This window comes from Phyllostomus hastatus, unplaced genomic scaffold (genome assembly GCF_019186645.2).
Source record: "Phyllostomus hastatus isolate PE091 unplaced genomic scaffold, TTU_PhHast_1.1 phas_contig_58, whole genome shotgun sequence".
NCBI classification, from domain to species: Eukaryota; Metazoa; Chordata; class Mammalia; order Chiroptera; family Phyllostomidae; genus Phyllostomus; species Phyllostomus hastatus.
Window position 1 is genome coordinate 58804716 of NW_025333916.1, and position 142951 is coordinate 58947666.

General features: G+C 46.4%; 5 protein-coding genes and 2 non-coding genes across 12 annotated transcripts; 3 read left to right on the forward strand and 4 right to left on the reverse strand.

Annotated features, from left to right (window-relative positions):
* Window positions 1-1264: 1264 nt before the first annotated feature.
* PTGER4 (prostaglandin E receptor 4) lies at window positions 1265-28418 on the forward strand. Its single transcript, XM_045847836.1, has 4 exons — window positions 1265-1275; window positions 17006-17597; window positions 18063-18990; window positions 26438-28418. The coding sequence occupies exons 3-4, from the start codon at window positions 18109-18111 to the stop codon at window positions 27035-27037; spliced, it is 1482 nt and encodes a 493-aa protein (XP_045703792.1). The 5' UTR covers window positions 1265-1275; window positions 17006-17597; window positions 18063-18108; the 3' UTR covers window positions 27038-28418.
* A 6453-nt stretch (window positions 28419-34871) lies between these two features.
* TTC33 (tetratricopeptide repeat domain 33) lies at window positions 34872-66746 on the reverse strand. 5 transcript variants are annotated; one of them, XM_045847841.1, is made up of 6 exons: window positions 66606-66746; window positions 62497-62718; window positions 45088-45169; window positions 43539-43670; window positions 39914-40015; window positions 34872-35496 (listed from the first exon to the last, which is right to left on the reverse strand). In XM_045847841.1, the coding sequence occupies exons 2-6, from the start codon at window positions 62715-62717 to the stop codon at window positions 35323-35325; spliced, it is 711 nt and encodes a 236-aa protein (XP_045703797.1). In that variant the 5' UTR covers window position 62718; window positions 66606-66746; the 3' UTR covers window positions 34872-35322. The 5 variants fall into 5 exon arrangements, with proteins under 5 accessions (XP_045703797.1, XP_045703793.1, XP_045703794.1 ...); XM_045847837.1 differs by lacking the exon at window positions 34872-35496 and having other exon boundaries at window positions 39410-40015; window positions 66606-66743; XM_045847838.1 differs by lacking the exons at window positions 34872-35496; window positions 66606-66746 and adding an exon at window positions 66515-66571 and having other exon boundaries at window positions 39410-40015.
* A 3234-nt stretch (window positions 66747-69980) lies between these two features.
* Window positions 69981-102704, reverse strand: PRKAA1 (protein kinase AMP-activated catalytic subunit alpha 1). 2 transcript variants are annotated; one of them, XM_045847834.1, is made up of 9 exons: window positions 102578-102704; window positions 86860-87001; window positions 85174-85267; window positions 81418-81562; window positions 79633-79720; window positions 77142-77366; window positions 75167-75653; window positions 74934-75060; window positions 69981-72897 (listed from the first exon to the last, which is right to left on the reverse strand). In XM_045847834.1, exons 1-9 carry the CDS (start codon window positions 102702-102704, stop codon window positions 72653-72655), a joined length of 1680 nt encoding a protein of 559 aa, XP_045703790.1. In that variant the 3' UTR covers window positions 69981-72652. The 2 variants fall into 2 exon arrangements, with proteins under 2 accessions (XP_045703790.1, XP_045703791.1); XM_045847835.1 differs by lacking the exons at window positions 85174-85267; window positions 102578-102704 and having other exon boundaries at window positions 86860-86987.
* A 4748-nt stretch (window positions 102705-107452) lies between these two features.
* On the forward strand, window positions 107453-107617 carry LOC123825003. The gene has a single exon (XR_006786793.1). It is a non-coding gene; the product is annotated as a U1 spliceosomal RNA (small nuclear RNA).
* A 7719-nt stretch (window positions 107618-115336) lies between these two features.
* Window positions 115337-118366, reverse strand: RPL37 (ribosomal protein L37). The gene is made up of 4 exons (XM_045847951.1): window positions 118210-118366; window positions 116896-117031; window positions 116571-116655; window positions 115337-115452 (listed from the first exon to the last, which is right to left on the reverse strand). Exons 1-4 carry the CDS (start codon window positions 118210-118212, stop codon window positions 115383-115385), a joined length of 294 nt encoding a protein of 97 aa, XP_045703907.1. The 5' UTR covers window positions 118213-118366; the 3' UTR covers window positions 115337-115382.
* Window positions 115535-115614, reverse strand: LOC123825030. Its single transcript, XR_006786812.1, has one exon. It is a non-coding gene; the product is annotated as a small nucleolar RNA SNORD72 (small nucleolar RNA).
* A 3370-nt stretch (window positions 118367-121736) lies between the features above and the next one.
* Window positions 121737-127676, forward strand: CARD6 (caspase recruitment domain family member 6). Its single transcript, XM_045847950.1, has 3 exons — window positions 121737-122184; window positions 123347-123925; window positions 124758-127676. Exons 1-3 carry the CDS (start codon window positions 121848-121850, stop codon window positions 127070-127072), a joined length of 3231 nt encoding a protein of 1076 aa, XP_045703906.1. The 5' UTR covers window positions 121737-121847; the 3' UTR covers window positions 127073-127676.
* Window positions 127677-142951: the final 15275 nt, after the last annotated feature.

A 142951-nucleotide genomic window follows, 5' to 3' on the forward strand; every position in this document is an offset into this window, starting at 1 on the left:
AACGATACTGCTCATCAAACTCGGGTCTGGCACATTGAATTTTCTCATCTAAGTTTTGCAGGAAACCCGTTTGATTTGCAGCTATTATCAAAAAGCTTTCTCTACTGTAGCTGCAAGGATATAAAAAATATCAGGGCATTTACTTCTAAGTATAGACTAGTTAGGGTAATTTAACCTGCCTTAGGTACTTCAGGGACATGTTACTGAGCCTCACGTATCACGGTGGCACGGGCAAGATGAGAGGAATCACAGGAGCTAGAGCTGAACGGTGCTAGGCCCTGACAATGGCTTTTGAGGATATTTGGTTTTTATAACAAATTGTTTTCTTTGGATTTGCTTCTTTTTCTGAAAAGTCAACATGCTTCGAAAAAATTACAATTAAATTAGGAATCCAAATTAGTTCATTTCCAGTTCTCATTTTATCATCACCGAACAGGGTGAGGAAAAACCGGGTTTTAAAAAAAATTATTTCACGATATCGTTGCAGAAGCCCTGATTCTGCTGTCATGAAGGGGTGTCCGTGAGTCCGTGATGCCTGTCTTTGCTGACAGCGCTTCCATTTGCACCGCAGGGTCACAGACCATTGGATTTGGGAGATCATTTAAAGACACTTTACCCTGTCCTCTCACTTAGCCGGGAGGAAACCGTAGTCCAGAAAGACGAAGGGACCAGTCCAAAGCCACACCGCCAGCGTGAGGGCCTCGACAACATCCAGGTGGTTAGCTTCAGGGCTGCACCCGGAGGCATCTCAGTATAGAGCAGGCAGCCTCCCAAGGCTCCCAGGGACTCTCAGTTGCTACAGATCCAAGTCCATGCATGCAGCTTGCTTGTGATTCTGTTTTTGTGAGAATGTGATTCTTCACTGCTGGACATGGCCCTGCTGGCCCCTGGTGTCCTGCCGAGTCCCCACCCTGTCTGTTAGAAGCCACGCCTGTGGTGTGCTGGGAAAAGCTCATTCTGCACTCTGATCAGATTCCTGAAGTGACCGAAGTGACTCCTTTGTAGGGAAATCTCCTCCGACCTGTCTGGACTTCCCTTCCATCGGCTCGTTTCCCCGGCACTGCAGGATGCGAGGGCGCCGCCCTTCCAAGGATGCCAGTGTAGACTGGTAGCCTGGCTCAGCTCTGGCCTGGGAAGCATAAACCTTCATTTCCCAGGTTAAACTGTGCTCTGCTGGTGGGACACCTTTGGTCAGTGAAATCATTTTGTCTGGTTTGTTTGTTTAGTTGAGTGACATCGCAAGTGCAGGACACAGAAAGACCAGCTGGGCTGGAGGTCAGGGCAGTGTCTACACACCTTTCCCGTGAACTGATAAAAGCATCTGAAAAGCAAACACCGCACTTATATGGCACCGGGCGATCTGCTGAGAGCTCTACGCTGACCAACTCCTTTACTCTCGAGAAAAACCCTAAGAGGTAGGTAGGTATGAACGCTACCCCACTTCTCACGAGAAACTGAAGCACAGACTCAGCAGGTAACTTGCCTATTTTCACGCAGCCAGCAAGTGGCAAAGCTAGCATTATGCACACACCCGTACATATTTTTACTGCCATGCTGTGCCCAACACAGGTAATTTGAGAAAAGAAATGAAAACAAACTTTTAACATGTATTTTATAAACATTTCAAGTTAAAGTATTTTAGGATCTAAGATAATTATTTGGACAACCAACACAATAGCTAAAGTCTTAACCATGCAAATACCATGCAATCTTCATAATTCAGTGTACATATTCAATTGTGCAAAATAGAGTCAAATGTACAGGAAAATTCCTACACTACCTTGACCTTGATAATAAAATATTTCACTAGCTACCTACTATGTGCCAAACTCCAGAGGAAAAGAAATGTACCAACACAGAGAGCATGTGGTACATGTCAAATTGGAAGGCTGCCAGCCAGTGTAAAAAACCAAATTCTAGAAATAATTGAAGCACTCAGCATTCTAAACACTAAGGAATATAAAAACCTCTTGTGATAACTCAGAGTTAGAAAATTGTGGCCCCGGCCAACTAGCACAGTTGGTTGGAGCATCATCCCATTTCACCAAAGGTTGTGGGTTCAGTCTCTGGTCAGGGCACATACAAGAAGCAATCAATGAATGCATAAATAAGTGGGACAACAAACTGATGTTTCCCTCTCTCTTTCTTTTCCTCTCTCTCCTTCTCTCTCTCTAAAATTAGTAAAAAAAAAATTGTAAAGAAACTTGTAAAGAGTTATATTTTCTCCTGGCTGGCATAGCTCAGTGGATTGAGCATGGGCTGTGAACCAAAGTGTTGCAGGTTCAATTCCCAGTCAGGGCACATGCCTGGGTTGCAGGCCACGGCCCCCAGCAACTGTACATTGATGTTTCTCTCTCTCTCTCTTTCTCCCTCCCTTCCCTCTCTAAAAGTAAATAAATAAAATCTTTAAAAAAAGAGTTATATTTTCTATTATAAGTGTGGTGATATTACTTCTCAAATCTTGACATAATCCTACAAACATTTTCCTAAATATATACTATAATCAAATTTCTTTGATTAGGCTTTTAAAAGGATTTTGAATTCGGTACCAGGTAAACATTTCCTTTGTTATTAAATAACACCTCCTATTAAAGTTTCAATGTGCTTAATGTTTATACTTCTTTCCATGTCTGTTTTTCTTTAAAAAATAATTGAGTAACAGAAGTCCCTTCACTATACTAGTAGCAAGATTTCAAAATAAAGCACATGAACTTCAGAAATGCCAGCTTCATTACCTCTTTAAAGGCCTTATCTCTGCCCTGGCTGGTGTAGCTTAGTGGATTGAGCTCGGGCTGGGAACCAAAGTGTCGCAGGTTCACTTCCCAGCCAGGGTACATGCCTGGGTTGCAGGCTATAACCCTCAGCAACCGCACATTGATGTTTCTCTCTCTCTCTCTCTATCTCCCTCCATTCCCTCTCTAAAATAAATAAATAAATAAAATCTTAAAAAAAAATAAAGGTCTTATCTCTGATACAGCCACATTCAGCAGTTCAGGTTTCAACATAAGAATTCTGGGTGTCACAATTCAACCCCCAACAATGCATACATTCTCATCTTAATTTCCTTCTTGATTACTCTTCATGCCATAAATGTATAGCATCACTTGGCTTGCACCTCAGTTAGATCTTCAGTTTTAATTTTCCGTATTTTGCACAATGGAGTGCTGATTATCCGCTGTTGTTCAATAAATGATCATCAGATAGCTTGAGTCTGAATGTTCATAGTCATTCTCCTTTCCAACTTATTTTCACTGAAATCTGCAATAATAATAAAAAGCTCCAGGAGAATGTATGTATTGTTGGGGATTGAATTGTGACCCCCCAAATTCTTACGTTGAAACCTGAACCGCTGAATGTGACTGTCTCAGAGATAAGACCGTTAAAGGGTTAATTGAGTTCTGCTGAGGTTGCTCAGGTGTGCCCTAACCCCACCTGATTGCCGTCTTTATGGAAGAGATTAGGAAATGCCGGGGAGGTGCAGCCTCCCAGAAAGACCACACAAGGACACGGAGAGGGCAGCCAGGAAGAGGGTGCTCAACAAGAACAGAATCTTCTGCATCTTGTTTTTCAAAGATTTTATTTTTATTTGTATTTTTAGAGAGGGAAGGGAGGGAGAGAGAGAGAGAGAGAGAAACATCAATGTGCGGTTGCTGGGGGTCGTGGCCTGCAACCCAGGCATGTGCCCTGACTGGGAATTGAACCTGCAACACTTTGGTTCGCAGCCCGTGCTCAGTCCACCGAGCTACACCAGCCAGGGCAAATCTTCTGCGTCTTTGCTTCCCATTTCCACCCCCCGGAACTGCAAGAAAGTGAATGTCCATAGTCTGAGCTGCCCAGTCTGTGGGACCTGATCACGGCAGCCCTGGCAAACTAACACACCCTCGGAAGGGCTCGCTTTCCTCTCCCACAAAGTCAGTTCCTTACGGTCAGCACTTCTACAATCCTGGTTTGTCCATAGTACCTCATTTGTTATCTCCACCCCTCTGTCACATTTCTTCGGTTCTCTATTCAACCATGCCTCATCATGCTACAGCCCTGGGGAGAGGATCACTTCCAAAAGATATACACAAATGCTGACAACTGTTTAACCTTCAGCAAGGACAGGATAAAGGCTCAGAGTGTTGCTCCCAAATCAGAAGCATTTGAGAACCACTAGTCCTTGTCGCAATCATTTTCATTACGAGTGTGATTTGCATCCATTATTTTTAAACCATCAAAGAATATCAGTACATAAAAAGTAAAAAATGGAAGCCATCCCGACTCACTGACCATCCACCTAATCCTTCTCTAAAGAAATGTCCACTGTTGGCAATTTAGTGTGTAAAACTCCTGCTTTCAATGGAGGGAATCTCCTTTAAAACACATTTATTTACAAGCCCTGGCCAGCTAGCTCAGTTGGTTGGAGCAGCATCCAGATACGCCAAGGCTGCAGGTTCGATCCCCAGTCAGGGCACATACAAGGAACAACCAATGAACGCATAAATAACTGGAACAAGAAAGTGATGTTTCTCTCTTGCACTCCCTCTCCCCCCACCTCAACTTAATAAAATTTTTAAAAATAATAAAACATGTTTGCAATACTCTACCAACTGCCTCCATAGTCTGTGAACACTGGTCTAGCAAATGTCTCACTCCCTGGGAGAACAGACACCTCCTCGTTTCTTTAGCTGGAGATGCAGACGGGCCTTCCTCACCTACACGTCCGCCAATCAGAGCAGAAGGCCAGTCTGCCAACAGTCTTCCATAAAGTCCTCATGAAAGAAGCCCAGAACTGCTTCAGCGTTAGACAAGCAGCCGCTCAGATCTATTTGCTCCTAATACAATATGCCAATGCTTGCAGTTAAAAATTAAACAATAATATACTTCCCTTTCAGTTCAACAAAGCAATAACCTGCTTCCTTGGTCCGTAATCAGAGGCCAAAGGGTAGGTAATTTATCACAAACGAGAAAAGGGAGGATTGCCAAGGGGCTGTGATATCCCTGCTCTTACTGCAGGGCACCGGTTTAGTTAAGACAAAGCTAATAAACTGACTCCAATTCCCAAGAATGTAAGCGCAAGTTCAGTCTTCTCCATAAAGGCGAGGTGGCCAGGCACATCACAGAAAATACGTAGGAAGTAAGAGATACCATGTTTATCACCTTTTTTTATGGTCAAGAGCTCTATTCCTGGGAATCAAAAGACTACTATGTTATAATCTAGTTGGTTCCTTTAAAGATCTCTGATAACATGTTATACAGTCATGAAAACGAATGTGGTTCATACTACCAGGACTTAAAAGAAATCAACATAGGCCTCAGGAAGAAGATGTAAAGCCATTAACAAAATAAAGTTGTCTCTTTAAATAAATATATATATATAATTTATATGTTATTTTTTTATGAGAATTGCATCGTGTGTGTGTTTGAATCCTCTGTGTCATTCTCATAATCATGTGATGGATGAGTCTATTTAAAAATTAGCCAGAAATGACACTGAAGACATAGAAAGTGGTATTAATAAATAGACGAGGAGGTGATGCAAATTTGGTAGCTGCTGCTAAATTTAGTTCACAGAGTCAAACTTACATGCATGCGGAGGGTGACTGTGGCTATACACATACACTGAAATGAGAATTCAAAGTGCTTAGATAATTAATAGGAAAATATGTGCAATGTTATGTACAAAGAAGAGATGAATTGCCTGTCTTGTGGGGAAGGGAGAATGAACGCAACCTTAAGGACTGTAGTGACACAGCTAACATTTGCTGAGTGCTCACTGTGTACCAGGCACGACCGAGTGCTTTGCATATATTAACTTATTTAATCCCCACCACGACCCCGTGAGGTAGGTTCTATTATTGTGCCCACTTTACTGATAAGGAAATCAAGGCCTAGAAAGGCGAAGTGACTTGCCCCGAGTCACATCATTAACAGGTGCTGGTGAAGTTGGTGAGTTGGCCATCTGGCTCCAAGTCCCAAGCTCATCCTGCCTTAATGCATCTTGAGGGAGAGATTTTGCAAAGTCTCAGCAATACACACACAAACACACACCAGTCTCAGCATGTGACATGTTCTATCAACACCAACCTATGTGTATGTACCTGATTACATATGACAGTTTGAGTCCACTATACTTCTTTTTTTTTCTTTAAAGATTTTATTTATTTATTTATTTTTAGAGAGGGAAAGGAGGGAGAAAGAGAGAGAGAGACAAGCATCAATGTGTGGTTGCTGGGGGTCATGGCCTGCAACCCAGGCATGTACCCTGACTGGGAATCGAACCTGCGACACTTTGGTTCGCACGCAGCCCGAGCTCAATCCGCTGAGCTACACCAGCCAGGGCTGAGTCCACCGCACTTCTGCACACGCTCTTCCCTCCATTCAGATCGGCCCTCTGTGCGTAGCTTCCTACTGAGTTTCTCTCCATTCTTGAGAGCGCTACTTAGGGATCACCTACCTTAGATCCCTCCCAGTCCTTCCTTGCCCACAGTAGAACAAATCTAACCCTCCATATAATCTCTGTGCCTATTAATACTTATATTTTACATATGTCACATTGGCAGAGATACCACAAGCCTGGACTGAGGGGGACAGAGAGAACATAACATGAAAAGGGAACTCAGACCACCCTCCCCACCCCGCTCAAATTCTACAAGTAGGCTGCAAAATACCACTTAGCTGCAAATACGTGCCATCTTTCATGAAAACAAACAACAACAACAACAACAAAAATGGCTCAGATATTGAAAATAAGAGCAAAGGGTGGATCCAAGAGCCATGAAAAATTACTTCCAGGCCTGGATTCCTAATCAAGAACTGGAACCTGTGCCCGGCTGGACTTCAGAATTGCCAGGGACCGAGGCCTCCACTGAACACCCCACGCTCCCTACGTAGCGAGGATGTCCGCAGTGGTTGGGCCAGTCCCGTCCCGCCAGGCAGCCGGCTGGGGGAGGGGATAACTTGTCTCTTCGGTTCACAGGTCTAAAGATCAAGGGGAATGCTGTTAAAGCAGCTGTGCGTCGGGGACTACACCCTAAGAGACTTGGACCTGATGTTGAAGCCAGCATCCTGGACTTGGAGTTGATCATTTAACTGAGTCTTTTGGGATGGCCTGGGAGGAGTTTAGTGTATTTTGCATGTGGAGGCAACATAAGCAATTTTTGGTCAGAGGCAGAACTGGGATAGTTTTCAAATAAGTTCACAAATCCTTTGACACTCCTCCCTTTAAAAGATGGAACTAATTTCCTCTCCCTTGACTGGCACTTGTGGATTCGCTTTCACCAAACAGAATGTGGTAGGCATGACAATACTTGACCGCTGAAGTTAGCGTCAACTTCAGCCACGACCTACACGCGCTAGGAAGGTCATGACCTACACATGACCTTCAGCTCTCTGGCGGAAGCCACCTGCCTTTTGATGAGAACGCCCAAAGGGCCCTGCAGAGTGGCCCGCGTGGCGTGTGTCTGAGCCTCCTGACAACAGCCTTAACACACCACAGAGTCCGTCAGCGAGCTCTCTGGGACCAGACCCTCCAGCCCACACAGGCCCTCAGGAGCCTACAGCCTGGCTGACGTCTTGCACGCAACCCCATGAGACCCCAAACCAGAGCCACGGAGACGAGCCACTCCAAAGTCTCTCCTCACAGAAACTATGGTGCCTGAACTGTGTGTTGTTTTGAGTCCTTATTTTAAGTAAATGTTTAAGTTTGTGCATTAAAATGCTATGCAGCAGTAAATAACTAGTACAGTGGGTAATTACAGATCTTTGCTTTTTTTATTCATTCAGGGCTAGGTGTTACCACCAGGCACGGAGGGTATAGTGGCAAGCAACATAGCCATGGTCTTTTCTCTCAAAACGGGCTAGTGGGAAAGACAGATATTAATAAACCCATGCACTTACGTTTACAAACTGAGATAGGTATGAAGAGAAAAGAATATGCAATGAGGAGAAAAAGGAGAGACATCAGTCAGACTTGGAGGATCCCTGCAAGGATGCAGCATTTAAGCACAGACCGAAGAGGGCGGGGTTTAGCCAGGTGAGAACCTCGGAAGAGACCTCCAAGGCACGGGGAGCCCCGAGACCCGGGGGGAGGGGAGGGCTCAGATGGGCCACAGACAAATAAATGCACAACTAAATAAGTAAGTATCCCCTGAAGCACTCCTCAGAACAATAAGCCGTCCTTTGCCATATTTGGAAGGAACCCCTGTATGTGATCCCAAAAATTCTAATGTGTATTACGTTAATAAGCGTTATTGATGAAAAGTACATGATCAAATAAACCTGGAGGACGCCAACTAAAACAAAGTTAAACAGCTCTGATTTTCTTCATTGGGAGACATCTCAGGGCCTTTCATGGTGATACACAACACGGCTTTCTAACAGGGGGACATAGCACAGCACTTCTGAGTGTCTTTGTCCACGAAACCCTTTCTTCTAGGTCGGATCGACATGGAGAATATGTTCTAAGCTGTAGAATTTTCAAAAGGTTACAGTTTTACCTTCTGAGCCCATACATTTTAAAAATAGATATTGCCTACACTCATTTACACTGATCTCCACTAGCATGTTTAGGATATGTGTATAGGGGAAGAAAGAATGCGTAGAACAGCACATTTCCTCTTGTCATTCCCAGCGGGTCCGTCCTGTGGGGGAGGGAGCTCACCGTGCTCAGAGAGGACCATCTGCACTGGACCTTCTGAAATACGAATAACCTCTAATGAGTCGCCCAGACCTCCTACCTCATTAGCAGCAGGTGATGACACAGGCTTTCCTTCCAGGTGTGTGTTTCGTTGCCTTGAAGACATCTCGGTGGAGCTCCAGCACCATTGGGTCTGTGCACACGTCTGTCAGAAAAGGTACAGCTGATTGACCATCCGGTCATTCTCTCTCTCTCCCCGCCCCCGCCTCTCTCTCTCCCTTTCCCCTCCCTCCCTGTCCCTGTTTTCCTCTTTCTCTCTCTCCTCCCCTCCATCCCCCAACCCGTTCCTTCTCTGCCTTCCTTCCTTTCTCTCTTTCCAGATCTCCCACCTTTCAAATGCTTTCACAGAAAAAACTGAAAAGGAATTTTGCATCTTTGGCATTTTTACCTTTAAGTATTTGTGTTATGGGGAAATCATCTTATAGTTACTAAATCAATGCTTTAAAGCCGAAGCATATGAACATTTCTTTCTGTTACATTTTTAAATAAAATTAAGAACTCAGACTCAAAGCAAAGAAAGTGCTGTAATAGCTTTCGTGTTCTTGTTAATGAAAGGAAGTATCACATTAGCGAGGGGGCATACTGAGGCGCTAAGAGCGAGATGTTCCTTCCTCCAGCCACGCACCAGTTCACCACCTGGAGTACATCTTTCTTAAACACTTGTTTTCCCCAACAACCAGAGTTTCAATATATTCGTCTTCCATACCTTAGAAAGGACATCAAGTTATAGAGTGAATTTTATTCTATAAAATGCCTTTTATCCAAAAACATGTATTACCTGGAAAGCTGTGTTCTCCTGAGGGTCCTCACAAAGCTGGAGGTGAGGAAAACATTTAGGAAAATAACTCAGCTCTTGCAAGTGTCCACATGTAACAGTGACGCATTGCAAACAAGCAAAAATCAGCCTGAATAAGCTTGACTCTTTGAAATATTTAAGGCAGGTGCAAACTGAGACTAAACATTGAGTGTTCTCCTCTCTCTGGTTCTGGTCAGTTGTGCACCACAAGGCATTCATCGTCGAGAAATGGACAGCATTTCATCCTATGGCACAGGAGACCCACCACAGTTCAACGTGTATGAATGCAATTAAAACATGTGTCCTACTTTACACAAGTAACAATTATTAAAATACACAAGCATCCCTAACAAAAGAGAAAATAGATAAAATTAATAAATGGTGTGATCCTTTAGGAAAATGGTCCCCGAAGGACCCCATTATTATAGGAAAATGTACGCCATAGAATCAGTTTCCCGAACGTGCACTTGTTGTTCGTTGAAACACCACAAAGTATCTACTGAATAAAGCGAAGGAAGGTTTCAGTGGTTGCAATTCATCATCTCTTCTGCAATCAAATTCTATCTGAGGTACAGAAAGAGGTAGCCGGTTCGTTAAGAGCTGAAAACTTTCAGACTGAAATGCTGCAACTGCACCCAAGTCCAATCTACTCCTGCCTCATCAGTTTGTGTCCCGCTGCTCCTTGAACTGCAAATGTGGCTATTGTGCAGGGAGGCATTTGTTATGCTGTTGGATACATTCCAGACATCCTTGATGTGTCTCTTCTGTAGATGCATATGCTTTGCAGGACCCTCTATCCTAGAGGAGATTTCTAGTTCCGTATTTCAAGATTGTGATCTTTCTCCTATTGTATTCTCCTTTCACAGTGTCTCGGCACAAAGTGTGCCCTCCGAAGCAAAACATCCTGATGGACACCTTCATGGCCCTTTCAGAACTGCCAAGGCAAGGAGGCCCCCCCCACACACGCCTACACAGTTTCCCAACCCACCGTATCAGGATCTCTCTGAATCAGTTCTGCACACGTCACAGGCTAGGTCAGGCACGGCAAAGGAGTTCCCTTTTTTCAGCCATCCCTGGTACGTGGCTGCTGGGCCCCTGAAGGAAGCAGAGATGTTGCAGATGAGTGATGTGGCTAATCAGCAGAGAAAGACAAAAAGGGACAGATGTTCACAGATGATGGATCTTCCGCTCCTCTCTTTGCACCCCAAAATGTACGCTAAGCCTTGCTGACGCTCACCCCCCCATCCCCATAGAAGGGATGCAACCAGGTGAACGCAGATTCTCTCACTGCCTGTACACCCCGACAGAGTTACAGGTGCTACAGTGCCACCTCCCTAGGAGGTTTCCAGGGGTGTACAACCTTTTGGCATCTCTGAGCCACCCTGGAAGAAGAAGAGTTGCCTTGGGCCACACATTAAATGTACAAACACTAAAAAAACTGATGAGCGAAAAAAAGGTTTTAAGTAAATGGACGATTTTGTGTTGGGCCACAGTCATAGCCATCCTGGGTGGCTGGTTGGACACACCTGCTGGACTTATCTAATATAAACAATAAAGGGCTTAGCATAATCCCTGGCATGTCGCTTATACTCGGTTGGTGTTTTTCAATGTGACTGACAACTCTCGCTATATTGATACGCATTGGCTCATGCTAAGCAGGAAAGTTGAGTTTGGCTGTGTGTTTATGAACACAATAAGCCAGAGCTTCCTAAGGAAGTACCGGGTCATTCAAACATCGCAGAAGTTGTTGTCCGTCCCCTTGGCAGCTGCAGGAGTGGCGAACTACGCCACACAAAGAAAAAATTAAATTACGTGGTTATAAGTCAGAAATATTGTGAAAGATTTTCTGCTTCCTGCTTTTGGCGCCTGCGTCCGGGGTCACAGGGGCAGGTGGCGAGTGGCTAGATGAATGCACCGTTATTATTGTTCAGAGAAGTTGTCCCTTCACCCTTTACGGGAATGTGGCGGCATCGGCCTTCGGTTTTGTGACTGATGGGCAGAGGCGTTTAGGAGCGGCTGCTGGGGAAGGGGAAGCAGACAGCGTAATTCAATGGCAAGTCCCCCTCCCCTCTGCGAGGTCATGACCTTGACTCCTTGCTTCCAGGAAGATTTGGATTCAACCCTTCCAAACAAACGTGTCTCCGTTTTTCTTACAAATATCTCAAAAAAAATTTTTTTAATCAGAAACTTATTCTGGAAGAGAACTACATGAATTCCCTGTCTGGGGTAAAATTCACTAATATCCCTTTAATTAACACTATGATTACAGAGTCAATATTAAATGTTCTCCTGAGCAATTATCTAACGCAGTCCAGCAGAGTAAGCAGGCAATGGAAATCATCTCATTGAAAGTAATTCTCTCCTTCTGATGAGAAGTAGGAGAAGGGATTGCCTAAATTATCTGAATAACTACCTTCATCCCTTCTTTGTGATTATATACACAACCAGTCTTTGAATGTTTTGGGTTAGGCCCAGGCAAACATAAGTTATATCAAAATTATACATACTCAACATATCACAATGCCCTCTAAACAATTTATGCTCCACAACTAATCATACAATCATTAGAAGCGAATTTTGGGAGCATAATCATATGTGATGATAACTACAATAATAGGTTAATATTTGTTTTTAATATGGGAATGGCATTTTGTTAGTATTCATTATTATATATATTACTTAAACTTCAAAAGAAGCAAATTAATAAAAAACTACTTTTCACTATGCCAACTTACCTGCCTTGGCCTTGAACCCAGAACTTCTCTATCTCAAAGCCAGTGATACTGAGGAAGAAAAAAAAGGACTGAGAGTTCTGTGGTTGGAGGTCCGGCTGGGCTAAGAAATACAGCGGGTCGGGGAGCAGGTCTGGGGCTCCAACAGTCCTGGTTGAATGTCTTGCCCCGCCATCCATCAACAGCGTGACCTATAATTCACTCAGCCTCTCTGTACGGGGTGGGGTTATGCTTCACAAGCAACAGAAACCGAGTGTGGTCAGTTTAAGCAGGAAAGAAGTTTATCGGAGAGACCACCCGCCGCATGGAGCCGATGGGAAAGCCGGTAGCAGCACACTGGTGGGCCTCAGCCAGCAGCCACGGCTGCTGCAGGAAGCCTCAGCACCACCGTCCCCAGAGGCCATGCAGTCTGTTTAAAAACGACCACGCTTTAGTTTGCTCGCCTGTAAAATGGACACTGGACTAGGTGGTACTTCCTCAGAGCTCTGTCACGAGGGTTAGATATAGAAGGCACGTGTATAAAGCATTCAGCACGGTGTGTCACACAGACTAAGCACTGGATACATTTCAGCTGGTCTTCCTAATCGTGCCTTTGAGCAAGTCACATCCCTCTTCCTTGCCTGCCTTGTCATTCCGGGAGAGAGACGATCCCAATCACACGGTATGAGTCCTAGGCTAACAGCTGAAACAAGCAGCCCCTCAAGTCTAAGTGGATTCTCTTCCGCTTCATGAACATCAGTAGGATCGGAATGCAGGCATTCAGAGACCCAGTTACCCTCTGTGTAATGGGCCTGTGACACACGAGGGCCTTGGATCTTGTCGGCAGAAGGCCGACAGAGAAAGCACCCCCGAGGGGCGGGGTCATCGAAAGGCTAGGCCTGGCAGTGCACACGTCACTTCTACCTGGATTCCATTGGCTGGAACCCAGTCGCACGGACTTCCCATAACCACAGGCAGTACGAGAAATAACACCCAGCCATGTGGTCATGAAGAAATGGAAACAGGACTTGGTGAAACATGGCAGCCTGCATCACACCTGCCTAACGCCCTCAGGAGGTTGCTGAAAAGATCAGAGCGAGTTGAAAACGCTGTGGAAAGTGAGTAACAAGCTACAGACGGTGGCGGTGCGTTTGATTAAACCGGGGAGTCCAGTGTATTTTCTGAAGTGCTAAAATACACAGCAATTCGGCGGGAGGAGGGGGGGTCAGAAGAAACTGAAATATAACCAGAATGTCCATCATCATCCTGTAGAAGATTCCTCTGCACTCCTAAGGCTCAATCTCTCCACCTGTACCTTCGGAAATGAGCAACAATTGGGCTGCAGGTTAGACCCCAGCCTGGGTGCACAAGATCCCCAGTCCGCAAGCACACGGGGGGCAACCAATCGATGCTTCTCTCTCCCATGGATGTTTCTTTCTCTCCCTGCCTGTCACCCTAAAAACAATGAAAAAATGTCCTCAGGGGAGGATTAGAAAATGAGCAACAATAAGAATCCCCTAAAGAATCCCCTTTCTTTGCTCATTGGCTCAGTCCACGATGGGTGTGCGGTAGAAATATCTGTTTGGAGAAAAAAGGGGGAACGAATAAAAGGGAAGAAAGCCATCACTTCAAAGAGTGTAACTGCCAGAGAAGGAGGCGGCCTGAAGCCATCACTTGGTGGCAACCCACCTCCCGCCTTGAAACTCATCACCACATGAAGACGTCGGGGAGTTCATCACAGTACCGACTCGTGTAACACCTCCATCGTGCACTAGACTCAGCATAAAATTCACGCTTAGAAAATAAAAATTATCAGGAGGCCACACCGTTGACACGCACCACTACAAGGGGAGGGCCGTCATCGGAGCCACAGACGCAATCGCAGACCTCTTTCCACGTCCAAGGTCAGCGGAATGGCATGCTCGCAACCCCCAGAACCCACCGGGTGAGCGTGGGGAAGGCGAAGGTGCCCAAGGCCGCCGTGTGGTTTGGACCAGACAGATGCCTTGGTCACTGCGTTTCGAGTAGCCGCATGGCCTGTCGGGGAGGACAGAGAGCGGGCCGTTTGTTTGCACAGGTGCTGCTCCATGCCTGTTTTCGGTGTTTCAGGGATGATCTAAGACACGGCCCACTTTGGCTTAGTAAGGGGTCCGGGCCAGACCTGGTTCGCCCAGCTGCCCTCCTCCCAGCAATGGTCCCCTTTCTTATCCCTTCCTCTGCCCCAACGACAATCCGACCTCGTCAAAGGGGACGTGTCTGGGCCTCGCCTTATGGTGCTCACTCAGAAGAGGGGTCAAACCATGAGCCAGGAAAGAGCGATCAAACTGACCCGTCAGGCCATTCCTGGGCGAGTTCAAGCCTTCAGAGAGGATTTAATGACAACTCTAAGGACCCGAACCGAGGTCTCCCAGTGCAGAGAAGTAGGGATTGATGTGGGAGCTGCGGGGCGGGGGGGTGGAAAGCAATGTTTAGAATCAAAGCTTCTTCACTGAAAATACACAAACAGCGACAAACAGCTTCCACATAATCGTGGCAAATTCTTCATTCCCTTTTTGCAACATAGATTCCTGGCAGAGTGCGCGGGAACCGGAACTGCCCTGTCCCGGCTTTTCAGACGAAGAACGTTTGTTTCCCAAATCTTCGCCTTCTGCTTCTGAGGGCTACACGGAAGCTTTAAGAAGCATGCACCAAAAGAGGATATAGGTGAACCTCATTGCATTTTTTTTTTCAGTCTTGTGTCCCGGATTCTTGTTTCTCTTCATCTTCCTCAAGCTATTGCGGGGGGGGAAAAAATTAAAGGACCGATAAGAAAAACACCTCCATCAATAACAGGCGCAGCCTGTCAATGCCGTGCTAAAACCTGTATGATCTACTATCTCAGATTACTACACCTAATTATCTCAGCAGTGTGCCTCAGTTTTGTTTTGTTTTTTACTATATTTACTATATTTACTACGCTCTATCACGATAAACCAACAGCTACCAGTCCTGACCGTTTCCCACTTTAGGAACTTCACACGGGAAAATAAAACGGCAAGGATATTTTTATTAGCAGAAGTTCCCACCCCCTTTGGGCGTACTCACTGACAACCCCTGACAGGGCGTCCGTGATGCAATGTGGTTAGGGAAGAACCGGGGTAGAAAGTGTGGTTTCCTTCTTCTAGAGCCGGTTTGTGTTCAGTGCGGCAGCTCCTAGAATTTCCTGCTGGAAGGAGGCGCGGGCAACAGAAACCGGCGCAGGGGTGGCGAAGAGAGGACCCTGAGAAAATGGACCGAGCGCCACCCTCCTTTGTCCGCTGCCCAACAAACGTGGTTTCGCTTCCGAATCCCCGACAGTCACGGGGAAACGGCATGAACAATCGAATGGACACCCGGTGCCTTACACAAGTCAGGGTGAGTCTGGACGGCTCCTGTCCTGCCGCCGACGCCCGGAACGCCCTCTGCGCGTACCCGTTTCTCGTTTGCCACTGTGCCCTGGGAGAGGAACTGGAGAACCAGCTACATTCTTAGGTTTGTTCCTTCACGAAATAGCCTTCCAGGTCTTCTCAGTGCCTGCTTATCACACACAGAAAGCACGTTACTCACCCCGTGAGGAAATACACTATATTGAAGTGTGTGTATAGGGCACAGGGAAAGAGGTCCTTCTAGGAATTTAAGTTGTGTGAAGGCCCACAAGGTCCCACTTTAGGGTTTAAAAAAAAAAATGGTGAGATGGTTTTCATAACACCATGCATTTTCATAATTTTTTTTCTTCTTTCTTTTTTTAAGTTTTCAGTTCTGATTTTAGGAAATAAGATGAGGAACTGAATAATGAGTCTAGAGAAAAACTGTTCCCTCGGTAAAAGAAATCAAACTGTCATCCAGAGAAAAAGAAGGCAGAGCAAATCGGCTTTCCCAAAAGTCAGCCACGGAGGTAATGACTGGAGAACTCCCTTGCTCTGCTGAGTTCAAATCCCTGTCTCGCCCGCACCAGCCTTTCGAAGGACTCGCGCGCGGTGACGTGTCTCACGCGAGGGTAACAGGGCAGAGGCCCGACGCTCAGCCTCACGGCTCCTACAGGGCGGAGCTCCCGGGAGGAGGAGGAAGATCTGGGTTGTTAGACAGACCCAACAGACCGCGCTCCCACGTCAGCTCCCCCACGTGGCCCCTGCGGGCCACCTCTCCACAGCTGCCGGGCTCTGCCACCTGCGCCAGGAGAGGCGGCTGCCGGCCCGTCTCCTTGGGTGCCTGGGGCTGACCTACGGAGCGCGGCCGGCAGCCTGGGAAGGGAACTGCCAGCAAACCCCGTTTGTGGTGAGGATGACTTCGGTTCTTCCCCGCCCAAACCTGGTACCCAGCCGCCCATCCACCCACCCCCAGTCTGTCGTGAGCACGCTAGTTCTAACCCGAGGCCCCCGGCGCGCGCGCGCTCACACACGCCGCAGCCGCTCCAGGTGGAGTCCCAAAGCCGTGCACCTCCCATCCCAGCAACCAGAGGTGGCGACCCGCGTGTACCAGTGCGAGAAATAGCCCATCGGGGCGGGAGGCAGTGAGTTAGGGATGCTCGGTTCAGAGGTGCCCCCCCGCCCCCCGATGCCGAGTTCAGAGGAGCCAGGAGGACGGGTGCCCGGGAACACAGTGGGGCTTCCCAGACTCGCGCCCCGCGCCACCCCGCCCGCAGCCACTCAGCCCGGAGCCCCGCCCGCCCCGCCCGGCTACCTCGCGGCTCGGAGGAGGGCGCGCCCCGCCCCTATCGATGGGCACCAATGGGCGCCCGGGCCGCGCGCCGAGTGTCCCCGCCTCCGCAAGGAAACTTGAAGCCAGAGAAAAGTTTGTACTGAGAGCGGCTGGAACCGCCGGAGCGGAGCTCGCGACCCGGCTGCCGGAGAGGGAGAAGATGAGCGGTCCCAGATCAGAGCCTCCAGCCCAGAGGACATCAAGCCACCCCCAGGGATCCACAAGCAGCCTCAGTGGCAGCCGCCAACCCCGGTAGCCGCGCGCGCTGCCCAGGACCGCGGAGGAGCCCGCCGGAGCGCAGTCTCCACGGAGACTCGGTGCCACCTGCGCGCGCCTCCGCGCACCTGAAGGCTGTCCACCCGCGGACCGGACCAGCGGGCTCCACGAAGCTTGGATCGCCTTTGAAGGAACGGAAAAATAGAAAAAAAAAAGAAAGAAAGAAAGAAAGAACCCCAAGAGCAGGCTTCCCCAGCCCAGACCCGCTGCCCTTCCAGGTTCCCCAAGTTTTTGAAAGCTGGCCACTCTGACCCCAGTTCCAGAAAACTGGCAGCCACCGAGCCCCGGGTCTGAGGAGGCAAACGCCCCACGAGCTCCCCGACACGCGGGGCGAGACTGAGGGCAGGTCGGAAGCGAGTCCAGCACCTCCGAGGCTTGACGCTGCGCGCTCACGCGGCTGCCACCGCCGCGGCCACCGCAGGTGAGATGGGGTTGGGGGCGCTGGGCAGGGGGCAGCGGGTGGGCGCGCTCCTCCTCCAGAGGAGCCAGGGAGGAGAGGGCGCGCTCTCCAAATTGTCTTTCATAACTTGTTTTCAGTGAGGCTATGATTGACTCAGAATCTGTCGGGAATTAGAGCGAGCCACTTTTCCCTTGAGATAGGTCTTGTTCCGCTTGGCTGCGGACTGAAGTTGGGGGGCGGCGGGGGTGGGGAGAATGGCAGGATCGACTTATAAATATTAATGCGAGTTGAGTGGTGCTGCGGGCAGGACGTTATCCGGAGCTTGAAGCTTTGAGTAGCCGCAGCTGGCAAGTGGCTACAATTCCCAGAGTAGGACCCAGCCGTTCCCCTGGTCTCAGCAGCACATTGCTTCTTGGGCGCGGGTGTGACACTTTGCAAGTGGTGTTTCCGCTCACAGCGCCTCTGTCTTTCTTCCACCATCCTCAGACCCAGCCTCGCACTCCAAGGCCGCCTACTGCTGCCCGCCATCACCATGTCCACCCCCGCGGCCAATGCGTCTGCCTCCTTGCTTACGAACAGCCCGAACAGCCCGGTGACCATCCCGGCGGTGATGTTCATCTTCGGGGTGGTGGGCAACCTGGTGGCCATCGTGGTACTGTGCAAATCGCGCAAGGAGCAGAAGGAGACGACCTTCTACACCTTGGTATGCGGGCTGGCGGTCACCGACCTGCTGGGCACGTTGCTGGTGAGCCCGGTGACCATCGCCACGTACATGAAGGGCCAGTGGCCCGGCGGCCAGGCTCTGTGCGAGTACAGCACCTTCATCCTGCTCTTCTTCGGCCTGTCGGGCCTCAGCATCATCTGCGCCATGAGCATCGAGCGCTACCTGGCCATCAACCACGCCTACTTCTACAGCCACTACGTGGACAAGCGGCTGGCGGGCCTCACGCTCTTCGCCGTCTACGCGTCCAACGTGCTCTTCTGCGCGCTGCCCAACATGGGCCTGGGGAGCTCGCGGCTGCAGTACCCGGAGACCTGGTGCTTCATCGACTGGACCACCAACGTGACGGCGCACGCCGCCTTCTCCTACATGTACGCGGGCTTCAGCTCCTTCCTCATCCTCGCCACCGTGCTCTGCAACGTGCTGGTGTGCGGCGCGCTGCTCCGCATGCACCGCCAGTTCATGCGCCGCACCTCGCTGGGCACCGACCAGCACCACGCTGTCACCGCCGCGGCGGCCTTCGCCGCGACCGCCGGCCGGGGCCACCCGGCCGCCTCCTCCCCCGCCCTGCCGCGCCTCAGCGACTTTCGCCGCCGCCGGAGCTTCCGCCGCATCGCGGGCGCCGAGATCCAGATGGTCATCCTACTCATCGCCACCTCCCTGGTGGTGCTCATCTGCTCCATCCCGCTCGTGGTGAGTGGCCCGGGCTGGGGTCCCGCTCCGCCCATCTCTGCGTCCACCTCGGTCCTTCGCCTCCCGCCCCTGCTTGCTCCTGCCCCCTCCCCCTCCTTGCTTTCGTTCCTTGGCGAGGTGTCTTCCGGTAGCAACTCCAGGTCGGGGCTGGGATCCCCATGCTCTGCCTTTCAGAGCAGGCCCAGGCCCCTTTCGGCCGCGTCCCTAACGTGATACGGCAGCAGGTGCTTCCTGAAAGCCTGGTTTCCTTTCCCTCCTGGGGCAGCCCCTATCCCTTGCTGTCTGACATTGACCTTGAGCTTTCCGGAACCCCCGCCTCCCTGTCAGAGGTGGGGAGGAAACCAACAGTGTGACTTGGCCCCGTGACCCCCACTGTGAACAGCAGAATCCCGAACACCAGGGGTGCTGGTCTCTTTGATGGATGCCATTCCTTAGGCTGGTGGGGTTCGGGGTATTTGGAGGTAGGTAGGGTCTGGGGGTAGATTCGGTAGAGTTTTAGCCCGAGAAGACTAAGGCACATTTGGTCTCGTCTACCTCCCTCACTTCACGTCGGAAGTGACCTTCTTAAAGTACTCTAGCAGAACCCCACCGTGGAGCTGGGCTCCCTGCTCTTTGCCACACCACACCTAGGAGCACACCTCAGTGCACAGGTGGGCTACACCTCCTGCCCAGAGGCCGACCGGGACTCAGGTGCCTTCACTCTCCGTAGGGTCAGGAAAGCAAGGTTTCTCAGGGGGGGGTGCCTCCGGGCAGGCTGCTGGACCTGGGCTATTGAACATGCACCCTGAACAGCTGTGAGAGGTACAGCGCCATCCCAGAGATAACCGGTGCAGTAGAGATGGTGGTCTTCGTTACTGTCGGTCCAAACCCTGCAGCTGGTGACCAAGCTCACACCTCTCTGCCTCCGAACCCTGCTGGTGCAGCCTGACGCCCCGTCTCCCCTCTGGGACACTTCTAACTGTGGCCTCCGGAAGGTGTGTGTGTGTGTTTGGGTACACCTGGCTGATAGGACGTCACCCTCTTTAAAACTGCCTCTGCATTCACTTCTCAAATGTACGCAGAGAAGTGGAAAGCCTACCTAGTTCTCCTCTGCTTTGCCTGTCGGTAAAATGGAATGTGCACCGGGAACCAATGGGCAGTCGCACATAATACTTTATCTAGAGTTTCCCTTAAAAGCAACTCCTTCAGAGTTTTCTCAACTCCCAAAACACTGCATTCCTGGAAATTCTAAGCTATGAACTCAAGAAGAGAGGGCTTCTCTTTCGTGTGCTGATTGGGAGCGAGAGAAAATAAGTGTGATGGGCTCTTCGTCCTTTCTTTCCCTTATTAATTCCATCCAGGGATGTTGAACATAAAAATATGATATCTCTGATAAAGGCAACTGTGCATGGGAGGAACCCGGAGGTGGCTGAGATCAGCATACGGTAGCTTCTTGCCGATTTGTATAAACAGAACTCAATATAATTGGCCAGAGGGGCCTGTAAACCACTCTAGGACCCGATATAACTTAGAGAGTTAAGGCACACTTGAGCCACATAAATATACTTTACTGAGTGTAATGGCCACTCGGCATAAAGTGGGGTTCTGGAAGACACGATGCAGCCCCTGCTGGAGCTCCCTGCTCTGGCCTCTGCCTTATGGTTGTGCAGAACCGTAAATGACGGAGCAAGTGGTTGTCGTTTACAGAGCGTCCACTTTAAGGAGGAGAGGAACTAGGCTAGAAGGTTAGCAACGTGCACATGCTTTTAAAACGTACTTTGGCTGGAGGTTAGCATGTAAAGCTACTGATTATTTCACAGTCACAGACGAACTCTTTTCTCCCAGCATCTTGAGAGACATAAAACGCTTACTTCATCTTGTGGGCTGAAGGGGCACACCTGGCTCGGGGGTGCGGGGCCAATTTTTACAAAGCCTCTGGAATGATGGGAGAAGCTGCAGGCAAGAAAGTCCAGGAGCTGTATTTGTGGTTTACAAATTCACCACCGTTTAAGTAACGAACACTGTGTACTCCATAGAAAGCCATTAGTGGGTTGTAGGCATTAAGTCATTTTACCCTGGAAACTGAAACTGGCTCAGCTAAGAAGTGAACACAGGGTGAGACTTGGGCAGACCTTCGTAAGTGATGTGGAATCATACAAGTGACCATAGCTTCTGTGTGTCGTCTTTAGATTTGGCTACCAAAATCTCATTTCAGAATCACTTTAATTGTAAATTAATGGCGTGCAATAATGATAGGCATTATTACTCCCCGCCCACCTACCCACAGTTCAGCAATTACTGAGAGAATTAAAAGGGAAACTCATCCACAACTATATAATCTTCTTTGGCTTCTATTTCCAACTTTCTTGTTGTTTCATGTTACTCATATTCATATTGTAACTGAAGCTCAAACTTTCTGAACTCTGACTTATAAAGTAGTCTGGCCGATCTTCAGTTCCAAAAACACTGAGGGAGCATCTTTTTTTCTTTAACTTTATCAAGTCAAATTGGTTTGCTAATCCTATTTGAGGAAAATCGAGTCCTTCAGAGCATTTTAAAAAGGTTTGGAAAGGCTAGGAGAGCTAATACAGTTGACCTGGAATTTCAGAAAGCTCGACACAGTCGCTGCAGAACAGCCAAGGTGTCTCGTCTTTGGACACCAGGGAACAAGAAGCCCCAGGGACTCTTCGAGAGCAGTTGATCTAGAGTTCAGGATAAAAAGTAAATATTACTTGGTTATCCAAAATATGTCTGTCTCATAAAGAGAGCTCGGATTGGAAACGAGAAAAGTTGGGCAATTAGTTATGGATCCAAGGAACTGTGCTGAACTTGCAAGATTTCCTAAAGTGACTCACAATCAACTAACAGAAGGTGGGAGTACAACCTACCAGTGACATTACGTGACAAGATTTAGTGGGAAGGTGCTTCTTGTCTACCAGTTTCTGTTTTTGTTTCTGTTTAAGTACAGGAGACGCTGAAGAAATGAAAGAATCTACACTTAAGAGAAATCAGAGGGACAGTATTCTTTAGAAATATGCAAACAAGGCAGCCTCATAAGGTCCGGTGTTACATGCTGCAGCTTAGATCAGTGCTGGTGCCCACGTTTCCCAGTACTAGTGTTAAGATGACAGTGATCATCAAATCTCCGCCTCGGAACTGAACAGTTACACCACAGCATCTGGAAAGGCATTCCCCACCCCACCTCCCCCACGCAAGCACTGCTCTGTCCATTGTTTACTTGCTTCTTTTCTTTTCTTTTCTTTTCTTTTCTTTTCTTTCTTCTTACTCTGAAGCAACCAGTACTTATCTCTCTGTTAGGGGTAAAACAGCCAATTTGATTCATCATCTGCCTGAAACTTAGGTCTTTAGGAAAAGAGCTTCTTCCTGTGAGTGTTTTTGGTTGCTTACCAAAAACTGGTTGCCTGGGTAAAGCGCTCCCCAGCACTGATTAGCAAAGGTGTGTCAGGGCAGGAGGAAGCCTCGCAGATACTTCTGTGTCCTGCAGGCAAAGTGGAAAGGGGGTCATCAGACTCCTGAGGGGCTTTCAGATGGGTGAAACTCACAGCTTTAGGTACAAGAGTGCCACGGATTTGGGTAACATCACAGCAGAACCTGAAGGATCACATGGTTTTTCAAATATACTGAGCTGAGTTTTTAAAAATAGCAACTCCCAAAAGCAGTTTTTTTAGCCATAAAGTAACACTGCAGACCTCTTTGTTGCACCTTGAAGACCGCAGAATAACATAAAAGTATTTCCACAGCCGGCATCTCATTGAAAAAAAGCTGTGGGAAGAAAACGCGGCCGGTCAGTATTTCTGCTCCCTGTACACTTCAGCTTCCTCAGCTGCAGATGAAGAATTTCTCTTATTGTGCAACTCACTGGGTGGCTGTGGGTGAGTCCTAGTCTGACACGGGTCCCTCCTCTGATGTGCATGGGACAGAACGAGCAGACATGCACGAATCCAGCTCCAGGACCTTGTCCCTTACTGAAAAGCATTTCTACCTGGACAGTCAATTGCTAAAAATCAGCTTCATCCAGACTCCAGCATTCCTTTCCAATTAGACATTCCCTGCCAACCGATTGTTCTGAAACAGGAAGTACGTGTTTTTGATACCATGTCATTACTGTACCCGAAAGCTACCTCTGTGCTGTGGTTTTTACATTCTTGATATATTATTCCACAGCGACCGAGCAGCTACATACAGGTGAGCAAAAGAGGGATGGCAGCCAGCCCATACGTTATATGTTAGCCATTCCACTAAGTGCTTTCATCATTTCTACGTACATGACAAGGAGCAGAGCCAGGATCTGAACACAGGTTGTTTGACGTTCGGGCATGTCACTCTACAGCAGACAGCCTCCTCGTACGTTGGCTGCCATCACATCCTTTGTTACACTCACCACATTTTCTCCTGCACCCTCACCTCTAGTCAATATTCTCAAGGAGTTGAGAATATTGTCAGGGAGGCCGCTACGAGCAGTAAACTACCTGGGCCCATCCCCAGCTATAAAGAAAACCGGCTCGCTTTTAAAAGTGCAAGAGATTGTGCAGGTTGTTTGTATTCGGTGAGCGTTTCGTGGTGTTTTCCCCACCCCCTGACTCCGAGGTTCCATTTTTTAGCAGCCCCAGCAGCAGCAGCACGCTCTCCCAACACTGAAAACCACCCGGGCGGGCTCACTTGTGTAGCATATCGGGCCCCTTGGACCCGACCGCCAGACAAGTGCTTTCTTCACCTGCCCACGTGACACCACGGTGGACAGTCCCCTCTGAACCTGGGGGGGGGGTCCCTCTTTGGAAAGAACAAATCAAGTAGCCTTTACAGGGAGGCAGAGTTTGCTCTGCTTTCTTCAATGTTACAAAGTGTGTGGAGCTTATGTTCATTTTTGTCTCTCTTTTTTTTTTTGGTACGTCAGATCAATTTCTGTTGAGAACATGCTGCAAAGCCTAACTCATCATCTTGATTCTTTTCAAATAATTTCACCAACTTCTGAGAATGTTTGTTTGTTTGTTTTTTCACCTGAATTTGAGATGCTGCTTTTTCTGCTCATCTTTTTGCCACCCTGTGAACTCCCCATTGCTGAAATGGTAACAGGGACCAAGCTCAGAGCCTTGTGTTAATTGTACACTTCCCCGCCCCCTCCCCCCTCCCCCCCAACCCTGCCTACTATGGAATTCTAAAATAGGGCTTCCTTAGTTTCCTGCCCTTATCTGCCTAAAAGCAGGGCATAAATTTCCCTTCACGAAGGTGGCATAAATCTCCTCCCTCCCCCCCTTCCTCCCCAGGACCAGGATGAGAAGAGTGAGCCTTATCACAGGAGACAGAGCCAGCACCAAGATGAGCGTGCATAAACCTTACTTTACAGTAATAATAATAATATAATAACAACTTGTCTTCCACTAGTTCCCACGTACAGCCCCTAGTTACTGCCCCACATTGACCTGCCTGGAAGCCCAAAACCTCTCTTCTTTATTAAGAAGGGTTATACGAGCCTTTTTTTAGTTACTTTTTTGTGAACTCCTGTGCATGTAAAAAATACTAATAAACTTGTATCCTTTACTCCTGTCAAAATAAATAAGTAAATTATATTAAGTAGGGCTTTCCTTCATTTCCTTCTACAGTATTCAAAATTAATTACTGCTGTGGGCAGACTAAGGCTCAGAAATGATTCTTTCCTAGCCTACCATCACCTCAGATTATGAAAGCCCATTATTCATGTTTTTACAACACTCTGACTTTTCTAAAAAAGGTCCTAAAATTTTTAAAATAAAATGCTAACTTTTAATACATTCCCTTAAATAGCTACAAATTTCATTCCTTTTATATCCATTTTAACTGCCCCAAAATTCTCTTCCTTTCATTAGTAACCATGTTTTCTCTGAGGTAGTGGAGGGAGAAGCAATCAGCAACAAAACACCTAAAGGTTAAAAAGATCAGAAATGCCAAGTTCAGACTTAACCAAGACTCTATTCTGAAGAGTCTTGGAGATGGCTGGGCAAAAGGTTCTTAGGAAGGTTCTTGGGGACCAAGAAGTCCCAAGTGGAGCAACACTGCCCCCTGGTGGCTGAAAGTCTCCAGCTCTAGTAACCTTGCCACAGGTTTTTTCCCTGGAGGCTGTGAACTCTCAGAAGAGGCCTGATTTCAAATCCCTCATTTCTTTTATCCTTAGGAACATAGTCTGTGATGTGAGTAAAATAGAAGCCTCATGCTTTTTATCAGTAGTTCATCTCCAGGAAAAAAAAACTGTTAAAAAGAAAGTGGGCCAGCCTGGTAGAACACGAAGAGCAACATGGACCAGGCCGGCGACAGAGTGGGGGGCCTTGCTCGGTTCCTCAAAGCCTCGCGGTCTCGGCAACCTGTCCTGAGGGAGAGGAATCTCTCAGTGCCCAGACACAGCAGAGAACCTCGACAGAGGTGACGGTAGACAGAAACCAAGATGCCTCACTGAAGCCATCCCTGGCCGGTGGTGGTGGGGGGGGTGGGTCTGTGCGTGGGCCCAGGTGCCCCTGGACTTAAACAGGAGTGAGTTGTCACCCCCACTGGGGTGTCTGGAGCGTTCTTTTCGCTCTTGGCCACTCGCCAGCTCAAATGCCATCCCAGCGACAAAGGCAGGATTCTGATTAGAGTTCCAGGATGGAGTGGGTGAGCTGAGTTGTTGAGCAAAACCACACGATGGGGTTCTCAAGGACCAGGGAGCCTCGGGAGCAGCTGAGCCACACGGTCAGATCTGCGTCCCCGCAGTCATCTTCCAGGAGCCGTTTGCAGGACGGATGGGAGGGGGGAGTGGTCGGGGCTGGGCGAGCTGGTTTCATGGCCTATGCGACAATCCAGATGAGAAAAGCAGGCAGAGGGAAAAGACGGGGGGTGGGTTTTTAAAGGAAGAGTGGATTATGCCTGGGGAACAGACTCCCAGGAAAACTCGCAGCGTCACGCCGGTCATTCTGGATGACAGGAGATTCAGATGCTGGCTGTCCCCGCGTTCTCTCTGGACACTGCAGTAAAGGAATGTCTGGGCCTGTCTGTGATGACTAGCCGGTTAGTTGACTTACAAAGTGAGTTTTCTTTAAATATGCAAATGGCAGCTGGAATAGGGGAAATCGAAGTCGGTGGATGACTTCATTGGAATGACCAAACCTTAAAAGCCCTCGCAGAAATGAAGCTAATAAAATGCTCCTCAGGGGAACTTTGTGTATATGTCACCCATGCACACAGCTTTGATCTAGGAAAGATATTCATGAGATAGACACAAAACTATTTAAAGGTATCCAAACTTGAAGCATAAGTATAATTTCAGTCTGTGGCCTGTCTGAGGCTCATGCTGCTTTTTGGGGGACGTGGGGGGGCGGGGGGAGTTACTACCAGAAAAGAGGGCGGTCACCTTACGCAACTGCTAAATTAAACAGCGCATGCAAATGTGTTCCCGGTGGATCTCTGATAAAATCTAACCGTGGGCGTGTCATTGGTGCAGGTGCGCGTGTTCGTCAACCAGTTGTACCAGCCGAAGTTAGTGCGAGAGATCAGCAGGAACCCGGACCTGCAGGCCATCCGGATCGCCTCGGTGAACCCCATCCTGGACCCCTGGATATACATCCTCCTGCGGAAGACCGTGCTCAGCAAAGCCATAGAGAAGATCAAGTGCCTGTTCTGCCGCATCGGAGGCTCCCGCCGAGACCTCCCGGGCCAGCACTGCTCCGAGAGCCGCCGGACCTCCTCCGCCGTGTCCGGCCACTCGCGCTCCTTCCTGTCCCGGGAGCTGCGGGACGTCAGCAGCACGTCGCAGACCCTCCTGTACCTGCCAGACCTCAGCGACCACGGCCTGGCCGGCGGCGGCGGCGGGAGCCTGCTGCCCGGCGTGCCCAGCGTGAGCCTGCCCCAGGCCCAGGTGGACACCACCTCCCTGAGGACTCTGCGGGTCTCGGAGACCTCGGACTCCTCGCAGGGGCAGGACTCGGAGAGCGTCCTGCTGGTGGGCGAGACTGCGGGCCGCGCGGGGCCCGGCGCCAAGGGCTGCGCCCTGCAAGTCCCGTTTCCCAACGAAACGCGGAACTTCTCGGAAAAGTGTATATAGTGGCTAAGGAAAGCAATGCCGCACTGTTTCTGGAAGCTTCTAAAAATCCTGTGCAATAGACACATAGTGAAGGGTGTAGCTGTGCTCAGAAGGGCTATTTTCGTCCCGCGACTCACCGGAAAGAAAGTCTGCTTTTTGAGCGCTTTACGATCACGCTGATTCGCGCGGCTCCTGTGGCCTGAAACCTGTCGCGGGGGTGGGGGGGCCCTCTCCAGGGCGGATTGCGGTCACCACTTGGTCGCCGAGATCGGCCCTTCGTCTTCTACTTGACAGGACGCTGGCTGAAGTGTCGCTGTGCTCAGAGCGTCAGGCGCTTTGCCCCTGGCCCGCAACGGCTGGCCAGGGTGGAAACGCTTCGGAGCGGCGACTGCGAGAACTACCTTCGGGGTGATTTCAGCGTCTCACTAAAGCATGAAATGTGAATTTTATTGTTGTAAATATGACTCGAGGTATTTAAAGTATTTTCTTCTCTGTGAGAAGGTTTATTGTCAATACAAGGTATAATAAAAGTATGGTAACCCCTCTATTCCCAGTATAACTAGCTGAAGTTATAGATGCTTGGTTTGGGGGGAAGGGGGTTCATACACAAGTTCAGGCCAAGGTGTTGAAAATTCAGTGAAACTCACTATGAAGGGGATACAGATTTTTTTTTTACAAGAAAGAGTACGGTTATAGGAATAAGGAAAAATACTATTGAAGACATGAAAATTCCAGTCCAGAATGCTTAGGTTTGTTCTCGTGCTTCATATAACGCAGCGAAAAACGTTCAGTGCTGACTACATGCATTCATCCAGAAAACTGACTTCTGGAGCACCCAACGTGCTGGCTGGCCGATATTTTCTACTTCTGTCCCCGCCAAGTGGTACTTTTTAAAATGTTAACATAAAATTTTGAAAAGCCTGTAATAAGTACCCATAGTGGAACTGTACAACATAAAAGTAAAACATCTAAGCAGCCTGTTTCCCCCCGGGAATTGTGCACAGGTTTACTCTCCTGGAGAGAGGAGCTAGAATGCCCAGGACAACAGCAGAGGAAGACAGATTTGCGGGCCCCGGAACGACCTTTACGTCCAGACGGGAAAGGGCTGGTGAAACCAGCCTTTCACAGACCTTAGCAGAGTCTCACGAGACAAGGGGGAGACAAGGGGCACGCAGGGTCCCCGCGTCTAACAGTTCCGTGTGGCGCCCCGTGACGCTGTGCACACATGTGAAGGAAACCTTCTCAAAAAAACATTAAGCATGTTTTGTTGCTTAACAGTGTTTTTTGTGAATCGCTTGGTTGTAGTTCAATTCTGAGCCTGATAGTGATACGGTTTAAAGAAGCAGTTGTACCAACTGAAATTATTTTGAGATTATAACAAATAAAAATACGCTCAATCTGAGTTCCGGAGTCTTGGTTTTGGAGAACGGTGTGGTTTCTGTTGGTTTCAGGGTATCTTCTGTATCTTTTCCAATTGGAATTTTTTTTTAATTTATTTTGAAATAATGTCCAATTTAGAGGACAGGTGCAAGAACAGGACGAAGCCTTGGATCTACTCAGTGGAGAAGGGCGTTTAGAATCCCAGACGCAGGTGCGAGGCACGCGCAGAATCCCCGGTGCGTGCGGGCGGCGGGAGACATGGAGTCACCTCCTGCTGGTAGATCCTCTAGCTCAGCGGTCCTCACACTGCGGCAGGTGGCAGTCGCCCAGAGGGGTTGTGCCCATTTCTAGAAAGCCCCTAGGTGGCGCTGAGGAGCGAGGTCATCGTTGGCTCCTGGCAAGTGTTCCGATGTATTTTTGGGTGACGTCAGAAAAACAAGACCGTCGTTTTCACAGACCGGATGGCTCAGTGGTTCTCAGCCGAGGCAGGGACGGCTCAGAAAAGGGGCATCTGGCTCCAGCTTCTAAAATGTTCTATTTCACCGACAGAAATAGTCCTAGTTCATCAACGAGACCATCCAATGCCTAAGAAATGATGTTTTCAGAGAATGTTACTTGTGGAAGAGGACCCCCCCACCCCGACATACACAAACAATGAGGTAACACCTAGACTCACATAGAAATGAATATATACATATAAGTACATGTTCATCACCCATGTCCACGGAGGGAAAACAAAGTCCTGGTTCACAAGCCGGCTGCCCTAACACCATCTCAGGGCGTAAAGCCGCCCATCCTCCACTGCAGGTTCGCCATCCGGAACCCTGGTTCTGGCTGAGTCTTCTTAACTGAAACATAACCCACATATTTTCAAATTTGCCTTGTGTCTTAGTATGCTCACGGAGTGCAACGATCATCACTGCTACCCAATTCCAGGGCATTTTCACCGTCCCCAAAACCAACCACACACCCATTCGCATTCTTCCCCTACTCCCTGCCCCCCGCCCCTGGCAGCCCCTGTGTGGATTTGCCTATTCTGGACGTTAATAGAATCGTGCACTTTATTATTTAGGTGGTCTTCACCGGCTGGCTTCTGCCACTTAGCGTGTTTCCAAGGTTCATCCACATGGTAGCGTGAGTCAGTACTTCGTTCCTTCTTTATGGCTGAATAATATTTCCTTGTATGGACATACCACCTTTGTTTATCCATGCACCCGCTGATGGGCATCTGTGTTGTTTCCACTTCTTGGCCATTATTAACTATGCTGATAGCAGCATTTGCACACAAGGTTTATGTTAACATGCTCTCAACTGTATCTATCTGGAGGGATATTGCTGGGTCATATGGTACCTACATTTAAATTTTTGAGGACCTACCAAACTATTTTTTCCAAGTGGCTACACCATTTTATATTCCCACCAGCAAAAGACAAGGGTTCCAGTCCCTCCACGTTCTCATCAATACTTGTTATTGCCCATGTTTCTGATTGTAGCCATCCTAACAGTATGAAGTGGCCAACTGTAGTTTTGATTTGCATTCCCCTAGTAACTACTGATGCTGAGAATCTTTTCATACGCTTATTGGCCACGAAAAACATCTATTCAAATCTTTTTAACTGGATTACATGTCTGTATTAGTTTGCTGGGGCTGCCATAACAAAACACCACAGACTGGGCAACTTCAACAGAAATTCATTTTCTCACAGTTCCGGAAGCGGGAAGTCCAAGATCAAGGTGCTGGCAGATCTGACTCCTGGAATGTGCTCTCTTTCTGGTTTGCAGGCGGCCACCTCCTGGCGGTGCCGTCACACGGCCTTCTCTCTGTGCGCACGCGTCCCTGGTCTCTCTTCGTTGGGCCCACCTTTATTGTACCATGGCCTAGGATAATACCCTGGATAATTTAAGGATCATTCACCCTTGTCATGGAACCTTCATTATCTCCTTAAAGGCCCTATCTCCAAATAGTCACAATGGGAATTAGATATTCACCCTATGAATGGGGGTGGGACACAATTCAGTCCATACAATGTCTTTATTGTTGGGTCTAGAGTTGTTTTTTTTTCTTTCTTTTAAAGAGTTTGGAGAACATCTGTTTATTAAATTTTTTTACTGATTTTTTTTTGAGAGAGAGAGAGGAACATCAATTTGTTGTTCCACCTATCTATTCATTCATTGGCTGATTCTTGCCATGTGCCCTGACTGGGGATCGAACCCACAACCTTGGGTCTCGAGACGACACTCCAACCAACAAAGCTACTCAGCCAAGGAAGGTCTGACTTATTCTTAAAAGAATAGCCAAAGAAGAAAAATGCCAATAGTATTTGCCATCCACATTTATTCTTTCTTCCACATTTATTTGTAAGGCTTACCAGCTGCGTTACACACAGATGGGTTTTTGTGGGAACCTTGTTCAAGACCATACAGAGCTTCAGAGTCAACACTGACTGGTGTGAAACCTTACCTTGTCCCAACAGGGTATCTAGCAGACAAGTAATTCTAACGCCATCTCATAACCTCTAAGACACTCAAAACAACCAGGTCAAACATTTTAGAAAAAACGCTCAGCTACGTGGACCATTAAGACCATGGAATGCAAGAGTCCTTTCTCAAAACACAGCCACCTCTCTCCACAAGTTCCTTACCGGAGCCACAAACAGAAAAAGCCACGGAACAGTCGAGGCAAATTTGTATTTACTAGCAGCTACGCCTTGGGCCCTAAACCTTAACGCAAAATATTCATTAGTAATATTCAAAATATTCACAAGTAATTCCCCTAAATTACTTGTGCTAATTTCAAAACAAAACGAGCCAGGAAGTCTTCTCTCTTCCACCCCAGCATCCCGACCCCCGAACCCAAGTCTAGGATGCTGCGAGTGACCGTCTCATTATTGCTCTCCAAGTGCTCCACCAAGGGAACCAGACAAAAAGAGACTTGTAACAAGAGAGAACGTCTGACCCTCACAGGCTACAAAGTCAATATACAAAAATCAAGTGTATTTCCATGTGATAGTATCAAACTGGAAAAGAAGATTTTAAAAGCACTCCCTGTAATAGCATCAAACACATGAAATATTTAGGGACAAACTTAATATGGGCAAGACCTATCCGCAGATAATTAAAAAACATGAAGTCAGACTTACAACAATGGCAGTTATGCCACGGTCATGGATTCAAAGACACAACATTGTTAAGATGGCAATTCTTTCTGATTTATAGCGTCAACACAATTCCAATCAAAATCCAGGCAGACTTGCACGTAATTAGGGACAAGTTGATTCTAAAACGTATATGGAGAGGCAAAGAGACTAGAAAAGCAAAACAAGTTTTTTGGTTTCTCTCAAAGGAGAAAACCAAAAGTTTTCTGGCTCTCAAGGAATGCAGAGGGAGGGACAAAGTTGGAAAAATCACTGATTTTTAAAACAATTTTTAAGCTAATAATCAAGGCAGTTTGTTATTGGCGTAAGAATGGACATACAGATTGGTGTAACAGAACACAGAGCTCAGACAAGCCTTCAGTGCAGGGTGAATTGGCGTTCAACAAAGATGCCAAGGTGTTTCAGCAGGAAAGGACAGTTTCTCCGACGGATAGTGCTCGAATAACTGGACATCAGAACAAAACCTCAACCTGCACCTCATCATCACACATCAAGTGAATGTGAAATGAACCACAGACCCCACCATAAAGCTAACACTGTAAAACTTCTGGTAGAAAGATAGAAAATCTTTCTGATTTTGGAGAAATTTCTCAGTCTACAGAAAATACAACCATAAAAGAAAAAAATACAAAAATTAGACTTCATCAAAATTAAAAACTTCTGCTCTTCAAAAGGTGTCATTAACAAAAAGGCAAGCCACAGAGAGGGATAAAATATTTACAATACATATATCTCATGAAGAGTTTCTATCCAGAATATGGAAAAAATCTTAAAGCTCAAGAATAACTCAACTTAAAATTGGGCAAAATATTTGAACAGGTACTTCTCAAAAGAAGATACAAATGTCACTTCAATCACCAGGGAAGTGTTTTATACTAAAACCACCAAGATACCACCACTCATCCACTAAACTGACTCAAATGAAAAACAATGACAATACCAAGCATTGACAAGGATACAGAGCAACTGAAACTTTTTACTCCATTGCTGGTAGGAATACAAACTGGACAAGTGTCATAGTTTCCTCTGAAGTTACACATATACTCACCACAGACTCAGCAATGCCACCCCCGGGCATTTACCAAGAGAAACGAAAACACACATCTACACACAGACTTGTGACATACACACATAGCAGCTTTATTTATAACACAGCAAAGCTTCAGATATTCAGCAACCACCCAGATGTCCATCAACAATAGGAAAAGCTACAGATTGTGGTATATCCATACAACAGAATAATACCCAGAAATAAAAAAAAGGAACATATTACTGATAGGCACAATAACATGGATCAAGCTCAACATAGATTTCAAAAGTATTACACTGAGCAAAAATGTCAGACACAGAGGACACGCCTGTATTTGAAATTCTAGAACAGTCAAGCCTAATTTATAGCTACAGGAAGCAGGAGAGTGCTGGTTGTTGGGGCGAAGGGGAAAGACTGCAAATGGGTGTAACAGAACTTCCTGGGTGCTGGAAATAAGTCTACATCTCCGTGGTAATGGTGACTGATTGCATAGGTGTTCACGTTTGTCTAAACTCCTCAAACTGTGCATTCACAATGGATGTTTTACTCTATGTAAATTACACTTGAACAAATGTTACCTTGTAATTAGCATCACCCATTTTCAACAGAATTTGCGTGGTTTAAAAAAAATCTGAAATCAGACAAAATGCCCTCATTTGGTTTCTGTCTCGTGCTCACTTGGAAATACAACCCGCTGGGGTTAGAGGGAGTCATGTAATGCCCCTCTGCCCCCTCCTGATTTCTGAGCCACTTGAAGGACAAAAGGAGTCAGGCAGATGGAGAACAAGAAGGCCAGATTTATTGCTGAAGAAGTCTGGGTGAGAGGATGTAACTTAGGTCTGTGCCAACCGTGGCCACTAAGCATCAACCCCAAACTAGACAGACCTGCTCACCAGGGCGTGGGCCGTCCGGCACAGCCCCTGGGAGACACATGGAGTGCCTTCCCTGCAAGGCCTGGGTATCTGTCAGGCTTGGCTCTGCGCAGGCACCATCAGTCCAAAGAAGGGGAGAAGGGAGCTTTCACGTCCGGGGACTTCCCCTAAACTCCCTCTCCTGAGGACAAGGGAGAAAAGAAAAGGGAGAGATCAGGATTCCTCGGTTACCGGATGTCCAAAGCAGCACTGTGGAAGGAAGCCATCTTTACCACCTTCCCCGCCAAGTGAAGATCAACAGTTCTCCGCCTTTCCTGCACCTCGGCCCATGCAACAGGTGACGACCACACACAACACACGCTAAGGCACAATTCACGGTACGCTAGCTGCAGGGCCTCCCCTTGTCTTCCATTCACGTGAGTGCATTTAATTGTAAGTGAGTACACTGACATATCTCAATTTACTTTGGTAATGAGCAAACCATTTGCAGATTTCTGTAGTCCTGGTTAAAAAATAAAATTACTTTCTCAATCCCAAAATGCCACCGATTACAAAATACACCATCAGTGTAATCATCTCTCAGGAAGAAAACATATTTAATACAGCTATTGATTTGAAGACAATTATGAAATTATGATTCTTGTGTCGACTCAAAACTCATTTAGGTGCATTACGTCATGAAATCGATGTCCAGGGTCGGCTGAGAAGGGCTTCTGACTCCGGAAGCCTGAAGCTGAAGGAACGACCGCTTTCCAGCCACTTGGAAAGGCGATGAGACAAGCTGTTGACATCGTGACATGCGACAAAACTTCCGAGCTAAAAAGGCCACCCCGATCAGCTATGCTCCAGGACACTCCAGCTTTCTGAGACACGCCTCTTTCGTCTTCATTACGGTCCGGCCACAGGGCATCCGTGTAAAATTGCTCCACACTGAGATTGCTACCATAAAACGTCGGGCAGAGACCCCAGAGGCGACATTCAGGCCCCGTGATCTGTGCCTCGCGTGACTTCCCAGTGTTTACGTAGCACTGGTTAGCAGACTGAAGATGAACAGTCCGTAATCTAAGAACCCGCTGTCTAGAGAATAGTGTGTGGATGGAGCTGGAAAGCATCATGCTAAGCGAAACAACCAGGGCAGTGAAAGACAAATACCATGTGATCTCACCTTTAACAGGAACCTAAACAACATAACAAAGAAACACGCAAAATAGAACCAAAGACACTGAAATAGAGACCAGGCTGACAGTGTTCAGAGGGGAGAGAAGAGGGAATTTCAGGGGAGAATGGGAAGGGTTTACAGGAACAAATTTAAAGGACACATGGGCAAAAGCTAGGGGGAGGGTGGTAATGGGAGGGAAGTGGGGAGGGTTGGGTGGGTGGGCTGGATTGGGAGTAAAAGGGAGAAAACTGTACTTGAACAATGATTTTAAAAAAAAAGAACAAACTTACCTTAAAAAAAAAAAAGAGAGAATAGTGTGTGACCCTCGAATTACCAGGCCTGGGGCCGGCGTGCAGTGTCCTGACCACTGACCATCTAGGCCAGACAGTTTTCAGCCAAGGAACACACAAACATTATTCCATGAAATTTTCCTGCTTAGTGTTGTTTCAGAAAGCATACTAAACACATTTAATTACACTACTATCACGAGCATCTATTACTTTTCTTTCAGGTAAGAAAATGTGCTGTCACAGTCAGTTCAGTAAAGGTCAGCGCATCGGCATCCGCATCCGTATGAAACACTGTTCGCACCTTCCCCTCCACGCACGGAAGAGCGTCAGCCAAGCATCTTCTGGGGCCTGGAGCCATGAGCTGCCTTCTTCCCCCTGATTCTTCTTCTCCCCCATGCTGTGTGCGGAGCATTTTACGTCTCATATCCGAGCGGGGAAGGGACGGACCCGGCCCGCGGAGGTCACCCGGGAGGAAACACAGGGTTCTCTACGCAGCATCATCCAGGGGCGGCGCGCACTGCCTCCTGGGTCTGGCCGTGTTGGGGGCTGAGACCTCGTTCCAGGAACAAGCCCCAACCGATAACCACCTGTGGCCTGCAACATCGAAAGCAGTGACTTCTCACTTTCAGATAAGGAAAAAATTACAAAGAAATTCTCTTCCTTTCTTAAAATCGGAAGAATTCCTATATCTCCAAATTATTCACTATCTCCAAACTGATCCGAGCTCTTCGTAGAAAAAGCTGGCACATACTGAGTCAGTCACATGTGAGGTACTATACACAGTGCTTCACATATTTTATTTCACATAAGGAAGAAATCAATCTAACTTTTCAAAAGCTCGTAACACAAAATAAGCAAAACATTAAAATACATAAAAAACTATTCACAAATTACACAATAAACAAATACCCATTACTCAAAACAACATACCAGTTTCTCTAGACACCCAACTATCTACCTTTTGAGAATATTTCTTACTAAACAGAATAAAATAGAATTATTATTTGTTTTTTTTCTTGGATCATTCTAAAACTAACCTCTCCAACCAGAGCTAATTTTCTAGTATAACTTTGGAGAAAAGGTAACACTTTTCAAGGTAAGTGCTGACTTCTCTGACTCTGAAATAAGAGGTAAACATTCCACTGAAAGAAGAATTTCACAAATCATCTCAGAAAAATATAAACCATTACTTGCATGCTCCAACAGGATTAGATTTCTTAAAATAAAGTAACACACTTTCATCTCTGACAAAGATTAAATTAAATGTCTATCAATAATAGCTCCCTGAGTGTCAGAAGTAACAGTTTCCAGCAGTTCTATGTAACTGTACTGCAATGTGTGTACTACAAAAATAATCCTTCACATCAGCAATGGCAATACTGATCTGTGGACATCACTGGGGTGTTTCAATGAACTATTTCTTCAGTACGCCCTTCTCCACGCATGGGATCGTCCCACAAATCACATGTTAGTGCCCACGTGTGCTGTGCCTAAGTTAGTCACTCACCAGAACGCTAACAGTCACATCCCTGCTTTTTCTTTAGAAAGATATAATTTAGTTATTTAAAATTACAGTTATTTCTCTTTTACTGACTAGTTCCAAACAAGTTATCTACAAAAGGAATCCCAAACCATCAGCTGGAAAGTTATAAGCAAATGATAAGCTATATTCAAGGCTTTCAAGCTTTTTTTTTTAAGATTTTATTTATTTATTTTTAGAGAGAGGGCAAGGGGGAAAGATGGGGAGAGGAACATCGATGTACAAGAGAGGCATCAGTCTGTTGTCTCTCGAGCACCCCCAACCAGAGACCGAGTCTGCAGCCCGGGCATGTGCCCTGACTGAACAAGCGACCTTTTGGTTTGTGGGATGATGCCCCAACCCACTAAGCCACACCAATCAGGGCTTTAAGCGTTTGAAAATAAAGAAAATGCTGCTTGTGACCAGGGCAATGTTGCAGTACGATTTATGATGCAGCTACAAGAGCCGTTCATTTTAAAAAATGCACATCTAGACAATGACCTGCAACTGCTGATCAAGATGGAGGCACAGGTAAACACGTCTCGCCTCTGCGCACAACCACAGCACAAACTACAGCCACACTACAGAACGATCATCACCCAGCACTGTCAGACAATCTGGCTGTGGATTTACAGCGTTTAAAGGAGCCTTGGTTGTGGACAACCAAGGATTTAAAGAAGCCACATGCATCCAGACGGCAGCAGGGGTAGAGACCCTGACCGGTGCAGAGAGGCGTGGAAACAGGAAGGGCGGCCCCACACCCAGGTGTGGTGGCTAAAGAAATGGGAAGGATACCTCAGGAGTGAGGGACCCCAGCCCCAGTCCGACCACCCAGCCCAGGGTCCCAGGGTGCCAGGAAGCTAAGTCCCCATAACTTCTGGCTGTAAAAACCAGTGGGGGTTTGGGTGTGGGCAGAAGACACTGCATCCTCTTAAAGGGCCCACAATGGATTTAGGACTCACGCAGACCCACCCCTCTGGGATTCAGGACAAGGACAACAGCTGGAAGGGCACCAGTGGCATACGGGGAGAAAGTGAAGTGCGGGTGCAGAGACAGCTTCCTCCGGACAAAACTCCAGAGGCCAGGCAGTGCACTGTCCCCTCTGCAGGCCCCTCCCCCACACGGAGCGACAGAGGGGTGACACAGGGGTTGCCCTCACCTAGTGATGACCCAAGGCTCCACCCCACACAGCTTAACAGGTGTGCTAAGACAGGAAGTCGAAGAAGTTCTACCTAACACACAGAAACAAACACAGGGAGGCTGCCAAAATGAGGAGACAAAGAAATATGGCCCAAATGAAAGAACAAAACAAAACTCCAGAAAAAGATCTAATTGAAATGGAGCTAAGCAACCTACTGGATGCACAGTTCAAAATACTGGTTATCAGGATGCTCCAGGAACTCCGTGGGTACTTCAATGCCATAAAAAAGACCCAGGCAGAAATGGAGTTTCCATTAAGTGAAATAAAGAAAAATCTATAGGGAATCAACAGTGAAGAGGATGAAGTGGAGAATCAAATCAACAATTTGGAACACAAGGAAGGAAAAAGCATTCAATTATAACAGCAGGAAGAAAAAAGAATTCATAAAAACAAGGACAGGATTAGGAACCTCTGGAACACCTTTAAATGTACCAACATCCGAATCATAGGGGTGCCAGAAGGAGAAGAGGAAGAGCAAGAAAGTGAAAGCTTATTTGAAAAAAAATAATGAAAAACCTCCCTAATTTGGTGAAGGAAATAGGCACACAAGTCCAGGAAGTACGGAGAGTCCCAAACAAGTGGGACCCAAAGAGGACCACACCAAGACACATCATAATTAAAATGCCAAAGGTTAAAGATCGAGAATCTTAAAAGCAGCAAGAGGAAAGCAATTTCCTACAAAGGAGTTCCCATAAGATGGTCAGCTGACCTCTCAAAAGATACTTTGCAGGCTAGAGGAGACTGGCAAGAAGTATTCAAAGTGATGAAAGCAAGGATCTGCAACCTAGATGACTCTACCTAGCAAAGCTGTTCTTTAGAATGGAAGGGCAGATAAAGTGTTTCCCAGATAAGGTGAAGCTGAAGGAGTTCATCATCACCAAGCCATTATTACATAAAATGCTAAAGGGAATACTATACAAGAAAAGGGAGATCAAAATGAGGAACATTAAAATGGCAATAAATTCACAACTATCCATTATTGAATCCAAATAATAAGCCAAGCAAACAAGCACAGCAGAAACAGAAGCAGAGATCTACAGGTCATTTGGAGGGTTATCAGTTGGGAGGAGGAAGGGGGAAAATGGAGGGAAAGGTACAAGGATGAAGAAGCACAAATTGGAAGGTACAAAATAGGGGGATGTCAAGAACAGAACAGGAAATGGAGAGGCCGAAGAACTTACACGCATGACGCATGGACATGAACTAAGGAGAGGGGACACTAGGCGGAGGGGGCAGAGGGGGAAATTGAGACAACTGTAATGGCATAATCAATAAAATGTATTTTTTTAAAAGTGAATTGACTGTGGTAAAGACTGTCTACCATTGTTAAAAAAACAAAACAAACATCATTCTCACATTTATCAGTAAGTACTTCGTACCTCCAACAAATACTGAAGGTGGCAACAACCATGGTTATACTTATTTTGAAGTCAAAGTCAAAAGAAGCATAAATTAGAATTAACAGAAGCTGCAGAAAATGTCCAGAATGTACACATGTGCATGCATTTCCAGCTGAACTTTCAAAGAATCTGCATGTAACCAAATGAAAACCTTGAATCCAAACGAACATCAAAAATATTCAAGTTTTGTGGCACAGTTACTCTAATGAAACCAAAAAATAGAAGACTGAATAGGAACAGCAGTGTATTTTTAGGAGGGAAACCAATCACCGACTTCCTTTTACCATAAAAACATCGACAAGTCAACATTTTCGCAACACTGGCCAGCAAGTCATTCACCAGGCGAGCATTCATTTGCAAGCGATGTACTTAAAATGTGTTCGCTTCTATATTTGGATGACGTTTATTAATCAAAACCATCGTAGTCAGAATTCCAGTCTTAATAAGTTTAAACCATAACTTATCAAAGCATAGTCCCAACACTACATAATAATTCTACCCGTTAGTTTTGATCTGCCTCCTGTGAAAAACTGACTTTACAAACAGCGCTTTTGCCCAGTTTCTCCAGAGTAAACGCCTGTAGGCCTACAACCTGAAGTGGCGGTCGACAAGGTAGACTCAGACAACCCCTGCTCAGCCTCATCGGGCTTTGATAAACACGGAGCCATCGGGTGACGCAGCACCGTCCTCCTGCTCCGTGACAGTCTCTACGGTCCCAGAGGCTGACACAATAACCACTGTTTTACTTGCTGACACGGGCTTTTGTTTTTCAGCAATAGCTGCACAAACAGCCACGATCTCATCACTTTCAAAGTCATAGTCGGGGATTGACTTCGGTGAGACGTGGGTTGCTTCCGCGGGTGCCGCACTTTTTTTAACCCTCTGGGCTACCTTCTGCTGCTCGTGGAGCGTTCTTGCCCAAGAAAGGTCTTCTTTCCATATTTCAGGGTTCATCGGGTAGATGTGAAGGGCTACTTGGAAACTTCGAATTGCCTAGGGAAAGAAAAGGTCAGGTGTTTTTGTTGTTTTCTTTGCTTTGTTTTAAAAAATGAATGTATTTAACATAATCCACAATATCCACATATATATGTATGTATATGTAGGTACAGATAATATACACATATTTTTTTAACATAATAGACTATAAGGAAGGAAGTTAAGGCTGTGTCCTACCACTAATGATGATCACGATGAAAAAGACAAAGGTTATGAAAGTGTGAAAGAAAGTGACCGACGCACTGCCGATGAGGACTAAAAGTCCGTTCAAACAGAGAGACTGTGGTTCAGAACGAGGCGAGTGCGTTGCTCGGCTTCTGCAGACCAGCAAATGCACGAATCGAGGGACTCTCCCGGCTACCCCACGGCCGTCGGGAAGGCGCCAGGAGTGCACGCCTTTGAAGCCGCGTGTCAGAGGAGACAAAGGCAGACACTGCACAGTGACACCAGGGTCAGTTCCCCAGAATTACTTAACGACTGTAACCATACGCACACCCAGTGTCAGAACACCCTAGCATAGAAAGCGAACACTGACGGAACCGCGGACGAAAAACCGGTAGGGAAGCGGAGACCGGGACAAGCCCGCGGAGCGCAGGGACCGGTACCAGACCTCTGCACAGCACTCCGCCCCACGGCCGGCCGCAGAGAACACACACTCTTCCCAGGCACACGGGGAACACCTTCCTCTACAGGCCCCATGCTGTATCACAACACAAGTCTTTGGGACAACCATAATAGCATACATAATGAAATATTTTTTAAATGAATAAATAAATAAAAAGAAAATTCGCACTGAAAAAAAAAGAAAAACCCAAATTTAAAAAGACATACTAACCATCCAACCATCTTTTCTGACTCTAATGGAATAAAACTACAAATTATTGCAAAAGGATAACTGGGGAATTCACAGTATGTAGAAATCAACGTACTCTTGAACAATCGGTAAGTTCAAAAAGAAATCAAAAGAGAAATTAGAAGGTATCTTGACACACATGGGAATGAAAATACACGGAAAGTATGGGATGCTGCAAAAGCAGCACTAAGAAGGGAGTCTCTGTACATGCCTATGTTAAAAAAAAATCTCAAGTAAAGAAGCCTACCTCTAAACTCAAAAATTAGAAAATGGGAGTAAAAGATAGAAAATTGTGCTTCAACAACAATTAAAATAGAATTAAAAAAAAAAGACCAAACAAAGCCTATAATCATTTTCCAATATACACAACCAATTCTGCATAAAAATCTAAATAATTACTCATAGACATATACCCAACTCTTGACTTTTAATTTATTACCTGTTCTATTTAACTACATATTTTGTTATGTTTTTATACACAGGGTAGGGCAAAAGTAGGTTTACAGTTGTGAGTACACAAAATACAGTTTATCCTTATATTACTTATTAATTATTGTATTGTTTCTTGTACAACCAACTGCAAACCTGTTTTTGACCTACCCCTGTAGGAAGAATTATTATACGTTAGAAATTTCAGCTTGCTTTCAATATATTTTTCATAGTACAGTAGAAGCTCAGTTCTTGAACTTTATTTGTTCCGGAAGAATGTTCGAGAAGCGACTTGTTCAAACACTCCATCACGCCTTAGGGATGCATGCATGACTGATCACACAGGTCAGCATGAGAGGGTGGTACAGTCAAGAACCAAAGTTTTGTTCAATGATCAGAGACACTTTTTTCCATGTATAATTTGGTCAAGAACCAAACTGCTCAAGATGGGAGAGGTTCAAGAACTGAGGTTTGACTGTATCACTTCATTATGACATTGAGCAAAGCAATTTTTAACCATTCCAGTCTTTCAAAATGACATTAAGTTTAGCTCTGGCCAGGCAGCTCAGTTGGTTAGAGCATCATCCCAATACACTAAGGTTGTGGGTTCGATTCTCATCAGGGCACATACAAGAACTAACCAGTGAATGCACAAATAAGGGGAACAATGAATCAATGTTTCTCTCTCTGTCTCCCATCATCTCTCCCTACAAGCAATAAATTTTTTAAAAAACATATTTTACATAAAAATTACAAATTTAGATTTTTTTCAAGTAGAACCCTAAAACACATTAAATGAGGACAAAATAACACATTTAATTCTTCCAAAAATTACACAATACAAGTATGATGGATATAACTACATCAACAGGAAAGAAGAATTGAACAGGTAGTCTGATTTTCAAAACTTAGAATTCTGACCCATTATCTCACGCACAGTATATTTTCTCTCCTTGTAGGACAATATTTTGCTAAACATTCTGCCCCAGAGTTTTTTTCCATTACCACAGGCACTTACAAGCAAAAGCACACTGATATGTAAGTTCTGAATAAAGGAAAAATGGAAAAATTATTATGTAAGTTTCTATTTGGTTCTTTTACCTGTTAGAAAACCAAATTCCCTGACCTCTTTTCCAGCTCTACTATGATTTAAGTCCGCGGGAGAGAAAAGATGACCATGCTCAATGGCAAAGAAGAAAATGGCCTTTGACTTCACTGGTTTCCAGTTACTGTGAATTTCACCACTTCACATTATCATTTTTAAGTTACTTTATTCCAATCAACTCTCCTCTCGTCAAAATCCCCTACCTATGATTTCTGAGTATTTGACACACATTTATTTCATAAGCAGAAATAACGTATTTACAAGTGCACCAGGAAAACCTGAGTTATCCAAGACTCACCGGGGCCAGTGCTAGCAAAGGTAAATTCAGGGTTTACCAATAATTTTAGCCTTGAAAGAAACTTGGTTTTTATTTTGTTTTTAACCACGAAGGCCTATAAAAGCATGAAAAATATTTGTTTACTTAGCGACAACAAGGAAGCCTGGCGCTGCTGGATTAGATCCGCACGTACTTCTGGGAAATCAGCCGTCAGGAACACACAAGCCCCGTGAAACAGAGCGGGGTGGTCCGCACAGCCAGTGCTCACCTAGGCGGCCTTAGCTACCTACAAGGCACAGTTCAGACAAGCTGACAAATCCATCAAGTGCCAGTTTATAGTAAACGTTACACGATGAGTATTTCATTTTTATAAGCTTCTACACTTCCCCATTTTTCTCCTCACGACGCCTACAACTTCTCAGGCCAGAGAGCTATCACCGCCACACTCCCCCACTCCACTTCCTGCCTTCCCCGGCGTCCTCTGTCAGTGCTCTCGTCCCCATGGTGATGCGCGGTGAAGCGCTCACACCGCTGTATAGTGCGGTGAATTTAATGACAAGAAGCATTACCCCCAAAGCTACTTATTTTAGACTTAAATGAGGTCTACCAAATGCCGATATTTTGTTACATTTTTTATTAATTTCCATGATTCCAAATACCTGAAAAATATTCTGACCCTGATATAGTTGGCATATGATGGAAAAAAGAGTAGTAACTTTGATCTGTGTTCGTGGTTTAATACCTTTAAGAGGTAATTTGCTATTTATTTTTTTGCACTGATTTGATAAATGGTTAACTTTTTGATCGAAACCCATCAAAATAAAATGCTAGCATTATAGCCATCTGCCTTCCTTACCAAGACTATCTCTCCCAAGCCCAGCTGCGCACGCCCCAAAGTCTGCCACGACTCCCAGGACCGCGGGTTCCTCTGCACGGCCATTTCCGCTGCGTGCACTGCCGGGAACATTTCGTGCAGCGACATGAGGACCTACGGCCAAAAACAGACACAGAACTGTCAGCAATGCCCACAAACCAGCAAGCTCCCAACAGATAACCACACAGGAACAACCCTTTTCATTTTCAAAAGCATATTTTTAGTCTGGTAAACATAGCATCTCAGTGGTTCTGACCCCCACCACTGCCGTCCAGGGTCAGGAATTATATATCCTTCTTCCTATTCCTGAAACATCAACTATAAAAATATGGACCATTCCCTTTCCAAGTACTGAGCCCCACTGTCCACCTGCCCGGAGCCACGTAGCCACGCCGGGCCACGGCAGCTCGGAGCTGTCTGACCTCTCAGCTCCACTTGCCTTTATTCTACTCGTAGTGGGGACTGAGGGGCCCCAGGTCTCGCTGCGAAACTAGGTAAATTTAAATTTGTTCAACCGCACTTCCTGTCCCTGGGGCACATCCTCCTGCTGTAAAAATCACTCCAACACTCCGCGGGCCCTCACTCAACTGGTTCTTCACACCACACACCCCAGCAAAATTGGGGAGTTCCAGAACCTCCACCTTCGATCTACAGCAAAGGGCTGATTTCATCTATAATTTCGGGACCAAATGCATTTCACAAAATTTCTGACACAACCACCATTATCAGGTTCCAAATTAAATAATTCATTTCATACAATTCACCACCAATCTTGCCCTTAATATGTACATATTAAAGGTTGAAAATGACTTCTCCAAAAGAAGGTCCTCACACCACTTTTACTCAGGAGACGTAATTCATTTGGGTTTTTCCGGGATAAACTAAAATCAAGGCTGACGGGAGGGCACCCCAGGCTGAGACCGCCGTCAGGAAAGAAGTCGGCCGGGCGAGTGGGTGGATAAGGGGGCACGACAGCCACTCCCGGCCAGAAGCACGTCCGACACGCTGGGACCTGCAGCCTCCTGGGTCGCTTCATCCAAATGCTCAGAGGTTCTCACGGTGAACTTCCCCACAAAATATCAGAAATGTATTTTTAAATACAAATGTTATTTTTCAACTGTTGATAACCTCGGGACCTTCTGCTAAGAACTAGGCCGCTTTCAGGGAAATGTCATCATCCAGAACCCAATCCATCGGACGCAGCTCCGTTACTGCTAAGTCCACCACGATCGACCCCCAAGGACAGCAAACACACTTCGCTCTTTCAGGAGATCAGCAGCGACTTCTTCAAAGACGTCCACCTGCTCACACCTCACCATAGTCAGGGTGAGGAACAGTCAACGTTATTGTGAAGGCAAACAAACTTCTAAATTGGGTACACAAGGAAAAGCCATAAATGATATCGTAACATTTCTTCCCAAATAAATTGTATTTAGTAAAGAAAACGGAAGAAAACGCTACTTTGGCCCATCGGTGCTCACCAGACACCACGCAACTGCGTAAGGACAGTGAGGTTCCGCGTCACCCTCACCTGTGACTTCATCTCGTACAGCGTGGCGTCGTTCGGGGTCAGCTGCAGCGCTTCGTCCCACTTCTGAATCGCCTCTCGGTACCTGCGGTTGTTACAGTTACTTTCATTTCAGATTTTTAATAGGTTCTTGAGCGTATATCACCGAATTTAAAAAGCAGATACTAAGGAGTAATGGCTGATCAAGAAATATCTCTATTAAGAACTGATACCAACGATGTTAAAAAGGCGGGAAAATTTAGGAGATAAAGAGAAAGGACAGCAAAAAAAAAAGAAAAACATAAATAAAAGAGATCCTGAACATCTTTCTCTAAGATTTTATTTCCCGGGCTCACAAGTCACCACAAGAGCTTTTCTTTTTCTCATCAACCTCAATGTCTGCATGTGCTGTCACTCATTCTAGAGGTGCTGGGTTGGCCAAAAAGTATATTTAGCTTTTTCCGTGTGATGGCCCTCGTAGTGCTTAGTTGTCTTGAACTTCACTCAAAACAATTTTGTTAGATTGTATTGTGACAGCTGTCCTGTCAGCGTGCATTTAAAAAAAATTGTCAGAACTGGTGAACTTTCGTGCAGCCACTTTAATATCGAAAAGTAAACATGCAGCTGAGACGCAGAAAAAGGTCTGTGCGGTGTGCAGTGTGTGGAGAAGGTGCTGGGACGGGTCAAACATGTCAGGAGTGGTTTGCAAAGATTCCTGGTGCTGCTGACACGTCAGTCAGTGATTCTCTGCTGCGGGGCTGTCTCGTGCGTGCGAACCTGTTTGGCGGCAGCACTGGCCTCTCCCCACCAGGAGCCAACACGGGGAGAGAGCTGGCCTGCTCCAAATATCCAAATCAGTAAAGTTATTGGTGAGAATGAAAAATGTGTCTTTCATTTTATAGAAAAAGCCAGACGGACTTTTTGGCCAGCTCAATATTACAAAGAACTCTTCTGAGGAAGTTACAACCCACTTGCAACCCCGGGCTCTAGAAGGGAGCAGTCTAGCTGACAGAGACGACAGTTTAAGGAGCAGCCAGCTAAGTTTGTAGAAATGCTTCAGTTTCACGTCTCCTTGTCCACGATAAGCTCCATGAGCGCAGAGACCGTGCATTGCTCATCACGAGCAACGTTCTCCTGGCCACGTCTCTCCTCTGAGCTCCAAAGCCTTAGAGTCACCAGTACCTCCCCCTAGAGGTCCCCAAAACACCTCAGACTCAGCATGCCCACGCCTGATCCTAGCACACTCCCTGGCAAATATGTAGAAGCACGGAAGCACTCTTCCTTTTTAAAAATGAATTTAAGGAATGACTGAGTCCTGCACGTTGTCCAAAGCAGTCATGTTCACAGCATCCTTCACGAAGGTTAACTCGCGTGCACTTGAACACTTGGATGAAGAGAAAGTTCTAACTACCAGAACAGTTTTCATCGTACTTTTCTGTCTTGCTTCGTTCCCCCAGTGCTACTAGTTCTGCTTTCGAGGGCTGAACAGAAAATACATAACCCACCAGTTTTCTTTCCTGGCTACGTACAGAACGACCTATAGAGATTATGGAGAAAACCACATATGCGCCGGTCCCTGCCATAGATCCGTGAAAAATGATATTCTCAGAGTGGGACCCAGTCACCCGCATTTTTTTAAAACTTCCAGCCCTGGCTGGTATAGCTCAGTGGATTGAGTGCGGGCTGCGAATCAAAGTGTCGCAGGTTCGATTCCCAGTCAGGGCACATGCCTGGGTTGCAGGCCACGGCCCCCAGCAACCGCACATTGATGTTTCTCTCTCTCTATCTCCCTCCCTTCCCTCTCTAAAAAAATTAAATAAATAAAATCTTAAAAAAAAAAAAACCTTCCTTAGATAATGGTAGTAAAAATCTGGGGTGCGAACCACTTTTAATATCTCTCATAGTATATTAATCCCTATCATATTCGATCTTCTTTTGAACCACTGCCTGTCACCCACTCTCCAGAGCCCGCAAGTTCTCTGTTCCTGTGTATCATTTTGCACGCACCATGCACCATGTGTTCCTGTGTATCATTTCCCACCCAATGTGGAAGATTCAAAGCAAACCTAAGACAAATGTGAGCTGATCTGCACTGACTTTTAAGCAGAGGCAGAGAACTAAAGAAATAAAGACAGAATTTGGTAGGAAACACAAAGCTGAAGAACATATGGGGGGGACTCCCAAAAAACAGAATTTATGTATAAAAAACTGTGTATTTATTCTTACAGGCTGAAACTTCAGCCACCTTCAGAGTACTCTCCATTTGATGCAATGCACCCATCGAGACTTTTCCCCACGGCTCAAAACAGTCTCTGAACTCTTCGATTTTGATGCCTTTTAATGCCTCTGCCGTTTTTTGTTTCACCTCTTCCACACGGACAAAACATTTCCCCTTAAGGGCTTTTTTCATCCAGAAAAACGAAAAAAAAAAAGTCACTTGGGGCGAGATGGGGTGAATAGGGAGGTGGGGCACGGGGGTCAGGCTGTTTTTGGTCAAAAACTGCTGGACACTCAGCACAGTGCGGGCAGGTGCCCTCTTAACTCACCCACCATGAAATGGGCAAAGACACTGAAAGATTTTTAATGTGATAAAAAATAAAGTATAAAATCCACAGGACCATGTAGAGTACATCTCAGAAAAAATTGTGAAAGGCTTCGTATCTAATAGATAATGGGGAAATAAAAGTACGTGACACTCAACAATACTTAATATAATTGAACAGCCATTTCTGATTACTTACAGCTATTCCGTATAACTTTCTTAATAAAATTACATAGATAGGTAGACAGATAGATATAGATATCTCAAAGAAATGTAATCTTTTCGTGCTATTATCCACTAAGCTTTAATATTACCTCTAAAAGCAGGAGGTGATTTCAAGCCTATCTCTAAATAATATTTCCCAATGTTATTGTAGACACAACATGAAAGGCTTTTGCAAACACACTGTGTTCTGTCTTCTTTCTCTAGAAAATTACCTTGCTCCTCAATGACAACCTTTCTCACTCACCATCTGCTAACAAGTGCAGCAGCCGTCGGTTCTGCAGGCCTTACACGCAGCAGACGCACCTCTTCCGACGCCGGCCAGTCTGTCGCTCATGGGCCTGCTGCCCCCCACTCACGCCTCCGCTCCCCTCGGCTGCACCTGGGCCGCGTCCCTGCCACACACCAGGCCCGTGTCCTCGCGAGTCCCCGGTGCCCGCACGCTGGCACCACTAGCATTCTGTCCCTCCCCCCCTGCACCGACTCAAAGGCTCTCTCTCCACTCGAGCACCAACTTGAAACCCCCTGCTCTTCATGAAGACCACTCTGACCACACAGTAACACTTATACTTCTGAAGTATGTGTTTTCAAAAGCATTCTAAATGTAATAATTTAACATACAATTATTTTCATGAAAAGTTAACTCATTACTTACGAAAATCCTACATGATTGGCACTGTTTGTTCTCATTTTACTGAAGAGGAAACCAAGGTTGAAAGCAGCTACCGGGCCAATGCTAAGGCACACGGTATTAATCCTGCGAAGACCAAGATTTGAAGCCAGCCCTTTAACTACAAGACCAAAGCTTTCTCCAGCTTCCCCAAAGCCCCCTCCCATTTAACACTTCTCTAATTCTCCATGTAGTTTTATCTTCTCCTTAGTAATGAGTTCAAAGATCAAAGATTTAGTTACATACTCTACACCCTGCAGAACAGGCTAGCCTGTGATATTAGATGGTGCTAATTTGTCTCACCTTCCCTTCTCCAAGAGAAGTCTGGGGAAGCATTGAAGACATGAAAAGTGGGGGGACAGGAGCATGGAAGACATGAACAGGCGGGACAGGAGCTGGCTAATCATACATTTTATAAAAAGTAAAGAAACAAAAAAGTCTACCCTAACACAAAAGTAGCAAACACTTTAACCTTACTTTTTCCACCTCACCATCCCAGGTACAGAAACGACAAGAAGTCCCCAAGCCTGGGGACTGGGAATGTGGACAGAAAGAACCAAGAGCTCGGGACGCAGAGGGACCTAAGAAGCTGGGGTGTCTGAGGTCTCAGGAGCCTGTGTGCCTTTCGACGAAGGGGCTGTAGGTCTTTGTTCTCTAGACCGAAAGCTCCCTTCAGGGGGTGATAGTTCAGGCTTCATGGGCCACACAGCCTCTGTCTGCCCCAACTGCAGCCTCGATTTCACGGCGGCGCGCAATCGGCCACAGACGCCACGGAAACGACAGCGCACGGCAGCGCCCAGACAGAACTTCAAGAGAGCCGGCTGTGGTGCGCCAGCCCCGCTCTCCTCGGCCCAGCGACTGCCCTGTTTGTCACATTTGTCAAATGTCCTTTTTACTTCCGGTCTTCTCTTCTGCCTCACTCAGCCAGAAGCAGTTAGAAGGCCAGGGAGGGCATTTGCGACAGCGTACGGGGGCGTGTTTAGCTGTCACTGTGACCCGGAGGCTCCGGTGGCAGGGGGCGGGGAGGGCCTGCACAAAGGGGAGCCGTTTTCCTCTGACTACAGAGAGGCAAGCACGGTGGGCATTCGCCTCGCCACTGCGGCCGCTGCATTCCTTCTCCTCCCTCCTTCCTCCCTTTGCTCTGCTTCTCTGCCTGCAGCTACAGGGCAGCGCCACCCAGGCCCTCCAGTTCCGGATCCCGGGAAACTTGGCACCCGATAAATCGCCCATCTCTCATAATTATGCTCTCAGAGAACACAGTGTAGATGCGCTCCACGCATCTCTGCATCTCTTATCTCCACACCAGTGCGGAGCACTCTGGCAGCTGCCAGCCCGGAAGCACTGACAGATTAAAGACCTGCTCTGAAGTCACAGTGGTTAATGAGTGACCAAAGTCTGACTCAGCCGGTTGGAAGACAGCCCTAATAGTATCCCGCTGAACCAGCACCAGGATGGAAGGGAAAGGCGCGCAGGTGAGCTAATGGCCTCCCCCAGGGAGGAGCAGCTGGTGGTCAAGCCCTGTGAGCACACTCATTTATCAGGAAGAGATATCCGAGTGTTTAGCTACTTTGCTCCCAATTAGATTTCTGATTTACGAGAACTCCAAGTTTAATGAGCTCTATAGCTATCAGCGTATTCATTTAATAAATATTTGCTGAGCACCTACTCTGGGCCAGGTAGGATTCTAAGGACTGAGGACGCAGCATTCAACAAGTTTTAAATGCACCTAGGTGGTGGGAACAGGCGGAAGGGGGTAAAGAGGGATAAATGATGATGGAAGGGGACTTAACTGTGGGTGGTGGGCACACAGTACAATACACAGATGACGTATTGCAGAACTGCACACTTAAAACCTATGTAACTTTTAATTAATGTTACCCCAGCAGATTCAATGAAAATTTTTAAAAGATACAAATAGCCCTGGCTGCTGTGGCTCAGTGGACTGAGCAACACCCTGCGAACTGAAAGGTTACCAGTTCGATTCCCAGTCAGGATACATGCCTGGGTTGCAGGCCAGGCCCCCAGTAGGGGGCGTGTGAGAGGCAGCCGATTGATGTATCTCTTACACATTGATGTTTCTCTCCCTCTCTATCTCCTTTCTCTTCCCCTCTCTCTAAAAGTAAAGAAGTAAAATCTTTTTAAAAATAAAAAGATATAAACAGACCCTGGTCTTCTAGATCTTTCATCCTAGAACATCTGTGGTAGAAAGAAGGCAGAAAAAGACAATAAACACAGGTTAAAAATGGTAAGTGCCATGACAAAAAAAAAAAACCCAGAGTGACATGGTAGGCAGTGACCATGTAACTACACAGAATGCATGTCAGGAAAGGCCTCCAGGAAAGCATGTGAGTGAGGTCCGAATGCTAAAGTCCTCAGCCGTTCATTGACTGATGGGCATCTGGGCTGCTTCCAGCACTTAGCTATTGCAAATTGTGCCATGCAGCAGAGAGAAAGAAGGAGCTCCTACCCTTTGCAACAGCTTGGATGGAGCTGGAGAGCATTATGCTAAGTGAAATAAGCCAGGCAGTGAAAGACAAATACCATATGATCTCACCTTTAACTGGAACCTAAACAACAAAACAAAGAAACAAGCAAAATATAGTCAAAGACACTGAAATAGAGGACAGGCTGACAGTGAGCAGAGGGGAGAGGGGAGGGAATTTCAGGGGACAATGGGAAGGGTTCACGGGAACAAATCTAAAGGACACATGGACAAAAACTAGGGGGAGGGTGGTAATGGGAGGGCAGTGGGGAGGGCTGGGTGGGCAGGCTGGAATGGGAGTAAAAGGCAGAAAACTGTACTTCAACAATGATTAAAATTAAAAAAAAAAAAAGGCCTCAGCCAACTGAAGATGTGGAAAGAGTTCACTCCTGACAAAGGGCAGAAGGAGTGCAAGGCGGACTGAACACCCCACCTTGAGGAAAGGAAAGAAAACTGCCAGCACGCACGGCTATGACAGGAGGCAGAAGCCGGGGAGAGGTGCAGGAGGCAGGCAGCTGCCACAACCATCAGGGACCAGCAGGCCCTGGTTATGAGGACGGATTTAACAGGATATGCGATGAGGAACCCGTGGAGTTTTACGTAACACAGAGACTCCAACTGACTTACATTTTGAAAAGATCAGCGAGGCCCAGGGGAGGCGAGTAGATGGCAGGAGTGTGTGAGTGAGCACAAGAGAGCAATTAATTAGCAGGCTACACGAGTGACCTACGGAAGCGATGACAGATTAGACCAGGCGCCAACAATGAAAACAGAGGGAAGGATAAAGGAGATTTAGACTACATTTATTTCTTTTAAGATTTTTATTTACTTATTTTTAGAGAGAGAGGAAGGGAGGGATAAGGAGAGGGAGAGAAACATCAATGTGTGGTTGCCTCTCGAATACCCCCTACTGGGGACCTGGCCCGCAACCCAGGCACATGCCCTGACTGGGAATCAAACCGGCAACCCTTTGGTTCACAGGCCGGCACTTAATCCACTGAGCCATACCAGCTGGGGCTAGATTATGTTTAAAAAATAAAGTTAACTTGGATTGGATAAAGGAGTTAAAAAAAAAAAAAGGAAGGAATCCAGGTTGTCGTCTGAGTCTGAATTACCTGGGAAGCAGTCTGAGGCCTAACCTGAGTCTCTGTGGGGAGCAGGGAAGCAAGGGCGAGGGGCAAAAAAGAGAAGCAAGGCGGGACATGATGGAGGAAGAATAAACACGAGGTGTATGTCAAACTGCAAACAGTTTCAAAAACCAACACCCATGACCGCTAACCTTGCAGAACTTCTGAGAGACTGCATGAGACCTGTGTCTTGGAAACAGTCCAGTGGCAGGAAGGGAAAAGAATATTGATCTGCAGGCTCCTGCCCACGAGTCAAAGCCTTCCCTGCAAGGCAATAACCCACTCACACTCCTGGGTCCCCACTGCCAGCGCCGAGGTGGGTTGGTTGGTCTTTCGTTGCCAGCACCACATGTGGGGCTCGCTGGTCTCTGAGGACAGCAGCAGCTGCCGGGACTTCATGGTCTCACAGGGGGCAGCTGGAGGTGGCCGGGGAAGACTAGCGCTGGCCGGCACACAGACCAGCAGAGGTAACTCCTGGCGTCTGGGCTTCGGTAACTGGGTAAAGGGAGGGGCCTTCTACCGACACAGGGAAGACTGGAAAGGACCAGATGTCTGGGAGAAAAATCAAGAGCTCTGTTGAATACATGTTAAGTCTGAGACACCAACTGGACATCCGGGTGTGGGTAAAGCAAGCATCGGCTCCCGGGGAGTCTGGGATTCAGGCGGGGAGACAGCACGGCGGGCAGACGTGTGCCTGACAGTCACGGGTCCGAGACGGCGATGAAAGCAGGAGACCATGGAGGTTGGAGAAGGAAAAGCCTATATGTGGGAAGGACATGCAGCAAAGGACTTTCTAAGCAAAGGAGACCGAGGAGTGACAGAAACAAAGGAAGAGCACGACAGCCCGCCGAGCAGGGAGCAGAGTGATGCGCTCATCTGTGAGAGGCCGGGAGTGAGCACAGAGCCCTACGACTGACTGTGACCGGGCGGAGGTCACGTAATCTCTGTAAGAGTAGGTCAGTGGGTTAGTGGGGACAGAAACCTGACTGGAACGGGCTGAGAAGATGATTCATCAAGATGTGGAGTCTGTGCAGAAGGGGGGGGGGGGGGATGGGAGGGCACGTGGAGTCCAGGGGAGCTTTTACGTGGATGCTCTGGGGGGGGTGGTGCTTGCACAGCAGTGAGAAGGGACCAAAAGAAGGAGCAACAGACATCGCCATGAAGATCATTGTCAATAAATGTATCCATGCTGCCACTCAAGAGAATGTGTGTCATGCGGCCAGTCACCCTCCAGTTCACTTCTACACAAAAGGCAAGTTCATGGTCGGTTCTAATTATGTTCTGCTTCATACACAGAGGCACTAATTCTCAAAGAAAAAATAAGCCACTTAGCTACACAATCAAATACCGCCATCTAGTGGCTGAAACCTTAAAAGCCAACAGATCAAAGTTGGGACCCACACTGTAACCATTGAGAAAGTATATCCTAGTTAGTAATAATTCTAGAAAAAGACGATTGAACAAAATACCTTACACGAAATTTTAACACAATATGAAATACACCAACCACACATAAAATCCTAAAATATAATATCTAAAGTACATGTACTGAGTGCTTACTAGGTGCTACACGGCATGCTAAGCTTTTACATGGACTTGCTCTTTAATTCCCCAAACGTATACAAATCTCACCATTTTACATCTGCGAAAACTAAAAACGGACGCTTAATGAGCTAATCATCTGACGAAGTTAATACAGACAGAAATGCTACAGCCAGGATCTGAATGGAGGTAAAATGACGTCCGAACCCACACTCAAACAGTAGACTCACTACACCATCGCTACGTAGCACCCGACTTAGCAAGAGGCTGAGTATGAGAGAACGCCAGTGTGGGGTTACGAAGAATCGTGAACACTGCAAGGCAGAGCGTCGGAGTTCAAAAAGCATTCCACTGCAAACCGAGCGTTCCGAGCATGGTTACAGTTAGGAACTGATGAGCAAACTGACGGCAGGAGGCTGACGCAAGAGAAGCGGGTGCCATGGACACACTGGCTCACTCTCCTTTTAACGCGTCCAGACAACGCTCCATGTGCTAAATGCAACCAAATGAGGAAACACTGACGGTGACAAAAAAAAGAAAAAAGAAAACCACGAGGGGCAAGAGAAAGTATCCCAGGACATAGAAGTGGCTCCCTCCTCGTCCTCAACTTCCTCCCTGCCCCCTGCTCTCGGAGATCTCCTCAGAGGCATCTCCACCTCCCTGTCGCTCTAAGGACTATTACTCATTCATTCCCAGTGCGAAGCTGTTCCATGCTTGGTTGCTCTTAATCCTTACCATCATTTTACAAACAAATACACAGAAACAGCCCCAAAAGCATTGCGTGACTGTCACCATCCTCTGAAACGCCAAACTGAAGAGGCAAGATTCCCACTCCAGATCTGTGAATGCATGCAAGTGCAAAGTCCCCACCCACCTCCCAGACTGAGACTGGGACTTCTGCCACCGCCCCCGGAGCCGAGGACGCACAGGAGAACGCTGACTCGGCGGTAAAATGATCAAGACCCCAAATCTGCAACATCCAGACTGAGAGTTTCATTGGAATCTAAATGGCTCCTTCTATCCGTTAACTTATGAATAATAGCAAATGCAGAACAAAAACACATCCTAAACATTTATGGAAAGATATGAAATAAATAGAAAGTGAACATTTCCAGTTTGGTTTTTTAAATCAAATTTTGGTATACTTTACATAACAAAACACGTACCTATTTTAAACCTACTCTTGGCTGCGTTTTAGCAAATGTACACACCCATGTAAATTCTACAACCATCACAAAAACGAATATTTGTATCGACCCACAAAGTTCCTGTGTCCTTTCTCAGTCACACCCCCCTCCAGTTCCTGGCCCACACAACCACTGATGTTTGGTCACTACAGATCCGATTGTCTTTAAAGAGACTTGCACAGATGAAATCAGACTACATGCACTATCTGATTTCTTTCTGTGAGCATAATGATTCTTGGGTGCATCCATTATTCCTTCTCATTGCTCGTTGGGATACCACTGGATGGATATACGACAAGTTCATTACCCATTCACCTGCTGATGGACACTGGGTGTGTTCCAGTTAATTGCCGCTATTAATAAAGCACTAGGAACATGGTTAGACCAGTCTTCGCATGAACACAAGTTTTCATTTCTCCTGAGTAAGTATCTTGGCGTAGAACTGCTGGATTGTAGAATGAGGTATATGTTTAACTTTGTAAGAAAGAGGCAGACTGTCTTCCAAAGTAGTAAAAACTATTTCACATTTTCATCAGCAATGTATGAAATTTCAGTTGCTCCACATCCTCTCTTGACATGTCAGTTTTTTTGTGTAGTAGTATGTTGTGGTTTTAATTTAAAATTCCCTGATGACTAATTATGCTGAACAGCTTTACATGTACTTACTGGCCACTCACCTATCTTCTTTGTAAAGCTTCTGTTCAAGCATTTTAATGGGATAGTTGTGAGAGTTCTTTACATACTCTAGGAGTAAGTCCTGTGCCAGATAGGCATTGTAAATCTTTCCTTCCACTCTGCTTGCTGTTTCATTTTCATAATTATGCCTTTTGATAGCCAGAAGTTTTAATTTTTGATCAACTGACCAAATACATGAGTCATTTCAGTACTTTATATTCTCTTCATTGCTCAACAAGATCTGTCTGCAAAAAGTCCAGTCATTATTAATATAACGAGAATGGTTTGCATGACATCGATGTAACCTGGCAGCCAAGGAGCGTGGACTGGAATGCGCATGTGTGAACAATGACAACTTCACTGTACTAGTCAGTGGGGGTGGTAGACACCACTGAGTGAGCATGTGTACTGTGTGGCTGTCGCATTCAAAAAGACTGAGCGAGCAGAGCAACAAATCTGCATCAGATTTTGCGTTAAGCTTGAACATTCCTCCACAGAAACTAGTCAAGTGATTCAGAAGGCTTTTGGGGATGGTGCGATGAGTACAGCGCAAATAAAAGTGCTCCTACCAGAGCAGACAAAACATTGTGCTGCAGTTGCTAACAACTTGATTCAAACCGCTGCCAATGAACCAGATTTCCTGAAGAAGGTCATAACTGGTGATAAATGGTGGGCCTACGGCCATGATCCAGAAATGCAGGTCCAGTCATCCCAATGGAAACCACCTGGTTCTCCACGCCCCAAGAAGGCGCAGCCAAGTTTCAGCAAGATCAAGACCGTGTTAACCGTGTTTTTCGATCGGGAAGGTGCTGTCCATCATGAGCACGCCCCTCCAGGCCAAACAGTTGATTAATAATGAGTACTGCCTCAGTGTTCTTTGTCGGTTAAGAGATGCCATGTGATAAAAACGGCGGCAGCTGCGGGCAACTAGTGATCGGCAGCTTCGTCATGAAAACGGGCCCACTCATGCACCGCATCTCATGCAGAGTTTTTTGGCAAAACCTCAAATCACCCAGGTGACTCAGTCCCCCAACAGACCCGATTTGGTGTCCTGCGACTTCTGGCTTTTCCCAGGAGATTTCAGAACACCGATGAGATTCAGGAAAATATGGTGGGACAGCTGATGGCGATTCCAACAAAGGATTTTGCCGTGTTTTGAACAGCGGAAGAGACTCTGGGTGAACTGTGTGAGGTGCCAAGGTGCCCACTTTGAAGGGGACTCAGGCAACATGGTCCTATGTACAGTGTTTCTTGTATCTCGTATCTTCTTTAAAAAATGTCTGTTTTCCACAGTACGTGGCTGGATACTTTCTGGACAGGCCAGGTATGTACGTCCATCCTCACACTAATAAAGTTATACTTCGGCACTTGTCATTAATTCGTTCTAGAACTCATGACGAGTGTCAAGACCAGCGAGTGCTGAATGACGAAGGATTTCTTCTTGTGGAGCATCATCATGACTCATCCAAGTTCAAGCAAGTGCGACAAGTGGCGAGCAAGCAGCGAGTGCTGAAACATTTTTTTCTTGTCAAAATGGACAAGTTTCACGAGTTCTGAAGCTGACGAGTACTGAGGTGAGACTGTACTATAAAGGTCCATCACTCAAGAATGCGGTTAAGTGTTGGAGTAAAGTAGTATCAGTTTCCTAAGTACGTTTTGTTCCATCAAATTTTTTGACTAGTCTAGATTCGTTGTATTTCCATGTAAAATTTACAATAAGCCTGTCAGTCACTACAAAAACAAGCTTGCTGGAATTTTCATTAGAATTGTGTTGAGTTTACAGAGCAATTTGGGGAGAACTAATGTCTTTACAAAACTCTGATCCATGAACATGGTGTATGTGTGTGTGTGTGTGTGTGTGTGTGTGTATACTTAGGTCTTCTTAAATGCTTCTCAGCAATGCTTTACAGTTTTCAGTGTACACTTCTTACATACACTTTGTTGAGTTTTTTCCCTAATTATTTTGTTTTGGATTGGTCACTGTAAATGATACCTTTCAGAAATTTCAATTGCCAACTACTTGGTTTTATCACCACTATTGGCTTATGGGCCTTCTATTGACTGTATGGATTTTTGGCTCTGTTCTGACACGCTATCACTTTGAACCCCCCCAAATCCGCGTCTAAGCCCTGCCGGGACAGCCGCAGAGCAGCCTTCCCTCCAGGACGGAGTGCTCCCCTACTAAGGCAGGAAGACGCCGTGCGGACTCCAGCCAATGTCCCTGGTGACCTCCAAACTCCTCGCTCTGGGTGGTTCAAGCTTAAACACCTATCTCTTTGGTCTACATGAACTCTAATGGTAGTTCAGCTCAAAATGTTCCAGTCTTTTTACCTGGATTTCTGGAATTTTCCCCACAGTTGAATGGCCTGATGTTCAACAAATACTCAAGGGAAACTCGTTTGGATTTCCGAAGCTCCGTCTCTAAGTAGCTCGATCTTCTCTGGGACGCGATTCCACAATTTCCAGCTGCCTTACTCTCCCCCAAGCCCAATCCCCATCTCCGTGGCTGAGCAGGACCCTTACGGTGAGTCTGGTTTCCCCATCAAGTGCTTAGACCCTGGCAACTGCCTTCATGTAGAAAGTAAGGGGGACACAGGGATCACCTCATTGGTGCCCCAACTCTCTATGTTGACTATTAATGAGCCAGTGTTTGAAAACAGCTGTTTCATAGCTTTTGTCCAATCTTCCAGTTGTGCGGGGCTGTGCAGGTCAAGTTCTCGATATTGTCTCCTGGCTGCAAGTTGAAACCCACACCTAATTTTTAAAAGTATTTTTGTATCCATCACTGGATTTCAGCCTCACAAGAATCCCACAAAGCAAAAATATAACCAGTGAGAGAATATATCACCAATAAAGGATACAGAATAGCTGAGAATATTATAACAGAAGTATCAATAATTGCTAATATGTATTGAGTACTCACTATGTGGCAGACACCATATTAAGCAGTTTACACATGTAAGTTCTCCCATCAGTGCGACAGCGCTATGAAGTGGGTGTTTTCCGCAGAAGAGGACACTTAAACACAGGCAGGCTCCGTACTCGCCCAGCAGGACAAGGCTGGTACACATGGGCAGGGCTGAGAAAAGGAACAAGCCACCTGGACCTAAGGCCCAAAGCCTTAAGCCACTACACTGTGGCAACTGTGCTGTTATTTCCTGCTGTATAAACACCAGCCTTCTGCACACAAAACAACTTGAGGGACGGGGGGAAGAGTATGGGTTACGGGGAAAGGAATGAGGCCTAGAAAAGAGCAATGGTTCTCGAGTGCAGGGGGAGCCACGTTCTCGTGCAGGGGGAGCGTGAGAAAATGCTGTTCTCAAAGGCCCTTGTGGTTGGGATATAAAATAAAATACATTTGCAGAATCCTCCCAGAGATACCATGCAATAAATGACAGTTAATCCACAAAAACCCATTTGACCACAATACAGCCAAAAACAGCAGCTTTATAAACAGTCAGTAAATACGTGCTGAGCGCCTCGTAGGTGCCACAAATTGTTCTGAGAGCTGAAGACACAGTCCAAAAGCCAGCCCAAACCCTGAATCCTGTCCTGAAATGTGCATCTCTACACAAGACAAATAACCTATAAATTAAAAAACTAAAAAGGGAGTAAGGTAACCTCGAAGAGGAAGACATGCTGAAAGAAAACCCTAAAGGCCGCTGCGGTGGAGGAGGAGGGGTGCACACTGCCGTTTCAGACAGCACAGCCAGCGCAGGGCGCGCCGAAGACAGGACGTGTGAGGCGAGACCTGAAGAACGAGGAGGTGGACGTCAAGAACAGGAGTTAAAAGCTCTTCCTACAAGAATTATAAAATAAAGCAGTAAAAGAACTGCATTCAAAAACACTGGGAAGGCCAGCGTGGTTGAAATGTAGTAAAAATGAGGGTGGTTTATGCTAAAGTTGATTTGAAAGGCAAGAACTTCTCATTTAACTTCACTATTTATGCTTTCAACTTATGTTATTTTCAAACTGTAGCCTCCACTTCTTTTTGGCAGAGTCACCAAACTATTCCATCCACCAGCCCCCTCTAGTTCTGCCCAGTCATTCTCTGCGTACATGCTACTCTAAAGCCAGTGCTAATGAGCAAAACAACCTTAATGGTCCCACAGTGTTCTCCATGCAAAACGCCGCACCCAATCCAGCGGATTTTCATGAAATGACTCCGTGTTCTGACACAGAAGCAAGAAAGCAGGAGTTACTCTGTTTATCTGCAAAGCTCTTATCTGCCCTCTACCACAGGGAGCTCAGGGGGCTCCCGTGGCCGTATCTGAATCACTTTCCCCTTTCACACACCAGTGTGGTCTAGGGAAAAAGGCAAAAACAACAAAGCTAATGAACGTTTAACAGTCTTTTACAGGAATTTCTAAGATGTTTTATGGACATTCTGAAAGTGATTTCATAAATGTGGGAAATTTACGGTTGGTTTTCTTCTGACTAAGACAGAGTGGCCCATCTCCTGAAGTTCCATAAGGCAAAAACCTTTGTGCCTAAAATACCGGATCGTTGTCCTTGATGGTTATTTATGTTCTACCGTTCCTTCCCAACTTGACATGCTGATATGTTTTATGCTTTGTATTAAACTATATTAGTAAAATATTACATAAGAATAAAAAAAATCAGACCTAGAAACTAAAATGTTGGTTCTTCAACTTTGACTCATTTATGACAAAAATGATTACGAAATCTAACCAGCCTAACCAATTAGAAGGGAAAAAAAAGAACAAAATAAAAAGAAAAGACGTAGTGCTTGTTCAGCTCTCCTGCTTTTAATGGCTCAAACTCTTCAAGACCCGGTGGGGGGACAGAAGACACCAGGCAGAGCGTCCCGGCCACGCTGCCGCTCCCCGGGCGAGCTGAAGAGTGGCCGTCCTCCCAGCAACCTATCCGGACACGCCTGCTGCTGGGCAGACGGACGTCGTCTGGAAGTCCTGTCTTCGGGGCAAATAAATCAACAGTTCTCATGTCGCTAACTGTAATTTTCCTAGTATCAAATGTTTCCTTCCCCACAGGTAAATGTTTCACGGCTTTTACAAAATGTGGCTCTCAGCAAATACTGCAGCAGACAGACCGACACGGGACGACGTCCTCCACACGGGTGCGCAACGACAGCACCCAGTCTGGTGCAGGGTGGGGCACCGGCCTCGCCCCACGCAGTCTGACCCGCCACATTTAAGTAGAATCTGAGTCAAAGCTCAACGTGTAACTTTCGGTTTACAAGAAACACAGGGGACAGAGAATCAAGTTAAGGAAACGATCAAATAGAAAACTGGTCTGGACGCTTCAAAATGTCAGTGTCAGGGGGATCAAAGTAGGGGACCCGAGTATACCCTAAAGAGACATACGCACCAAATGCAAGGTGTGGACTTTGTTTGGATTCTGGTTTTTAAAAAACACTATGTAAAGACGTTTAGACGAAAATGGGAAAAATCTAAATGTGAACTGGCTATCAGATTACAGAAGTGTTAATTTTCACAGTTTGACAGCTACTGTGTTGGTAAGAGAACACCCTCATTCTCAGGACAGGCATGCTGAATTCGGGGCCAGGTGTCACACCTGCAACTTACTTTCAAATAAATCAGTGAAAAATCCTAAGTACACAATTACGTGTGTATGTGTGTATATGTGGGGGGTGGGGGATAAATAAAGCAATTATTAAGAACTTTTTAATCTGCCCTGGCTGGCGTAGCTCAGTAGATTGAGTGCGGGCTGGGAACCAAAGTGTCCCAGGTTCGATTCCCAGCCAGGGTACATGCCTGGGTTGCAGGCCATAACCCCCAGCAACCGCACATTGATGTTTCTCTCTCTCTCTATCTCCCTCCCTTCCCTCTCTAAAAATAAATAAATAAAATCTTAAAAAAAAAAGAATTCATTTAAAAAAAAGAATTTTTTAATCTAATGTAAAGGACAGCATAGGAAGTAGAGTCAGTAACACTGGAACAACTACGTGTGGTGCCGGGTGGGCACTGGGAATATCGGGGGGGACACTCTGTAAAGTATGTGATTGTCTAATCACCATGCTGTACACCTGAAACTGAAACAAAATAATACTGAATGTAAAGTGTAATTGAAAATAAAATTTTATAAAATATTTGGGTCCAGACATATAGGATTCAACCATTCTTTCAACCTGAATATAGACTTGAAATATGTTTAAATAAAAAAGTCCTTCTCTACCTCGAGGTTATAGAGATACCCTTCTATACTTCCCTTTATTAACGGTGTAGTTTAACCTTTCACACTGAGATTTTTGATTCCTCTAAAATTCACTCTGTACGGGGCATGAGATATAGATCAGTTTACTCTCCTCTATACAAAGCTTTCCCTGAGCAACTTATGGAACAATTTGTCCTTTCCCTGGTGATTTGTGGAAGGTGGTTTTTGGTTCCACTGAAAGAGCAAAGCAGAGGAAAGGAAAAAATAATAATTAAAGTAGGAAAAACGGCAGGGGAAAAGGAAGAAAGGGTGCATATAAAGTATTAGAACTTAGCTGAGGAAAGGCTAAGAAAAAATGAAGCTACTATCACATTCCATATTTACTTAAGTATATAGGAAGTCAATGAAAAAATAACTGAAAAGCTATTTTTAAAAATATATACACAATCCAAGCTATTCAGAAAACATCTGAATTATGCGGTTCATATTGATACTATCACAAAGAGAAAGTTTCCAGAAACATCACCATCTCCTACCAACCAGTAAAATGGATTACGTTATACTGAGCATTTACTCCACTTTAGACAGAACAAAAAGGGTGGGCAGCACAGCATTACAAGAGACATTATAAGCATCTTGAAGACTTTGTCCTAAACGTTGAGATTCTATGGGAACATTTAAAGGGGACTTTAAAAACTGTTTCTTAAATTCAGCACCTAGATCAGACGTTCAAAACATGAACTCACAGAACTCCTAACTCTCTGTTCCGTTACCCACAGCTAGTCGGGCAATGCACCGCCCTCGGCACGGTGAGTCTAAACAAAACGCACCGTTTGTCTTCAGCCAGGCTGGCGCCCTGGTCCTTCAGCTGCTTGCTTCGCTCGGTGCAGCCCTCCAGGAGCACTTCTCTCCGGCGCTTCCCGGCGTGAAGCCAGGTGCCTTCCTCACTCTCCGCGGCGTCCTTTTCGTCCGCAGCTTCGGCTTCGAACTGCTGGGAAGTGGCCTTGGACACCTTCTCACCAATTTTCCTCTTCCATCCGAAGGAAGCCATTCTGGAAAATGACACAGAACGAGCTTTAAATTTCAAACCTGGCTCTTTAGAGCGTGCCGACTAGACGAACAAGGTATCAGGATCAGACTCGCGCCGTTTTTCAACTCCTAATTAGCCAGTGGCTCCAGGAAATAGTCATCAAAGGCTGCTAACTAAACATCAAGAAAGACAACTGGATGCTATGCTTCTCCCGATGGAAGTGACACTCCACGCACGATGGACTCTGTCCAAAACTTAATTCTGAATCAGAGCTAGCCTCTGATTTGTAAAAAAATGTGGGATCCAGATGAGCATGCAAAATAAAATGACAGAGATGCAGACAGAACAGAAAAATAAACAAAGCTGGTTTCTTCAAGAAATAAACTGTCAGGAAAAAGAGAGAGGGAGGGAGGGAGGGAGGAAGATGGGAGGTAAGCCCTAGATTAAGGGAGACTAAGAGATACAGTAACTAAACAGAGTAAGTGGATCTTTTTTAGCTCTGGGTTCAAACAAGCCAATGGGGAAGAAATAAGGGGAATCAGAACACTGATCGGATATTTGATGATATTAAAGAATAAGTGGTATTTTAGGTGTGATAAGTAATACTATGATTTTGTTTAAAACACCCTTATCTTTTAGGAATGCATACTAAAATATTTCACATGAAATTATATGATATTTAGGAGTTGTTTCAATGTAACCAGTGGGGCCTGGGGTGCAGCAGAGAAATATAGATGGAAAGTCTGCTGTGACTGGACAGCTGATGCAGTTAGGTGATCAGTACATAAGATTCCTTATACTTTTCTCTCTCTCCATGTATGTTCGACATTTTCCATAATAAAAGGTTTTTAAAAGATTCACATTTGGCAAGTTCACAGTATTGGGTGAATCAAAAAGATAACAAATGTTAAATTGTTTTGCAAATCTGCAAGGATACACAAATGTAAGAGGTAGAAAAGAATGCAAGCATCCTGATGGAACAAAGTGAAAGGAAACCCTGGAAGAATTCAACAAACATTCACTCAGAGAAGGGATTTACTGAGGGATCCAAGAACTCTTCCTCAGCTTAAAAATACTGAGAAACCCAGGGAATTTTTATATAATTTTGTATACACCTGTGTGCATTCTTAAAGGGGTCTAGGACCCCAAGGAGCTTAGAGTTCAGCTGATCAACCTGAGGGATAGGAAACCTAATCACCCAGAAGTCTTCACAAAACGATCAAAGAAAGGGCATTGTGGGAGTGAGGGAGAGGGAAAAACGAAATAGTGGATTAGTTCTAACAGGTATCGAGGTCTTCACTCCCGATTCCCACCTGCAGTGTGAGTAACCACTAGGCAGAGAGGGCAGAACGAGGGAGCAGGGCTGTGCGGCTGTTCACCGGGAAAGGCCCGGGATAATGCAGAACTGGGAGGGGTAAGGAAATTGTGAATTATGTGCCTAAGTTCTTTTCTTTTCTATTTTATTAAACTATATCTAGAGAGTGAGAAAGAGAAAGAAATAAACATCAATATGTGGTTGCCTCCCATGCACCCCAAAGTGGGGACCTGGCCCACAACCCAGGCACAAGCCCAAACTGCTAATCGAACCATTTTCGTTCACCAGCAGGCACTGAGTCAACTGAGCCACACCAGCCAGGACACATGCCTAAGTTCTTGATGAACACGAGTGAGTGCCAATAACCTACAGCCATCAAGAAATGTATAGGCTGATACGGGTGACCCAGATGCACAAAAGAGCAGGGATTTTTAGAAAAACCCAAAGTATACTAGGGAATTAGGATAATGTCAATGACCCAGACCCATTATAATATGAGAGATGAGATTCCTGTTTGAAGATGACTATAAGTAACTCAGGGGAAGAACCAAGAAATGGCTGAAAACGGAAGTGTGGTCACTATGGAACAGAAGCCCAGAGGCACAGATTGAGGACAACGTGAGAGAAGGGATCATCAGGAAAGTCTCACAAGACACCCGGATAATTCAAGATCAGAAAGAAGGGTTGTGTTTATGACTGTCCTTAAAAGTGACAAGAAGGAAGATGATTTAGTTTTCCGGTTTCAAGTTTCCAAATGGAGCTTTGTGAGGCACCCTAACCCTATTCATACAGATGGACACCTGGTGTGCTTATTAAGGCAAATCACATCGTAACTCACTGGTCAGGTCTGGAGATTATTGGCAGCAGGGGTTAGGGTAGGAGGAAAAGGAAAAAAGGACAGACAGACACACATGTACTTTTTAAAAATTAGTACTTCCTTTAGACTCCCACTACCACCCCCCACCCTCCAACCCAAACCACGGTTATAAATGCTGGAGACAGGTAGGTACAGGTCAAGGCCCCAGATGGTGGTTCTCAACCTTGAATGAAAAAGCCACACTCCCCACTGCCTCGGTGTTTCTGCCATTCTTCTCCAGAAGTCCTAGAGATCAAAGGCTGTGGAGGTCAGGACTCGATGAGGCTTTAGGGGTATAACAGGCCTGAGGTCCCCCATCGGTTGACAAGTTTAGCCTCGATGAGAGGGACAAGAATACACTCCTCTTGAACATGAGCTAATATTGAATGAAAACGATAGGCAAGTTCAGGGGAAGAGAAAAAAGAAAATGACAAATTTCATATCCCAATTTTCAGAGAAACAGGAGGCTAGTCACCCATGCCAAGTAAAGCAAAAAGAATAGATCTGAGACATGACGACAGGAAAGATCTGAAAGAGCCACTGTGAAGGATAGGAAAAGCACCTGTAAGGGATGCCAAACAGTATCGAGGGTGCACTGAGGTTAAAAAGCACCAATCTCTGACCAAAACCAATAGTACAGTTTTATACCTTCTTCAAAATTGTCTGGAGACCACAATTACCCTTTGCAACAAAAAAAAAGTGCTATCACAGAGTAAGCAAAAAATGCTAGAATGTCAGAGAAGAAACACTTCAGGTACTTTTGAAAAATAAAAATTAGCCAGGTTTTTTAAAAAGAGGGGTGAGTCCTATAACATTCTTGTAAAGAAGGCTTTCTTGAATCTGTAGTTAGATGCACAAGGCACCAACGCCCTAACCTTTACATTTTCCACCAGGGCAGAAAAAACGTATAGATAAATCATAGTCAAATGGGTTTCGTGTTAAACTCATAAAACAACACAAAATCGTTTTCAGCAGAGTTGTATTTAATTAATGCCATGAAAATTCGAAACAACGATGTTGCATTCTAAATTCTTTTGCTGATACAATGAACCCTACAGTAGGCACTGGATTACTGCTGCCGGCATGACAGTCCGCCCAGGCCCCAGCCTGAAGCTCTCGTCCTCGCAGAGTCGGAGGGTGCAGCACCGGAGGCGAGTAACTGCTGGGTGAACACGGCCAGGAAATCAAAACAGAACCCTTCTGGGTTCAGCACGTATTCAGAGGTCGGGAAGTCAAGAAACGATTTACCCGAAAATGTCACAGCAAGACTGAATCCAGGATTAGCGCCGTCCCTTCATTTTTCACAATAAACATGTGCCAAGTTCATCAAAGCTGCCCGGAAGGTCCTCGCGAATTCCCTAGCCCCGCCCTCGGCCGCAGTCGGGTGCACACGGTTCCGCCCCTCCCACCGCTAACAGCACCGACTGCCAGAAGGCGCAGGAGCCGACCGAGCGCCGCTACCGGGGAGGGCCGGACCCCCAACCTGCTCCTCCCTAGACACCAACCTTCGTGTCCCCGCTAGGCCACAGCCCCGCTGAATCTCAACTGCAACTTCTGAAGCACCTTCCGCCCTAACCACAAGTCCCACTCGTCCCCTTTTCCTGCTCTTCCTCAGGTTTCCAGCCCCAACCGGGTAGCCTTACTTACCTGATGACAACTTCGCTCCCGTGTTTACATTCCGCTTGCCCTTTGCCCACCGGAAGCGGAAATCATCATACCCGACCTCCGACCTGCCTACCTTTAATGCAAGGGCTTCCAAGGTTGGAAGTTGGCTGTCCCCCCGCAGCGTGCCAACCTTCCAGAGAAATCGGCAGGGAAGAGGAGCTTCTCAAAGCCTTTTTCATCCGCCAAGCTCTTCCCCTGGACCACAAATCCCAGAAGTCGCTGCGGCCCACCCTACCCCACTACCCTCTGGGACTTGTAGTCCGGCCCACCCCGGCTGGGGGCGCTCTCCAAGGGCAGGCGGGAGTGTCGAGTGCGCAGGCGCTCGCGGTGGGAGAGCATGGGAAGCTGGCTGCGCCGCTGACCTGCCCCCCGAGAAGCAGCCTGCGGAGCCTGACGGCGCACCCACTCGTGGGCAGATAAAGCGGGCGAGGCACGGGGAAAACGATTGGGGGGACTTCACTGCATAAAGATATGCCCCTGCTTTAAAAGAGTTCACACCCTAGCTAATGACGTCGGCCACACGCAGAAGCCAGAGGCAAACTCACTGAAAAGGGGGTCTGGGGAGCGGATTCGTGGGTACAGGTGCTCAACTGTGGGCTTCACGTAGGAAAACAGGAGTTGAACCTAGATGGGAGAATTTCGGTCTGGGAAAAAAAGCTGTGCTTCACGTCTTGAAAATAAAGAAGGGCGGGCAAGTCACCCAGGGAAATGTTGAGGCAATTGAACACTTGAGATGGTTGTCACTGCAGTTGCGGGGGGACAAAGGAAGACCGTTTCGGTCGGCCGGGCTCCCTCGGCCGCGGCCCTGCCTCCAAGGTGGGGAGACCCGCTCACAGGGGCGCCGCTCGGAGCTTCGCGGCGGCCCTGCGCCCCAGCCGCCAGGGGCCCTTCGCGCCCACGGCCGCCGCCGCCAGCTGGGACCTCCAGACGTCGCTGGAAGAAAAGTCCTGCCACCGCTGCCCCGCGGAGACCCACCGACGCGAACCGGTGATCCTCCGCCCCCCGAAACCGTGTCAAAGTCAAAGCCGTTTTCACACTGCTACGGAGACGTCACGGGCCCTTTTCCCAGCGCCGACCTTGGTTTGCCCCAAGAAGGTGCAAGTGTGAGTGGAGAAGCGCGGGCGCCTCCGCGGCCATCCAGGCGGCGGTCACAGCGCAGGGGCAGTCGTCGCTTCTTCCCCGCACGGAGCTCGGAAAACAGTCGTCCCTCCAAGACCGCCTTGGGGAAGCAGTGAAGATTATTAAAATGACCCTTGCGTACAATTGTTTGGAATGCTCTGTAGGAGGAGGGGTTACTCACGGGGTACTGGTGCTGCACCCTGAAGTGTGAGGTCCCCGTACAGGCGCCTGTGAGATCGCCTCCCGGACCGAAGTGCCCACAGCTTCATTGGGGCATAACTTCTACCCACGACGGATGGACCGGCTGGCTATTCCAGGCTTAGGTAGTTGCCGGGCCTTCTCTTGACATTGAACAAAGGGAGCCTGTTTCTTGCAAGAAAACAAGTGGTCGTGTTGCCAATGATACAATTCGAACATTGAAACAAAAACTGTGGTTTTTGGAAAACATCTGCCATAAGGATCTTGACAGCTCCCCAACACTTCCATACTTTTCGGAGGTCATCACGGGTGATAGGAGGTGTGACTTGTATGTATATGGTTGGATTAAAAGGCATCAGCATTCGTCAGGGCTGCGTAAGTGAACCTGTAGATCAAAGGCGGTCAGCGCAGGACCGCGGGGGCCCTCCTGCTCCTGGCACCCATTCCCGTGGTTCCTTCCCCCTCTGCACCCGGGCTGTTCGTGCTAATTACAGGACGTCGCTTCTGTTCTAAATTATAGAGACACTAAGATGGGGACCGTGTTTCTTAAGCTGGGTAGAGGTTTACATACCGTGTTCACTCACCACAAACCTAAAACCCTGAAAATTCAAGCCACACTTACGGTTTGTGCGCTTTTCTGCATATACCTCTATAAAAGTCTTTAAAATGCACCCATCTACCCAAGGCACTCAGGGCTGGTTGTATGCCAGGGGGTCACATGGGTAGTGCCTGGTTCACAGCAGCCGTAGGAGGGGATGTATTTCACAGAATAATCAAATGATGCATGAAGTTGCCCTGACTGGTGTGGCTCAGTGAACTGAGCCCCAGCCTGCAAACCAAAAGGTCGCGAGTTCTATTCCCAGTCAGGGTGCATGCCTGGGTTGCGGGCCAATGTTTCTCTCCCTCCCTTCCCTTCTCTCTAAAAATAAAGTGTTTTTTAAAAAAAGTGACAGCGGAAACAGCCAACACAATATCCAGCCAACACAGCCATCCAGAGTGAATCAATCAAAATTATTACTTTTTTGTCAGATCAGCAAAATACATTTTTGGGGTGGGCTGCAGAATTCTAGTAGTTTTACGTGTGCCATGAGATGGAAAAGGTCGAAAAGCGTCCTAGCCGATGTGGCTCAGCCGGTTGGACGCTGCCCCACAAAGCTGCAGGTTACCTCTTGATCCAACAGTCTGGGCAGAGGCCTGGGTTGTGGTGTTCAGTCCCTGGTCGCGGCGCGCAGGAGTGGCAGCAGGTGGATGTTTCTCTTGCACATCCATGTACCTCTACCCCTCCCTTCCCCTCCCTCTAGAATCAGTAAGCATGTCCTTGGGTGAGGAGTAAAAAGGTTGATGGAACTCACGGATTTAGTACAAACCTTGCCTATCAAAACCACGTGGAGTACATTTAATTCTAACTGAATTCTACCAGTAGTGGAGTTCTAACTAAATCTAATGTTAGAAGCTAGAGAGAAATGGTAAATGCGTTGGCTTTTATCATATATTTTTAAATATTTTGTTTGGGTGGTTGATTTTTAGGTGAAATCAAAGCTAACTTAGTTGAGACAAAAATTACAATGTTTGAATGTTAAAGTTTGTTCGAGCACTGTATTTTATATTTAGGCACACTGTTTTAAAAGGAAGGTGTACGGATGGTCAGCCATGAAGGGCTGTATTCTTTTATTTCGTTTTCCCAGAGGTTAAAAAAAGCTAAGCACATTGTAACAGATGAAAGATGTTTTCTTCATTATCCATTTTCTAAATCTACGTATTTTAAATTATATACTTAAATATACTCCATTCCAAACACATATGAACATGTCTCAGAATACTGCACCACCAACATTGATTTCTACAATCAATTTATAGTTGTGTTGTATGTGGGATCTCATCATCTGGTCAGAAGTCAACAGGAAAGGGAGATCTCCACTGTGCAGGTAGGCAATGGAAGGAGTCAGGTAAGGTTCAGACAACACACATTTCTCTTTCATCCAAAGGTGCCGGTCAGGCCCCAGAGGCAGAGACCTGCGTCTGTGAATGGTGCCACCACGGGGTCAAAAAGGGCGGGGCAAGGGGGCAGAACTGTTTGTATCAAGTCATTTAAAACTGAAAAACTATAAAAGCATCTCAAGAGAAAATATAATCAAAGTAAAAGCAATGGAGTTTATTTCAGTGACATTATTTTAAATTAGATATGATATATTAAGCTCCCATGTCCCCCAACCTGGTAGAAAAATTCCTCTCAGAGAGAAATCATTTACTTTAATGGCAAAATTTTTACATTTCAGTAAAATCTGTTATATTTAAAACTATGTATATAGTACATTTCTGGCAAAAACCTTATACATCTTTCAGTTGTCAAAACAAAGTAAAAATATGGTTGCATAAAATCACAAAAAATATAAATTGCTGAAAAGATAATAAAAAAAGATTAAAAATCATTTGCATTGACTCCTTTACATCTTCAATTAGTAAGAATTTGCAAACTACAATAAATTTGTGAAAATTCTGGTGCAACCTTTACACACGCAACCAAAAGTTGTCATTTCAAATATCCCAGCTTAAAAAAGAATTTACTGCAATAGTCCATGCATTTATCATACTATTTGTACAAGTGCAGTATTTAAATATCTTCACAATACAACTGAGTAACTAAAAGGAATCACAATAACTTAAAAAGAAGCAAAGTTTACAAAATTAACAATTTTTGGAAGGTCCTCTTGAATTGGTTCCTCCATTTGCTCCCCACCCACCCACAACAGCTTATAGAGACATTACAACAATGTCTTAGTTCTATATACAGATTTGTAACTTCAAAAATACAGTTGTCTGTTCTTAACATCAGGAACAAATGTTGCATTTAGAGACCTACTTAAAATCAGTATCTTCAAAACAAAGGGACCACATTCAAGTTAGAACACAGTTTTGAACTTATGTTTAAATGGAACTGCTATCATTTTATATAGCTTCCAGATTCCAAATTGAACAGAAGCAGCCCTGGGCAAAAAGAAGCCAAGATTTTTCTTTTGAATTCAGTGCATGTTTCCAGGGGTGCTGGAGCCAAACCTACAACAAAAGTAACTATGTGAGCTCTCATGACATCTGAGTATATTATTGTCTAATTACACAGGCGCTCAATGTATTTGCAAAAAAAATAAAAAACAAACAAACACAAAAACCCCACATTAACAAGTAGTCTTGAAAGGGAAAAAAAGATAACGCTGTTGTAATGGAAAACTGATTAATAGGAAAAATACCAATTTCTTGAAGTTAAAATAGTATAAGGCAAATATGGGTAATATTTTTATTTTTAACTAGCATACATGATACTAATTTTATCTGAGGTGACTTTAAATCTTCATTTATACCTATTATGTAATGCTATTACTAAGAGCAACAAAAACAAAATAAATGAGAAATCTCAGAAAAATAAAGTGTCTTTAGGCAGTTCCCATAATACCACTTTTTAAAAAGGAATTAAAATTCAAAACAAAGATGACCGTTTAGAACTGTCCAATTTGTTCCGTATTTCATCAAAATGTCGTACCCGACTAAGGAGACACAACCAAATGCAATGTGTAAACTGGAACTGGACCTGGTTTGGAATAACCAGCTATAAAAGAAATCTGGAGAACAAGTGAGGCATCTAAATATGCACGATCAGCTGACATGAGGGGATTATGTTTATAATAGGATGGCTTTTTAAGGACAAGCATCATTATTTTTAGAACACGCTTGACGTGTGGAGGGCCGATGGGTATGTCTGCAACATCCAAATGGTTCAGGGAAGAAGAGCGTATCCTATATACACATATATGTATAACCAGATCTATATACACAACTAGATATAAAGCAGACGTGGCAACATGTTAACAAGCATCGAATCCATGTGGTGGATACACATGTAAAAATGTTTATAATCAAATCTGGGGGGAAAGTCGTATCTGGACATTTAAATAGTTGGTAAGAGATGTTTCTTTCTGTGCACTGAATCAATTTGAAAGATACATAATCGAGTAACAAGAAGTGTTTGCACACATTCAACACTGACGGACAAGTGCAGAGGAATCTGTGAGGTTGGCAAAAACCACATGATTATTTACAGCATATGCAACTTGGCTCTGGGGACGCAAAGAGCCATTTATGTACAGAATATAACAGGACAAATTGTTACGATTAAACTTAGTGCCTAGAACACCTCGATATGTTAATTCCGTGTGTGTTTTTTTTTTTTTTGACTGAACAAAGCTAGAGAGAGAACCTCCACGGGCCTGCATGGCTCTGACGGGACTCACCCCACACTGCAGCAGACCGAGGGGGGGCATGGAGGAGTCACCCACACTCTCCCTGCCGTCGGAAGGTACCTGCTACTCACGTGAACGAGCCTAGGAAACAAAACTCGCCTATAAAGTTCTCTGAGGATTCTAGGCAAATATTTATTGAATTTATGAAGCAAATATATAACACAACATGGGATAATAGATGAAGGCCTTTATGGTAAATTAATATTCTACAAAGCCCTGTGTACAACTAAATATAAAATAGCCAAAAATCAAGTGAGCCTGAGAGACCTACAATTCATTGTGTATATTATATTATGCGGTATGCCTGCTGAACAAAGAACAAAATTATCTTAATTCATTCTTGCACATTAGGGTTTTAACTATGAATCGCGTTCCAGTCCCTGTGCGAAATACATTCCAAAGGGCCGATCCTCAGTTATAGTGATGTGTAACTTGATTATAAATGGAAGCATTTGGCTATGATTTATTATGCATGCTTATTGCTATCAAAGAAATAAGCAAAGTTTTAGGTTTACTGTGCAAGAATTTTAATTAGATTCGCGCACATCTCGAAAAATTCTATTGTGTGGCTTCCGGGTCTTGGAGTTAAGTCAACAGGAGAAGAGTCAAGTGAGGTCACAGATGAGGTAAGAGAAGCTTCTGAGGATCTTCCTTGAGCCTCAGCGTCCGAGTCATTCCTTTGGCAAGAGCGATAGTTGCTAACTGATCCCGACCTCTGTGGTGTAGCGGTCCCTGACTTGGCTTCAGTAATTTCATCTGGGTAAAAAAACAATTCAATTTATTATAATCCATTACACCACTAAAAAAGATTTTTTTAAATTTTTTTAAAGATTTTATTTATTTATTTTGAGAGAGAGAGAGAGAAACATCAATGTGCGGTTGCTGGGGGCCATGGCCTGCAACCCAGGCATGTGCCCTGCCTGGGAATCAAACCTGCGATGCTTTGGTTCACAGCCCACGCTCAATCCACTGAGCTACGCCAGCCAGGGCCAAAAAATATTTTTAATAGTGTTTCATTTTCTTCTTTGAGTGTGGCCATTGACCAGCTAACAAGAGCATGTCTATTTTGAATACTTTCTCAAACAGAGGAAAAGCACCTGTGTGAAATCACTCACCTTTTTCACACACAGGTGCTCTCCTGGTGGCTAATCAAGACTGGGTACAGTACGTAGCTACTCATCAGTCTTGCAGTCCAAGATTAAGAGCCCAATAAACTAATAACTTGTGGCTTCATAGACATCTTCCCCTAGCAATAAAAATTAACCCCTCTGAAATGAAGTCACAGAATAAATGCACTCTGAAGATATTTTGGAAATCATCTCATCCAACTCCTTGTTTTTTCAATATGAAAAGAAACCCCCCAAAGTTAAGTGACTTCCCACAGGTAACAAATGAAGAGAGAACCCAAGTCATCCTGGTGCTTTTCACGCTCCTTTTTCTCTTCCTATTGGATTCAAGGTCTCATAAAGGAGCAACAATGCACCAAATCATGGCAATGATCAAAAGCAGGAAAAAACTAAAGTTAAGAACACAACACAAAAACAATAAATGGTCATTGCACTGGTAAACCTAGGTGCTAAGGTTGAGAATCTGATCCAAATCCAATGAGAAAAGTAAAACCCTTTCCAGATCTCAGACCGCATTAGGACACGTTAGCGGATAAATACCCTTTGGACATAAAGATAAGCAAACAGGTTTGGCCAGCATATCACAGCTCATCTGTCTCTTTCTGATACTATGTAGATACTATCTTTGAGTTTATAAAGAAGATAAAAAATTCATAGGTGAATCTCACCTGACAATTCCATACAATCTTAGATGAACAAAAATGACAACACATCTTAACTCAATTGATTTGGCCAATGAAGAAAGGCCATAAACATTTAAGCACACTTTTTGAAAGGTAAGTAACATCAGAATCATGTAACTATCACAAAAATTACAAAAGATGCTGTCTCTGATTATGTCTCTATTGCCAGGCTGGGAGGAAGAGGTAGTTCAGAGGAGGAAAACAACCAGAAGCCCCTACAAATAGGTCTCTCTCAGGCACCCTGCAAGAAACTGTACCCTGCAAATAATTCCTTGTCCTATGAGCTACTAATCGAATCCACTTACAGTGCCTTTTCACTCAACTCTAAAAGCTAATAACTATATTCTAATCCTTAAATGAAAAAGATAAACATTTTATTAAATATCAGATATAAAAATTATTTAATGAAAACTTACAGAAAAGGCAACGATTATTTCTAAGTAAAATATTTTATCTGCCCTGGCTGGTGTAGCTCAGTGGACTGAGCGTGGGCTGCAAACCAAAGGGTCGCCAGTTCGATTCCCAGTCAGGGTACATGGCCTGGGTTGTAGGCCAGGTCCCCAATGGGGACCACGTGAGAGGCAACCACACATTGATGTTTCTGTCTCTCTTTCTCTCTCCCTTCCCCTCTGTTGAAAAATAAATAAAATCTTTTTTAAAAAGGCAAACATTTTATCTTATCAGAATGAACCACATCCAAAAAAACAGAAATGTAACAAAAACTACCACTTTAGGACCAGACTGCATCTGGCTTTAAGGAATCTACAAGATAATCTTAAAAAGTCAATGTGCTCTAAGATTACAAGAATAACAAGACTCATAGATGTTGACATCACAAAGGCACAAAATCTCACATTTTACATTTTTTTTGCTATTGAGTTACTAGAAAGGATTCAAAAAGCTTCAAAAGAATCAAAGACTAAAAAGCCAAGTCAGGTAACCAAATCTAATATGCCTCTATGGTGCTTTGTGACATACATACCATCAATACTTCGGAAATCCAGTAAATACGTTCGACTATCCACTTGGTATAACTGCAGGCTCATTTTGGAGTATGTACTCGTCACAGGATTCTTCCTTCGGACTCGCAGATAGTATGGGTTTACAACCTAGCGTACCGTGTGGACAAAGACAACGTCAAAAGCCATTCTTCTACAAAACGCTACAAGTTTGCAAACGTACTAATAGTCAGAACGCCCTTTCCTACCGTCCTACCTTCCATTCATAATCCAGTTGTTTAATTGCTCTACAGACTTCTGCCATGATATCATTTGGTCGACTCTGACTCCTAATTCCCAAATGCCATTTTGCTCTCCTTACGCCTTGGTGTTTGGATTTCTGTGGATTTAACTCATCAAGGGTATGGCGTGCCCTTGGTGTCTCAGCGACCAAGAAGGGTACTCTTTCAGGATGAGGCCGAGTCAAATGGTGATCATCGAGAAAAGAATCAGGTGGGCTCGTCGCCAAGTAAAAATCCTTGGCCTCATTCATTATCCTCCTGTTATCGATGATGAGGTGGTAGGCGACCGCCAAAGGGTCCTGGTGGTTTCTGTTATAGAGGCAGCTGAGGACCTCCTCCTCGGAGCACTCAAATTTCTCACACACTTCTTTTAAGGCTTCATCGTCAATCATGGTTGAGCTATATGACGGATCCTCAGGAAAGAGATATTTGGGAAGATCCTGCTTAAACCATTCATGCTCCCTGAGAGAAAAAGGCAGGGCCAGGAGAAGGATTTTGAGTAGAGACAAGACGGAAAATGAGACGGTATTATCATCTTTTTTAAACTGAGACTTTCTGGCTCACATTTCACTGTATATATCAGAGGAAATGCTGCAGCCTCCCTCGGATTTTAAGAGGGAGAAAGCATTGCTGTAGTAACAGGAAAAGAAATGTAGATACTTTAGGTTACATCTAAATTGTAAAAATATGTTAACAAGAAAAAGCATCTCTCACTTAGATATTCCAAAATGTAAATCTTAGAGAACGTGATTCGTCCCTTTCATCAGCTGGTGAACCCACGCCCTGACCTTTGCACCCGTTTTGGCCGGTCTGCAGCACACGGAGCGGAGGGAGAAGACCCAAGCTCTGCACGCCCAAGTAACCCTTCCTCCTTCTCCACCTCCCTAACGTTTCCTTGTTTCCTATCCCAGATCTGCACCCGATTTCCTCCTTCCTTGTCGCTCCATCTTGGAGAAATGTGCCGTCTAGTGACACTCTCCAAAGAGAAATTCCCATGGGGCGGGGGGAAGGGGGGAATACAGAATGGTAGAAGAAACATTATCTGCAGCAAATTTTAAAAGTCATCATCAGAAGTGGCTCACTCAGCCCTGACCTCTGTGGCTCAGTTGGCTGGGCATTTTCCTGCAAAGAGAAAGGTCGCCAGTTTGATTCCCAGTCATAGCACATGCCTGGGTGGTGGATTTGGTCCCCATTTGGGGCGTATACCAGAGGCAACCCAATCGATGTTTCTCTCGCACATCGATGTTTCTTTTCCTCTTTCTCCCTCCCTTCCCCTCTCTCTAGAAATAAAATGAAATATATGTTAAAATTTGAGAAGTAAATTTGTCACCATCACTTTTGTCTTATTTAAGCTATTAGTTTGAACCATATGAAAATGGCCATGTTGACAGACTTTTTACCTACAAAACAGCAATTTCATATGTGATTCAATGTCTACTACTACAAAAAATGCATGTCAATGACTATTAAAATGTCCTCATTCCTTGAGATGAACAAAAGGAAAAAATATAATTCATAAGATCAGAACTCAAATAGCTACATGTAAATTTACTACTAAAAAGTATTCATCCTAATGGGAATACATAAAAGTCAGATACAAAGCACACTCTAGAACAGTGTAGAGAACCACTGTAAAAATCGAACACCCTTCCAGTGTCCTTTTTCTATTAGTTATTTTTTTAATTTAAAAAGTAATGTAATGTTCATTATTATCATTTCAAAACAAAGATGCATAAAAATAAGTAAAAACTGCAAGTCCTCCCTCCTACCAATCCTCCTTCCCTAAGGTAGCCAGTATAGTGTGTCTTTTTAAATAACAAAATAAATAAATGTGTCTCTACACACTACTTTTAACACAAAAATAGCACATGCTGTCCTGTAACTTCTTCTTTCACTTCACTGGCATCACCGATACCGTCGGATCTGGTCACCCCCAAGCGGCTTTAGTACCTGATGTCTTTGACCGTGGCCCTCTTCATGGGGTCCACCTGCAGCATATGTTTCAGGAGGCTGATCACAGAAGGGTTTAAATACTGGGGGGTGTAAAAGATGCCATCACAGATCTTCTTAAAAAGGGTTGGCACGTGGTCGTCGTCAAATGGGAGGGTTCCGCACAGCAGAGCGTAGAGGATAACCCCACTGCTCCATATGTCTACCTCGGGGCCTGCGTACAGTCTGCAACAGGAGACACCCACGGGGTTAAGTGCTCATCGCCGACTTAAGAGTCAGTCACTGTGCAAAAATGTTAAGAATGGATACTGAACAAGTACAAGGGGGAAACCCCCAAAAACCTGGAATTATCTTCTGACAGGTGGGCCCCTGGTAATACAGGCTCCCCCATCAGCTGAGTGTGCTAGGAGCCCATCTGTATCGGTGCACCTGTTGGCATTGTTGTGAGAGGCTGCGTTGGGCTTCAGTGAATTTCTTTGGAAGACTCTTTCACCACGTCTGCCCATTTCGTGACGGGTGATTTATGAGCGCACCTGCCCGCACCAAGCTGTGCTCGGCAGTTTCTGACCAAAAGCAGCCCGACCCCAATGCCCTACCCTCCCTATGCACCCCATCTCACCCTAAGCAACTTTTTTTCTTTCCCCCGATGAAAAAAAGTCCTCAAATAGAAACATTCTGCCGATGTGGAAGAGGTGAAACAGAAACGGCAGAAGCACTGAAAGGCATCACAACTGACGAGTTCAAAAACTGCTCTGAGCAGTGGCAAACCACCTCGGTAGGCGTACTGCATCGGATAGAGTGCACTTTGACGGTGACTGAGGTTTAAACATGTTAGAGTAAGAACACAATTTTTATAAATAAATCCTGGGTTTTGGGGGGTCCCCCCCTTGTAATTATCAGTCAGAATATAGTTTGTACAATCGCTGCTGAATACTACACATAAAGATTTTATACTAATTCTATCCGTATTTTCTTTGAAAACAAAAGTCAAGAATTTTTTTTAAGTTACAGACTGTAGCTAAACTTCTGTCCTCACTACCTTAGTACAGTCCTCATGAGATCCAACCAGTAAGGCCAAACCTTGAACAAACATATCGTCACTGAATTTAAAGCCCTCACAGTTTGGTTACAGAGGAGGGAGTAAGTGACCTTGGCCTGAGGCTGGGGAAGGAAGCCAAGTTAACTGGTTCACAGACGACTCTGTTTGCAATACACTGTAGCCAACTGACCAGCCTAGTTGGAGACTAGTTAGATAACCCATTCAAAGTTGGGCTTCAGAGAAAGGATTTATTTAAATTGTCAAATAAATTGTTGTACTGATCAATAAGCACTGTTTTGAAAGTAAAAGTTTCCATTCATACGACCTTACAGAAAGGCCTTATGCAAACCAAGAAAATCAGACTTCCGTCATGGCCCATTGCATATATGCGCGACTACAATAACTTGTGTCTATGTATTTAACCCTGCTCCCAGTATCCACGGTCCTGAATTGTTTTATCCCCTAAAGAACTGAGACAACACAAATGGAACAGTTATTAAAAGATTTTTAAACATTAATATAAAACGATAAAGCTTGATAAATCTAAATTTAGGATACTTTTGCCTTATTCATAGTAATGACTTGACAGAAATGTAATTTCTCTGAGCGGGCTAGGCAAGCAAGCTTATGGTCATCGAAAGAAAGCACTATAATGTCTCCGCATTGTGAATTAAGCAGGATGTGAAACATTCAGACAAAGAAACATGTTTTAAATAAAAGTTCTTAAAAGTTAATTATAAAAACTAGTAAACAAAATCAACCTTCTGTTTTGAATTTCAGTGGTATAGTGAACAATTACTCTTACTTAAAAAATTTAAATTTCCCTGTTGTCTAAACTATTCAAAAAGCTGTATCTTACAAAAATTCTCATCTTCTCAAACATTAGGTTAGTAAATTGAGAGGTTACATTTTTTTAAATAATTTTGCAGTCTCTAAAAGATTTTTTAAATGAAAATTCAAAATGAACGGAGTCTGAAGATTTTATTAATACTTGAGTCCAATTCTCCAAGACCCTTATCCTAAAACCTTAAGCCACGATAAAATACCATCTATTTGAAAAATTAAAGCTACATACTATACTTTTAATTCTTCATCTAAGTAAACAGTAAATCACTCTAACGATTAGATATTTCTGTATTATTCAAGTTTTTAATGTCATACCTATCTTTAAACTCGCTATTGTTAAAGCTTCAACTTCTTCTACCAGGAAAATAAGTATTCTCATCTAACTACTTTAATATAATATTGACTTTGCATACCAATATTTTCCTCCATAAATGGAGTCCTTAATTATAATGTTTTATTCTTAGAACATTTTCTGGATAAGAAAAGAATAACCCTTAAGTCTCTCTCCTTTCATCAAAATTACACATTCCAGGCACGACAGCCTAACAAAACCCAGGCGAAAACGACCATCACAAACACACTGAGGGTGGGGGCGTCAGATACTACCTTCCTGAAATTACTTCTGGGGCAGCATAGTTGGGGGAGCCGCAACTTGTTCTTAAAAATTCACCATCTGACATCATGTTTGAAAGACCTGAAAATGCACAAAATCAACTACTCAGGATTTCCCAAGGACAAAAATAAAAGCAAAACTCCGTTAAACAATACAAGTGAGTTTGCATTAAGGAAATAAATCACTTTACTCTTTGCTCCAACAAAATTCTATAGTCTTTTCCATTCCCAAATTTTGCCACTATGCCCTAAAATTTGTCATGTATTTCAACATTTAAAATTAGTGTACTTTGGGAATTTAATGTGTATATAGTAAGCTATTTGTTATTGTGCTTACTAGAATAAACTTCATGTTTAAATTTTATTAGTACAGAAATTACTAAGGAAAAATGTAGAACAGAGTAGAAGAATTAAGTTTCTCTTAACCCCTGTTCTGATTCTTTAATAAGATATAATAATTTCAGAAATCAAAGCTTTTTCAGAAATCAAAGCTTTGAATAAAGCTTTGAGTTTCCTCATAGCTTTATTCCAAAAAGACACCTCTGCCTTCTCAAAAATGTCCTCTATGAAAATGATGATCACAGTTGTGGTACGAGAAAGTCAAATAATGTAGTCAACTACCAAAGAACAAAACAAAACAAAAAAATAATAGCTTAGGGCTGGCTGGCACTACTCAGTGAATCTCTATACACTGAAAAATATATATATATATTCAAAACTGAGGAAAATATAAGACTCTCCTCTGATTTGAACTGGAGCTAAGCAAAAGAAAGTTGCAGAGATTCATTTTTCACTCAGATTTAATAATGTTGATGGCAATTTATATAAAAAATAAAGGGCAAGTAAATTTATTTTGATGATCCATATAATGTTCCTCAAGCTGAAATGACGTTTTTCTCAAGTTGAAATTGGTTTTCTATCATTTAAAATACCTTTTTTTGTCCTGGCTGGTGTGGCTCAGTGGATTGAGTGCCAGCCTGGAAACCAAAAGGTCGCCGGTTCGATTCCCAGTCAGGGTATATGCCTGGGTTGTGAGCCAGGTCTCCAGCTAGGGGTGTGTGAGAGGCAACGGATGGATGTTTCTCTCACATGTCCACATTTCTCTCCCTCTCTATCTCCCGCCCTTCCCCTCTCTCTAAAAAGTAAATAAATAAAATAAAAAATGCCTTTTTTCATCCTGGCTGGCATAGCTCAGTGGATTGAGCGTGGGGTGCGAACCAAAGCATCGCAGGTTCGATTCCCAGTCAGGGCACATGCCTGGGTTGCAGGCCACGGCCCCCAGCAACCACATTGATGTTTCTCTCTCTTTCTCCCTCCCTTCCCTCTCTAAAAAATAAATAATTTTTTTTAAAAAAAACTAGCATCAGACTTTAAAAAAATGCCTTTTTTCCCTAAAATAATTTTATTCATATAGTTTACCTTCTGGCTTTCAACGCTTGCATAACTCCCTCCTAGGCTCTCTCCTCTCGCTCCATAGCTGATCAAAAGGACACACTGGTAAGAGGTTGCTAACTCCTCTTTCACGCTAACAGGCTCTGTCAAATAATGTCTCTACTGCCACCAACTTAAATTGTTTAGCTACTGTCACACAACTCAATTTTAAAGACACAGAGCTAAGAAAAGAGAATTCCTTATTTTCTCCTTTGTATACGTGCTCGTGAGCTGAACAGTGACGATACACTACTCTGGGAAACTCGGTCCATTACCCAAAAGTAAACGTTATCTGAAGACGCACGTCCGTTAACCGCAGCGACCGGAGGAAACCGTAAAACCCCTTACCGAAGTCAGCTATCTTCGCGTTCATGTGAGCGTCGAGCAGGACATTTTCCGGCTTCAGGTCCCTGTGGACCACCATGTGCCTGTGGCAGTAATCCACGCCGGAGAGGATTTGTTGGAAAAGACGTCGACTCTCTTTTTCATCCAGCTAAGGAAAGTAGAGAGACATCTTAAAAGTGTGGCTTTCACAAGTAATGCTTCTACCTATCAGTCCCCAAGCCATAGAACTGCAGGAAATGCACGAACCCTTCCAAATGAACCTCACTTGTCAGATACTTTCGAAATGCACAGGAGGGCCGCGCAGCCCGGACCAGGCGCGCTCAGGGGGCCCTGGAACCGAACCGGCGGCCCGGCACCCTACCGGCGTCAGCGCTGCCCCGACGCACCGCCCCAGCCTGCGCTCCTTCCCGTCCCACGAGCCAGCTCAGCTCACGCCAGGTTCCGCTGGAAACTAGGCGTGCTTTCCCCCACGAGGTCAAAACGTTTCATCGTCACTGTACCACGGGGCGTTGAATGATACACAGCAACAAATAAAACAGAGGACCTCACACAGTTGATAAAAACAGACAATTAAATGAACGAGTGAGTGATAGTGCTCTGGAGAAAAGTAAAGCAGGATAAGGACACAGAGAGTTACACTGTGGTGGGGATACTATTTTAAGCTGCATGAGGAATTAACATTTAAGCACTGCTAATGAATTAGCAAGCAACCATCTTATTGTATGTTCTGAAATAAAAGACATTCCAATTTTAACTAAAGAAAACCCTAATTTCATTTATTTTATAAAAATATAAAAGCCTTTATCTTTAATCTGCTTACTGAAAAAATTATGCCGCAAATACATTTTTTAGGTCAATATTTAATTTTTAATTTTTTTTCTTTTTTTTATTGTTGTTCAGGAACAGTTGTCTCCATTTTCCCGCAGACACATTTTTTAAAACACTCTTTTAAAAATTACGTTTCCAGCCTGGCCGGTGTGGCTCAGTTGGTTGGAGCACCGGCCACAGGCTCGATCCCCGTCAGGGCACACGGCCCGGATCCGGGCGCAGGCCCCGCCCCCGGTGTGTAGGCGCAGCACCCCAGACACTGTTCCCCTGTCATATCAACGTCTGTCTGTCTGTCTGTCTGTCTGTCTCTTTCTCTCTCTCTCCCCCCCGCCCCCGCTGCCATTCTCTCTCTCTAAAAGCAATGGAGAAATGTCCTCGGGCGAGGATAAAAAATAAAATAAAATAAAATTCTCTTTCCATGTATCTCTATTTCTGCATTTTCTTATTTTACCTGTTTCCCATAATCATTACTTAGACAGGCTTGCCCCTGACAAGTCATAGTTAATAAGAAGCTATCAATTCCGCTGGGCGAAGGAGTCTAATACGCAGTCTGTAACACAGATCACAAATGAGCATTCTCGGACCAGACTTTCATACCTTCAGTGACATGGACAACCAGGGAGAAGGGATGAAATAACTTTTTAATGCAGAATTAAAACTACCGAAGTGCTATGAGATGTCCTTCCTCCAAAAAAATACTAATGCATTAGCAATCTAACACCTTTGCTTCTAGAAGAAATGAAGGTTCATTTTTTAATACTTTATATCCAATATACTAAATGAAATAAAGGATGCATTCTACATGTGAAAGAGAAGAAAACTTAACGGATTAAACAAAAGGTAAGTGGTAACACAAGCAGATAGGCCGCAAAAATGAAGACCACACTGTGTCAATAATCGCACAGCACCAAGGATGAAGGCGGAAACCGCGGCGGAAGACTAGAGAAGACGAAGCACACTTCCGGTTACGCGGAGCCGGCGGAGCCGTCTGCTTCCGCTCCCGGAACTACTGCCGAGGTGACGTGACCAGATAAGGACACACAGACCCGGAGAGGGGACGGCAGGTCAAGAGGGGCCACACTGGAGAGCGGGGGCACAGCGGTTAACACGTCAGGGGCCAGAGGAGCCCGGGGCACACGCCCCCAGGGGTGGGGTGGAGGGCGGTCCTGAGCCTGCCCCTGCCCAGACCCCCGCACACTCAGCGGTCACACTCAGCGGTCGGAAGTGCTGGGAGTTTCTGAAGGCCGGAGCGAGGGAAGAAAGGAACTTCAAACTCCCCTCTACTGGGGAGGGAGACCCGCAGTTTATTCTTCGGTAAGGCGGACCCAGCTCTGTCCTCAAGGACTCCGAGGCAGGGACGAGGCACCAGAAGGAAGACGGGGGACTCGGTGAAAGTGGACACACGCACTAGGAACACCTTGCAGCCTCCGCCCCATCCAGGGGGCTGGCCGCTAGGCTGGCACTCCGGGGAGCTCGGGCGGTTTCTTTGGGAGCGACCATCTGATCCGGGGAAAGATGTTCATAATCACTGACATTGGGTGTGTCCCAACACCACGGCCAGGTCGCAACCTCATCACCCTCGGGGAGGCCCGCCCGTCAGGAAGCTCCACCCGCAGGAAGCTCCGCCCGCAGGAGCTCCGCATTTAGTGCCGCCTTCTCCGAGGAAGGGGCGACCCACGACCCACGAGGAGGGGCCCATGCACAGAGGACGAAGACCAGTGACGTGAATGACAGCAGCGCAGTGAGGCAGGGAGCACGGCGCGTACAGGAACAGCGCAGGGAACACGGGGAAAAATGTAACTGTCATCTTCAGACAGATAAAGAAGATCACATTTGTAGAAGAAAAAAATAGGCTATTTAAAGAGAAAATTTCAGGAAGCAAGCAAGATCTTGAAATAGAAAAACGACAACTGAAACTTTAATAAGCAACAGATAAAAACTGAAGAAAATTCCCATAAAGCAAACTGACCAAAAAAAAGAAAGACAGAAAAAGAAATACAGAAAAGAAAACAAAGATTCCACTTCGACTTGCGCCTGTTTCCATTTTTTCCAGGCAGAAAGGGACAGAGGGCTGGGAGGGGGAGGCAGTACAGTGGACAGAGAAGTACAATATCTAGAATTTAAATGAACCATGTCAGGAAATGGCTAATCAGAATTAACTTGGAGAATGAGTTGAGTCTCACGAAAGTAAACATATGCTACGCAGGATGAATGAACGAAGGATGCGAAGAACTTTAGATCGGGAAGGAAACAGAAAGGACTCGCAGTTCTAGACACAGCTCTTCCGGGGAGGGGCTTCTGCGGGCCACACAGCCTGGGTGTGAGAACAGGTGGGGGTGGGGCGGGGCGGGGCTCAGTTTTTGTATCTGGAACTTAAGACACTGCTCAAATGTCTGCTAAAGCTCCTTCCAACTCCAAATTCTTTCCGTCTGATTCCTACCTCCTTCACGGAGCCTGTACTTGCTACTTTAGGTACATCAGGTTTCTGAAACCAAGAAAGGAATGCAACCTAAAGGCGGCTAGGGTCAACCAGCATGGCCTAGCTCCTTAAGTATTGAAGAACATTTTGTAAGGATTAAATATATACAGAACTTTAAGACATATATTGAAAGCATTTGTAGGCCCCAAAGCATGAAGTCTGAGGATCGTGAGTTCTGGGGTCTCATTACGATTCTGTCATTAATATGTCACATGACCTTGAGCAAATACATACACTGTGAGTCCCCCTTTCCACATCTCTGTAAACTGACTACAAAAATAATCTATAAGGTCCTTACTAGCTCTAATAACCTATGATTCTAGACAAATATATGACTAAGGGAAAAGATTATTAAATAGACCTCTTAACAAAATTGCTTTCGAGTATCTTAAAACTAGTAAGGGACAAGGGGAGTTACAAAACAGATACAGGATTAAATTGGAACTGCTTACCCTTCCATTTTTACAGATATAATCAAATAGCTCTCCTCCTGAGACATATTCCATCACCATGAAAATGTCAGAAGGTGTACTGATGACCTGGTACCTGGTGAGAGAAAACATTGCCTGCCAACGTTAAAACATGCATGTCCATTCATTCAGTAAATGTTTACTAAGTGCCTACAATATTCCAGGTACTGCACTAAGAGCTGGGGAAACTGCAGGAAAAAAAACTTCTCTGCCCTCCTGTCCCTCACCTTCTAGGAGCCAGGAAACAAACATGAAATGGACAGGCAATACGTCAGGGAGTGGAACATGCTAGGAAGAGAAAGAGCAAATGGAGGGTCATCTCTCACATGGAGCGTTCAAGGAAGGCCTCTCGGATAAAGCAATATTTGAGCAGAGCCTCATGGAAGTCAGGGAGTAAACTGTGCCTCTGCCTAGAAAGAAGGTGACCCAGGCAGAGGGAACAGCAAGCACAAAGGGCATCCCCCAGGTGGGAGCCTGCCTGGCACGTTCAAGCAATGGTAAGACGGCTAGCAGGGTGAGCTGGGATAGAGAAACAGATGTGGAGCTGAAGAGGTAACTGGAGACCTGAGGACAGAGAACCTTACGAGCCATGATAGAGCTCTGGCTCTTACTCCAAGGGAGAGGAAGGTTTTAAACAAAGCAGGCGTGTGGTCTGGCCCAGTCACACCTTAGCTGTGGCAGCATCAGGAAGAACTGACCACAGGCAGTCAAGGCGGATGCAGGAGCCACGGCAGCCGTCCCTGCGCAACATGGAGGCAACTCAGACGGGGCTAATGGCGATGAAGGAGCTGGACGGAAGAAACGGGATGGAGAGTGGACGTGAGAGCAACCGGGAAGTTAAGTTTCCACCCTGAGGAACTGGACGTTCTCGGAGATGGTGAAAACTGCGGGAAGGGCAGGTTTGGGAGGGGAACAGAGAGCTCAGTTTCAGCCGCGTGGAATTTCTTGTGCTGCGTGGACATCCGCGTGGAGGACTAAAGCAGGCGGTGGGCACGGGCCTGGAGTTAAGGGGAGCGGCTTCAAAGCAGAGGGGATGTTCAGGGGTCATCAGCACACGGGCACTATTTGAAACCACAGCACCTCAGTCAATGAGAAGAGGTGAGAGTGAAACCAACTGGGGGTCAGCCAGGTCAGCACAAAAGTCGCAGCAGTTTTAACTTACGGTCTGTAGAACAAAGCTGGGCAGTAAATAAATCATCTGAAAACCCTACAACTGTGAAACAACAGTAATGTTACTGCCCTTCTGAAATACTGGATGCCTGATCTCCAAAACAGTTCTGTTTTATCAGATGTAAGCAACAGGGGAGAAAACCTTTTCGCTGCACGAACTCCAGCGAGGCTCACTGACTCCGGTTGAACGCTGTCCTAGCAAACCGCTGCCGGTTCTGCAGCACAAAGGGCACTGCGCGTCACCCACAGAAGGGCAGGGGTCCAGAAGACGAGACAGGACGGGAAAGGTGACTGCTGAGGAGCACAGGGGCAGCACGGGAACACAGGCTTAAGTGACACGGAATGGGGTTAGACAAACACACGGACAGGAAGAAACTTCAGCATCCTCAAGAACAGACCCAGGAGGTGACAGTCATCTTCCTCACCTCTCATATTAACCAGGTAACAAGACACGAGGGAAAAACTGGTAGGACTGCAGGTAGCACAATCAGAGCTTACAGTTTAATGATGTGCGGGTGCCGGAAGAGCTTGAGGTTCTGGATCTCCCTGCGGATCTTCCCCACCACGTCCAGGCTGCGGATCTTCTGCCGGTTGAGGATCTTCACAGCGACTTTGTGCCCGGTCAGCTCGTGCTTGCCGACTGCGGGAGGGGGGAAGCATGACCACGAGTCAGTGCCAGGCCTGCCCGGGTACTTACGCAGGCGTATATCCCAAGGGCAGTCATCCTCGCGTCCTCAGAAAATACTTGAGCAAACTGAACTCCCTTTCACCTCCGCCTGGTCTGCCTGTGTTTACAGGAGTGATTGAGTGGGAGAACACAGAAGAAACTGGTAACGCTGGTTCCTTCCAGGAGGCTGGAAGGCTAAGGGAGAAAGATGAGAGACTTTTTTTTTCGCACTTTTAAATTCTCTTCATTTGTTTTTCATTTTTAAAACCGTAATCTCACACATACCAACTGAATCACACACACGTTTTTCCTTTTGGTGTACAGTTCTACGGATTCTAACACAGGTGGACCCTGGTGTGACCACTGTCTCTACCAGACACAGAACAGCTGTGTCACCCCACAAAGCCCCCTCCCACTGTAGCAACCTCCCCACCCGTAGCCCCGTGAGCCTTTTAAAACTTGGTTCATGAGCATATAGTTTCCATTTTTTAACGTAAGAAAAAAAATTAAGCGATTATCTTTTCATTTTGAATGCAATGCCCTGATATTCAATGGTGATAGAATTTAGACATTTTTATAGAGGCGAAGTCTCCAGAAACTTCACCCTTTCTCCAGAACCAAGAAGATGGTACCCACTACAGGAGGAAAACGAAGAAGATCCCCAATGTGGCGAAGGAGCAAAGTCCCAGGTTAACAGATACGCAGAAGGCCCGGAGGCAACAGACCCAAACAGAAATGTTGCAGCGAAGCCGAGATGGTTACTTCCACAGGGGAAAACGGAGAAGAGTCGTCCAGGTGTGGGAGTGTGGACTATCACACTGACAGAATTTACAGAGACATCTGAGGATGTGGGGAATTTAAACTTAGTTTCAAAGAAAGTGAAACAAATGAAAAAATGAGGGAAGAACCCAAGGAAAATTAAAAGTTCTGTAGAAAATACAGTCACGATGTTGGCTTAGCAAACAGTTTTTATACAGTCACAATTATGAAAACACAAAACACGTATTTTTCAAAGGACGATGTAAGGTTATTAGGAGAATGAAGGGGTAAGAGGGAAGGTATAAGAGAATATCCTCATCTACCATAACAGGAAGTCAACAAAAAAAAGCCCGTCAATAAGAATTAAGAGATGGCTTATGTACATGCATATATTAATTAGAAATGTGGAGGGGTTTTTTTAAAGATTTTATTTCTTTATTTTTAGACAGGGGAAGGGAGAGAGAGAGAGGAAGAGAAACATCAGTGTGTGGCTGCCTCTCATGTGCCCCCTACTGGGGACCTGGCCCACAACTCAGGCATGTGCCCTGACTGGGAATCGAACCAGCGACCATTTGGTTCACAGGCTGGCACTCGATCCACTGAGCTACACCAGCCAGGGCAGAAATGTGGAGGTCTAAAAAAAAAAAAGACAAATACAAGAAGAAACAGCTAAGAGCTAAAAGTGGGGATAGGGAATTCTGTTTTATAAATATACCTCTTAGCACTATTTGACCTTTTAAAACATACATGTATTACTTTACAAAAAAATTTTAATTTTTAAGTATGTGATTTAGGGTTTTAGCTTACCAGGAAGAAAATGGTCCTTTTGAAATTAGAACGCAGCGTGTAAGACCATTATCAGAGAGCTCTCCCTCTCCCTGGCAATCTGGATCATTACCAGCCGAAAATTATGGTAATGGTAACAGGAAATCCCTCCTTCGGTATCTGCATTTGTTATGGGCTGACTGATGTCTCTCCCAAACTTTACATATTGAAACCCTAACCCCTCATACCTCCGAATGCGACAGGATTCGGAGACACGGCCTTCAGAGAGGTGACTAAGTTAAAATGAGACAATTCAGGGAGGCCCGAACCCCACCTCAGGGGTATCCCTGTAAGAGAAAATCTGGACACACGGAGAGACCGCAGGGGCACACGTGGGGCACTGTGAGCACGGGGGGGAGGGGGGGTGCTCTGCAAGCCACGCTGCGAGGCCTCAGAAGGAACCGAACCTGCTGCCACCTCGATCTCAGGCTTTAGACTCCAGACGGTGAGAAAATAAATTTCTGCAGCAACATTTTGTTTTGGCAGCCCTAGCAGATGAATACAATATTTTTTACTGTTTCTAAGTTCAAAACTCAATACTGATACTCTATACTTCTTGTGTTTAAAACATTATCTAGCCTGGCTGGTGTAGCACAGCGGATTGAGCGTGGGCCTGTGAACCAAAGCATCACGGGTTCGATTCCCAGTCAGGGCATGTGCCTGGGTTGCAGGCCAGGTCCCCAGTAGGGGGCATGCAAGAGGCAACCACACATCCCCCTCTTTCACTCCCCCTCTCTCTCCCTCCCTTGTCTTCTCTCTAAAAATAAATAAAATCTTTAAAAAAAAACATTATCTTCAACAAAGAACTTTTCTCAGGCCAATCTTAATAGGCTTTCCAGCTTCATCTGGAATTTGGGACAGAACTGAGCCTCACCATCTCTGCAAACCCCCCAGAAGGAGAACCTGACAGATGAGACTCAGAGGTTTTTGGCAAGTTCACACTGCTCCCCACCACGCTCACCAAGACAACGAGTCATGGGCCCTCCTGCCCCCACCCCCGGCCCTGCAATCCAGAGGGCCAGCGCAAGGGATGGGGTAGCTCCTCTCCATTCTGAATTTTTTAAGCCTCTGCTACTTTGCTTAAATATTTTAATTAATAATGTTAAATCCAAGGCCAAATTACACAGATATTTCACAATGGGAGAAAAAAGTCTTTGTTAAGTAAGACTCAAGGTGTTTAAGTTATAGCCCTAACTCTCAATCCTTTTCTTAAAAAAAAAAAAAAAGAAAAGATTTTATTTATTTATTTCCAGAGAGAAGGGATGGGAGAGAGAAAGAAAGAGAGAGAAACAATGTGTGGTTGCCTCTCATGCGCCCCCTACTGGGGACCTGGCCCACAACCCAGGCACGTGTCCTGACTGGGAATTGAACCAATGACCCTTTCGTTCGCAGGCCAGCACCCAATCCACTGAGCCAGTTCAGCTTCCATTTTGACCAGACCCTTTAGTCTTCACGGTGCCTTTACAAAGCAAATCTCACAAGCAAACAAGCAAATGTCCGACTGCAGCGCCCAGCCTGCTGTAACCGAAAGGATTATCTCAGAATCAGAGAGTAAAGTGCCATTTTTAAGCTACTATAATATAAAAGGAAACTCTAAATTTAACTACTCTTTCTATAGTTCAACTAATCTCAAAACCATCCATGGCTAAGAAATTACAGCAGCTTCCTGAAAGATGGCAGAGTAACGGAATGCACCGGATATACAACAAGGTCGGTCTGGAAAAAGTCCAGCCATTGTTAATGTAACAAGAATGGTTTGTGCAACATTGATGTAGCCTGAAAGCCAAGGAGAGGAGATTGGAATGCACATGAGTGAACAATGCTGACTTCACTGTACTGGTCAGTGGGGGGCGGTAGACACCACCGTTGGGTAAGCATGTGTACTGTGTGGCCGTCCATTCAAAATGACTCAGTAGAACAAAGACTCTGCATCCAATTTTGCACTAAGCTTGAACATTCCTCTGCGGAAACTATTCAGATGATTCAGAAGGTCGCAGTCACGGGAAACTGGTGACTGGCAGCTTCATCGCAACAATGCACCCACTCATGCATCCTGTCTCATGCGGGGTGTTTTTGTGAAACATCAAATCACCCAGGTGACTCAGTCCACCCACAGCCCAGATTTGGTGCCCTGTGACTTCTGGCTTTCCCCAAAACTAACATCACCTTTGAAAGGGAAGAAATTTCAGACCATCGATCAGATTCAGGAAATCTGAATCTGGTTCAGATTTAGATCACAACAGGGCAGCTAATGACGATGGGGAGAACTGTTTGAGATCCCCAGGTACCTACTTTGAAGGGGATTGAGGCGTCATTGTCCTATGCACAGTGTTTTTTGTATCTTGTATCTCCTTCAATAAATGTTTCTATTTTTCGTATTACATAGCTGGATACCTTCTGGACAGGCCTGGTACTTCCTTCTATCAAAACCTCATTAAAACATATGTGAAATTAGTGAGGAAGAAAACTCTACAGTCACAGCAAAAATGAACTGTGGAAGTCAAGCACATTCTTATTTCCGATAAGGCTTTCTTCAATCTCCAATACCAAGCAGACATGATTAAGAGCAACCAACTTGGCTGTGAAAACACAATTCAAGAAGTATTTTCTTTCTAAGATCTAGTTCATTGATATCTAAATAAGTAGTAATCTCATCTGCCCCAACGACCCCCAAAATCTCCAAGCCCTGTCTTACTTACGAGGAACCTTTCCCCATTATGTGCACAGATGAAACACTGGGAAATATGCACAATATTGGTAACACTGGCAGGCTGAGACTTGGAAATATTACCGTAGAACCCATTTAGGCCTGAACTCCATCACAAATCAACCAGTCTCCTCTCATATCATGCTCTAATCCATTTAATTTCAGCCCCAGGCAGCTTTAAGAAACAGCTGGGGTGATTCAGAACAGATGCATACGTTCTGCTGTTAAATAAGGAAGTGCAGGAGGGATTCAAAGCACCCTCTCAAGTGTGCTCCCCCAGCACCATGTGCTAAGCACCTACTCTGTGCTAAGCACCTACTCGGTGCCTGTTCACGCTGCCAGGAAAAATGGTGCTAACCAAAAGCAGCCTGGGTTCTGTGACCTTCCTGGCCTCCAAGGGTGACCACAATAATTACAAGGTTGGAAGAAAAATTACAGCACCAAAGAAGAAAAGGGGGGCAGAGAATACACATTAAGCTCACCCAAGAAATGAATGTTTTAGGGAAAACTATTAACTACTTCGGGGTGATAGTTAAGACAATGTAGAAGTTATGAAATTAGAGCAGAGCCAGACAAATTTTGCATCAGAAAAAAAAAAATTTCAAAAGCAGTTAAGTTGTAGCAAAAATGTGACAAAAATTTATGGGACACATACCAAAAAATGAGGAAGAAATTAGCAAGAATAAGAGGGAAAGGAATACCGGACCAAGTAAAATTTAACTCACGCATGGAGAGTAGCGTATCTCCCACCTATGAATAATAATGCAAGTAACCCCCAAAGGACAGACAGAACGAAATCAAGGTATAGCTCAAAACTTTTTTTCTAATATATGACCATTTCATCGAATTATAAATTAGCAGTGTGAAGGCATAACTTCTTCTCTTTTGAAACACTAGGAGACAGTCACCAAAGTCTAACTGCATGAACGTTCAAACAAAAACGGAGACAGGGGCCTGGAGAGGTTGGTGCCTGGCCAGCAACTGCAGAGAGCTCATTTGAACGCACGGGTGCGCCCACTCGAGGCAAGAACAAAGCAAACAGACGGGGTTTACTTAGTTCTTCAGTCATGACTAGTTTGTTTTCTTTAAATGGAAAATTAATGTACTAATGTTCATGGCTGGGTAAGCTGAAAGAATATTTTAAGGGCACAAAGAGTCACCAAAGTCCTAGAATAGTACTGAGGGTGACGTTCATTTTCTAAAAATCTGCAGTTCCTCTCCTCAGAATTTAACTTAGAACTAAGTAGGTGAAAAAACATGCATACATATGTTTACTGCAGTGTCTTGTACAAGAACGAAGACCGCAAGTAACTTAAGTGACCAAATGCAAAAAACAGTTTAAAACATTGTTACTCCAACATAATAAACTCTCATAGGAGGGCTACAGAAAACATTTTTATAAATGTAACAAGAGCAAACAAAATTTATCCGGGCATTCTACATTTTCCAGCTACGCAGACAAGATTTACATGCAAATGACGATGTGAAAAGTTATTCCGCAGTGATTTTTTTCAAATTGGACTTACTACATTGTAGTCTTTTCCGTTAAAAAAAATCCAAAGGGAAGTTTAAAAAAAAACAAAAACAAAAAAAAAACAAGGATAGGAGTTGGCGGACTGAGCCTGCCCAGGAGCAGGACTGCGCGCCCAGCGCCACCGCCAGGCGAGACGGCGGTCTGCAGCGGGTCTGCGCCGGCGCTGGCTCCGCAGCCGCGCAGACCTGCACTCTGTCCCTGCGTGAGCGTGTGCACCACACGTTGGCCGTGGGCGGACTGGATCACTTCAGCTCTCTATTCACTCGTCTGTAAACACAGGAATGCCACATATCCCACGCAGGTAACTGTAAGGAATACGTCAAGTAGTATGCATGTCCATCGTGGCTGGCACAGAGTCAGTGCTTGATTAAATAAAAAATGGTAGCTATTCCTTCCTAGGGTTATTTATTTTCCATTTCTCCCAGAGCCGCCCCCCATCCCGACCTGATCAGCCCTCACTGTTCTGGGATAGCCAGTTTCATCTCAGCTCTCTGACTGGCCCCCTTCTCCGCGGAGGGTCAGTAGCGCGCCCTCATCCAGGCACGTACGTGTTCCGTAGATAGTAGCTGTAACTTCTGCACATCTAGCTCCCGTCTCCCTGAGCTTCAAACCCACCGACCTGCTCCATCCTTCCCCTCCCCATCAACACCGACCCTGAGATGCCTGGCTTCCGCTGTCCAACCCTTTTCCCGACTGTGGTGAATTTTCAGCAGGTCACTGCCAGACATCTCCTCGTAGGGCACCAGGGCCTGGACAGGGACGGCACCAGTACCACGAAACCGCGGGAACACTGTCGGGTCGCAGAAGAGCACGGATTAAATTGACTTGAATTTAAATCAGATTTTTTAAATGATTACTATTTCTAAAAAATATAAATCTAGTTAATACATAATATAATTTAGGTATACAATTTACTGTAGTGAATACTCACAACATTCCCACCATGTACCCAGACACACTGACTCGAAGTCCCACCAGCCCTGGCAGAGCAGCCCTGGTAGCAACGCCTGGCGGGTCAGGAAGCACAGCAAGACGGACTGACCTGCCCAAGGTCACCCAGGCAAGACGGACTGACCTGCCCAAGGTCACCCAGGCAAGACGGACTGACCTGCCCAAGGTCACACAGGCAAGAGGGACTAACCTGCCCAAGGTCACACAGGCAAGACGGACTAACCTGCCCAAGGTCAAACGGGCAGCGAGCGGCCTGCAAAGCCAGAAGCTGAGCCCAGGTCCGTCTGAAAATATTGTGCTTTTTCCAAATGGTAAGTGAAATGTGATAAACTTTTTTAAAAAGATAATCCTGAAAAGGGCATTACACAGTATAATAATACAAATATGAACACCCTTTTATCAAACACAAGGGGTAGAAGTTAACATGTCAGAGGAGTCCTTAATGTACAGTCTTGTAGTTCTGAAAAGAAGAGTAGGCTAACAGTTCACTCACCCATCTGAGAAACACGCAGGGCTGCCCACAACAGTGCTGCCGCCACTGTGGCCTTTCTCCTGCCTGAGAAGACGAATCCCGTCTCCTCGAACCCCGTTTTAACACCAGACACCGAGAAGCCGTTCTACGTATGAAGCCAATTTAAAAGTTACTTAAAAACTAAGGTATTATCAGAGGAGATGTGAAGGGCATAAACTATAAGCATACAAAATACAATGGCAGGTGTAGCGGGTTGAATAGTTTCCCTCCTCCCCAAACTCAACTCTGCCTGGAATCTCCAAAATTATCTGGAAATAGAGTCTTTGCAGACATAGTGAGTTACGGATCTCAACATGAAACCATGCTAGATTTGGGGTGAGCTTTATGTCCAATGCCTGGGGTCCTCCTAGGAAGAGGAGAGAAGGCAGAGAGACACCACGGACACACACAGACAGAAGGGGGCCGCGTGAGGACCGAGGCCGAGACCTGGGTTTTGCGGCCACCCACCAGCCGAGGAACGCGGGCAGCCACCGGCAGCCGGGAGCGGCAAGGCGCAGACTGCTCCGCGGTGCTCTCCAAAGGGCTGCGTGACCCCGCTAACCCCGACCGACCTGTGAGAGAATCGGTTTGTGGTTCTTTGCTACTATAGCCCCAGGATGCTGATACAATAGGTTCATCAGTTTGGGAGTGAGTTTTCTGCAATGATATTCACCATGGACATTCACAGGTTAACGGAGTTACGGTCTTTGGGAAACAGGTTTTCCAAAGGGCACTGCACATGCCCGAGTACTCTTCAAGGAGCACACTGTACAGAGCCGGGGACCCAGCAGATGCCCGGGGGCGTGACGTCAGTCACTCCCCTGTGTCCTCCCACAGCGACATCCCGAGGGGGAGTCACCTGGCTGGACGGGACTTCTGGCTCCCAGCACCACTGCTCTGGGCTGCAGCGGGTCCCCGCTCCTGCGGTTCTCTGCTCCCTGCAGTCGCGTCTCCTCCTTCGCGGGCTATCCACGGCCAACCCTTCCGGCCCCTTCCCCAACGCTCTGGTCTGGGGCCTCTAATTGTCTCTGGGCCAGAAGAATCACAAAACTAAAATTATTAAAATAGATTTCATCGAGTATGCTCTACGAAACCCTAGGACTGGAGACTCTCCACAGGGAAAAAAAAAAATTCACAATCAAGAAAATCTGGGAAAGGACATCTGTCTTCCCGTTCAAAACCGCCGTGGGCCCCGGCCGGCAGCTCGGCCGTGAGCGCGTCGTCACCCACCCCGAGGCTGCGGGTCCCTCCCCGGTCAGGGCCCACGTGAGGAGCACCCAGTGAGTGCATCGGTAAGGGGAGCTACAAATCAGCGTTTCTCTCCCTCTTCCTCACTCTCTTTCTCTCTCTCAAACCAATAAACGATTTTTTAAAGCAGATGTTTGCACAGGATTTACAAACAAAAACAAAACCTCGCCCTGACCGGTGTGGCTCAGTGGGCTGGGCATCACCCCACACACTGAAAGGCTGCTGGTTCGATTCCCAATCAGGAGACACATCTGGGTTGTGGGCCAGGCCCCCAGGTTGGGGGGGGAGGGTGAGAGGCAACCAATGTTTGTCTTTTACACTGATGTTTCTCTCCCTCTCTTTCTCCCACCCTTTCTGTCTCTAAAAACAAATAAATAAAATCTTTAAAAAAAGAAGCTCATGGACTTCCAGCCAAGATGGAGGTGTAGGTAGACACACTGTGCCTCCTTGCACAACCGAAAGGAAAACAACAACAATTAAAAAACAAAAAACCACCAGAACTGACAGAAAATCGAACTGTAAGGGAGTCTGACAACCAAGGAGTTAAAGAAGACACACTCATCCAGACCAGAGTTCCGGCCAAGCTGGGGGGGTAGGTAGAAACCCTTTGCTTCCTCTCACAACCAAAAGGAGGATAACGGCCAATCTAACATCAATAAACAACCAGAAGCACCAGAAAATCAAACTGCGCTGGAGCTCCAACAACCGAGGAACTAAAGAAAAAATCAACCAGAACCACCAGGCCGGTGTGCCAAGACAAAGAAATAAGGCCCAAATGAAAGAACACAGCAAAACCTCAGAACTAAGCGATGAGGACATTGCCAACCTAACTGATGGAGAAGTTAAAGCCCTGGTAATCAACATGCTCACAGGACTGACTGAGCTTGGTTGAAAAATGAAAGGACAAATGAAAGATACCCAAAATGAAACAAAGCAAAACATTCAGGGAACCAACAGTGATAAGAAGGAAGCCAGGATTCAAAGCAATGATTTGGAACAAAAGGAAGAAATAAACACCCAACTGGATCAGAATGAAGAAACAAGAATAAAAAAAAAATGAAGAGAGGCTGAGGATTCTCTGGGACAATCTGAAACATTCCAATATCCAAATTATTGGGGTGCCAGAAGGAGAAGAACAACAAGAAGTTGAAGACTTATTTGACCAAATAATGAAGGAAAACTTCCTCAATCTGATGAAGGAAATAGACTTCCAGGAAGTCCAGGAAGCCCAGAGAGTCCCAACGAAGTTGGACCCAAAGAGGAACACACCAAGGCACACCATCATTAAGCTACCCAAGATTAAAGACAAAGACTAAGAGCAGCCACAGAAGACAGTCACCTACAAAGGAGTTCCCATCAGACTGTCAGCTGATTTCTCAAAAGAAACTTTACAAGCAAGAAGGGGCTGGAAAGAAGTATTTGAAGTCATGAAAGGCAAGGCCCTACATCCCAGATTGCTCTATCCAGCCAAGCTTTCATTTAGAATGGAAGGGCAGATAAAGTGCTTCTCAGATAAGGTCAAGTTAAAGGAGTTCATCATCACCAAGCCCTTACTATACGAAACATTAACGGGACTTATCTTAAAAAAAAAGAAGATCAAAAATATGAACAATAAAATGACAACAAACTCATAACTATCAACAAATGAACCTAAAAGAAAAGAAAAACAATGAAAACAAAAATTAAGCCAACAACCAGAACAGGAACAGAACCAGAGAAATAGACATCACACACAGGGAGTCCAGTGGGGAGGGGGAAGGAAGGAATAGGGGGAAAAGGTACAGGGAGGAAGAAGCATGATTGGTAGGCATAAAATAGATGAGGAAAGATAAGAAATGGTACAGGAAACAGAGGACTTAGAGAACTTACATGTACGACCCATGGACATGAACTAAGGTGGGAGGAATATTGAGGGGACAGGGTGGAGGGGGGTAAAGGGGAAAAAATTGGGAAAACTGTAATAGCACAATCAGTTAAAAAATACTTTTAAAAAAGAAGCTCACTATGCACATTAACACAGCAAAGGCTCTAAAATGCCCAGTAGTAAAGAACCCCGTTAAAAGTTGTCTAGCCTGGTATTCCAGTCTTACTTAACTGGAGAGGTTGTTCCTCCTGAGGTTTTAAAACAATGCCCCCACACTGATGACTCTCCCAGAGCGGGCAGTGAGCAGTCTGACCGCTCTCTTACTCCCTCTTTCTTCCCAGCACATCTCGGCAGTTTAACGCCATCCTACGATAATCTGTGCTTTCCTTACTGATAGGAACAGAAATATTTGCCTTGAACTCAGTTACCGAAATACTTCAATGTTAGAATTTCAGAAGCACAATACTTGCAGAACTATAGTGTCCTACACCTTAGGAAATACACATGGTCGCATTTCAGCCTCGCAATAATCCTAGCTTTCTCAAAACGAGACTGGAGATTCCCCACCGACGAAACTCAGTTGCAGCCAAATTAAGTGCTCCTCCCTCATCAGTCAGAGCCAGAAGTGGACTGTGCCAGGAGATGCATGGCTGAGATGCCCCCCTTTCCAAAGCCCAAAGTTTTACTCTCCACACTGCCACTGCTTTGCAGTAGTGCGGAGGTGCTGCTTCTGGACGAAACGGGACACCTGCAGACAACTGACAGCAAAGGTTACCGGAATTCCCGTCTCCCTCCCAAGAAAGGGCAGAGCTGTCAACTAAATATTAGCTAAGGAGACCCTCTCTTGCTCTCCAAAGGGAACTCTGTCTCACTGTGGGACACTGTAACGAATGCTCTTCTAATCAGATACGTAATCCTGAATTGAATCAAGATCATACTTTGAAAGAGAGGATTTTAAATAGGAGAGAGATGCCACCCACAAAGACAGAAATATCTACTGAGAATATTCTAATCACCTAACGATGTCATTCCCATTCTAAAATCAAAAGGATAGAAATCTCACGACTAAAAATACTAGCGAAGAAAGCTGCCCTGGAGAGGGGTAAGCTTTAACAGCTGTACGTGGAAATTTGAGACAGCTACCTTTTTACAAAACATTTCAGGCGCCCCGAAAGGCACGCCACACATCCACGTCTCACGGCCCCCCACCCCCATGGCTCAAGCATTAGACAGTACAACTGAAGCCCAGTGTGGCTCCTCCCAGATGCGTCTCCTCCCTCTCTCCCCAGAGGTAACCCCTCTCTTGAACGTGGTGTTTGCCTTTCCCACAAGTATGAGTCCACAAACAATACAGGAAGATTGTTTTCCCATGCTTAGCTTGCCAATTTAATTTTGTGTATTCTTTCACTACACACTTCAAAAGTACAAAAGGATACACAGTGAAATGTCTCCCTGCGACCTACTTCCCCTCCCCTGAACAACTAATGTAACACCGTTTCATTTGTATCTTTAAAGAGACACTCTATACAGGAGCAAGTGTTTACAATTAGATACATAGCTGCCCTGCTTTTGTCCATAAATGGAAGGTATACTATAGGTATTGTTCTATTACTCCCTTACTTTTCCTTTTAAAACATACACCTTGGGCCCTGGCGGGCATAGCTCATTGGATTGAGCTCGGGCTGCAAACCAGGCATCGCAGGTTCAATTCCCAGTCAGGGCACATGCCTGGGTTGCAGGCCATGGCCTCCAACAACTGCACATTGATATCTCTCTCTCTCTCTCTCTCCCTCCCTTCCCTCTCTAAAAATAAATAAATAAAATCTTTAAAAAAAACATACACCTTGGAAACTGTTTCTTAAATTATATAGTCTCTTGGTTTTTTTTTATTTTTGCAAGGCATATCACTATATGAATAAACCATAATTTAACCATAATCCTATTAGAAAGTTACTTCCAATCTTTTGCATTTACGAACAATATGACAATGAATGACTCATTATTTCACACACAGGAGTATATAGAATAAATTCCTATAAGTTGAATTACTGGGTTAATTTTAATAAATACTGTCACACTCTAGAGGGATGATACCAATTTGTATTCCAACCAGCAATGTATGTTTTTGCATGTTTTTTTAAATTTACATAAATATCGAGTATACATATCCTTCTACTTCTTCCGCTTTAGTGACCTAATTTTATATACTTGTGATTCACCCATGCTGATATATATAGTTCATATATAGATTTTTTACTTAAATGTTTAAACAACTTGCCCTGTGACTCATTTACAAAGAAAACACTCACCTATTTAACTGACATTGCAGTTTTATGTGGAAATACTCATCAACTAAATAGAGTCTACACACAAACAACGCAAAGGCAGCCTTCTCTGGGAGCACTGACAAAACACTGCCATTCTGACTGACTGCAGCATCCTGTGAGTCTTTGTTCCGAGTCTTTGTTCGTGGGGCCTTGGTACTGGTCCACCTGGAGGAACGGGGCGTGGACCAGCAACGGAGGGGAGACTGACACCTTGACTACAGGTGTGGGGGCCTGGGAGTGACAAAAGACAATTCAAGCACAGTTCCAAATTAACCCTAGTTGTCTGTTTAAACTTTCCCCTCAAAACGTCAGGGGTAAGTTACCAAAGGATTTTTCTTTAGCCTGTAATAGGAAACAAAATAATCATCATAAATTTACAGTTCCCTCATAGATTCCTTTTCTATGTTAATTTTACCAGTGTGTTTAGCTAACTTTAAAAGCTCTTTCTACTCCAAATTATCTCCATTGAAATATATGACTAATCATATTATTCTTAACAATTCTCGTCACATTAAGGCTAGTGTTCTTTGCCGGTATCACCACTAGAGGAGCTATTGTTGCCTGTTCACTGAGCAACTATATCCTTCTCTCCCTAGAATATCCATTTCTGTCTGGGGATCTACCCTGTCCCCCTACACTATCCAAGTACTTCAGAAGAAGGTTCCCCTCCCCCACCTGCTACACACACACACACACACACACACACACACACACACGAGTGGCCATATCCCTCCAAGGGCAATTCCACTCCCCTTGCCAGTGCCTACCTAGGAACCAAAGCCTAAGCCAGTTGGCACAGGGCATCCCTGGCCAGAGGGACTGGAAGAGCCAATGAGGTTCATGAGAGGAACACCAACATTTCCTCCGGAAAGAATTGCAGAAAGAGATGTTCTCTCTAGGCTGAGTTGAATTGTCTATCGGGGCACAAAGCACCCCAACTCTTTAACAACTTACAAATGCACTGGTTAAGGATTCTGACCAACACCCAATGATGTATTTACGAACAAGCTGAGCCGTCTCTATGAGACCTAGGATCCCGCGGCTCACACGGGCCCTGCTACATCTGATGAAGTTACTGTCTTGGACGGTGAGGCACTGGGGGGGCAGGGGAGGGTGAGGGACAGTAAGTCACTGTCGCTCACGCCACAACCACATCACAGACCGGATCCGGGAAACAAAACAAAAAAATTTCCTCTTGCCTTCCTATCTGCTATGCCAAAAGCCGCCTAACAAATTTAAAAAACATTAAAAAAAAGAGACCTGACTCTGCTCAGGTCTGTACTAGGAGAACGAGCATCCCAACCCAAGCAGAGCTGTGGAAGGGGCGAAGGTGTCAACACGGCCACCACCATTTGGGGCAGGGGGAGGGACAAATGAACTTTTCTTACCAGTACTTGTAAACTAAAAGCAGTCTGCAATTGCTAACCAGCAAAGAGACAGCACACCAAAATAAACAAATAACCTGGGGAACACGACCATCTCATGACCTAATACAGACCCACCCACATGGATGCTATCACCCTATTCTGCCATTTGCTTCTTGCTTTTTGTACATTGTTGGCCCTGCTGATTTTCATCAGAAGGTTTCGACAGTTGCTTCCCTGTGCGGCTCTACAGCAATTTTTCAGTTCTGTGAGTGAGAAAGGGCAAAAGAAGGAAGGGTTCTCCTGTTCCAACCCCAGATAAAATCAGAAAGTGTTTATTTAACTCTAGTAGAACAAGGCTCAGTTAGTTAATTCACTGTACAGACTTTCACAACTTTTCCGACTTTCCAGTCAAACATTACCTGCAAGTCACAGGCTGCTCCTGGAAAGCCAAGGCATGAATTCTTGTCAGTGTCATACTTTTTTCCTCTGCCTCCCTGATAACAAAGTCAAATGTTTTAAAGACAAAAAAATATGCCTCACAAAGTTTTAAACTTCCTGAGCCTAAATTGATGGACCAAAGAACAAACAAGTTTGCTATTTGCAGAATACTGTTTGAAACACACGAGTAAGAGAATCCACACACTTTTCTTAAAAAAAAAAAACAAAGTTCAAATGATGCGCACTAAATTGCGTATTAAGACGTAAATGCCCTGTGAAAACAGAGGGAAAGGAACTCCATTAACGATCTGGTGAACACTATCCGGGTGCAACATCCGCACGAGCTGCCAGGGTCGGGCTCGGCGCAGGGACTGCAAGGGGGTCCCTCGGAAACGCTGCAGGCGAGTCTGCACTCAGAACAGAAACCAGGCATCGCAAACACAGGACCAGGTTATTGTGCATCGGCTGCTCCGAAAAATAATTAGTCACCCTTTCCGACAGGATGGCCATTTTTTTTTTTCCAATTGTGTAAGCTACCCCTAAAGCAACCTGACTTCGGGGGGGACACAGTTCACACTGGAGAATCAGCCGAGGCAGGCACGCCGACAGCCCCCCGAACAGGACGGAAACGCGGACAAAGCCGAGAAACGCCAGGCAAGCGGTGGGCTGGCCCCGAGCCGAGCGAGCGCGCCCCGCCGGGGCGAACCAGGGCGCCCGCGGAGCGCGCCGCGAGCCCCCGCCCGCACCTGGGAAAGTTCGTCCCGCCGCGTCTCCGCCCCTCGCGCGGGCGAGCCCCCGGCCGCGGCGCCGTCGCCATGGCGACCGGCCCCCGCCCCACCCCCACCGGCCCGGGAGGGCCCCGGCCGGCCGCGGCCTCGGGCTCCGCGCCCGCCGGACGCAGGAGCGGGGCTGTCGAGCCCGGGGACGCGGGACGCAGGGGGCGTGGGGGATGAAGCGGCGCGCGGGGCGGAAGTCGCCGTCCCGGGGCCGCGGCGCGGCCTCGCCCGGGGGTCCTCACCCTTCACTTTGCCGAAGGTGCCGACCCCCAGCGTGTCGCCCAGGATGTAGTGGCCGATCTTCACCCGCCCGTCGTGTTTCTGCTTCTCGGCCGTCGCCATCTTCCTCCAGGAACTGAGCCTGCGCATGGCGCCGCGGGAGGGGGCGGAGGGGGCGGGCAGGGCCGCGCCGGGGGCGGGCGGGGGTGTGGGGACGCGGGAGGGGGGCCCCGCCGCCAGCCGCCGCCCAGCGCAGCCCGCCGAGGCCCCGCCGCCGCCGCCGCCGCCGGCGCAGACGCTCCCCCTGGCGGGGCGGGAACCGTCTCCCGCGCTCGCCCGCATCTCCGCCGCGCGGCGCCCGCCCACCTGCCCGCGGGACGGCCGGCCGGCCGGCAGGGCCGCCCCCCAGGGCCGCCCCCCCCCCGCCCCCCGGGCTCCTTCCCCGCTGGGGTCTGCCCTGCCGATTTCTGCCGGGTCGGGGGGCCGCTCTGCGGTGCCTGCAGCGCGCTCGGGCCGAGCGGATGGGCGGCTAGTTCCCAGTGCAGCCTGCACTGGAACGTGGTGAGGACACCGCCCTGCCACCGCCTTCCAGCCTTTGCGTTTTCCCTGCGCGGGTGGAATCCCGCAGCCACGGGCAGTTGTCAGTTACTTCTGTGACGAGTCCCCCACCCCCCTCCCGCCGCTCCTTTTTTTTTTTTTCCAATTTTTTTAAATTTTTTATTTTTTTACTTTGAGCCCGTAAGTTGCCCTTCGGCACCGCGACAGCTCGAACGGCGTTGTGGGGTTTGCTTCCACCTGGACGCCTTCCTGCAGTTTCCTCCCCCAAGCAGGCTCTGATGGAAGGACTAGGTTGGGGATGTGTGTGAATATATTGGGGTTCAAGGACTGGGATATTACCCACACATTTTGAGGCATGCGAATTGCATTTTAGATTACCCTTAAAATGTAGACTTTCACTGAACTGAAAATAACGCTTACAGTTGCACCCAACAGATCAGTCAACAGTTGTTTTTTTTATGTCAGTAAAAATGAGCGGCATTTAAACTATATTTTAATGAGAACACTTTCTCACCATCTGTAAATGAAAATGATTTGCACTTTCCAATCTGAAACAGCTCTGGCATTAAGACTTAATTGCTTTCTGGTCCAGGGGGCTGGGATGCCACCGCACTAACTCCCCAGGGCCCTGGAGGCACGTGTGGGCATGCCCTCCTTGGGCGTCCTTGGGGCAGCTGAGGGGCTGGACTCTTATCAAGTGTTGAACCACTTTTCGGTTTTTCGTTCACTGAAGGGATGGATGTTCCTGTGAACTTGAGAATGTACTTTTTCTAATCCAAGCATCTTTATTACATCTCTTCCCCAATGTGGACATCTTTTGGTACATTTTATTCTGGTAACAGTACGCAGTTGAGGAGGGCGCCGTGGATCCCCACCATATTTCTCATGATCTACAGGTAAAGGCTGAAACAGAAGGATTATCTGAATTCTTGGTAAATTTATGACGAATCTGTTGTGTACAAACAAGAGACCCCCACACACTCTGCCACAGTTTGTAATCTGCCTGGGGGCCTCTGAACTGTTGAGCCAAAATCCAGGCCAGGAATGTGATGACTGTCCTCTGCAGAGGCTGCCAACAGGGAGCCACACAAGAGGAGGGGACAAATATTTATTATGCTTGGAGAGTAAGATCTGGGCTATTATCTATACAAATGGCATCATGTTATATCACAGCGGAAGCAGACAGTATACTTATTTTTAATAAATATACTTTCTTTGTAAACAACAAAAGGAATTTTTAAGTGAGTTCATTACTCAATGTGGGCAGACTGTAGTGTCCAAAAGAGGCAAAAAAAAAAAACCAAAAAGCTTTATATGATCTTAATTTTGCAGTGTCATAGCATTTGGGCCAGTGTCAATGGGCAGAGTTTGACTCTTCATGAAAATAATATTAAAAAGTAAAAGACTGAAAATGTTATTTTTTTCCAATGAAAGTTGCCAACTGTCCTAACTTGTGCAGGCTTTTTATTTATGAAATCAAAGCAGCGTGCATTAATTACTGCTGTGTTTCAAGCAAGGTGCTGCAGAGGAAGGAAAAGCCTTTGAGCTCAGAATTACGTGAAATGAGCAGAGCCAAGGTACAACTGTCCTTGGAGAGGGCATCAGTTCCTTCTTTATTAAGGGCTGCTTGTATTCTGAAGGGCCAAAACGCTAAGAACTCTTTTATTACTGAGATATTTAGGAGGGGCAGTGGTTACTGTTGTTATTTTGCTTTCTGGTTTCTTCACCTTCACTGGTTTGTCTTGGGAGCTTCTGCAGCTCAGGCTTTGGGGGTGTCTACCAAGCAGAAAGCGCTCTCTGGATTCTCTTAAAGGGGGAAAAAACCCTTCAATTTCCTCCCATCCACATAATAAATTAAATTACTTTAAATATGTATCTGTTATTTCTTTTAACCTAAAAGGAAAAAAAAATCACAAGGTTCCTCGGCTCTGCACAGTTCCAGGAAAGCCACAGAGCATCTTACAGGGGAACAAACAGAAGCTGAATTTCGCAAACCCACTGCCAGTCTCTTCCTGAAACTATGAAGACCTGACTTGGAAAGTAACATAAACTTTTTTGTATAGCAGAAATATCAGGAAAGTTTGCTTTTCTGCTTCGGGGTTATTTTAGATTATAATTCTATTTAATAAGTATGTATTAAATGCCACAACTCACTCAAAAGCATTGCTGGAGAAATAAAGCCTAAAATCATAGATCAAAGGACTGACTAGCAACTTAGAAATCATCTTATCCAGTCTCCCATAGTCTGAGCAGCTTATACTGCTGTGGTTTTTCTCGTCCTGTTAAAAACTGAATGTTTCCCTGGCTGGCGTAACTCAGTGGATTGAGCGCGGGCTGCGAACCAGTGTCGCAGGTTCGATTCCCAGTCAGGGCACATGCCTAGGTTGCAGGCCATGACCCCCAGCAACCACACATTCATGTTTCTCTGTCTCTATCTCCCTCCCTTCCCTCTCTAAAAATAAATAAATAAAATCTTAAAAGAAAAACAACTGAATGTTTCTGAGAAAGCAAGGAATAAAATAAGCCCTCTTTATTTCTTTGCTTTCCCTCTTTCCTTCATTCCTTTTTCAAAATGTTTGCCACGTTTTCTTCCACTCTCTCTTCCTCTTATTCTCCCACTGACCCCTTCCCCAGACCTTCACTTCCAGGCTCTGGTAACTACCAGGCCCTGTGGACAGATACAAAATGACGAGTCACGTTCCCAGCTCTGGAGGAGTTTCTCATCTAGGATTCTCTTGCGTTCTCTCCCCCCTCCTCCTGGGATAGATACCATTCACACGTCTGACATCTGCCAGCGCAAATGCAAAGATAAGGTAGACTGTGGCTTCCACCCGGTTTCTGGGCCCGTCCGTTCTAACCCTGTCCCTATCAAAGCAAAGCAAAGCAAACTGGAACATCAGTGGGCAGGAGTGGCATTAGAGAAGGAGCCTTGAATCCGTTCTAGTTCAAGGCGAGGGAAAAAGTACTTGTTTTCCGACTTCAGCCCTTCAGCTTTTATTAGCACAAGTAAGTCACAGTACATTTCAGTGCTGATGAACACACACCAGGATGACCCAACACTGGGTGAGACGCTCAGCAGTTCTTGTCAGCTGCTTCCTCTGTGGCCCTTCAGAGATTCTAAGGGAGCTGAGGCCTCCTAGCTCTGAGAGACATCATGGTGTTAGCACACCCGACACTGTCAGGTGGACATTACACTTCCTCCATGTCTTCCTCTAAGTACAGTCATTAGAGGTAAAAATTCTGAGCACTCCACTGCTATTAATGCAGCCTAATATTCCCTTAGCTCAGTTGCAGTTATGCTGTAACTAATATTCAGTATTTATTAAACAAACAACTAGGTGGGTATTAGGCAGTTTGCTAGGACTCAGAAAACAAAGGAACAGTATCTGCCTGCAACAGGTCATAGCAATGTGATAGATGCTACCGTAAAAACACATCTGGCTGGTGTGGCTCAGTGGATTGAGCCCCGGCCGGCGAACCAACAGGGTTGCTGGTTGGTTTTCCAGTCAGGACACATGCCTGGGGTGTGGCCAGGTCCCCAGCAGGGGGCGTGTGAGAGGCAACCACACACTGATGTTTCCCTTCCTCTCTCCCTTCCCCTCTAAAATAAACAAATAAAATCTTTTTTTAATATTTTATTTATTTATTTTTAGAGAGGGAAGGGAGGGAGAAAAAGAGAGAGAGAAACATCAATGTGTGGTTGCTGGGAGTCATGGCCTGCAACCCAGGCATGTACCCTGACGGGGAATCGAACCTGTGACACTTTGGTTCACAGCCCAAGCTCATCCACTGAGCTACGCCAGCCAGGGCAACAGATAAAATCTTAAAAAAAACCCACACATAATTGGCCCTAACAGGATTATGAGAGGAGGGTATAACCTTTAATTGTGGAGGCCCATGAGGGCTTGCACTTGAATAGGTTTAGAGGAGCAATATGAGATGGTGCTTCTTACTCAAAGGGTGGCAGCCATGGCATGGGGGAACTTGGGGTAGGCATCCCACGCAGGGGACGAGCACGTGCAGAATCACAGAGGGGAGGAAGCCCGAGGCCCTCTGGAGAAGAGCCAGTGGTTACAGGGGCTGAGGTGAGGGCACGCTGTAGACTGAATCCCTAACCCTGGAGGTTTAATGCGATCCCCAGGTAGATAATGCAGGAAGTGAGTTGGATTATAGGACACCCTGGTAGCATCTGAGAATCGGGTCAAGCTTCAGATCCAGACCCACTTCGATCGGCCTTAGTGTAATTAACCAAGCTGTGCTTGGCTGTGTCCTAAGGTACCGCACCCGGTCTTAAACAGTGCTTTCAGCGTCCCAGTTCTGTGTTAAGGCAAACATTTCCCACACTTCCCTGGCAGGAGAGACACCGTGATCCCGAAGGTGGTTTTCCCAGGGTGAGGCTTATTCACCGCACTCTGGATGTGCTGACCCCTACGATTTCCCCGAATGTGGGAAACCTAACTGCATAATTTGTGGTAGTTGGAGGGCCGTGACAGTGCTCCCTCCGGACTGAAAAAGAAGCCAATATCTCCACTTTCCTCTCTGGTTAGTGCCTGTGAGCCACAGAAATGCACCTCCTCAAGGATACAAAAATAAGAATGCTGTTTCGGAGTTGGACAAGTGTTTGCAGGCCATGAGTATTCTGCCTGTTCCACAGTTAGATTTTTTGACCAATTGGCAAGCCTATTTGCAAACAATTCTTAATTACCTGGGAGTGCATGAATGATGGGAGCAGGCGAAGTGCGTGGTGTGGTGGAGAAGGTGGACTGATGGAGATAAAGTCTGACCTTGAGACTGGACTTGAGCTCAGGTGGTAGGAATCGCAGGAACGTGCTTCCTTGGCTCCCTTTGCCTTTCAACCGAATCCCCACCAAGTAGCTGAGGAGCATCAACCAGGAATACTCCGCAAATGCTTAACCCACGCACCCCTGCACAGTGAGAGTTGTTTTTCTGTGCTCGCTTCAGTGTTTTTTTTTTGTTTTAGGGTTTGTGGGGTTTTTTGTTTTTGGGTTTTTTTGGATAATAATGGCTTTAAGTGCCTGACAGATACTAAATCTGAAATTAGGGCATTTTAGTGCCATTACTTAAAGCATACATGTGCCTTTCATTCTAAGACTAACCTGTGTGGATGAAGTGTGTTGAGTGAGTGACCGAGGTGGGCATGGGTTGGGGTGGGCTGCATGGAGGAGGAGGGGGATCATCAAAGGAGGGAGAGGGGTTAGAGGTGGCCTTTGGAGGGCTCGGCCTGAATCACCGACATTAAAGCAGTGAAAGGCCCCAACAAGACTGTGTAACTGTGCAGGCTACTCAGTCCTTACTGACACAGCCACCCCCAAAGGTCCTATTCCAGGTCCTCTGGAAATAGTACCATCTTCTTATATGGCTCTCCAAAGCTCATTCTCCAAAGCTCATTAGCACCTTCAAGGGTCAAAAGGATAAGGGAGAGGCAGAGCGAGTGGTGCTCACTCTAGGAGTTTACTTCCAAAGGCTCCCCCCGCCCCCCACAGACTCTTCCAGCCTGTGGTTTCCACGAACCAGAGTGGAGTACGATACCCTGCTCTGGGGGCACAGAGCAGACATGGGGCTGTTCTGGCTAACGGTAACTGCAGATGAGACTCTGGGGCCACGTCACTGGGCGCCCTGAGCCCAGAGCAGCCGTTGGGTGCACTGCCAGAGACGGTGCTGCAGAGAAGGCTGACGCTGGCCCTGAGATGAGGCCAGCCGCACCCCTGCAGCACATTTACCCAGCAGCCCCGAAGCGAGTGTTATCCAGCTCCTGCAACCACAGTCCCTCAAGCTGCGGGGACTGTTTGGGAGAAATTAGCAGATACTGAAAGCTCTCTTTGAAACGCAGAGAGAGGGCTGACTTATTTGGATGGCTTCCTTGGGGTGAGGCTGAGTATTTTTCTACAATTAACAGTTAGGAAAAACTTGAACTGTCTGTGAAGGCATTTTACCCTTAGCAAATTCATCTTGACCAGCTCCGTTCCCCAAAGGGAAACTTGAACTCTTTAGACATGAATGTCACTGCGAGGGGTCAACTGAGGGAATGGAGACTTGCTCTCCCACAGGGGCCTGAGGCTCAGGGAATTATGGGGAGAATGTCAGAACTGGGAGCTTAAATCTTACTTCACAGTCGAGGAAACTGAGGCCAGAAAAACCTCCTGCCTCAACTTGAGGAAGCTGGACCAGTCTGCAATGCCCTGTTTTATCAGTTAAAAAAAAAAAAAAGAAAGAAAGAAAAGAAAAGAAAAGAAAAAGGCCTGCCCTGGCCTGGTAGGTCAGTTGGTCAGAGCATCATCCTGACACGCCAAGGTGTGTTCTATCCCCAATCAGGGCACGAACAGAAGTCAGCCAAGGAATGCATAAGTTGGAACAACAAACGGATGCTTTTCTCTTTCTCTATCACCCTCCCTTCCACTCTCTAAAATTTATACAAATTTTATCTAAGATTTATTTATACAATTTGCAATTGTATAAATAAAAATACAAAGACCTTTCCCTTAAAGGATTTATTCATTTTTCTTCACATATTAACACTCAGGAGTTCAAGTCATTTTAGACATTTTGGACAGCAAAGCTAATACTTTTTACACTTGCTAGATATTTATTTGCAGAGCTACATTAAGTGTAACATTCCATCAGAATACGGCTTGTCTTGCCTCAGGGCACTACCAGCTTACACACAGACACACAAAATGTGTCCAAGAAACTGGTCACAGCTTTTACAATCCTCAGCCCAATCAAGGACACAGATGTCCAAAAGGGAGAGATGAGTCAAGAAACTTCTTTTGAAGAATGTTTTCTTCAACCCAGCCTTCTTGGAAAAGAGGGTTGATACATTCTAGCGCTAAACCTGGCGAGGGGAACGTGAAAGGAACCCCTCGGAGGGCTTTGAAGTCACTGAGGAACGTGTACGGGCCGGGGTGGGCAGTCTCCTGGGGGCCCCTCGGAGAGGCAGCGTGGGGTAGCTTGGGACCCCGCAACAGGACCCTCAGAGGCAGAGAAAAGTTCAGAAGGGGCTGGATTCCCAGGGCTGGGAAGGGCTCACACAGGACTATTTCAAACTAAGAAGGAACTACAGGAGAAATAACCTCCAAAAAGGTCACGGGAGTGCCCGAGAGAGAAAAAGTCAGGTTAATCACCTGCGGGGTCCAGCCAAGGAGGCACCACCCCACTCCCTCACCCCGGTTCCCTCCTCCTGCCCGCCCGTTAGCCCCACTGAGAAGTGGACTTGCAGCTCCCTTGCAGCCCTGGGGCAGCTGCGTGAGGAGGCTGGGATGAGGGGCATCACCGCCCCCCTCCACTGCGCCCCCCTCCACTGCAGCCCCTTCTCCACTGCAGCCCCCTCCACTGCAGCCCCCTCTCCACTGCCGGCTTCCAGCTCACAGGAGTCCCAAGCTCAGAGATAAGAGTGAAGGACAAGTCAACTCTGACTTTTGACTATTACGTAGGACCACTTTACTTATTCAAATAAAGCTGTTTTCACAGCTGACCATGACTGGAGGATGTTTCTTACTCCGTGGGAGTGGTGTGAGATCAGCAGGGCGAGGCCGCGTCCTCACCACCGGGCACGGTCCCACTGAATAACGGTGTGGGTGCACGGACAAAGGCAGGTTTTCCTCTCAGTCTGTGGCTCTGTGAACCACTTCCACTCGTGACGAACTGGATTTCCTTAAGAAACCAGCCCTCCACCTTACTATACAGAAAGCGTTTTATTAAAACAAATTTTTGTTTATTTACTTTTAGAGAGAATGAAAGGGAGGGAGAAAGAGAAAAAGAAACATCAATGTGTGAGAGATACATTGATCGATCGGCCGCCTCGCCCCCTACTGGGGACCTGGCCTGCAACCCAGGCATGTGCCCTGACCGGGAATGACCTGAGTTCACAGGCTGGGCCCAATCCACTGAGCCACACCAGCCAGTGCCAGAAAGCTTTTGCTTGATCCCATTCTTGATTCCTTAGGTTACTGATAGCCTCTGCCCTGTGCTCCTTTTAGATTATGATTCGAACTGTTTTGTTCTGAGCAGAAATAAAAAAAAAGAACTAAATATAATCCCTATGTACTAATGTGTGAAGCCAGTGCTTAAATAGAAACAACTCTATAGTGTAGTTCTTTCCTTTTCTTGAACATACAATACTACAGTTTCAGCTAAATACAGCCAAGATTACATTTTGCTACCAACCCGGAACTCAAAAAAGGCTGAGTACGGTGTCTGCCTGAATGGCCATCCTTATTTTGCAGGAGTAGCTCCTTATCATTTTGCTTCCCTCCCTCCCTCCCTCCCTCCCTCCCATCCCTTCATTGATTTGAGAGAGGACTGGAGGCACACACAGAAACATCAGTTTGTTGCTCATCTTAGTTATGCGTTCAGTGGCTGCTCCGTGCGTGTGCCCCAGCAAGGATCGAACCTGCAACCTTGGCATATCAGGTCCATGCTGTAACGAGCCGAGTCACCCAGCCAGGCCCTCGGGTAGCTTGCTTAACCAGCCCTCTGAAGAGGGATTCTCCACTCCCCAGCACATCCATTGTCTTTGTCCTCACAGCGCTTAACCAGTAACCGTGATCCTTACTCGTTCGCTGTCACAACCGGCACACACAACACACGCACAAGCCCAGGCGCGCATGACTGAAAGGTGCCAGCTGTGCAGCAGGTACGACTAGAAGCCTCCACTGAAAGGACAAAGGCTTTAAAGGTGCCAGTGACCTCCTGTCCTACTGGGAGGAGCACGCCAGGCTGGCCCCTTGCTGACAGGGCACCAGCTTCGGAAAACCCTTTCGAGGATGAAGAGTTGTATCAGCTCATAGAGGAAGAGTGCGAGTTCCTCACCTCTTCTCAACAGAGCAGCTCCTTGAAGAGAAATACCTTCAGCTTACGTGGAAACCACCACTAATAACTACAATGCTCTGAACACGGAATGACAGATTCTGGTCTTCATTTTCCAAGTTGTCCGTTCTCTGGAATACCCATTACTGATTTAATACAATTCCATTTGGCTACAATGTGTTATACTAGGTTACTACTTAACAAGTCAGTCTCGACCTTTTATTATACAAATGATCCAGGTATATCAAGACCTAAATTACCTAAACCCATCTAGATTAAAATTCCAAGAATAACTTAAGCCCTTAAACCTTTATAACGTGTTCCTAACAGGGTGTACCAACACGTACAGCACACGTGGGTGAGTGTTGAGTTTATGCTGTAGATACATCGAAGCTTACTTCCTTATTGAGATTCCTCCATTCCGTAGATCACTGAACAGGTACTTGGCTCATGAGGAGGGGCATGTTATCCCAACAGAAATGGAAGGCAACCACAGGATACCCAGGTGACTTTCCCAAAGCAGCTTTTGTGTGTTTTAAACTGACCCTCCATTCCCCACTGCCCCATCTCCCCTGCCCCTCTAGCAAGCAGGCTTCCCCCCCATACTCGACTGAAATGAGGCTTATGGACAGAACACTAAGCTGAATTTTGCCAAATCCCTAAATCACTTTTTTTATTTTTAAACTTTAAAATCTCCTTTCTCCTTGGCCTCAGCCACACAGGACCAAGTACCCCTCCACTGCTCTTTCTGCAGCCCCCGAGGCTGACTGTCAACCGCAACCATGTTGCAGTTCCACTCTCTCTGTTGCCTGGCACATAGTAGGTGTGTCACACGCATCAGGTTGAACCAATGAATGAACCACTCTCTCCCTCCGATGGACAACTCCCTGAACTGTTGAATCTAATTGTTTTCCTTCTGGAGTTTGTGTATTTGCAAGTGGTTTCAACAATTATTGAATCACAGTTAATGAGGCCGATTAAGAAACAATCTTTCTCTCTCACCATCACCTCATCTCCTTTAAATTATCATCACCATTCTGACCCTGAAGTCAATTCCCTTTCACAACTGTGTTCATTTCTGCCAAGAGGAGACCCCCAGCCCACTCTCCAATTAACTGCCACATTTACTCAATGCTTCCGAAACTTGTCCTTCTGGTGTCCTACTGACATCTCGACCAAACCCAACGTTAGTTCCCCGCCCCGCGTCCCATATTTCCTCCCTAAGTGCACCAACCACCTCCTCACCCCAGTCAGAAACCTGCCACCCAAGCTTCGTAATCGATTTGAAACCTGTTGCACTCAACACAATGTGGTATTTTTATGTACGTGACCCCAGAGCCCCCAGCACAGCGTGATACAGAAGGCAGGTGGGCTCGCAAACTCTGCCCTCGGACCAGGTCTCAGATGTTCTCATCAGGGCCCTTCCCGATACAGCCAGCCCCACTGGCCCTGCCTCAGCCCCCCGTCCTGGCGGCTTCCACAGGGGACGTTTAGGAATCTGGGGCCTGGCCTTCCAGCTTCAAGACATCACACCCACGCCACCGCCCCCCCCCCCCCCATTAACCATGCTGATGATAATCAATCATGTGTCCTTGGAACCTCCAATGATGCCATTGCTTCGTGACCTGATTGCTATTACCCCACCCGATTCTTCTCATGCCAACCCCTCCCATCTCCTGACCCAACAAACCCCAATTTCTGTGACCCAAAGGCCAAGTCACCAATACCACATGACACGCCCAAGGGTTCCTGGGTCTCACTTCAGCTGTCCTCTGGAGTCACCCATCTGGTCCCGAGTGCCCTCTGCCCCAGAAACACGACGTCCTTAGCTGCTAAGGTAGCCGAGCCGCAGGCGCTGCGTGGGCACACCGGTCACCGTCTCAGTGAACGAGAGTGGCACGGGTCCCAGGCACCTTTTGTCCGATGAGGGATCCACTGCGCAACGCTGAACTCTGATCCTCGGGCCACCAGACCCACAGAGCACACGAACTTCTGCAAAGGACCATTAAATGAGCAACCAAACGCGCCTGCTTGCACTTCATCTTGAGTGTGTTAATCCAGCCTCATCTCCTTCCCATTGCTTCTCCCTGGGTCTTCAGCCCAACTGCGGTCACTGCACCTTCGCTGTTGGCCTGTGAGCCAGCCATGACTTACAGGGACAGTTACCACTGCGCCAAAGTAGTGTCCCAGGGAGGCCCACTTTGTGCCAAGGCCACAGGCACTTCTCAACGCACCACTGCCCCTCACCTTACCTCCACTGTGCCAGTTTCTCTTCCTGACCCGGGATCCGGCAGGTCCATAGGTCTTCAGGCCAGTGCCCATTTGCCACAAAGCCTACCATTTAGTCCACATTGAAGACTACCTATCTCCACAGTCCCCTCCACCATACAGGACTCTGCCATCAGCACTACAGGGATTTCAGAAAGCTCCTAAGAGCAAGTCACATCTCAGCTGGATCAGGCCAAAATACTGTTTCGAATGCTAGGAAGCCGAGCGTAGATTCAGATGAGCGGGGGCTTCTGTGCACTCCGGAGCGCAGTGAAGGGAAAACCGGGGAGGCAGCGAGGACCAGAGCCCTTGCAAGGCCAGGCGAGGCTGCAGAGCAGTTCGGCCGCTTCACTACTTCGTGGTGACCGTCCCGGCACTTGTGTCCTCAGCCTCCCACGCCCCGGCTCGGCAGGCCGGCGGAGCTGCCCCGGCTCACTTCAAAAAACTCTTCGGCGACAGGCCACCAAAACGGGGAAAGCGCAGCAAAAATCCCGGAGCACTCTAACACAGAACCCCCCCCCCACCCAGTGGAGGGCTAAAAATGCTCCACCAGAGACCAGTTTCTGCCTGGCTTTCCGTTACTCCCCGCCCCAGCCCGTGGTGTCTGCACGGGGCCCCAGACTCACACACCCAGCGGGTGGGTCGGCTTCCCACTCAAACCTCACACACAGCCTGTGCGCCAGACGCCAAGCGAGCATTTTGGATGCTGGGGCGAGTTAAGACAGAATCCATCTGACCCTCAACCCTCATGTTCTCATGGACACTCAAGCCCTTCTGTACAGGACTGGACAACCACTCCCCAAAGCCATACACTGCAGCAGGGGAATGTTACTAAAAGAAGTAATCTATGCTTTCATTTACTCTACCATGTTAAATATGCATACAAGCCTCACACTCCGTGCTACTTTACCTCTCACTACATTCTTCATGTCACCCACAGTGCTGTTTGCTCGAAGCAATCCTGGAATTCTGCTGGTTTCTCGTCCTCCTAAGCAGTATCCCAACCCAGGTCAGAGGTCAGAGCTGCAAAACCACCGCTTGACAAGTAAACCTGATATTGAGTCGTCCTGTCCCCAAACCTCTAATTCGCTGAGGCTCCGAGTGGACTGAAAACCCCTCAGCACACCAGACACTTTTGGACACCAGCATTTATTGTGGGACTAATCAGCGAAATCCTCAGGATGAGCTGGACGCCGCGACAGCTGCCCTCTTGGGTTTGGGTGTCGTCCCTTCACGGAATCCATGCCTGCACCACGTCAAAGACAAGAACCGTTACTTCAGCAACCTCAGAGAGACGTTTTACTTTTTGCTAAAACAGATTTTTAATGAGCTTATCTCAGTTAAATGCTGAAATCAATAATGAATTCATATGTTCAGACATTTATTTTTACAACATCATCGATAAGCTGCAATAGTTTTTTTTATACCCTTCTGCTTCACGGCATCTATTTTTGGGGTAGTAAACTGCACTTGAAAAATAAACTCAACAATGCACTTGGTTTTACTGATCACCGGACTGGGATTTCCCTGCCACCTGTGAGGAGACCCAAGGCACTTGTGAAAACAGGTCCCTTTGCTACGAAGCAGCTTTAACTACTGTCCTTTAAGCAAGGAAAGAAAACGCACGTGTTTAATGGCAGGTAGTTTCTAAACTGCTCGACATGTTTTACAGTCTAACTCACTCAACAGTCACACCTATTCGAAGCCAAGTGTACTGTGGTCGTAGCCCTCGGGAAGACCCGTGAAGTGAGGCCCAGAAGGCCCCGAACCCCTCCGCCGCAGTAGCAGACGGGTCCACAGGGAGCCGCACCACCGCACGATGGTGTGAAGCCGCAGCACACCAGCGCAGGCACATCCCAGGGTGCCGTCCGTGTTCACAAAGCCCGCCTCCTGATCTCTGACAATTACAAAATCTGGAACCGAGTGGGGAGCAGCAGCCGGGGATTCTGCTTAACATCCTCCACTGCTGCTCACAACAAAGAACCGCCTATGTTGAGACCTCAGATGGGCCAATGCTTGAAAAGCAGTTTGTAAGCCTAGGTTGGGGCTGAAACCTCTGCCTTTCTAACAGAAGTAAAAGTTCCTCCTTATACAAATGCAGAAGCAACTATGACAGACAGCTTGCTACAGCGGACCCCCCAAAGCCACGGAACTGAAGGTCTGGCTGCAGACCTCATCCGCACAATACTGTCTTTTAGCAAAACCCAGGCTCAACAGATCTGAAGGCTATGGTGGCAGAAAGCACCTCCGCACACCCCTCCCCCGCCCACCAGGGCAGCACCCTTCCCGCACACCAGTAAGTGACCGAGACGATTCTCGTCCAAGCTCGCAGGGCCCACAACGACCGCAACAGAGAGGCTGTACCTGAATCTGCGGTACACGATCTTCAGGTGCCTCATGCGACCGGTCCCGGTAGTGTTTCGTCGCTTGGCCTTGGCACTCCAGTTATCTAAAACACAAAACTCGGGTGAATGGTTTCCCGGGACACCTTGCAGGCACCACTGGTCCATCCAGGTAAGAGCCTCCCCTGGGTTTTCAATCAGCTTCACGGGCACGCAGGCTCACACCTTCACGGGAGGCACCCCCCAAGAAGGTCCCAAAGCAGCCCCCAGGAGCGGCGCCAGCAGTACCGTTCCCGACCCCGAGATGCATCCCAACGCCCAGTCCGCCTGGGAAAAGGTGAACTCACACTTTCTCTTCCGCTTGGCGGGGTAGCCGCACTTGCCGCAGGTGGACTTCTGCAGGTGGTAGGCCTTGGAGCCGCAGCGGCGGCACAGCGTGTGCGTCTTGTTGCGGCGCTTGCCGAACGACGACGTCCCTTTCGTCTGTGAGCCAAGGGGACAAACAATTGTGAAACACAGCAGTCGGCGCGCGCTTCCCGTAAAGACGCTGGAGCAGAGGCGAGCTTTACCACGGTCACAGGGGCTGAAGTTACCCTCGGGCTGGCCAGAAAGTTCGTGTCGTTTCGCCATATAATAAGACATTTTTCTTCGTTCTTACCAATAACTTTTATTATTTGGATATCTTGAGTATGTCGGCTCTCTCCCGCTATTGGCTTCCAGGGGGTAGAGGCCAGGGGTGCTGCTAAACGTCTCCCAATGCATGAGCCAGCCCCGCAGCAAGGAATGAATTTGGCCAAAATGTCAACATGGCCAAGAAACTTCAGAAACCACTTCGGACACATTTAATCGGTCACAGCACCTCCGCCACACACTGCACAATTTTTTTTTTGCGTTTCAGCTGCATTTTTACCTCTCTTGAAATAAACCACAATACGCCAAAAATGTTATTTTCTTTTCATCGTCACTATTAAAATAGCTGCACAAAAACTCAGTCATTTTGACCATTTTAAAATGCACTTTGAGATGACACCTGACACAACACAATCTAACAAAACTGCTTTGCATACATAAAGTTAAAGACAGCTAAGCACGACTCAAACCACCAGGACGGGAAAAAAAAAACATAGGAACTTTCTGGCCAACGCAGTTCACTTTTCTTAGAGGTTCGATCCAAAACCACTACCTGCATTTCACATTTTATCTAAAGCTTCCCGCAGGAGTTGCTGTGCTTCGAAACCTGCCACATTTTAGCGGGGAAAAGGCAAAAGACGAAATGTGGTTCTCCTCCCTACCCTCCTCACTCACACACCTAAGGGCGCCCGCCAAGCACCACCGACCCCACAAAACCACTCTCCTCCAGAGCGAGGCGCCCCGAAGCCAGCTTCTTCCTCTAATGCCCACCCGAGGGCAGGGCGGTGCGGACACCAAAGCTCAGCCTGCAGCGAGGGATCTACAGCGGCTCCAGTTCCAAGACCGCAGGCTCGGCACCCCAGGTAGCGTTAGGAGCCACTCTCCTGCTCCGGGAGGGCCACAGCGCGTCCCTTCCCTGCCCACCCGCTCCCATGATCGGCAGCCTTGCCGGCACTCCCACGGAGAGCAAGGAGCGTGGCGCTGGGGACACGGATGGGGGGCGATTCGAAGAGGCCTTGCCACCAACTCACCATCTCGCCTCTGCCGCCGTGACCAAAGAGACCGGAAGAGAAGACACTTCCGCTATATCGCGCTGAAAAGCTTCCGCTCTGGGGAGTACTTCCGGCGGGGCGCGGTGCAGCGTCCTCAAGGGTCCGTCACTACGGTGTGTTTAAGGGGTGGGCGGGGCCGGTGGGAGTTTCAGCTCGCGGCTGGCGGGTGGGGCCGAAACTCGGAGCTTTGTGGTGCTGGAGCCTCTGCTGCTGGAGCCGCCTTTGGGCCTTCGCGCGTTTTCAGCCAGAGCTGTGGCCGCGTCGCCGAGCGCGGTCCCGAGCTGGTGGGGAACCTGGAGTGTGAAGCTGTCCCTCCCGGCGGTACGCGCCGCGGACTCCGCGTAAAGGGACTAGGATCCCGATGCGGAGAAACCGGGTTCTTCGGGGTCCTTTTCCCTCTCGCCGGAAGCTTCTCTGAGAGGTCGCTGCGAGGAGCGAGGCGACTCAGAATCTAAAAACCGAGCAAATGATGTTAGAAAACTGTAGTAATTTACAGGTCGAGTTTTGACTACCCACGCGGATCTTGAGGGTAGTGTCCCGCATCGCAGCGTGAAGAAATCCGATTGGGCAGCTTTGGGTAGGCTCCGGGAGCCTGCACTCGGGAAACCCGTTCCAAATAGTTTCGAAATGGGTGGTTCCCACACCTCGATTAATGTGAATCCAGTTGTTAACCTTTCCCCATCAAAGTCCCCCGCAAGACGATGAACTATCCAAACATTGAAAAAGTGTAGGGAAAAATGATCCCGAATAACCCTATTATGTGCTTTCTAAAGCAAACCAATGCTACCTGCTAATGTGAATTGTCAGCAAAGGTAATTAATTGACTAAGCGCTGGCAGAACAAGGTGAACTGGAGGAATCAGGCTTAATTTTGTCACATGAACAGTAGGCGCTGCGAATAGAAACAAAGACAAACCTTCACTGAAAGTTACATGCCTGGGGCTTGACCACCCACCATGACCTGTCCAGCTAGGAATTTAAGCTCCGATGACCCTGTGGGGTTACCTTCGGTAAAACCCCCCTTTTTTTGTCCACATGTAAAATACTCCAGATTATTCATCCAGACTTCTGTTGAGCCTTATTTCAGATTGTTTTCAGGTTCTTAGGAACTGCATCACTGAATAAAGACCAACTAGTTTTTTTTTAATCAAAATAAAGTTTGCTAATAAGAGCCAAAAAAGTAACATATTAAATGGTAATGTTTAAAGTAGGAAGTTTGACTCCCTCTGTAACCGATCCACAGAGATACCAGTGTTATAATCGGGGTATCTCTTAGCTGTCTTATTTCAAGTACAATGTGTATTTATGTGTGCATGTTATATGTATACACTATATACATATTTTATTTATTTATTTATTTATTTATTTATTTATTTATAGAGAGGGAAGGGAGGGAGAAAGAGAGAGAGAGAGAGAGAAACATCAATGTGCGGTTGCAACCCCGTGGCCTGCAACCCAGGCATGTGCCCTGACTGGGAATCGAACCTGTGATGCTTTGGTTCGCAGCCTGAGCTCAGTCCACTGAGCTACGCCAGCCAGGGCTTATATACATATTTTTAAAACATAAATGGGATCTGTAACTTACTGTATTCTATACCAATACATCATGGGTATCACAACTTGTCAAGATGTAAGGATTTACTTCATTCTTTTTAACCACTTTTTTTTGGTGTTTCATTGTTGACGTGTTAACATTTATTCCACAAACCCCCAATTTATGGAAATTTTTATTACTTTCAATTTCCTGTTACTATAAACAATCATGCAATACAGAGTCTTGTGCATGCATCTTTGGGCATTTGTCTGGTCATTCCCTTCAGAAGATTTCCCAGCAGGGGAATTGCTGGACTGAAGGGTATGAATATTTTTTCTATCAACATTTATTTATTGCTGCATATTGCCAGATTTCTCTTCAAAAAGAGTTATCAATTCACATTTTTATGATCACAGATAGAGCTTAGAGCAGGGAATACCTAGTGCGATCTGAAGTTCAAAGGAGACTTCCCAGAGCGGCCCCTGGGGGCCAGTGGTGGAGACTGAGTCTGGTCTGGGAAAGAGCAGATGAAAGAACCGCAGGAGCCAGGGTGTGGCCGGCGCGGGGCTGGGCGGCCACGCTGCCCCGGCCTGTTAGTGTCGGAGGTCTCCCACACCAGGCAGCACTGACATAGTTCACCTTTGCCAACTAGAATTCTTCTTTCCCTTTGTAAACATTTTTCTTTCTTGAGACTTTATCGCTTGTTCTGAGGATAAGGACATGGGCATTTCAATTTTCATACAACTTTTAACCTACATACGGACATACCCCAAACCTAAAATATAGTTGTGATTCTTTTTCTAAACAGTTATTCCCGTGACTTTCCAACTTAAAATTTGGAGGCAAATTTTCCTTAATAGAATACCAGATACCGACATTCACCCTGGCTGGTGTGACTCAGTGGATTGAGTGGCGGCCTGCAAACCAAAAATTTGCTGGTTTGATTCCCAGTCAGGACACATGCCTGGGTTGTGGGCCGAGACCACAGTTGGGGGTGCATGAGAGGCAACCAATCCATGTATCTCTCCCACACTGATGTTTCTCTTCCTCTCTCCCTTCCTTCCCCTCTCTTGGAAAGTAAATAAATAAAATCTTTAAAAAAACTAAAAATAAAAAATAGAATATCAGGTACCAATATCTTCAAATGTTGATACCGTTACATCATAGTCCCACGAATTCACGATTTAATGTCATATACATGGCATAATCTAAGTTTTAATCTTTCACAGCACAGCTTTATGAAGAAAATTGGACAACCACACCAAAGACGTTACAGAGTGCACAAAATTTGGACACGTAGAACCAAGATCAAGGAGTGGTTTTCTTTAGGAAACAATTCTACCAAAAACATGGGAGTCGAAGAAATTTAAAATGTTGAAGACACGTTACATGCAGGACGGACTCCAAACTGCCATTTACTGTGCTTTGCATTATGGGACACGCCCTTGCCCCCATCAACGGAATGTTAAGCTGACACCCAAGACCATCAGAGCCTCCCCTGTTCACTGCCCCACTTCTTCTGCTTGTACCAAAGAGCAGACAACCAGCAAACAATTTCACCTCTTTTAAAAAAAGCACTGGCACTGTACAGCAAAATAGGACGAGGTGGCGTTCCCTCCTTAAACATGTTCCTTGAGCTACTAAAAAACTTACATTTACAAAGTAGTTGGTAAAAATATTCCTTTGGATTGTAAAAAACGGGAGACAGGGGGGCCCCTGACAAGGACATGGTGTTTGATGTTGATCACACCTGGCTTCCTTCCCTCCTGCTTCCCCAGCAGCTGGTTCCTCCTCGGTCTTAGTTTCTCCGTTTCCTGTGGGTTGGTCAGTCTTTCGTGCCTCGGTTACCACGTCTGCCTGTTTCCCTTTCGCTTTCCTCTCCCCTCTGTTTGCACTTTCCTGTCTGCAGGTTACCCTTTCCTGCCACTTTTTTTTTTTGGCTCCTCCATTTTTGCAGGAGCTGACAAACTCACCGATCTTCTCTTGGGCTCCTCCTCCACCGCCCCGTAGGGGAAGCTGGCCTTCCCCTTGGGCCGTGTGGCAGCAGCCAGCTGCTCCGATCCACCTCAGCTTGTTTTTACCCAATGGAAGAACTTCGTATTCCCGTTCCTGGGCTGGAGAAAACACCAGCAATGGCTACCCCGAGTGCACCCTCGGAGATTATAGAGAGAGAACGGAAAAGGTTGCTGGAAATCCTCCAGCAAGATCTTGATTCCGTCTTAGATTCCCTGACCTCTCGGAGGCTGATTTCTGAGGACGAGTATGAGACGCTGGAGGACATGAGAGATCCCCTGAAGAAAAGTCGAAAGTTGTTGATTTTGGTACAGAAAAAGGGAGAAGCCAGTTGTCAGCACTTTCTCCAATGTTTACTTAGTACTTTTCCAGAGTCGGCGACGACAACGTGGGGCTTAAGCTGGCACGGTAAGTTGAATTTCTACGCTTTTTGAGGGGTGAAAGGGACGAGGCAGATTTCCTGAAAAAAGACAATGATCACTTGTTATTTTCATTTGTCTTTTCCCCCAGAGATAATTTTTCACTGAAATATGATACAGGGGAAGCGGCCGGGATTCAAAAAGCAGGGAACAATGCATCTTACTTCGGGGAATGATAATTTTTTTGTTTAAAGTGCAACCAACATTTGCAGTTGTTTCAGAGCTGGTATACACTGCTCATGATCACGACGGATGCCCCGAATTACTCACAGCTGGGCAGAGACTGCTGTACATGGTGACACAGCAGGGATTTCTTTATCAAGTCGGGGGACTCACGAACATAAACAGTCCCCAAACCACGAGCTGCGTCTTTCCCTTAGAGCAGACATTTGGGAAATACAGGGCAAACAATCCATATACAGGGTGGGTCGCTCTCTTCATTTTTTTCTCTGATGAGAATGCCAGCAGAACCCTAGTTTTCTGAAGCAACTCTAACGCTAATTTTTCAGTGTTCAGAGATAGTTGGTGGCAAATGAGGGGGCAATTCTTCCAGAATGGATTGTTGAGCGGTTCTGCGGACCGCCACCAGGAGCAAGTGCAGCTCCTTCTGCGGGAATCCAGGGAGCGAGTGAGAGAAGACAGAGGCAGCGTGAGAGATCCCAAGGTTGATGTTAATGGTCCCCAACGTAGAACAAGACCTGTCTGCTTAGAGAACCAGGTCTTACTATTTCTAGGATTTACTATTTTAAATTAGAGCTATTTGCTTGCTGATTAGAAACCATTCGGATCGGACTTTATCGGCAATGGCCCACGGAATTCTGAGCTGGTTTTGGGTCACAGTAAATCCACAAGTAAATGCTGCTCATAAGATTTAATTTTTTTTCACTCAGTTGAGATTTGTCTTTGCTATGAAAGACTTGGAATTTTGAGCAAGGCAGGAGCGGGGTCTACTTTTTCCCCCAGTGAGAAAAGAAGGTTCCGACAGTTGACTTCCTGCCACTTACGTTGGGGGTGGTAGGTATTTCCACCTCCCAATGAATTAAAGAAGAGAGAGAATGCTCGGAAACTCAAGTAAACAGAAAATTTCTTTTTTGTGGGTGTTAATTTGAAAACCAAAATAAAACCCCTAAAACTGTCCTGTTCCTTTTCAGAATGTTTAAAACATGAGGACATAGAACCTCTTCAATCCATGGGTACGAGCGAGACTTCAGAAGAGCCACTTTCCCCGGGAGAGAAACAGCCTGGGGATTCTGAGCCCGCGGTGCCCTTCGCGGAGAAAGAGCGCCTGGGTTTGGAACCCTCCGAGACTGAGACGTTCGAGGACAAGAAAACCAGTTATGGGGAGACGGCTGGGCCCTCAGGGGCGGGGGCGGAGGAGGGCCACACACCAGCGGCCCCACTGCCACGCTCAGTGGAGGATGTCGAATATGAAGTTTCAGAAGCTGTTAACTATTTACAGGATGGACAGAGATACGATGAGATCGACGATTCTTTATACTTAGGGGAGGAGGACTGTCTGGAGTCAGGGATGTGCTCTGGAGATGCAGCAAGCGCTGTGGAGGAAGAGGACCCCAGTGCCCCAGAGTACCTGGTCTACGATGGCGAAGAGGACTCTGCGTATTCCGACACCACAGAGCTCTCCGGTGAAGAACAGAGTCCTGGGGAGTCAGACACGGGCCTGCCGTTGGAGCAGGAGGAGGAGGAGGCGGAGGAGGAGGAGAGGATGGAAGGTATGGGACCTATGGGTGACCACTAGGAGAGGGGAGGAGGAAGGGCCCCAGATGTCAGCGTCTCAGCAGTTCCTTGCCCGCTGTAAGCAGGCTGTCCCCAGAGGTGGGTGCTGCTGGGGAGCAGGCCCGGACGCTGCGCAGGGTAAGGAGAGATGGATATTGATCGCAGCTGACCGGTTGCTGTCGTCACCCCCATTACACGGACGAGAAGCCGCTAGCCACTTACTTTGGGCATTACCTTCCCGTCCTTAAATTCGGTTTCTTCAGTCGTTTGAGCGCCTTTGTAACCAAGGGAATATGGCGATCACGGGCCTCACGGTTGAAATGAAGGCAGGAGAGGAGTTTGTGGGAAGTGGAGACAATTTCAAAATACTCTCACTCGGCTCGATCCAGTCTACCAAATATCGATTGCCACCTCGATGAAGAAAACTATGCTAGACTCTTCAATTAGAGTCGTTCTTCCTTTTAAAAAATGTATCATTTATTTTTAGTGAATTTATCGGAGTGACATTGGTTAATAAAATTATATAGGTTTCAGGGGTACAGCTCTGGCATACATCATCTGTGTATTGTAGTGTGTTCACCACCCAGGTCCAGGTTTCCTTCTGTCACCGTACATCCCCCTTCACCCTCTTCTGCCGCCCGCACCTCTCCTTCCCCTCTGGCAACGACCACACTGCTGTCCCTCTGTGAGGGTAGTTTTAGTTTTTGGGTTTTTTTTTTTTTTTTGCTTAACCCCTTCATCTGTTTGCACCCTGCTCCCTCTGACAGCTGTCAGGGAAGGACTTCGAATGTGAAAGTGACATTCACCGAGTTACCTTCTTTCCCACAGAAAGAAAAAAGGTGTTTAAAGACGTCCTGTCCTGTCTGAACCTGGACAGGAGCAGAAAGCTGTCGCCAGATGCCGTGAGACAGTTCTCCTTGGATCGAGGGTGTAAGTGGACCCCCGAGACCCCGGCAGACCTGGCCTGGAATTTCCTGGTGAGAGTTCAAGCCCTGGAGGTGGCGGCTCCAGAGTCAATCCTTAGACACGACGCTGTGAGTGAGGAGAGCAGAGGGGAATGGCCAGCTGGCGTCGGGGGGGACACGGCCATCAGAGACGTCGGCGCCCCCAACCCCCTGGACATGCTCTGTGCCTCCCTGCTGTGCTCAGACGGCGCTTTGCAGCGCCAAGTCCTGGCGAGCATGCGCCGATGCCAGTTCGCGCTCCCCCTGCTGCTGCCGGATGCGGAGAACAACAGAAGCATCTTAATGCTGGGAGCCATGAGGGACGTGGCGAAGCAGCAGCCAGCGCGGGCTTTAGGGGGGCCTGCAGGGGACACGGAAGCGTTTCTGGCTCGCGTGAAGATGCCCGTCATCTCTTTTGTGCGTCTGGGAGACTGTAGCATCTCCAAGTCCAGAATCCTCAACGCGCTGCTCAGCCCTGCCCACCTGGAACCACGCCACGTCTTCCTCCACCGGGACGAGGCGGCGCCGGGGCCTCCCCGGCGGATCTCCGACGGCCTGGTGGAGATCGCGTGGTGTTTTCCTGACGGCGACAGGCCACAGGAGGACGCCCCCTTTCCCCAAGAGCCTGTTGCCTTGGCCAACCTTCGTGGAGATGTCGAAAGGTTTTGGGTGCAATTTGGCTTCTTGATGGAAGTGTCCTCGGCCGTGTTTTTTTTCACCGACTGCCTAGGTGAAAAGGAATGGGACCTGCTCCTGTTTTTAGGAGAAGCCGCCATGGAGAGATGCTATTTCGTCCTCAGTCCCCAGGCCAGGGAAAGTGAAGAGGCCCAGATTTTCCAGACGATCCTGAAGTTGAGGCCATCCCAGCTACTGTTCTGGGAGGAGGAGGCGGCTGGGGAGACAGGGGGGAACATACAGAGACTCCACACTGCCCTCGGAGACGTGATGTCCTCCTCCCTCCAACGCGTGTCCGTGGAGGACATGGGCTCCCTGGCCAGAGAGCTGGGGATCCAGGTGGACCAAGACTTGGAGGACGCTGACGGAGTTCCAGTCCCTCCTAGTGAAAGCTGCGCTGGAGCCGCCGAAGACGAGGGAACACAAGGACACAGGCAGCCGGAAAGCTCGTCAGAAAGCACAGCTGAGCTGCCAGCGAAAGGGTTCGGAGCTGCAGGGGAGGGCAGCCCGGCTCCTGCGAACATCCACCTCGGCCCCGGGGTCAGGCCTCACCTGTGGAACTCCTGCTTCTTCCCCATCAACCGTGTTCCTTTCAGAGCCCCGTGGGTTATGGGCTCCCACTTTGGGGCAGGACAGAAGTCTAAGTGGTTCCATCCTTCACCTTTTCAGAGTTCATGGGCCCATGGTCAAGGTAGAAGTTTTGGGGTCCAGCACTTCCAACCCCCGAGATTTTGTCCCGGTGGAAGGTTTATGAGATTTTCGAGATTCCCTCGTAAACATCACGTGCATGGACTATTTGGGAGACCGCTAAGACCTGTTAGTCCGCATGTACAGGCCTGGCCTCGAAGACCACAGACCTTGGGAGCTTGTGAAAGGCCTGCTGTAATGGCCCCCTGGATACGTCACCCCCATCCCCTGGGCGCACGGCCAACAGGACCATTTGGGAAGCCGCAGCCTAGGCAAGCCCACCCCCAGGCAGCACAGCCGACTGAGGCCACTGGAAAACCTATGAGAACAACATCTCATACCGTGAATGCTCACTCTCAAGCCTGTCGACCTGCAGGAGTCATACAAAGACCCATAAGACCCGCCTTTCAGCAAGGATTCAAGCCAAAGACCCAAGGGGGGCCTTTAAATCCAGCTGTCCAAAAGGGATCCCATCCCATGTCCAACAACACATTTTTACCCAACTCTCTGTTTGGTCAGCCCAAGCCATCCCAGTACCAGCACCCCCAGCCCAAACCCTCCCAACCCACGTCCTCCCAACCCAAACCCACTCACACAAAACCCACTCAGCCCCAGCCCTCCCAGGCCAAATCCTCGCCATCCAAACCCACACAGCCCCAGCCCTCCCAGGCCAAATCCTCGCCATCCAAACCCACGCAGCCCCAGCCACGCAAGCCCCAGGCCTCCCAGTCTAGGCCTCAGCCCAGATCTACTCAACCCAAGTCATCGCAAGCCAGCCACTCACAGGCTAAGACATCCTACTCAAGAGCCGGGCCCAAGAGGGGTGGGAAGCCCTGAGGTGCTCACTCCAGAGACCTGTGAGACTCTCTCCCCCTGGGCCATTCCGATCCCACAGCAGCAACTCGAGGAAGAGTGGCAGCGACCTTAAGAGACTGCTGTCGTCAGCGTGACACCGAAAACAGACGTGCACAGCCTACCTGGACATCCCTGAACTATCTGGAAGAACTGTGTCCCTAACAAAGAGGGAAAAATATGAAAAGAATGAGGACTAGAACCAAGCAGTAAATAATACATTAATTGAATCCAACCTTGAGTATTAGGTAATAGGTAGCCTGCATCCAGGGCTGTGAGGCAGCCCCATGTGGGTGGGGAAAAATGGGGTTGGAATCTTGAACTGCAAAGTGATCATTCACTAGGACTCAGGTTGTCTCACTGTTGCCAGTCAAATTGCCTTAATTGTTGGTTGCTCCAGAGGTGTCCCGGTCAAACTTTTTCATGTAACGTTGGCTGCTAAGCAGATAACCCTGTTCGTCTGGGATAATCAGTTTGCTTCTAATTACAGCCCCAATTTTCTTGGATAATAAAACTCTCTCACTTGATCCTTACATATAGAAATAATGAACTATCAACCAATAAAATGAATTATTTTTTATCAACTTTATGTGTATGACTCATATTTTAAATATTTATAATAGGTAAGATAATTTGGCTTATTCTTAGAGGATCTGATATATTAGCCTCATGATTCCAGCTTAAAATGTATAATTAAATTTTTAATGTTAGAGTTGCTATTTTTAATATGAAAAAATTAAGATCTGTTTATAAAGTTTGTTAAAAGCCTTGAAATGTTTAAGAGAACTTAAGATTCATAGGTTTTACCATTTTAATTTATTAGATTTATTTTTGTCATAAACATTCTGCTAAGTTCTGCTAGTTTGAAACATTAAGTAAAAGTACTATATTAATTTAAAATATTTATGTGAAGTTTTAATTAAGTTTGTAAATGATGCCAAGTATTTTTTTAAAGATTTTATTTATTTATCTCTAGAGAGAGAGAGGAAGGGAAGGAGAAAGAGAGTGAGAGAAACATTGATGTGAGAAACATGAATCGGTTGCCTCTTGGGTGTCCCCAGCTGGGGACCTGGCCCACAACCCAGGCATGTGCCCTGACCGGGAATTGAACCAGGGACCTTCACTTTGCAGGACGACACTCAACCAATTGAGCCACTCTGGTCAAGGCATGATACCAAATATTAATAAAAGACCACTTTAAAGGAAAATGTTAAAAAATTTTTTTTAAATATTTTATTTATTTATTTTTTAGAGAGGGAAGGGAGGGAGATAGAGAGAGAGAGAGAGAGAAACATCAGTGTGCGGTTGCTGGGGGTTATGGCCTGCAACCCAGGCATGTGCCCTGGCTGGGAATCGAACCTGGGACACTTTGGTTCCCAGCCCGCGCTCAATCCATTGAGCTACGCCAGCCAGGGCTAAAATTTTTATTAAATTGAAATAAAATAATAAGATTATAGGAGCCTTGGTTTTTGAATTTGTAACTTTTATAAAAGTAATACTAATTTTAAGTAGTAAAATACCCCCAAGTTGTTCTTTCTGAGTTAAAAAATGGCTTGAAGGACTCACAAAAAAATCATATTGACAAGTAAATGAGAAATGATCTTTGGAAAAGAGTAATCAATCTCTGAGAACATTCTCACACTGCAATAGGTACCCTTCGTTTGTCTGTGCGCACATTACGCAATCAATACTGAGTATTCAGAGGGTGTTGCACCCCTCTAGAGGTAACAGTAAGGGTAAGGAAAGAAAAAGAGGACTAAGCGTGTGAATCTTTATCTTTGGCAGGAGAAAAAGCACACTAACTACTTCACAAGTATGAAATCTTTGGTGTAAAAGTGGTGTCTCTCGAATGAAAGTAATACTTTTGTTGTTTAAGCTTTTGAAATGAGCAATAGTATGATTTTTAAAATTTTAATTTTAACTTTAAAAAAGTTTTTAAAGAGAGGGGAAGGGAGGGAGAAAGAGAAACATCAACTGGTCGCCTCTCGTTTGGCCAGGACCAAACCCATAACCCAGGCATGTGCTCTGACCAAGAATTGAACCAGCGACCCTTCGCTTTGTGGGAAGATGCCTAACCAACTGAGCCACACCACTCAGGGCTAGTGTGACGTTTTTCTAAGTTTTCCTCTGAATCCTTCGAGATCGGCTCCTGAAGGATAGACCTTGTCGGGTTATTGTCACCAACAGATTTGGTATCTCGCTGGGTCTTGACAATACATAGACGGTGCATTGAAATTGGACAATTTGAGAAGAGTTTAATAAAGGGACTATTTCTAGAAGACGGAGCAAGATGTAAAAACAGCACAAGGGAGAGCATGATACACTGGGCTAGTGACAGGCACATTACCGCCCCAGGGTCCAGAGGGAGGGAGCAGTGCTTTCTCCAGAGGGAACTGTTGCTCGGAAAGGGTCTGGGGTCTGCTCGGTGGAGGGACACTGCGGGCTGCAGTGACCTGCAGGGAGGTATCCCAGGGAGTAAATATCCACTCCTTACCTCCGAAACGCCAGGGTGTCCCTTGGGCGAGATTCAACTCACAACCGGAGAACAAGAAGTCCATCTAGGCAGCTGACGCAGGGCAGCCTTTTAGGGTTCTGAGCAGGTTGGAGAGTGGACCTAGAGGGGCAAACAGAAGACACCCAGCAGATCCCCCCTTTTCTATTCCATTCTTCCATTTCTCTTTTTCCCTTCTTCCTTTACACACTTTTCCTTATTGAGCATCTATTACGTGCAAGGCACCAGATTAGAAACCAAGAAGACATGGAAACAGAAGGAGACATCCTTCTCCAGTTGTGCGATCCTAAAAATGTGTTCCCTCTTTATTGTAAAACTATAAGCTCATTATACATAGTTTTGAAAATGCAGAAATACACAGAGAAGAAAGGAACATAAGAATAATCAGTAATCTCACAACTCAGTAACTAGTGGTGTCGTCCTCTAGCTCATTAACAATACCTTTATGTGTTTTCCCCATGTGGGCATATTTTACAGGCAGCACTGAATTACATTTTCCAGTCTGTGCTAGCGCCAAACGTGGCCAAGTCGAACCCAGTGTCAGGGGCAGGCGGCATGAACAGCGCGAAATATTGGTGTTCAAGACGTCTTAAGAAGGTCTGCATTCAGGACATGAATATAATTTAAGGGTGTCATTGTAAAGTGCACAGGTCCACTTAATCAAACGTGCACAAATTTAGGGTCGCTTGTTTATATTCGTTATTTACAAACTTGAGAACATTTCATTTGGACTTGACTTCTGTTGTGTCAACAGAGTGAAGGGTCCGCCCGATGATTTGCCTCTTCAACATCTGCAAATTCTTTCTTAAACACCTGAAGCCGATTTATAGTTTGCACAAGAAAGCACATAAAAGTTACTTTTTTCAATTGTTAAAAAAGGTTGCTTCTTGGTTGACATGCTTGGAAGGAATGTACCCCAGTGTGTTACAAAGAGTGGCCGTGGGGACAGAGCTGCCCCATAGATCGTATTAGCTCACAGCCCCTTGGCTCAAACATGGCCACGTCACCACGTGTCGTTACAAAGGAGTCTGGGAAATGTAGTCACTACCCGAGTTGTCAAGCATCCAGAAAGAGGGGGGCACAGGGGACAGTTTGCCATAATGTCATAGCTTGTCAACACCAGCAGAGGCCCGGAAGAGGAAGATAAAGTCACCAAATGGCATCCTAGCTGTCCAGCCCTACTGCGTTAACCATGGAATGCTGCTATTTATTATAGGATATAAATCACTTTAGTTACAAGGTGGGAGGGGGTAATGCTGTAAACTCCTGAACCGAAGAGAGCCTTTTGAATGATGTTACCATGAAGAAAGATTTTAGAGTGTGCACTCTTCTAAGTAAAATAAGGTTGCTATTGCGCTGTGGGTACGGCCCGCCCCTGCCCCTCAGTTACACAGGAGGGCTTGAAGCTTCTTTCTATTAGTCTGTAACGGAAACATAACTGCACTGTTCCCTAACCCAAGGTGTTGGCATCTTTTACACATTTTTGGCAAGTTTTTTTTAACTGTTAACGCAGCACGGTTTTGCCATCTGCACGTGCACCCAACCCACCCGGGCTGGTTGTGAAGCCACATATTGTTGGAATTTCCTGTAGAGACTCTGATGCAGGGGGTCCGAGGCAAGCCCGAGGAATAGCCTCTGAGCAGGAACTCCCACTGAGACAGAAAATCCCGGGGCACGTTCTGAAAACCTCAGGTACAGCCTGGTCTGCAAACCTGTTTTCCAGGGCTCCAAGAAAGACTGTTCTTCTGGGCCGGAAACCCCCGGCCTCGATGAGTTCCCTGCGTTACCTCCTGTTCTCACTGAAACCGTCCATCACCTCCGGCTGGAAAACTGGGGACAGAGAGCTGGTGTGATGAGGTGAGGATGCGGCAAACACTTTCATCCACTTAAGTAAGATTAGGGCTGTTCTGCCTGTAGATGTTTGTGTTAACGCTTCTCACTTTGTCTGCAAGTGGTGTGCCTGGTAACATTGGGAAGGTGTCCTTTCATTTTTCCAAATGCTCTTCTTTTTCTTTGCTCCGCGGCTAAGACTTGCATGTTCCCTCAAGCCTCCATCCTGAAAGGGTCAGGCCAGGTCCCCCCCACCACCCCCCAGACTGCTCACGACCCGGTCAGGCCAGTTTCCACCCCGCTGGACTGCCCGGGACTCAGTTTCCCCCACCTGCTCAGCAGCCGGCGGCTCCATTGGAACTCTCTCCCACCGCACACAACAGACACCTGGCACCAGCCACAGTGGCCGGTGGCCAGACTGACCCTCCTGCACCTGGGAATAGTTTGCCTTTTACCTAACCCGTTGTCCCAGCTCACATCCTGGAACCCTGAGGCACCCGCCTGGAAGAACAAGAGACTGACCCCTCCCCTAACCCCTATCCTCCCCCCCCCCAAACCCCTCACCTCTAATATTTAACACCTGCCACACTTCCCGCAGTGGGTGGGAGGAGGGATGAAGTAAGGGAGGAGGAAATACTGCTAATACCAAGTACATCAGTTAATAGTACAGATATCCTCCCGTCACCCCAGCAGGCTGAAATGGGAACAGAGTGGCCATTGAGGAAGGGCGGCCTTAAGGGACAGGCTGAGGATCTGAGAGGTGCAGGGTCAAAGGGTGGAAGGAGAGGGGGAGGGCAGAGGGCTGCGGTGGGCGGGCGTGGGCCGGCGTGTTCCCAGAGGACTGCAGACTGTCGCAGGCACTGGGTCAAATTGGAACCACTTCCCTAATCCGTGGGCCAGACCTCCTTTTTTGATGCTTGTACGATAAAAGGTGAGAAGGAAATTTCAGAAACTTAAGAGACAGACCTGTCAAAGGATGATTCTGTCGCCTCTGTGCTCTGCCCAAACCGTATTTAGAGTTATCCAAACAGGACTCAGAGAGTTTCCGTCTCGGGCAGGCGTGGGCGTGGCCTCTGGCTTCTCCCTTCACCCCGGATCGTGCGGTGAGGCTGCAGCTGCACCCCCACCCCCGCCCCCCGGGCCCCGCAGCTGCCCCCCTCCCCCCCCACCCCCCGACCCCAATGGGCTGCCCTGCGGATCTCCATTCAGTGCGGAGTTCCAGACGCCGCCCTCGGGGCGAGCTGCTCTGGGCCGGCGCCTGAGCGTGCAGGGCACTGGAGCGGGGCCAGGCCTCCCCACGAGGGGGCTCCACCGGGCAGTCCGCGCTCCGGGCCTCCTCCTGGGTCTCCGTCTGGGAGCGGCGCTGCAGTCGGACCCTTCCTCCCCAGCCCTGGGGTCCCTGTCTCTGTTCCCTTCCCAGGTGTCAGACTTGAGGCTCTGCGAGCTCTCCCCACCCTCTCCGGCTCCCTCCTCCCTTGAGACGTCACGGGCTGTGCCTGCCCTTGAACTCTGTCTCAGCCACTGCCTCCTGGAGGACGTGCGCGGGCACAAGTTCTTCGTGAAAAATGTTTCTTCTTTCACCAATGTCTGCCACGCCCCTGCCCGCCCCCCACTCAGCGCCTCTGTGTGAAAGCAGACCCCGGGGGAGTGTGTCCACAGCTCTGAGAGTCTGCTTCCAGGAGGGACTTGCCCCACGGGCTGAAATCCGAGGCGGGGGGCCCGGAATCCTCCACCCGGTGCGCTCCCGCCTCCTCCTGGCTTCTCCGTCCTGGGAGGGTGAGGTCTCCTCCGCTCAGTCCTCAGCGCCTCGCATCTGGTTGTCTCGGATTACCTTAAAAGAAGAGAACATAAAAACAGGAACAATCTGTATATTTTCAGATTTTCCTACTTAAATTTTCTCTCTAAAGTTTAGGAAAAAGCATCATTATATTGCCATCTTCTGGATCTTGAGAATGCCAGCAGTGAGCCACAGATACTTACATCCGCATCTGTTCACCTCTCTCTAATCTGGGGCTGATGTATTAAATACACTTCGTATAATTAAAATTATTTATTTAGTTGACTGGAAAGGTTCTGTAACAACTCAATACATATCAAATATATCCAGAGGTCAGTCGTTTTTGTTTGCAGAAGATGGAGGCAAACATATATGGTTAAAATTCACAAGGCATTTGGCAGTCACCTTTGGCCATTAGTTTCAGACTCTCCCAATGAAAGTTCTCGAGATTAATGCTAATATAGGCATTGAGTAAAAAAGCTTTTCCATTGCTGGTGGGGGAATATATTAGTCCAGTCCTTTTGGAAGGCAATCCGACTGCATGTATAAAAAAGAAAATACAATACCTGTAACTTTTGCTCTAGTGAATTTATATATTCATTCTACATCTATTCCTGTTAATGTATGCAAAGATGCATATATGTAAAAATGAACATTCTTATGTTGTTTGTAAAGGGCTAGAAAAACCCAGAATGTGTAAGAAAGTAATGGTGCTATACCTATGCAATGTAGTTCTCTGAAGTTGATGAAAAATAATGTAGTTCTAAATATGCTGGTGATAATAACTGATACTTTTTTACTGGCATATGTTTATGTGGGAAAAACGACATTTGGATTTCAGCCACTAGTCGAGTGACACAGTCAGATTCTAAAATTGGCACATGAGGCAGTACAGTACACTCTTAGCTTTATAACCTATGATACAATAAATAAAATGAAGTAATTTCAGTGTAAATAATGTCGCGTGGTTGCTCCTCAAGAAACATTTAAACTAACAGGAAGAAAAAACTTAGTGCTCTGTGAAACGCACATCATGGGGCGAAATTTACTGGGCAATGTCATTTACTTACATTGACTATTTAATAATCAGGCATTAAAGAGTCACAGTGATCGTGCCTGGTATTGGTTGGGCCCTTTCTCTGACTACGTACTGTCCTACATGCTTGGCGTGTGAGCAGTCAGCCGATCCTCCCCGTGACTCTGGACAGTTGGAACACCGTATTCCTGTCTCCCGAGACTGAGAGCGAGGAAGACCGAGTGAGTGCTGGAGATGACACAGCCAGCCAACGGTCCAATCGGCCGTTGTGTCCAAATATTCTGCATTCGTATGCCATGCTCTTTCTATCACAGCCAAATGGGCCCACGGGCCCACGGGGGAACATTATTGGTGCCCATGCTGGCATTCGAATGCTTAGTAATTCGAATGCTTAGTACGTGAAGTGCCAATCACTTGGCCTGGCACATGGTAAGTACCCAAAAATGTGGACTGTATTTCTCATTGTTATTATGATTACGTGGAGTGGAAAGACGGCAGGTCTTTTTCCTAGCGACAAGCATCCTTCCCGCCCAGCACTCCCACTGAGACCTCCCAGCTGCGTCGCTGCGCCCTGGCGCTGACCTGCAGCAGAAGCCCCGTGAAGGTGGGAGTTGTGTCCGTTCTGCACGCTACTGTGGTCCTGAGGCTGAGGGGAGAGCTCCTGTTAAATGCTCAGCAAACATTTGGCAACTTGATTGAGAAATCATAAGATCCTCTTGTTCCTTTTTCTTTGTTTTTGACGATGATATTGGTATCATTGACCTTCTCTTGGCCTCCTGGTCTCTAGAACTGGCGTGCTTTGAGGTGGTGCTTCTCAAGTTTCAGTGGTTATGAAACCTCCTGGGATCTTGTGAAACACGTAGCTGCCGGCGAACAGTGAATCCCCATAAAGCCGTACTGTGAATTTTCTCGCTTTCTTGCATGGCCTTCCACCCTGAATTTGGTTTGCACGTCAAGACTGGTGATGTCACACACATATGGCGAGGGTATAAAAATGCATAATGAAACTTTCTGGACTAGAGCACCTCGAGGGCAGGCTTCCCAGCTGGTCTGAATGTGGCTCCAGAGAGCAGGGAGGGAGCGCTGGCAGCGGGGGTTGCATTGTAGTTCAGGGTGGGACTGGGGCAAGGTCAACGCCAGGCAGTGGCACACATCACTTTTGCTGATGTCCCTTCAGGGGCAGTTAGCAATCCGGTTTCACCCAACTAGGAGGGAAGGTGGAAAATGTAGGCTTTATTTCCACATCGTCACGTGCCCAGTTCAGCATCAGAGCTCCGTGACGACAGCACATGGGACACAGAGCATCGGAGCCAAAGCCAGCCTGTGCTGCAGTTACTAAATAGGCATTGGATGGGATAACACCAAGGATGTGAAGTCATCTGCGTATGGTTTAGCACTGTTACAGGTTCTGGCTCCAGTGCTGCAGGTGGCTGTAGCTGTACCTTATGTAGGGGTTTTCATATGTTCCGTAGCATACCAGGTGGGCTGAAGGTGGCACTTAGTGGACAAGACAAACAAAGTGACATTTATTTCTGGCAATCGCCAGGCACCCGACGGGGCACCTTCACACTGATTTTCTCATTTAGAAGAAGCAAGAGAGAGAAGAAGAGAGAGAGTTCTGCCCCCCCAGGGCCAACCGTCATTGAAATGGCAAGGAAGGTAGTTTTCCGTTCCTAATGTGTGCTTTTCCTTCCAACAAGGCTTTGCCAAGAAGTGCTTTATGTATGTGCGGTTTTGCAACAGAATGTGGAACATAGAACATAAACGAAAATATTCATCTGTGCTAAATGCTACATAGGGCTTAAGTACAAAGGAAAGTGTAATTTGCTAAAATAAACACTTACACATCCTTTGGGGCCTTCCAAAACCTGGATTCACCTGCATGGTCTGTAAATCTGATTGGTTCAGCTGCCTCACCGCTGGACCCCAATTAACATTCATTTTTTTCTCTGCCCAAACTGCACTAATAATCCATACGTGAAGGCAAAAAAAGCCAGGGATCGGGTGAGATCACAGTTGATTCCTTTTCCTGGAGCTTTCCCCAGCGCCCCGGAAATATGACCTGCTTTGGATTAAAAGATACTAGAAACTTCTCACAGGCCAGAGGCTCCTGTGGGAAGTACTCTCGAGTGTCCTCCATGACCCCTCGGTCCCCATGTCTAGTGAGCCTGCATCCAGATGACTTTCTCCAGGGTACCCCGCAGCACGAGCGCCAGGGTCCCACCCACCTACTGACAGTTTTGGATCATTCGCCTGGAACAAGGCTCTGTCTACCCAACTACGTCTGCAACTCTTCCTCCAGCTTCCGCACAGTTCCAGCAAACACAACGTCAGCTCCTTCGTGCCCACACTGCCACATCAACCACTGGCTCACAGAAAATTCTGCTAACTTGGGATATTTTTCCAGCATCAGCTGCCAAATGCATTCTGGGAAAATCTAACAAGTAGGTGAAGGAGAGTGAAGTGGCTACAGCTGCTCCGTGAGAGATCCCGTTGCCGGCAGAACACCCCGGGCGCATAGCGTGCTTGCCGGTTCTTCCCGGGAGCAGCTGCTGGCTAGCCAGATGGGCGAGGAGAAGCGTTTGAGCGGGGGAATATCTGTTGACACTTGTCGTGACGCCCTTCCAGAAGGAAAACACCTGCTGCTTTTCGGCAAGACAGAATGTACAATCCACTAAGCTCGTCCAAGAAACCAGGAGCAACCTGTTTGTTCTCATGTGGCATCCGCCACCGCAGCCTCGGCCACGTGTCCGGACACAGCAGCCCTGGAGACCGCAGTGATGAGGCCGCGGTGGAGAAGTCCCTTGTGAAGTCCGTGACCTGGCTGGGGGCAGAGTGCGCTGGGCGGGGGGGGGCGAGGCCCGAGAGGGGGCTGTGACAGGCGAGAGGGTGGGCATCGCCGCCTGGACCCCACCGCGGACCGAAAGACCAATATGCAGCTTAATTTCTTTCCCGTATCTTTTCCTTAGCCTTCGTTTTCCTTTTCCTCCACAGAGTCTGCGCTCTCTTCAAGTAGGACTTTTTTTCCCTTTAGCCTGGAGGATTGTTGGAGGCCAAGAATACATTGTTAATGCTACACTGCCAGGCCTCGTGATAGATAAATACTTGGGTTAAGGGTATCTAAAAAATACGCCCTGAATAAGTGCATGAAAATTGGCATGCGGAATTTTCTTGGTTGAAAGAGAAGGGAAAAAAAGAGAGAGGGCAGAAGTCGGAGGCTGGGCACGTGGAGAAGCCTCCGCGATGCGGTGCGTCGGCCCCGATTCCTGAGAAAGTGCTTCACTGCTCTGGCTCTAGACGAGAAGAGACAGGTTTACCAGCTCCTCCTTCCCCGGGAGCGGAATTCAGCCTTGGCACTCCTCCTATACGGTTTCTGAAGGCTTCTCTCACATGGAATATAACATGCTTTAGAAACCCATTTTCGTTATCGGCAGCACCCTATATTTCATAGGCTTGTTGGAGGGACTTAGGGTGAACAGAAGGTCAATTTTATTTTATTTTATTTTATTTTTAACCAGAAGGGACACATCACTCCACAGAGTACTTGATGGTTCTGGGAGTGAAAAAAAAAAAAAAGTCGCCCTTGGCATCCAGTGCGGGGAATCTGGTGGATTAAAAACTAGAAGCTTTCTTCGTTGAAATAGGCCCAATCAATATACTTGATTGTACTTCACTGGGACATCGATCAAAAAGGGATCAAACACTAGGCTGAAGCTTTTCCTGAAAGGGTTGGAAAGTCTCCGGCTGGAGTCATACCTGGGGGCTGCAGTTGTATCTAGGAATGTTATTTGTTCTGCAAAATGCTCCGAGCGCCCATTGTCAGGCCAAATGCAGCGTGCCCTTGGGTCTTGGGAATGCACTTGTCTGAGGAAACATCTAAATATCTCGGCTGGCACAGGGCCACACAGTGAGTCCATCCTGCAATGCTCCGTTGCAAAGGGGGTGGAGAACACGCTCGCACTAAGTGGAGGGTTCTTCCTAAGCAGAGTTATTTTTAAGGCTGCGAAGCCTGGCTCCTCGGGTTTCCACTGTATGTACACAGGATAGGCGCCGCACAGTGAGTGGGGGGGCTGGCCTCAGTCAGGGGTGTGTGGAGGCTGTCTGTGGTAACAAAGGCTGAGGCAGAGTGTCCAGGCATAGATGCTGGCAGGTGGGTAGATGCACAACGGAGGGTGTGGAAGTCCTCTTACAGTGGATTACGTTTTACCTGTGCAATAAGAGTCCTTGGTTAAGAATGGGTGTGAGACAGCAGACGTTGGAGGAAGGAGGGGAAAAGTAAGTGCGAGACGGTTATTCACAAGTCTCTCCATGTAAGAATTCTTGGATTCGTTTACTCTGTTAAATTCATCAACTTCTTCCATTGTACTGCCTACCTATCCCTAGCATTCCAATTATTTTTACTAAGTAGAAACCAGTGAGGACAGACTCACGCCAAGGTCAATGAGGTGAATGTCTCAGGAGGCAGTGATGTGAGACAAACAGCAGTTAAACCCACTATTGTTTCCACTAAGCCCCATGGGGCTGGGAGGGAGCCCTGTTCCTGCCACTTAAAACCTCGGTAGCGTCGCCCTGGCTGGCGTAGCTCAGTGGATTGAGCGCGGGCTGGGAACCAAAGTGTCCCAGGTTTGATTCCCAGTCAGGGTGCATGCCTGGGTTGCAGGCCACGGCCCCCAGCAACTGCACATTGATGTTTCTCTCTCTCTCTCTCTTTCTCCCTCCCTTCCCACTGTAAAAATAAATAGATAAAATCTAAAAAACAAACAAACAAACAAAACCTCAGTAGCATCAACTCACCCATCTTCGAGTCCAACCCCGTGCTCCCGAAGACACCGCTTCAGTTCCAGGGGTGAGGGGCGGGAGAGAGGATCCTTGCTTATCTGAAAGTTCTGCCCAGGAGCATTCTGAACCACGTGGCTCTGACAGGTATCCCAGCGTCTACAGTTACGCCTTTCCTTCTCTTCAGAAGTTCTAGTAGAGAGAAGGGAGGTAGAATTTCTAGCCACTGAGTTAAGAGTATAAAGACACAAGGTGCTATAACCAGAGGAAAAGCAGAGTGCGTCGGTTCAGTGGGAGTGCATGGAAGCTCTCCTTTTTGGTTCAGTTTGTTCAGTGAAGTGGAGATCAAGGGTATTAGCAGAGAGTGAGTTTGTGGGAAGAGGTCTGAAAGAGGAAGTGTGAAATAGTCATAGTGAACAAGTGAATAGACTTAGGCAAAATAGTGTAATTACCACGTAAAGGCCCAGCTGAGGTTCATGGTCATGAATTTAAAGTAAGACCAACCACAGAGGATATAACTGGATTTAACTAGGGTTGTGACTTTGACAAACATGTATATATGTTGTTACATACATCCTAGGAATAAGTGATGGGGTGCAATTGGGAAACTTGGAAAGAGTAGCTTCAACGAAAAGAATCCAAAAATTCTTACACTGAAAGACTTGCAGATAAGTGTTTCATCCTTCTCTCTTCTCATACATTCAGTTTCTCTCTTCTTCTCAGCACACAATTTCCATATGTAAATTGCAAATATATAAGTAATAAAGAGAGAAAATAATAACATGTATTTGTTTTTTTTTTATGTTTGCATGAAGGAAACACTGCAAATATACCCCAAAACTAACACAAATGGTTACTTATACAAATGCTTACTAATAAAAGGTTAGGGGTGAAAGATGGGGCCGTTCTAATCCTTCACAAACTCTTCCAAAAATAGGAGAGGAGCAAACAGGTTGCCAGACATTCTATGAGGCAAATATTACCCTGGTCCTAAAACTAGAGAAAGATATTACAAGAAAAGAAAACTACAGACAAATAACCCTTATTAGTATAAACACAAAGTTCCTAAAGGAAATACTAGCAAACCGAACCTAGCATCATGAAAAAAGGATTGCATATCAATGACCATATGGGGATTTATTCCAGGAGATCGAGATGGATGCAACATATGAACATCGATTAATGTGGTACACCATTTTAAAAGAATAAAGGGCAAAAAGCACATGATCATCTCAGTAGATTCAGAAAAAGCTTCTGACAAAATCCAACACGCTTTTATGATAAAACACTTAGAAGTGTTTTATCACAAAATAGAAGTAGGAGGGATCTTCCTTAACATAATAAAGAGCATTTCTCAAAAATGCACAACTAACATCACACTTAGTGGCAAAGGACTGAAAGCTTTCCTTAAGGATGAAGAACAAGACAAGGGTGTCTGCTTGCCACTTCTCTTCAATATTGCACTGAAGGTTCTAACCAAGGCAATTAGGCAAGGAAACAAAGGCATCCAGACTGGAAAGGAAGAAGTAAAATTATTTCTATCTGCAGATGATATGGTGTTATATATAGACAATCATAAGGAATCTATGGGGAAAAAACTGAAAACTAAAGAAATAAACTAGTTCATCAAGGCTATGAGATACAAGATTTAAATACAAAAATCTATTGTATTTCCACAAACTGACAATGAACAATCTGAAAAAATTTTAAAAGTCCATTTACAATAGGATTAAAAAGAATAAAACACTTTGGAATAAATCTAGCCAAGAAGGTTCCAGATCTAGACACCGAAAATTTCAAAACATTGCTGGAGAAAAAAACCCCAAAAAACCCAAGACCTAAAGGCCTAAGTAAATAGGAAGGCACACTGTGTTCATGAATTGGAAGCCTCGATACTGTTAAGGTGGTGATACTACCCAGAGCAGTCTAACGATTCAGTACAATCCCTATCAACACCCCCCTGGCCTTTGTTGCAGCAATGGGAAAGCTGAATCGAAAATTCACATGGAATTACAAGTGATCCAAAATAACCAAAATAGTCTTGAAAATGAAGAACAAAATCATGAGACATATTTCCTGATTTCACAACTTGCTACAAAGCTACAGGAATCAAAATAGTGTGATATTGACCTAAAGATAGATCAATGGTTTAGAATTGAGAGTCCAGAACACATTTTCAACAATATTGCCAAGAGCATTCAACAGGTAAATAAGAATTCTTTCTTTTTTAAAGATTTTATTTTTATTTATTTTTAGAGAGGGAAGGGAGGGAGAAAGAGAGAGAGAAACATCAATGTGTGGTTGCTGGGGGCCATGGCCTGCAACCCAGGTATGTGCCCTAACTGGGAATCGAACCTACGACACTTCAGTTCGCAGCCCGTGCTCAATCCACTGAGCTACACCAGCCAGGGCAGCATTCTTTAACAAATAGGACTGGGACAACTGGATATCCATATGCAAAAGGATGAATTTGGACCCCTACCTCACACTGCCATATACAAAACTAACTCCCAATTAATGAATACCTAAAGAGAGCTATGAAACTCCTTGAAAAAGAAACAGGTCCAAATCCTCACAATTTTGGATTTGGCAGTGGATTCTTAGATATGACACCAAAATCAAGGGAACAAAACCAAAAAATGATAAATTAAACTTCACCAAAATTATAAGCTTTTGTTCATGAAAGGACACTATAAAGAAAGTGAAAAGACAACCTACAGAATGGGAGAAAATATTTATAGATTATATTTCTGATAAAGGTCTAGTATCTAAAGTATACAAAGAACTCTTACAACTTAACAAAAAGACAAGAAACCCAATGAAGAAAATGTGTAAAGGACATTCCTCAAAAAAACCCCCCACAAATTCTCAAAGGCACATGAAAAGATGCTCAACATTATTATTAGTATGATGAAAGTTAAAACCTCAGTGAGATACCACTTTCACCCTCCCTTATAGCTATAATGAAAGAGATGGCCCTGGCTGGCGTAGCTCAGTGGATTGAGAGCGGGCTGCAAACCAAAGTGTCGCAGGTTCAATTCCCAGTCAGGGCACATGCCTGGGTTGCAGGCCATGACCCCCAGCAACCGCACATTGATGTTTCTCTCTCTCTCTCTTTCTCCCTCCCTTCCCTCTCTAAAAGTAAATAAAAATAAAATCTTTAAAAAAGAGAGAGAAAGAGATGGACAGCAAGAAGTATTGGAGAGTGTGTGGAGAAATTAGCGCTCTCATACATTGTTAGTGAGAATATAAAATGGCACAGATGATTTTGAAAACAATTTGGTGATTCCTCGAAATGTTAATCAAAGAGCCACCGTATAACCTCGGAATTCTGTTCTTAGGTATATGAATTGAATAGGTGTATGTCTTCAAAAGAATTGAAGACATATGTGCATACAAAACTTGTGTGTAAATGTTCAAAGCAGCATTATTTACAACAGCCAAAAAGTAAAACACTTAAATGTCTATCAGCTGATGAATGGATACATAAAATGTGGTTTATCCGTAGAATATTATTCTGCCACGAAAAGGAATGAAGTACTGACACATGTCCCAACATAGATGAAATTTGAAAACACGATGCTAAGTGAAGTCAGACACAAAAAACCCATATTGTATCACTCTCTTTACACCCAATGTCCAGACCAGGCCAATCCATAGAGACCAAAAGTAGACCAATGGTTGCCAGGAGCGAGGGAACACGGGGACTGACTACTAAAGGGTATAGGATTTCTTTTGAGGATGATGAAAATATTCTGGAATGATTTAGAGGGTGGCGATTTCACACTCCTGTGAATATTCTTTAAACCACTGAATTATACACTCTAGAAGGGTAGGTTGTACGATGTGAGGATTATATCCCAATACACAAATACACCAGACAGGGGCTCGGGGAGGGCCTGGCTATCCACTGACCATAGACTGGAGTGAGCT

Bases quoted from the DNA above. Each gene is read 5' to 3' on its own strand.
- TTC33 (XM_045847837.1), bottom strand. From the start codon at position 62,717: ATGGCTTCCTTCGGATGGAAGAGGAAAATTGGTGAGAAGGTGTCCAAG. The intron at 45,170-62,496 runs GTGCGTTTTGTT...TAACAACCGCAG, and splicing joins AGCCTGGCTGAAGACAAACG to GTACCGAGAGGCGATTCAGA. The intron at 40,016-43,538 runs GTAAGGAAGGCA...TTCTTTCCCTAG, and splicing joins GCTTGGGAGAGATAGTCTTG to GCAATTCGAAGTTTCCAAGT.
- CARD6 (XM_045847950.1), top strand. From the start codon at position 121,848: ATGGAAGAACTTCGTATTCCCGTTCCTGGGCTGGAGAAAACACCAGCA. The intron at 122,185-123,346 runs GTAAGTTGAATT...GTTCCTTTTCAG, and splicing joins GTGGGGCTTAAGCTGGCACG to AATGTTTAAAACATGAGGAC. The intron at 123,926-124,757 runs GTATGGGACCTA...TCTTTCCCACAG, and splicing joins GGAGGAGGAGAGGATGGAAG to AAAGAAAAAAGGTGTTTAAA.
- PRKAA1 (XM_045847834.1), bottom strand. From the start codon at position 102,704: ATGCGCAGGCTCAGTTCCTGGAGGAAGATGGCGACGGCCGAGAAGCAG. The intron at 77,367-79,632 runs GTAGTATCTGAC...CTCCTGTTGCAG, and splicing joins CCAGAAGTAATTTCAGGAAG to ACTGTACGCAGGCCCCGAGG. The intron at 75,061-75,166 runs GTAGGACGGTAG...ACGGTACGCTAG, and splicing joins AACTGGATTATGAATGGAAG to GTTGTAAACCCATACTATCT.
- RPL37 (XM_045847951.1), bottom strand. The intron at 116,656-116,895 runs GTGAGTTCACCT...TTTGTGTTTTAG, and splicing joins CGCCAAGCGGAAGAGAAAGT to ATAACTGGAGTGCCAAGGCC. The intron at 115,453-116,570 runs GTACAGCCTCTC...GACGTGGTGCAG, and splicing joins ATCGTGTACCGCAGATTCAG to GCATGGATTCCGTGAAGGGA.
- PTGER4 (XM_045847836.1), top strand. From the start codon at position 18,109: ATGTCCACCCCCGCGGCCAATGCGTCTGCCTCCTTGCTTACGAACAGC. The intron at 18,991-26,437 runs GTGAGTGGCCCG...TCATTGGTGCAG, and splicing joins TCTGCTCCATCCCGCTCGTG to GTGCGCGTGTTCGTCAACCA.